At 35.4% G+C, this 122101-nt stretch overlaps 8 protein-coding genes and 4 long non-coding RNA genes across 15 annotated transcripts; 2 read left to right on the top strand and 10 right to left on the bottom strand.

Moving 5' to 3' along the window:
- Nucleotides 1-23891: 23891 nt before the first annotated feature.
- LOC131021910 (probable inactive receptor kinase At1g48480) lies at nt 23892-26237 on the bottom strand. Its single transcript, XM_057951248.1, has 2 exons — nt 24767-26237; nt 23892-24678 (listed from the first exon to the last, which is right to left on the bottom strand). Exons 1-2 carry the CDS (start codon nt 25953-25955, stop codon nt 24104-24106), a joined length of 1764 nt encoding a protein of 587 aa, XP_057807231.1. The 5' UTR covers nt 25956-26237; the 3' UTR covers nt 23892-24103.
- A 1728-nt stretch (nt 26238-27965) lies between these two features.
- On the bottom strand, nt 27966-29101 carry LOC131021956 (uncharacterized). The gene is made up of 2 exons (XR_009101106.1): nt 28554-29101; nt 27966-28364 (listed from the first exon to the last, which is right to left on the bottom strand). It is a non-coding gene; the product is annotated as an uncharacterized LOC131021956 (long non-coding RNA).
- Nucleotides 29102-39488: 10387 nt separating this feature from the next.
- Nucleotides 39489-40295, bottom strand: LOC131021939 (uncharacterized). The gene has a single exon (XM_057951281.1). It carries the CDS (start codon nt 40091-40093, stop codon nt 39701-39703), a length of 393 nt encoding a protein of 130 aa, XP_057807264.1. The 5' UTR covers nt 40094-40295; the 3' UTR covers nt 39489-39700.
- A 15480-nt stretch (nt 40296-55775) lies between these two features.
- On the bottom strand, nt 55776-59526 carry LOC131021949 (uncharacterized). The gene is made up of 3 exons (XR_009101099.1): nt 58629-59526; nt 56563-56622; nt 55776-56057 (listed from the first exon to the last, which is right to left on the bottom strand). It is a non-coding gene; the product is annotated as an uncharacterized LOC131021949 (long non-coding RNA).
- On the top strand, nt 57692-59238 carry LOC131021952 (uncharacterized). Its single transcript, XR_009101102.1, has 2 exons — nt 57692-58314; nt 58377-59238. It is a non-coding gene; the product is annotated as an uncharacterized LOC131021952 (long non-coding RNA).
- An 880-nt stretch (nt 59527-60406) lies between the features above and the next one.
- Nucleotides 60407-61348, bottom strand: LOC131021938 (15.7 kDa heat shock protein, peroxisomal). The gene is given in 3 exon segments (XM_057951280.1): nt 60407-60515; nt 60518-60781; nt 61035-61348. Coding segments are annotated over 3 exon segments (429 nt in total). The 5' UTR covers nt 61168-61348; the 3' UTR covers nt 60407-60483.
- A 1379-nt stretch (nt 61349-62727) lies between these two features.
- Nucleotides 62728-64732, bottom strand: LOC131021927 (plasmodesmata-located protein 7-like). Of its 2 annotated transcripts, XM_057951269.1 has the most exons (3): nt 63562-64438; nt 63068-63180; nt 62728-62923 (listed from the first exon to the last, which is right to left on the bottom strand). In XM_057951269.1, exons 1-3 carry the CDS (start codon nt 64286-64288, stop codon nt 62915-62917), a joined length of 849 nt encoding a protein of 282 aa, XP_057807252.1. In that variant the 5' UTR covers nt 64289-64438; the 3' UTR covers nt 62728-62914. The 2 variants fall into 2 exon arrangements, with proteins under 2 accessions (XP_057807252.1, XP_057807251.1); XM_057951268.1 differs by having other exon boundaries at nt 62728-63180; nt 63562-64732.
- An 8923-nt stretch (nt 64733-73655) lies between these two features.
- On the bottom strand, nt 73656-74799 carry LOC131021941 (uncharacterized). The gene is made up of 2 exons (XM_057951285.1): nt 74629-74799; nt 73656-74207 (listed from the first exon to the last, which is right to left on the bottom strand). Exon 2 carries the CDS (start codon nt 74178-74180, stop codon nt 73836-73838), a length of 345 nt encoding a protein of 114 aa, XP_057807268.1. The 5' UTR covers nt 74181-74207; nt 74629-74799; the 3' UTR covers nt 73656-73835.
- Nucleotides 74800-74907: 108 nt separating this feature from the next.
- LOC131021953 (uncharacterized) lies at nt 74908-76514 on the bottom strand. Its single transcript, XR_009101103.1, has 3 exons — nt 76145-76514; nt 76021-76069; nt 74908-74928 (listed from the first exon to the last, which is right to left on the bottom strand). It is a non-coding gene; the product is annotated as an uncharacterized LOC131021953 (long non-coding RNA).
- A 3244-nt stretch (nt 76515-79758) lies between these two features.
- LOC131021930 (protein LURP-one-related 15-like) lies at nt 79759-80773 on the top strand. Of its 2 annotated transcripts, XM_057951273.1 has the most exons (3): nt 79775-80196; nt 80265-80489; nt 80566-80773. In XM_057951273.1, the coding sequence occupies exons 1-3, from the start codon at nt 79960-79962 to the stop codon at nt 80704-80706; spliced, it is 603 nt and encodes a 200-aa protein (XP_057807256.1). In that variant the 5' UTR covers nt 79775-79959; the 3' UTR covers nt 80707-80773. The 2 variants fall into 2 exon arrangements, with proteins under 2 accessions (XP_057807255.1, XP_057807256.1); XM_057951272.1 differs by having other exon boundaries at nt 79759-80196; nt 80265-80773.
- A 71-nt stretch (nt 80774-80844) lies between these two features.
- LOC131021932 (nudix hydrolase 17, mitochondrial-like) lies at nt 80845-82633 on the bottom strand. The gene is made up of 5 exons (XM_057951275.1): nt 82232-82633; nt 81698-81806; nt 81535-81618; nt 81328-81456; nt 80845-81247 (listed from the first exon to the last, which is right to left on the bottom strand). The coding sequence occupies exons 1-5, from the start codon at nt 82342-82344 to the stop codon at nt 81122-81124; spliced, it is 561 nt and encodes a 186-aa protein (XP_057807258.1). The 5' UTR covers nt 82345-82633; the 3' UTR covers nt 80845-81121.
- Nucleotides 82634-102338: 19705 nt separating this feature from the next.
- LOC131021902 (uncharacterized) lies at nt 102339-108774 on the bottom strand. Of its 2 annotated transcripts, none has more exons than XM_057951232.1 (12): nt 108333-108774; nt 107764-107967; nt 107431-107576; nt 106952-107220; nt 106351-106442; nt 105415-105562; nt 104904-105343; nt 104230-104738; nt 104085-104145; nt 103717-103989; nt 102977-103238; nt 102339-102883 (listed from the first exon to the last, which is right to left on the bottom strand). In XM_057951232.1, exons 1-12 carry the CDS (start codon nt 108696-108698, stop codon nt 102564-102566), a joined length of 3090 nt encoding a protein of 1029 aa, XP_057807215.1. In that variant the 5' UTR covers nt 108699-108774; the 3' UTR covers nt 102339-102563. The 2 variants fall into 2 exon arrangements, with proteins under 2 accessions (XP_057807215.1, XP_057807217.1); XM_057951234.1 differs by having other exon boundaries at nt 106351-106439.
- Between the last annotated feature and the right edge of the window lie 13327 nt (nt 108775-122101).

Genomic DNA, 122101 nt, shown 5'->3' with positions numbered 1-122101 from the left:
GATGCAACAGGCAAGAAAACACAGTAAGCAAAGACACAGAGGAAGCACACAGCAAAGGGAGGTCAGAACTGACCTGAGAGGATCCACCTAGAGTTAAAGAGCAGTGGAGAGCCCAGATCTCAGCACAGATTGATCTGTGGAGCAAGGTTCGCACTGGTCACCCTAGAGGTTCCAAGAGGACTATCTCAGTCCACAAACTCTCAATCCAAGGGAGTTTTCAAGGTACACAGACCTTTCAGTGAACTAAAACACAGAACAGAAGTAAACAAGAAGGCAAGACTCAGTCAGCCAAACTGGATTAATCCCTTTCTCCCTTGCTTTCCAGGTTACTCGCACGAGGAGACTCCTTTAAAGGAGAATCCAAACGAACTGGACCAACTACAAGGGAGATCTCCCTAGGCTTTGAAATGCCAAGGGATTATCGAGTTAAGGGGCCAACGAGCGGAAGCAAAACAAACAGAGAACACGCAGTTAAACTTCACTGACCCTTCCCTTAAAGCTATCCAGGATACTCGCACGAGGAGACTCCTTTAAAGGAGAATCCAGACGAACTGGACCGTAGCAGTAAGGTCAGGACTTGGTTTTGAATACCAAGGGTCAGCTGGTTTAAACAAAAGCGGAAGCTCAAACAGCACAGGAACGCAAGACACCAAAAGAGAAAAGAAAAGCAGCACTTTGACCAAGCCTAGATCTAGGAGCTAGGGTTACAGCCGCTTTACCAGAGCCGGACTCTTCAGGAGGAAGAGCCGGACTTACCACTTTCCTTGCTCGTCGGGAGTGAATCGGCGCAGCCAAAGGGCGGCGGGGTGGGAAAGATGTGTTCGGAGGGTGCCCTGGCTAGGTCACTGTGGCTCTGATACCACTGTAGGGTATCTTCGCCTAGCCAGGGTTCACCGCTTGGTTCCCGAACCTCCTGTCTTCCCCACTTCGTGCTCAAGCACTTGAACTTCGTCTTCACTTCTCTTCTCCTTCCTTCGCTTCTTCTGGTCTGCACAAAAGATAAACAAAAGAAATCAAAGAAAAGATACAAGAGAAAAGAAAAGAAAGAGAGAGATAGAGTTCAGAGATTGGGGAAAAGGTGTCCTCGGGACACGGTGGGGCTCAGATTTTCCCCTTGTACTCAGCAACCCTTTCGGCAGCTGAATGATCAAGGCCAGGGATGGACGACGGAGCAGCTTCTTAGATCTCAACAGAACCGCCAACAGCAGGGGCCAAGGTCAGCACTTCGGCGGCTCAGATCTACTCAAGAAAGCCCGGTGATACCACCACCCACGCGGGGAATCCCGTATTATCAAAGAATCAACCACACTTGAAAGGAATCGCAGAGCCTTTCTTACTTTGATAATCCGTTATCCCAACATGAGAGAGCATCAGGGATTTAAGGAGGGTAGCAGCAACGGTAGGGAGAATCGCCATTGAAGGCGCTGGAGAAACCAAGGCAAGAGGGCGGTGAAAGGGGGGAGGAAACGAGGAGCCAGAGAGAGAAAGGAGGGGATAAGGGTTAGTGGAGCGGCGCTGAGTGAAGTGAGAGAGAGAGAGAGGGGCGGGGTGGGGTATATCCGAAAGGGAAGTGGGCGAGGGTTTGGGAATGGGCTGGGATAAGTGGGTGGGCTCGGTTCTGGGCCCTGAAGTTGGCCCAGACCCAAAAAGAAAAAGAAAGGAAGGGAATGAGAAATGGGCCAACCTCACACCCCTTCCCCCTCTCCCCCCGTCTGGCTCCCCCCCCCTCTCTCTCACCGCCACAACTGCCCAGATTCTGGGGACGGCGGTTTCCAGGAGGCGGCACAAGCCAAAGAGCGGCGTCGACTCTATCGGAATTTCAGAGGCGGCGAGCGAGCTCAGGCAGCGCCGACTTGAGGGCCGACGTTTCTGGGACCTCTGTCGACTCTCCCCCTTCCCCTATCCCCCACCACCGCCACTTCTTCCCCCCTCCCCCTCCCTCTCTCATCCACTCGATTCCCGGCGCCTATTGAAAACCCACGTTTGAAAACCCACTTCGCCCCCCTCCTCCCTCTCTCCTCCACTCATATACCAAATTTCAGATACCAAATTTGAAGAGGCTCGGGGCGTTAGGCGGCGTGACTGGGAGACAGAGGCTCACCGGAGGAGGCAGGTTAGGGCGGCTGCTATTTACGGCGCAAACCCTAGGCGGCGCGAAGAGGGGGCAAAACCCTAGTTGCAACTCTGAAAACGTGGGTCAGAGAGAAGGGTTCTCACGTCGGATCTTGGAAGCACGGAGCCTTTGAGGATAACGGTCGTCGGGGCAATCTGTAACAAATAGGGATGAAGGCGGTAGTTTGCCGATTTTTTGGAGGAGATGAGCGGCGGCGATCGGACTTTGAGAATAAGGTGGTGGACGTGGCAGAACGGCGACAAATTGAAGAATAACAAGCACGAAACGACGTCGTTTATGTATAATAGATACTACGTCGTTTTATTAACAATCCGGCGTGTCCACGTCACTTAATTCCGATTCCACGTGTGATCGAATTTGGCCGGAAATTCCGTCATGGGAAAATTAGGAAAAATCAATAGTTGGTGTTTTTTTATGGGAAGTTCAAAGATTGAGGGAAAAAATGGAAAATGACTATAGTTTAAGGATTTAGAGAGAATTAACCCTTTATAATAAAGTATATATTTTTATTAATACCTTTGTTTGAATTAATAGCTATACAATTCTCAAAAGTTTATGTGTTCGCTAGTAAGTATAGAGGATAGGATATTTAGAGTCATATTGAGCAATGAAATTTAATATTTGGTCACTCATTTAAAAAATACAAATTTTGACAATTTTTTACGTTTTAGGACTATTTTGCCCGTAATTAGGACGGACCGAATTCAAGTTTGCGCGCAAATTAGGTATACTAGGCACAATTTATGGCCAATTGTGCCAAATATGACTGAAGATCGAATGATGGTATAGTTGGTACAAATGGAGAAATTCGTGCCAATTGTGTCATTCATTAGGTACACTTGGCACAATTATGCCTATTTGTGCCAAGAGGGCGCGACCGCCGACTTTCCAACAGTCGCAAGAAACACGGCGTGAGCAAGAGCGGGAGAGGGAGAGAAGGCGCGGGGCGATGTGACAGTTGGTACAAATAGGTAAATTCGTGTCAATTGTGTCATTCATTAAGTACATTTGGCACAATTATGCTCATTTGTGCCAAATGTGATTGAAAATTGAATGATGTTACTGTTGGTACAAATGGATAAATTCGATTCAATTGTGTCATTCATTAGTTACACTTAACACAATTATGCTCATTTCTGTCAAGAGAAAGAGCGCCAAAGAAGAGGCGCGGCCGCTGACTTTTTCGTGGCCCCAGAGCAACTCGGCGTGAGGGAGAGCGGGCGAAGGAGAGAAGGGGGCGCTGGCAAGGATATTTTGGACCGAAATTATAAAAATATGACCATAATTTGTGTTTTTCAGATGAGTAACCAAAAATTGAGTGTCATTGCTCATTATGGCTATATGAGTGCATATTCACAAATATTTAATTATAAAACTTTGCATTTTCAGTTGTTTTTTTTTATCTTCCAAAAATATAAAATAAACGCATTTTTTTTTATTATATATGTTTTGATTTGGTAAGTAAAAATTTGCATTTCAATCCGATTAGCTTTTATCCCGTGTCATTATAAAAGTAATATAAACTCTCATAAAATTTTCATTGACTCAAATCATACAATACGATAATGATTTAATAACTATAATTAATTTATAGTATTCATTAACTGAATTGTGTGCAATGCACTCTTACTCTGCTAGTAATATTTGTAGGTCATGGACCATCTATTGTAGGCTCCTGCCCAGACTCGCCGCGGTGATTAATTAGGACTAAAATAATACAAACACAACTGTTCGTATTCCTTCAAAAATTAAACTTGTTAGTGTTCCTTAAGACCATGTTTATCGGGATTGTTCTATCCAATCTGGTCCACCGCCACATAAATAAATGAAAAAAAAAACAATTTAAGTGGTTGGATCAAGAGAGCTCGACCAGCTCAAAAATAAGACCACCATTGATCTCTCTCTCCTATAAAATAGATCAATAGTAATGCGACACTTGTCTATATTTTATTTGTTTTGAAAATTTTATTTTGATAATATTTAAAATTATTATATCTTTTATATAAAATATTTTTTAAAAAAAATTAAAAATACCAAAATTTATATTTTTTAATTCTCTATAAATAGAGACCATTCTTGCTATATTTCAACATACCTTCAAATTCTTTCATTTTTCCCCCTCTACATATAATATCTAGTATTTTCCCCACTCTTGTAATTTATATTTTTAGTTTGTCGTAATTTAAATTTTTATTAGTTTGTTACTTTTTCCATTTTAATTTTTTTGGGGTGGTTTTAATTTCTTTTAATATTACTAAAACTATTACTATTAAAAATATTAATAAAATATTTATATATAATGTCATGGTTGGGTGGTTGGGTGGTCATTGATAAATCAACAAAAATAAAAGTAGTTGGGTTGGGATGAATATTGGTGATGTGGAAGAGAGAGAAATTAATTAAATACTTAAAGATGGTTGGATGGTTGGGTGAAGGGTTGTATACTGAAAGCAAGACTTTTATGCTTGTATATATTGATTCTTTAGTTCACTGCGATTCTTCTATCTGAAATATTGTTATTGCATAATCCTATAATAGTCCAATTTATCTCATACTATAGATTATATGATGTATTGTACGTAGATCATAGAAGATCATATAATTGGCAAAAGTTGAGATATAAATTGCGTTCACAATCGAGACAACCATGGACGAGTTGCTAGTTTAGATTGTAGCATAAATGGATAAATAGTTTGTCTAGGCTATTTATTTATGCTAGTAAACTTGTGTATTGAACAGGATCATAGTGAGATGAATTCTTATATTCTGACTAATTAAGAATCAAGATCTCGGTGACTTAAATAGTCTTAACCTTAATTGGATTAATCGGTGTGAATAATTAATTGACTATTAATTGCTTTGATTTATCAAGGATGAGAATTCTATTGAAGCTCAATATACTAGATATTTTGGGTGATAGCAATTATTATTTGATATGCGATTATATTGCAATAAGGATCTGTGTCCTGCTAATAACAGGATGATAATATCCTCTCGAGGAACTTAATAAGTTTGTCGTATTAAACCATGCAGGTGGAATTAGTTCCAATATGATAATAAGTTTAAGTGGTAGCACTCGAGATGTCGTTTATTATTAAACGACTGATTAATTAATTAATTGATCGTCAGAAGAATTAATTACTTAATGAATATTGGATATCTTAAACATGGGGATTAATTAAGTCTAATATTAGCCCCGATTCACCTAAAGAATAAAGAGGCAATTCAGTATTAATTTTCTAGTGAAATAAATTAATACTTGTGTCTCGATTTTGTTCTGGGCTGAATAAAAAAATCGAACACTATGAGACCAAACTTTATTCAAGCTAGTAGATCCTCGCTTGGCCCATCTCTTATGCCTTTGGGCTTTATTTGGCTTAATTAAGTTTATGGGTTTATTATTTAGGTATGATTAATACCTAGTATAAATAATAAGAAAGCCCTAAACTTAATTACTTCTGCATTCACGTAAAACGAGGAAAGAGAGAATTTTGTGAGAACAGAGGGAGACGCCATTCATGGGGTGGAGAGGACTTGAAACTCATTGCCATCCAACGTCAAGTCTTGCCGTTGAAAACAAGTCGGAAGATTCACTCTAGAGTCGCTTATAGCCGGATTTACAAGTAAGTTCATATTCTCTTGCAATAGGCACATTGATTTTTGTATGTATTCGTTCGATAACCGGAATGAATCACGGGCATGTGAATCATATGTCATAAGATGGTTCCTTTATTGGGTGATTGTGTGATTGCTGATAAATATAGTCTAAAAAAAATTAGTTGGACACAATAATTATATTGTATGTTAATCAACGTTTAGGCATTACGATGGTAAGTTTAAACTATTTATTTGTTTTATGTGTTTGGTTGATTTAAGTGAATTTAGCTTGGATTATCCATTGAAATCGAAGCTCGTGAATAACTTTCTTTTATTTAATTTTCCTCAAGCTTGTTTCTTATTTGTTTTTAATTTATTTTTTATTATTTCTTTAGTTTTAATTCGAAAACCCAATTTGTTAGTATTCCTTAAAAAAATTAAAAGCAAATTTATATCATTGGTGTTTATTAAAACGTAAGGTATGGCAATGTACATATTCAATCATGCCAGCAAACAGTTCTCAAACTATATAATTGAGGGATGATGTGATAGGATATGTATCAAATTCAATTGAAAAGTTAGAAAGAGATAGTGGTTTTATTAACAACACGTTTAAATTGTTAAAATGGTCGATTATTTATATTGGTTCAGTATTTTCAATGAGGAAGTCAAATCTTTATCTAGAAAGATAAAGATATTTAACAGTTGGAAATTAAAGGTAAGTAGTCAACTCACTGTGAATAGAGTACTAGATAGATTAGGCGTGTCTATGGATCAAAAAATAGTTAGTTAATGTGTTACCTTAATTATATATATCCTTCCCATTCCTTTATAACCTACTCGGAAAGTTATGTATACTACAGTAAGTTTTTTTTAATATTCGAATAAATTATAATGATGTCATAAATGATAAATGTGGTGTAATTGCTCCATCCATTTTTATTTATCTAGTATAATATTATACTCCCTCCATCACATTACAAATGTCTCATTACTTTTGGACACGAAAATTAAAAAATGTGTAAAAAGTAGATAAAGTGGGTTGCTAGAAGTTACTCCCTCCGTCCCACTGTAAGTGAGACTTTTTTTTTGGACACGAGAATTAAGAAAGGTGTATTTTGTGTATAAGTGAAAAAGTGAAAAGGTGTTTAAAGGGAAAAACTTTTACCTAAAAAGGAAAGAGTCTCACTTACAATGGGACGCCCAAAATAGAAAGAGTCTCAGATACAGTGGGACGGAGGGAGTATTTAAATATTAGGTATAGAGAAATTATATTGCTAAAAATGGAATGAGACATTTGTAATGAGACATCCCATTATGGAAAGTGAGACATTTGTAATGGGACAGATGTAATATACAATAAGAATGTGCAAAAACACTTTATAAGAAGCCCAATCTTAAACATGAATTCATACTAGTCAGAAATTGTGACGTGTGTGCGCGAGAGTGGAGAAATTTTCTTCTAAAAAAAATTAACTACTAAATTTATTTTAGGCAATGAAAAAAAAATCAACTAATAAATTTATTTTAGGCGATTAATGTTGCAACCACAAGATATATCAATTGGACTAACTCATCAAGTTTCAGGTCAGTCCTATCAACTTGTCGTGTTATTTGAGTGTAGATTAAGTAGGTTAAAAAAAATTGCGTTACAAATTTTCAATTCTAACCCTAAATGTTTGGGTTGTGGGTTAGTCGTGCTCAAAAAATTTATTAAAAAAATTAATTGATATACTTTCTTTTGACTATATTATATTTATAATAAACAAATACACACATAAATAAGTTACATTTCAACATCGACTTACACAATAACTGATAATCCAACTCTTAGAGATATAAAGATGCACATATTTTTGTTAAATAATTATAATTTTATAATTTTTACATCTAAACATTTTATATTATGTATTGAATTAAAAACACATAGAAGTAAAATGATTAGCATAATTTTTTAATATTAAATCAAAATATATTTGACAAATTTGTGGAAAAAATCTTATAATACTAATTTACAGAGTAAAGTAATGAAGTTGAAAATAAAATAACTAGAAAAAATTCATACAATCAGGTGAACACATTATTTTCGGGTCAACTCTATTGGTTTTGGTTTATTTTCGGGTTAACCCTATCGAGTGTCGGGCTATTTTGTTACGGGCTATTCAAATTGTAATTTTATTGGGTTGAAAATTTTCAGCCTTAACCCTCTCGAATGTTCGGGCTAATCGGGTCAAATTATGGGTTTCGTCTGGATTGACATTCCTATGAACCATGTTGATAATATTTATTTTTCTATATTTTCAATGCTCTAACATATTAATTTTATAGATAATTGATTTAAATTGTTTGATCTTATGAAATGTGATATTTACAAGTTGTTTAAGTAATTTTTCAAAAATATTGATATCGATTTACTTGAATTTATATGAATAAAAGTTGAATATTATTTTGATACAACTTCATGTGCGCGAGGGTGGAGAAATTCTCTTCTGAAATTCAACGAAAACGGCGACCAGAATGTGATCGCGGATTTTGCACCATTTTGAGATAGAAAACAGCGATTGACGGGAATGGTCGCCAATTTCATCCAAATTTTAGTATGATCTGTTTCTTCAGGTTTTTCTTCGTAGTTCTTTTATCATTATTCTGTATACAATTCCATTTTTTATTTTAATGTTCTTAGCTTTTCAGTTTTATTGCTTAGTTTTCTACAAGGATCAGAGATTTTGCTCAGTTGTTTATCACGAATTCATCTAAGAGTTTTTCTTATTTATTTAATTTAATTATGTTGTGTCTTTATTTAATTATGTTTAGCTAATTTAATTTCTGATTATAGGGTTTGTATATTTAATTAGATTTTTGTTTTTAATTTGTTGATTATAATTTGTCTTCCAGCCTATAATGATGATGCCTTTTGATTTCATGTTAGATAGTTAACCTCTATTTTTACATGTTTAGTTGTTTGGTTTGAGATTTAATAGTGATAATTTTTCAACCGATTCGAGAATGCATGATATGATTATCCCTTAAGACCTAGCGGCGATATGTAAGGTCTAGGAAGTTATTTTTTATGTGTTGTTAGGAGTATATATATTTTTCTTGATACATAAGGGCAATAAAGAATATATTAATTTACTATCATGAATTACGTGAGAGAGAGAGAGAAAGAGCGTGTGGTGATATTGTGAACATAAGTTTTTTGAGTCAATATATTTCCTACAATCAACCTTTTATACCTGTTTTTGTGTGTGTGTGTGTGTGTATGTGTGTGTGTTAAGGATCAATAATGACTCTCCATTTCCTCCCTTGGTGGTTCGAACCCCCGACCTATTGGTCGGAGGGGAATCATCTTACCAACTGAATTGCACTTCGTTGTCAATTTTTATTTGAGTTTACATTTTGGAGTTTCTCCTGCATAATAATGAAATGTCTACATCTTATTACTTACTGTAGCTAGTTTTGTCATTTCAGTCAATGTGAATACGATACTCAACTTGCTACATGCTTTCAATTACATCGTGAAAAATTGGCTAATATGTGGTGCAATGTCTACTTAGTAAAGCAAGAACAATCACATGAACATAAATAAACAAAAGTAGCAAACAACATGAGAACTACGTGACCCATGTTCGATGATAACACACATACACCTAAAGAACCACGCTTAGGGGAAAAAAAAATCTACTAACTGAAGTTAAGTTATAAAGGACTAGCACAATAAGACTTCATCTTATTGCGCCTAACAACTTCCCAAAATTCCACCAATTAATAATAGTCTGCTAACTGTGTATGCACCACACACCTTAAACGTGAATACTGGCACTCACCATCAAACCCCTCCAATATAAAAGGCTAGAACTCTTATACAAGTGTACGCTGAATAGAGTTTAATATCACAAAAATACTCTATACTACTAGCACTAATACTGGGAACCGGTAACAGGAAAACACACAGACTGATAGGAACTCTACAGAATGTGAATAATATGACTTAAGATTGATCAATTTAATTAGGACGGCTCATAAAGGAATATTGATCAAGCTAGTTGGGACGGACGGAGTAATTAATACTATATGCATGTAATCGATCGAGCTACATGTATGTTGATGAGCTACCTGAATTAAAACTATATCCATCCATTTGGTCGGACTGTTTGGTTTGGCTAAACTTGGGCCTCAATCAACTTGAGCCTCCTCTCTTGGAACAACTTGTCCGAATGCAGCCCAATTTATTTCATATCAATTTGATGATCGCCATTACCATCAATCATTAGCTCTTACATTAACAGGACTTTATCATTATATATTAATATTTAGATTCAAAGTTTGAGAAATGAAGAGATATGTTCGATGACTTTATAATTGAAGAAGTTAGAAACCCACTGTTTTAGCACTTCAAATGGCTCGCAAATCCCAATTACTACAATTTATAGAATTTCAAAAGCAGAATGTTTTCTGTAATCACCATTCTGTTTTAATATTATGTTTTCAAACTTCTATTTTAATTATGTTGAGTCCTTTTATTTTTTTCATTTTGTAGCTTTCTATGGACCTTTGTCGCAATCATTTAGCCCTTATAAATTACACTTTAATATCATTTAGAATGGCAAAAATTTATTATACGTGATAACAACTACTAATAAATAATTTCACATGCAAAAAAGTTCAATAAATTTGTTCGGGTGACCACATCCACCAAAAGAAAACTATATCTATACTAATATAAAAAATGTGTGTGCATAAAATATAGATTGCCTAGTATATTTTTATTATATATATTTAATTTTAAGAGTAATTGTATAAATTATAGTCCCTCCGTCTACAAAAAGATGTCTTAAGGGATGGTGGGACGGGTTTTAATAAAACTTGTGTTATTTATTTAATGAGTGGGGAAATGGGTCCACAAATTAAAAAAATAGAAAAAGTTAATCAAGTTAGTGAGTGGAGAAAGGGACCCATAATTATTAAAAATAAAGTTTCAATATATGAAATTATCCATTCTTGTATAATAAACATAAAAAGTGTCCAAAAAGATTAAAAAAACATACTCCCTCCGTCCCGGCCAAGACGCTACATTTACCTTTCGGCACGAGGTTTAAGGAGTTGTAGATTAATGTTTTAAGTGTGTAATAATAAAGTGATAAAGTAGGAGAGAGAAAGTGATAAAGTAAGAAAGAGAAGGTAATAAAGTGATAAAGTAGGAGAGAGAAAGTGATAAAGTAAGAAAGAGAAGATAATAAAGTGATAAAGTAAGAAAGAGAAGATAATAAAGTGATAAAGTAGGAGAGAGAATGTAATAAAGAAATACTTAATTAATGTTAATTAAGTGTTTAAAATTCCTTATTTTTGCCAAATATAGAAATGTAGCATCTTCAGTTGGGACGGCCCAAAAAGGAATATGTAGCATCTTGGGCGGGACGGAGGGAGTAAAAGATAACCAATTGTTATGTAAGATTATAAAATTACCCTCACATTCACTTTTGAAGGGGGGGTGTTACCACGACTCTATTGATGAAACCGTATGGTAAAATACGATTTTCATTTACCCAAGCATAGTTTTGATTGTCAAATCAATTATTATACAACAGCTACAATCTTATACATGCTCCTTTAAGTAAATGGCATCATATGAGACAAAAAAAAGTGAGTTGCGAAGTCGCAGATGAGAGACGTCAAATTTGAGTTTGGACGTGATCTCATGCCAAGATTATGCTATTAGGCGGATGAAATCCGACAAGAAAAGCTGCTCCTTGCAACTGTGTAGAGAGTGTGAGGTTCTTAGTAGTACCACTTTCTCTGTATATATAATGCTCAATTATTATTTAAGGTTATGGTTTGAAAGTCTTGCCCCAATAATAATTAATTATATGTCCAAGAGATAATTATGTATTTCATAAAATATCTAATGAAAGATATATTATAAAAAATAATATAAAGTTGTGCTCCCACACTATAAGGCTAATATCTAATTAGGCTTGGGCTTGGGCTTGGGCTTCAGTAGGCTAGTCGATCCATAGACCAAATACAAGGGAGGCATATATTGGCCTTAATATTAGTTAATTTCTTATACCCAAGCCATGATACAAAATAATTAATAATACTACTTTTTCCGTCCACCAATTCGTGTTCTAGAGAAAGGGGGCACGAGTTTTAAGAAAAAATGTAGTATTATTTATTTGTTGAGACTTGAGTGGAGAAGGGGGCAGACTTTATTACCGTACCTAAACTTAATCAATATGTCGAGTCTAGTACAATAATCCTTATGAGCTTTTCAAGGGGATATCATCACTCTAAACGGATACGGTATCTTGATATAAATTATCAAGTGTCTTACACACACTTCTGTCACCCAAGATACGAAGAATATTGAATTCAAACTAACTCTCACCAACAGTAAGTCAAAGTGACATATTGTTCGCTTATTTTTTAGCACACCACAAGTGTACGAGTGCAATTGTGTATAGTAACAAGCAATGTCGTGTTCCATAGAGACTGAAAAGACCACGATGAACTACTTTCCTAAACTGCAATCTTCTATCTAGACTTTGGAATTAAGAATTAGTTCGAAATCTAAAAGCATACAAATAAAATAAACAAGCACTGCAAGGGCAAAGAGAATTCGAACATAGAAGAAGGTATCTCAGAGCTTTGATTTCAATAGATTTAGGAAATCAAATAACTTAGATCAATTAATCATTTTCGGACTTGATTCTTTCTAAGATAATCACAAAAAAGTATAAACTTGCTTTCATGGTGAATAAACAGTGCATTACATGTAAAACTATTGTCCTCATATCGTACTTAATCATGCAATTTCCAAGAAATCCGAAGATTATAAATCCTCACACAATTCTCAAGTCCTCCTAGCTAATATTGAAAAACATTTCATATTTTTATTCAAGCATTAATCATCATGTCCCGACATCAAATTAACATAATTGATCATGTAAAATTATTGATCAATTAATCAAGTAAACATTAAAAGGAAATATAGGTCTAAATTAATCCATCAAAATAAGTTTAGAAATCTATCATTTGTTTACTCCAACCCTAGGATAAAAGATTACTAGTCACACATAGACATGTAAACTAGCAAACTATATATATATATATATATATATATATATATGCATTAAATTTGATGGTTCTCACGTTCTCACAAATAATGTAGTTCTCTCTAGAACCACACCACATATATATATATATATATATATATATATATATATATATATAGGGGGCCGCTCCAATGAGACCCCCTAATTTTAGTGAGATCTAGGGCACGATCTGGTGTGTTTATTTCATCAATCCTATGGCTGATATTGTATCTGGATGGTGATTTTTTTTTTTGCAGGGTTCGAATCCTGGAGGGAGCAGAATATTTTAAATTTTGTTATTCATCAGTATATATTGCATTGTTCATCAGTATATATTGCCTTGTTCATCAGTATATATGTCTTATTCATTACCAATTTTTTAAACTTTATTTTTCATTAGTATATACATCTTGTTCGTTAGATATACGTCTTGTTCATTAGTATTATATGTCTTATTCATTGTACTCATGTTACACGAAAAATAGGGGGTCTCACTGGAGCGCGCCCCTATATATATATGGTGTGGTTCTAGAGAGAACTACATTATTTGTGAGAACCATCAAATTTAATGCATCCATTATAAAAATTAATGCATTCGCTATTAAAATTAATGCACTCAAAAAAATAAAAATAAAAAATTGCTCCCTTCAGGATTCGAACCCAGGATCTGCATTCATCCAACAAGATAATGCATCAACCGTAGATTTTGATGATAGAATGGCTGAAAATGGGTCTCCGTTCTTATTTTATTTAGTGGTTTTTTCTTGAACCTCTCCCTATATATATATATATAGGGGGCCGCTCCAATGAGACCCCCTAATTTTAGTGAGATTTAGGGCATGATCTGGTGCGTTTATTTTATCAATCCTATGGCTGATATTGTATCTGGAGAGTGATTTTTTTTCGCAGGGTTCAAAACCTGGAGGGAACAGAATATTTTAAATTTTGTTATTCATCAGTATATACTGCATTGCTCATCAGTATATTCGGCCCTGTTCATCAATATATACATCTTGTTCATTAAATATACGTTTTGTTCATTAGTATTATATGTCTTATTCATTGTACTCATGTTACACGAAAAATAGGGGGTCTTACTGGAGCGCGCCCCTATATATATATATATATATATATATATATATATATATGTATGCGCGGTTATAGTGAGAACATAAGAACCATTAAAATCAATGCATCTACTATATAAATTAATGCATTCGCTATTAAATTTAATGCATCCGAAAATAATAAATTTTTTGCTCCCTTCAGGATTCGAACCCAGGATCTGCATTCATCCACCAAGATGATGCATCCACCGTAGATCTTGATGATCGAATGGCTTAAAATGGTTCTCTGTTCTAATTTTATTTAGTGGTTCTTGTTTGAACATCTCCCTATATATATATATATATGTATATGGTCAAGTTAAACAGAGAATTATTATATATTTCATTTTGAACAAGTCTATACATGTTACGAACAGATCAACATAACAAACGAACAGACGTATTTAGTAAAAAAAATAGAAAAACTCGCCACCAGCTGGATTCGAACCCAGGGCAAATTGTTGTTCATGCGGTACATTGATTTGTTCATAAAAATTGTAGATCTGTTCGTTTTTGTTTCACGAATTCTCTATTCTCTAAATATTTAGCATTCTCTGTTTAACATTTCTCTTTCTCTCTCTCTCTCTCTCTCTCTCTCTCTCTATATATATATATATATATATATATATATATATAGGGGGCCGCTCCAATGAGACCCCCTAATTTTAATGAGATCTAGGGCACGATCTGGTGCGTTTATTTTATCAATCCAATGGCTGATATTGTATTTGGAGGATGATTTTTTTTCGCAGGGTTCGAATCCTGGAAGGAGCAGAATATTTTAAATTTTGTTATTCATCAGTATATACTGCATTGTTCATCAGTATATACGGCCCTGTTCATCAGTATATATGTCTTATTCATTACGAATTTATTAAATTTTATTTTTCATCAGTATATACATCTTGTTCATTAGATATACGTTTTGTTCATTAGTATTATATGTCTTATTCATTGTCCTAGTGTTTCACGAAAATTATGGGGTCTCACTGGAGCGCGCTCCTATATATATATATATATATATATATATATATATATATATATATATATATAGGAAGGGGACCACTCCAATGAGACCCCTAATTTTAGTGAAATCTAGGGCACGATCTGATGCGTTTATTTTATCAATTCTATGGTTGATATTGTACTGGAGGGTGAATTTTTTTCGCAGGGTTCGAATCCTGGATGGAGCAGAATATTTTAAATTTTGTTATTCATCAGTATATACTGCATTGTTCATTAGTATATACTGCCTTGTTCATCAGTATATGGTCACTAATTTCTTAGCAACAAATACTTCAGCTAACACGATGCAATTGTATCAAAAATTGGTAACCGAGTATCGTATCCACAGGGACTGATAAACGAAATTACTCTAAGTAATCCTAATAATTCCTATAGCAATATTCAGGCAACCAAAAATATGAAGGAAAATAAAAACTAAACTCAAGAGAAAACAAATAAAATCAGATAAATAAAACGACTGATCCTAGGGATATAAATTCATTAATCAAATTCACATAATCAACCTATTAATCCTAATTACCAGTTTAATCCAGTTATGATGAGAGATCGCTTAATTAAGCAATTACTCTCGCTAGAACAGCAACGATCGTAGATTAGTAAATTCTCTATCTCCGCTAGGTCTCAAGAAAATCTACTAACTCCCAATAGCTACTAAGAATAGCCCCCTATGATCCACCTATCTCCGCTAGGTTTCAAGATTAAAATTATATCATACATTCCTGAATCCGCTAAGCAGTTATCTTCGTTAGGTCTCAAACCGAATAGCTACACATGCAAATTATTGGTCAGATAATCCACAAGAAATCAAGCACCAGGAATTATGAATCATAAACTGGAAGGCAAAAGATATTAATAAATTAATCACATGAATTCAACTAGAATCAGATAAAAAATTAGCTGGACATCATAAAATAAATTAAAAGCATAAATAAAAGAAAACAATTGAAATAAATAAAATAGATAAAACCCGGAAGAATGTTGAATGACAGCTTGAATCTTGTAGGAAAATAATGCTAATCTATGAAAACAATAAAATTTTAAGTCTAAAACTGAAAAGATGGAGAAAAGAGGTAAAGAGATATGCCTAATAGGTAAGGGAAATGACTTATATATAAGCACAGAAGATAAATACAGTGTAGAACTCGAAAATACTGATAAAATCCGAAAATCCCGAAAATTCAGAAATTCCCGTCGGACACTATTCACCGCTGCGTGCGACTTTCTTGTTTCAGCCATATCTTTCTCGTCCGAACTCGGATTTGCAAACCGTTTGCGCCTACGAATTCGTATCGAGACGAACTACAACTTTCATTAAGACCAACAGTCCAAATTCGAACTCTATATTTCTGTAAAATTCATCAAAGTACGAGCAAGTAACATATTTCACAAGATAAAGCAATTTAAGCACAAAACAATCATCAAACACTCAATTTCCTATAAAATTAACATCATAAGAACATTAAAAATCATGGAAACATGAGTGTTATCAGTACATATGTCTTATTTATTACCAATTTTTTAAAATTTTATTTTTCATCATTATATACATCTTGTTCGTTAGGTTCATTAGTATTATATGTCTTATTCATTGTTCTTATGTTACACGAAAAATAGGGGGTCTCACTGGAGCGCGCCCCTGTATAGGAAATATATAGAAAAAATCACATAATCTCATTATCTCCTCCTAGACTCCACGTATCTTCTCCTCCCTTCGTCTCTTAAGCTCAGCAACGAAAAAATTCAGAAAATAAAGGCTAGGCACACCTGACTTGAAACTTTCAGGAGGTATTTATAGGTTTGAATGTAAGATACTGAAGAATTCAAATCGAACTTGAATTAGGGGATCATCAGAATTCGTAAAAAATCAAGCCAATATACGGCCACATCGGTCGTAGGGGTGAGCAAAAAATTCGAAACCGAATAACCGAACCGATCCAAACCGAAATTTTAAAATATGGTTCAGTTTTTTCGGTTTTTCGGTTCGGTTCGGTTTATTTTTTCATAAAATTTCGGTTTTTCGATTCGGTTCGGTTCGGATTTTTTAAAACCGAACAAAACCGAAAAACCGAATTATATTTATAATATATATATATAATATTTTAATTATAATTTTATAATATCTAACTTCAAATATTTTTTTAATTTAATAGTTTATTTTTTTATTTTTTTCGAATTTTTTTATTTTTTTTTCAAAATTTCGGTTTTTTTATTAATTCGGTTTTTTATATATATAATATAATATATATATATAATATTTTAATTATAATTTTATAATATCTAACTTCAAATATTTTTTAATTTAATAGTTTGTTTTTTTTTCTTTCAAAATTTCAGTTTTTTCGGTTTTTTTTGGATTAATTCGGTTTTTCGATTCGGTTCGGTTTTAACTATGAAAATTTCGGTTAATTCGGTTCGGTTTATTCGGTTAATTCGGTTTGATTCGATTTTTTTTTCTAAACCGAATTAAAATATGGTTTGATTTGGTTTTAGCAAAAACCGAACCATATAACCGAATGCACACCCCTAATCGGTCGCATCCTCCAACCGCGTTCCAAAAGGTCAGGTCATGCAGTTGCGTGCAGCATATAGACCTACGTAGGTCATGCCACGCGGCCTCATGACCTCTAATCTTAACAGTTTAGCTTATTTACTTAAACAACTTTGTCAGCTTACTAAAGTTAGCTGATGACTTAGTTTTTTTCTTTTTACTAGATCAAGATATAACTAAAATTAATTTATATCGGATCGGATTTTACAATATTTAAAAGTTAAAGTCTGAATTCCACATCATTACATCCTCATAATTAAAAGCATAACTAGCTGATGACTTAGTTGATTTGCCGAATTCACCGTCACACTTTATATATTTTATTCTTACTATCTCATATTTTAAAATTCCACTGAAACATAAAACCCTTACAACAGCTAGCGAAATCCTCTCAAAATCTTGTTAAAGCTTTCAAAGACGTGAACGCACGTAAAAATCAATAATAAACCAAAAGACTAGCATTAGAATAACGATCCCACTCCAAACGAAACGTTACTCCTAACTCCAAAGTTAAACTTAATTGGAAAGCAAATCTAAACTAAAAATCACTAGAAAACAAAGGTAGTTCATCAGTGAAAGTTGACATTTTATTTTATATTGTACTATAATATTAGTATCAAATAAAAATAAAATAATGTTACTTCCTTCATCTCATGAAGCATGACCCAGTTCTTTTCACCACGAGAATTAAGAAATTGTTATTTTGTGTGTTAAGTGTGGTTGGTAAAAAAGTGAAAAGATGAATAAAGAATAAATTTTTTGTCATTTTTAGAAACAGGTCAAACTTCGTGTGACAAACCAAAAAAGAAACTTGATTATGTTTCGTGGGACGGGGAGAGTATTACGAAATTTTATTTTTATTAAGAAGTCCAAATTGTTCGGAGCACGATTGGCATTGAGGCTTCTTGATTTATGTGCCAATACAGATCCGTTCCCCTGTCCCCACTACCCTGTCCCACTCCGTGTCCCAAACCAAATACTATGTCGTTTTGCCCATAATAAGTGCGCCGCTTTTTCATTAAACAAAATATGCTGATAATCAAATAATAATCCAACTCATCAGTTAAGCACAGCCCGTGATCTTCATCTTTCTCTTTTCTTCACCAACGTGAATCTTTATCTTTCTCTTTCCTTTAATTTGAATTCATATCCGATTTCTTTGGAAAATTTGTATCTCCATCAAAAAATAGGGATTTCATCCGCATCACATGATTTGGCTATGGATATTCATCATCAATCTCTTTGGTCCATCGTTTGTTCTTCTTCTTCGCAAACTTCCATAATCAATTTTCAGTGCTTTATTCTGCCATAAGAGTCAATTTACTGTGGGGAAGAGTGAATATGTCCCCCACACTTCTTGTTGGAAGAATAATAGCAGAGAAAAGTTTGTGAAGATGAAGATAAAATTGAAGCAAAACGAAGACTGATTTTGGATGAAGAAAAATTGAAGTAAATCCCATGTAGAAGATGAAATTCTCTCGACGATTTTGTGGAGACAGAATTTTTTTTAAATGAAAAGATATGAGTTTGATTTGGTACGTATAGGAAAGAGAAAGATGATATGCAGCTCAAACTGAGCTGATTATCTATAGATTTTGAAAATTAAAAGTGGGCGAAAATATTATATACAAAACGACGTAGTATTGATTTTGGGACATGGAGTGGTACACGAATTGGGGATAGGGTTGCCACCGGTTCAGGAACCGCCGGTTCCGGGCCCGAACCGGCGGTTCAGGTTCAAAAATTTCATGAACCTGAACCGGCCCGCCTAAAATTTGAAGGGCCGGTTTTCAGACCCTGAACCGGCGGTTCCGGGCCGGGCCGAAAACCGATGGTTCACGGGCTTTTCCTTTTTTTAATTTTTTTTTGTAATCTTTTTTATGAAATTAAATGATTTGTGATGAAATTTCAAAAATTTTTACTTTACAAGTGTTGAAAATTTTCAAAATTATTAAAGTTAAGTATTACTCCCTCCGTCCCGTTAATAATGGCACGTTTTCCTTTTTGGGCTTGTCCCGTTATTGATGGCACGTTTCCTATTTTGGAAAAAATAAGGGATTGATTAATGTTAATTAAAATCCTAATTAAAAGTCTAATTAAACACTTTAAAAAAATACTCCCACTCTTAACACTCTCTCTCTCCCAATTACTCTCACTCGTCGTCTCTCCTCCTCTCCTCCTTTCCTCGGCGACTTCGTCTCTCCTCCTCCTCCACGGCGACGGCGCGACGACTTCGCATCCACCCGCCACCTTCTCCTGCCCTCTCTACCCTCTTCTTCATCCCTCCACCACCATCTCTTAAACCCTAGCGCGGCCTCCACCCTCCACCGCCTAGCGCCGCCACCACCCTCCACCGCATCCATACCTCTGCGCTTGCTCCATCCGCCGCCGGCTCCGAGATCTGAGCGGCTCCATCGTCGCGCCTCCACCCCTCTGAGGAAACCATATCAGCGGCCCGGCGGTGGTCTGAGTGTGACGCCGCCGCCGCCTCCTTCGTCACCGAGTGAAACCCTAGCACCAGTGCGGCGCCAGATCTGAGCGGCTCCATCGTCGCGCCTCCACACCTCCGCCGCCTGCTCCAGATCTGATTCTTATTCTTATTATTGATTTCGTGAATTTCACCAAGTTATGTATTGATTCTATTTATGTATTGATTTCGTGAATTTTATTGGAGATGGGTTTGTAATTGTAGAGTTTGAAAACCTATCTTTGGGTGTAATTTTCGTGCATTTTTTTGGATTTTGTGTTTGACAACCCATCTCTCGCCTTTCTTCCTTCCCTCTCTTCCACCGCCTTCCCTCTGTTGTCGCCGGAGTTCTGTAAAGGGGAGGGTCGGTGGTGGCTTCTCTGCCTTGGCCAGATCCGATAATACAGGCTTGAGTTGAGATCTGAAACTGGTGGCTTTAGTTGCAGAATTTCTTGGATTTCTTGAATTTGGGGGAAACACATTTGTTGGACGAAGATGAGGAGGACAGACGAGGTGAAGGGAAGGCGGCGGCGCCGCCACCGCCGGCGACCTCGCCGGTGTTGATGAAGAAGAGAGTTATTTTATTAACTATATTTAACATTAATTAACAATAACATTAAACATGTGGTCCCTACAACTTTTCTCTTAATAACACTCTCCTTAATACTCGTGCCGAAAAGAAACGTGCCGTTAATAACGGGACGGAGGGAGTATATTATTAAAATTATTAAAATTAGGGTTAATTGCCGGAAAAACCATATACTTTTTCGATTTTTGGTTATTTCCCATGACAAAAAAAGTCTGAACAGAAATCCATGAATTGAAAACTTAATTGTAATTTTCCCCCGCGTTCATTTTCCGGCGATCTCCGATGGAGCTCCGATCCAACGTGACATAATTCATTCCATCTGTCAAAATAAATTGATGACTAGGCAGCCACATCGCCTGATGACTAGGCAGCCACATCGCCGCCGCCTGAAACCCAAATTTCTGAAAGAGGCGAAGGCGGCAGGAAGAGGTTGGAGGCGAGGTTGGAGGCAAACTGCGGTGGGCAGAGGTTGGAGGCAAACTGGAAGAGGAAAGGGGAGGGCGAAGGCGGCGAGGCGAGAGGGCAGAGGTTGGAGGTGAGACGAGGGCGGCGGAAGTGGGAGCCAGGATCTGGTTCTGTCTCCCTCTCCCTGCTTTGTCAAGCAATGAGCCCTAATTAATGAGAATAGAGACGAGCGAACTGGAAGAGGAAAGGGGAGGGCGGAGGCGGCGTGTGGAAGCGGCGAGGCGAGAGGGCGGAGGTTGGAGGCGAGATGAGGGCGGCGAAAGTGGGAGCTGGGATCTAAATCAGTTCTCTCAAAACTGATTGTCGTGCCAACTGCCAATCGCCGCCGGCGTCGGGGACTCGGGGTGGAGTCACGACGCTCGGGCAAGGCGACCGTTGACTGGTTTGCTGGCGCCGGAGGTCGAGGTGAAGGGACTCAAAAAAGCTTCACTATCATCGCAAAACTCCAATTTCCGGCGATGACACGCTGGAAATCCGATTGCCACCTCGGATTCAATTTGGGGAAAAAATGGACGCGGGGGAAAATTACAATTAAGTTTTCAATTTATGGATTTCTGTTCAGACTTTTTTTGTCATGGGAAATAACCAAAAATAAAAAAAGTATATGGTTTTTCCGGCAATTAACCCTTAAAATTATTCAAAAATTTCAAAAATTATTAAAATTTCAAAATTTGTAGATATTATTTAAGATTTTTAAGTTGAGTAATTTCAAAATTATTAAAGTTAAGTATATATATACGCAAAATTTAAAAAATACAACATATAATTATAAGTTATTATATAAGTTATATATTTATAAGTTTTTTTTTTGACATTTGGGAGAGGGGGAGCAATGGGGTTTGATCCCTAGACCTTATATTATAAGTTATAAGTTATACATTTATAAGTTATATATTACATGAATATAAGTTATATATTTATTAGTTAAGTTGAATCACACATTGAAAAATGTAGGATATGAATTTGATTTAAAAAAAATTAAAAATTCGGCTGGAACCGGCGGTTCAGGGTCGAAATATATGTGAACCTAAACCGGCCCTTAACGTTTGGAGGTTCGACCCTGAACCGGCCCGGTGATCAACGGTTCCGGGCTGGAACCGTTGACCACCGGGCCGGTTCAGGGTCGAACCGCCGGTTCCGGTTGGCCCTTGGCACCACTAATTGGGGACAGGGGATCCGAACTGGTGCCAATATCCCCCTATTTGTATATCGTGATTTCGCCAGAAGCAATGTTATCATTGGTAAACTTTTTGTGAAAGCTGGACATGATGCTCGCTCGGAAATTATGTACGTGCCCAAAAACATATAAAGATGACCATTATTTCATTGTCAAAATTTAAAGCTGTTGATTTCTCTTTTGTAAAAGAGAGTCGAATAAATACTCCTTTTCCTTCATCTAAACAAAGCTAAAAACAATTCCCCTCTAGATTTAATACCTCAGTTTTTAAGTTTATACGAATTTATATAGAAATCCATCTGAAATCTTGTAAACAAATTTAGAAAATTAACTTATTATAATTGAAAAAACATTATGTTTAGGATTTAGTAAGAAATTCTTCAAAAAATTGTACATAAAAATTAAAAAGCTTATTTTTATTGGAAAATATTATACTAATTGAAAAGCATCATTTTCATGATTAAGTTACAATTTTTTTAACGTTGATTGTAGGTTGTTCGAAGAATTTTATCTACATTCTAAAATGTTAATGTTGATGTATGTTAAGTTTTGTAATGCTCGGATTTTAAGTATTTTAATTTTCAAGTTATGGAAAAATAATTAGTGGGAAAACGATATTATAAATAGAATAATAGAAGAGTTGCATTAATCTTATAGATAGAAATTATAGATAGGTTCAACCAGGGGGCTTAGCCCACTGGCCACCGGATCCTCACTTAAGTGAAGTGACCCGGGTTCGATCTCTTTTGGGAGCGAATTGGAGATTGGAGATATAAGGTGAATTTCGGGTTCGATTTTGGTGAATGGGAGAGATAAGGTGGTTGCTTAATTATAGATAGGTTCGGTGACTAGAAGTAGAAGAATGGCAGTTGCTTAATTTTTTATAGAGCCAAGCAGAACAGCATAATCACATGGTACAGCCATTGTCTTGTTAGATGGTACCATCATAAAGATTAACCAAAACCATTAATGAGAGAGAAAGAGTATATGAACATATAGAACTTGAGAAATGAAAATCTTGGTATGGAAGAAAGAATCTGTAATGTTAAATTATCCACCAACTCAACAAGAATAATTTGACAGGTTCTAATCTTAAGATATGATAGAGTTTAATGTATTTCCAACACTGACGAGAAATACAAAGACGTATATAACAAACATTTTTTCTCACAACTGGAGACACATACAAGTGTGCGAATTTTTATTTGACAAAATTAGAAATTCTATTAAATCACTTTTTATTATTTATTTGTGGATTTCTCTGCAAACTCATACAGACAGACACTCTTCCTCCGCTCTATTTAAATTCTAATTGCCATTCATAATTTTGATTAGGGATTATTAAACTATAATTGAGAATTCATAAATTCTAATTGAAAGTTAGTTCATTTTAATTGAAACCATAATCAACCCTTTACTCACTCATAATTGATAGATAATTACTGATTAATTAACACTTAATGAATGATTAATGCTTCACGATAAAAGTTTAAGAACTCAAGCCAAAATTGACGGACTCCATTGAACCGAATGAAAATTCGAGTATTCATATCTGTATAAAAGCAAACAAAAAAAAATGAAATTAAGTTGGAACTTTTTTTTTTGGTTAAACCTTAATAGTGTTTTTGCTATTAAAATAGAGTATCTCCTCTGCACAATGTGTAATATGTTACGACATGAAATACAAAAATTAAAAGTTTGTGAATTAGATATAAATAAACTCACGATTCTGAATCCCAGAAGAAATCAAATACTGTAGGTTACAAGGCAATCAGGAGAGACGTATGTATATAGACTATAAGAAGCAGCAATAGGTGAAAAGGAAAGGAAAAAAAATGTGAAGAATTCATAAATAAAGAAAGAAAGAATGGAAGTTTGCATATATGAGTGGAGCAGAGTTTTACTCGTGGTGAGCAATATGAGTGGGATGGTGCGTATTGAGCAGGTGCATCTTGGCCGTGATGTCGGGCATGGAGGGACGGTTATCCGGATAGGGAGCGGTGCAGTCAAGCCCAAGCTGCAGCAGCTGAACCATTTCCTCCTCCACATTCCCATACCTAAGCAGCTGCACGTCGAACACTTTGGACGTCCAGTCCTGTTTGAGCACCGACTGCACCCACCGAGGCAGATCAACGCCGTCCTCGTTCGGCGCCTTCCCCGTCACCAACTCCAACACCAACACTCCGAAGCTGTAAACATCTGCCTTGTGCGACACTTTGTGAGGATCAATCACCTCCGGCGCGCGGTACCCAGCCACCCGGTGGCTCGGAGTGGCGCTACTGCCAAGCTGAGCAAGCCCGAAGTCGGAGACGCGGGCCTCGTATGAGTTTGTGAGGAGGATGTTGGATGACTTGATGTTGCCGTGAGAGGTGGATGAGCCCTGCGAGTGAATGTGCGAGATCCCTTGCGCAGCGCCCAGCGCGATTGCTACCCGAGTTTCCCAATTCAACGCCGCCCTCCCACCTTCCTTGTTGCCTACAATTCATTCCATTTACACTTTTTTATATAAAAACTCACCAAATTAAGGAAACAGATTCATGTAGTAAGAGTGTATGAGCATGACCATGTAAGAGAGCAGACAGGCTCCCCATGGGCAAGAAATCGTAGACGAGGAGCTTCTCTTCCCGATTGTAGTAATAAGCCCTGAGGGGGACGAGATTGGGATGATCCATTCTCCCAATCTCTTCCATCTTCTCCGTCAACTCCTTCTCCCCCATCTTCACGTCTCTCAGCCTCTTCACCGCCACCGCCAGACCCGTCTCCAGCACCGCCTTGTACGCCGTCCCAAACGTGCCCTTCCCCAAAACCTCCGCAGAGGCCCTCAGCAATTCCTCCACATCAAAATCCCACCCTGTGTTTCCGAAGAAGACTAATCCCTTATCCCTCCCCTTTCTCCACCCGCCAATCTCCGCCTCCTGGATTTCGACTTCTTTCCCTTTACGATCCGCCCCTTTTCCACTTACCATTCTATACAAATACAAAATCAGCAATAAAATCAAAAAGAAGCCGATGACGGAGCCGATTACGATGCCGGCAATGGCGCCGGCGGAGAGCTTTTTCTTGGGTTTGTCGACGGCGCAGGAATCGAGCGGGGGGCCGCAGAGAGAGTTCCCGGCGAATGAGGATTTGGGTTTTCCAGCGAGGCCGCTGGGAATGGGGCCCGTGAGATTGTTATTGGAAACATCGAATTGTATTAAAGCGGGCAAGTTTAAGTCGGGAAGAGAGCCGGAGAAATGGTTGTTCTGCAAATACAGCGTTCCCAAACGGGTCAACTTGTTGAAGGACGCCGAAATTGGGCCGGAGAAATTATTATGCGCCAGATTGAGGCGCACGAGCGATTTCACGGAGAAGAGAGAATCGGGAACTCCGCCGATGAACAAGTTGTTCTGCATATAGATATTGCGCAGAGAATTGAGAGAGGAAAACATGTTCGCCGGGAGCGGGCCGGAGAGGGAGTTGAAACGGAGGCTGAGCGTTTGCAGATTGGTGAGATTGGAGATGGTGTTGGGCGGCAGCTGGCCGGAGAGCCCCATTCCGGGGAGGCGGAGCTCCACAACGGAGGAGTTATCTGGCGAGCAGATGACGCCGGCCCACGAGCAGGGGCTGGCGCTCGAGAGGTTCCACAAGAGGACGCGGCCGCCCACGGCGCTGCGGAGGGCTAGTAGAGCGGCTCTATCGGAAGCGATGTCCGGCGTCGCCAAGGGGAGGAGGACCACCACCAGGAAAAGGTGGTGGAAATTCAAAACGCCCATTTTCAAGAACTCGGCAAATACAAACCCCCGAATTTTTTTGTCAGATTTTTCGGGGATTTTGAGGAAGTAAGTCAAGGGAGATTCATGTTGTCTGCGCTCTTCTTCATGTATGAAAACTTACACTCTGGTTTTTGTCAGATTGAGAGAGAGAGAGAGAGAGAGGATACAAATGTAACGGAAAGAGAGAGAATGAGAGATTTGTGAGCTGGGATTTTGCGTTGTTAGTATTAAAACCCAATTGGAAACAGTAAAATACGATGATCCCCCATATTGATTATTGGGGCATCCTCACTGCCCCCAAAAATAATTAATTGAAGAAAATCCTTCCTTGTATTTACTTGGTATCTTATATTTACCAACTTCATTATATTTTATTTCCTTTTGTAATTTTATATTTGAATTGGAATTAGAAGGAATTGTATACAGGTAAAAGGAAATTAATAGCGAAGGCTATTGGGATGAAACGGCATTGATACTTTTAACAGTTTTATATGATGTATACATATGGAATATGCATCTTACCGTAATTTCTCACCTCAATTTTTCGCAAGAAATTATTGTGTAGATGCTATACTCAGTATATGCATTCAATTCTTTTTCATATGAACTTATCTTTAGGTATATTTATATTTTACTTCAAATAAAAAATCTTTAGGTATATTTCGTATGTTATTATGCCAAATTGCAAATAAGTATTTAGCATGCTTTCAATGAATGTTGTATGACAATTACTGTCTTTCTCCATTCTATAACGTAAATCGAATGTTCTTTTTTATGATGATATAAATAGAAATAATATACGCATGGTCATTTTAAAAAAGAAAATATAATATTTGACCACTAATTAGAAAAACGCAAAATTTGATCATTTTTTACGTTTTAGGATTGTTCTGTCCTTAATTAGGGCAGACCAGATTTGGGTCGAATTCGGGTTTAAGTGCGGGTTAGACACACATGACACTATTAGTGCCATATATTCAGTGCTGCACGAATGATACATATGGTCATATTAGTGTCATTAGTGTCATATATTTGTGTGCTGATATTATTTAAATGAGTACAGTTATATGACCATTTTAAATACTTCCCCGTAGAGTTTAGATTATCATTTAGGATTTTGATTATCCATTTATGGTTTAGATTCTCCATTTAGTGTGCTGCAAGAATGATATTTATGGCCATATTAGTATCATTAGTGTCATATACTCTCTTATTGTTGCACGAATGGTACTTATGACCATGCTAGTGTCATATACTTAGATTATATATTTTTTCAAGAGTGGATTTTTAAAATGGCCACTTTGAAATAGTAAACTTAAAAATTGTCCACTAAAATAAAAACATAAAAAAATGGCCACTGTTACCAAAATACCCTTCCACATTAAAAATTAAAAAAATGACCACTTTACATCACCCCTTTAAAAAATCTCGCAATTCACAACCAATCGAATTCTCAACCAGAATTTTTTGTTTGTGAATTCACAACTAGTCGAATTCACAGCCAAAATTTAATTCACAACCAGTCGAATTCACAACCAAAAATTAATTCACAACTAGAATTTTTTGGTTGTGAATTCACAACCAAAATTTAATTCACAACCAGATTTATGTTGGTTGTGAATTCACAATCAGTCGAATTCACAACCTGAATTTAATTCACAACTAGAATTTATTTTGGTTGTGAATTCAAGTAGTTGTGAATTTGAGTTTTTAAAGTTTGAATTCACAACTAAAACAAGAATTTATTTTAATTGTGAATTCAAGTTTTAGTTGTGAATTAATAGATCTGGTTGTGAAGACAAGAATATTAAGTTGTGAATTTATAGATGTGGTCGTAAATTCAAGAATATTAAGTTGTGAATTCATATATGTGGTCGTGAATTCAAGAACATTAATCAATTTTATATTTCTCTAAGTATTGAAAAATGAACTTCTAATCCTAAAAGAATCACCAGATGAGAGAGAGATATTAAAATCTATTTCAAAACTTAAAGAGAGAGAAATCAGATATTTAAAACATAAGCAAATGAGAATTATTATTCACAAAAAAATAAAACTAAAAAATTGTACAGATAACAAAGCATCAATCCACAAACAACACAAGCAGCAATGATCTTTCTCAATTAATTCCTCGTATACCACACACAACCTCTCCAAAAATCAAATAAGTAGTAATCTCAAACTAAAATTATAGACTAAAAAAATTACATAATTCGACATAATTAGCATCACCGGAGAAATGGCTTCATCATCCTCAGTTCCGGCAACAAGTGATAGCTTCTGGCGGAGATCTTCTCATCGAAGCGGAACCAAGCGAAGGCGGTGCATTGAACAATATACATAATGAGAAAGCTTCCAATATGTGTTGATTCTCTCCAATATGATAATCTCGATATTCAACGCAAGAAACTTGGATGTCCAAACATTTCCACCAACACAATCCCCAAATACATAATTAGAGGAAGGAAAAACACTCAAATTCTCACATTCACAATCAACAGTTAATGTCATTCAATCTGTTTGAATATCAATTAAATACTCTCATCAGCAACACATCTTTTACATCTACCTATATAAACAAACCATAAGTTTGATTACCTATTCCTAGTAATTGCGAGAAGTTACTAGTCTCCAGCAGCTCCTTCGACTTCTGCTTGCACCCGGCGTTGCCGGTGTACACCTCGGCGTTCTCGCGGTGGGACTCGATCTGCTGCGACGACGACATCGCGGCGGCGATTTTGGGGGGCGGTTGCGTTTTGGGGGTTTTGAAAAGTGGTTGAAACTAAATGGGGATTCTCTTCCACGATTCTCCTAACCTCAAAATCGACAGTGAAGACCACAATTGACAACTATTTCGCTCAATTCCACGGAGTTCAGCAAACAATCCAGGAAGCATCTGACTGCATAATCCTCCTCAGAAACAAGCATCCAACAAACCGCAGCAACACAAAGCAGCACATCATCCTTTCCAGAATCCATCGCCTCTGGATTGAGTTTCTATCAGCGGATCATTCGTCGGAAAATCAGCAGGCGGCGGCGGCAGCACCGGGTAAAGAAGAGAGAGCGAGAGCGAGAGCGGAGAGAGAGCGAGAAGAGAAGAGACGAGAAGAGATAGGGATTAAGATTTCAGTCTTTTCACCCATTTATATAAAGGGGTATTTCAGTCTTTTCGCATAAAAAGTGGCTAAAATTTTATGTTTTTATTCTAGTGGCTAAAATTTATTTTTGCTATATAAAAGTGGATATTTTTATATATTGACACTTTTTTCAATTAGTGGCTAAATATTATATTTCCTTCTTCAAAATGGTTATTTCAAAAGTGCTCTCCTCGTATAAATATATAGAGGGGAGTATTATTTTTCTATATATATTATCACTATTGTAACAATTATTTACAAATATGGCCTGCAAGAGAGTGCATACGCATGCTCGTTTTCTTCTTCTTTTCTTTTAATGTTTTTCTAATTTAATTAATTTAATCAATTATTAAATCCTAATTATAGATTGAAAATTCAAAATTATGGATTATTAAAAATAATTATATATTCTAAATGCTTCTAGATTATTATATTATAATTAAAGAATATTAATAAATCCTAATTTTGGATTCTAACAATTAGTTTATTGAACTTTAATTATAAATTACAAATTTCAATTTATTTCTCTCTCACCAACGCACTTTATCTACTAATTACGCATTTCTTAATTTCTATGTTTGAAAGTAATCGCACCACTTGGTGTCCCTCTGGGAACATCCATTTTGCATTAGAACAAATTAAAGATCAAATGCAAGCTGTTAAGGATATAGATGAATTGGTGTGAAACTCAAATAAGTTTTTTTTTTTTTTCAAATAATAAACTAAGATTTTATTTTAATAGGGCCAAAAGGTGGGATTTAATTCATTTCCGTTAGTAAGAGAGCTCGGAATCAGATTCACTATGTACTAGCAGAATCGTATTCAAGTATAAAATTGTTGCTTCTCCCTTCTCAAAAACAAAAACAAAAACAAAAAAATGGAGACATGCTCATCAAAACACATTACATATGAGGTGGTCTATATATCCAGGCATACTTGCGTTTATTACCACCACAATATATAAACTCAAAAGATTACTACTACAATTTACCGAAAGCGAAAGAAGCAAACTATAGAGTTCAGAAAAAATGGTGCATTACTCATACATGTAAAAGGGTTAAAAATATCCAATTTTATATATCAAAAACAAATTATATCCTCCACTATAAAAATATATATAAATTATCTTGTATAAAAAGATATATTTACCCTAAAAAAACTACTCATCATCTTTCCTACTATCTTATCTTCCCCATTCACACACACACATAGGGGTGTAATCGAACCGAATAGTGGTGTGCTCAAGTTTGGTTTGTTAAATATCAAATCGAATCCCGAACTTTACTTACCGAATACTTTGAGGCTCACGAGCCTATACGAATCTTCTAAATTTATATTTATATTCAAAATATTGATTATTTTATTTTAAAAATAAATTATTTTATTTAAAATATTAAATATATTAATTATTTTCTTATAACAAATAAAATTAATTAGAGATTTAATACAATCATTATTAATTTTAGTGGATAAATATAAGTTATGTCTACTAATAATTTATATTTTTCAAGTTGAATCACTTGGCGAACATGTTCACGAGCTAACGAGTCGAATACTACTAAGCTCAAGTTTGGTTTGTTTATTTTACGAGCTTCTCTAAACGAACTTGAACGAGCTTTTTTCCAGCCGAGCTCCGAATAGTTCACAAGCAGCTTGATTTGTTTACAGCCCTACACACACACACACAAAAACACCATCTTCCACACAAACTCAACGAATGATCCAATGACGAACCATCACATTAACTGCTTCTCCTTAATCAGATCCAAACTCGATTTTCACCCTTCCCCAACATTTGCCCGATTAGAAACTAGCCTTCCCTCTAAAATCTTCCAAAGAAATCAAATCTTGCGTCCTTCGTCAGACCACTGCAGCAGCAGCCTTTTCTCTTTCATCTGAATTGACGCGGCACTTTCGCTTCTCCTACGCTTCACCGCTATGCTCTCCGATCGTGAGGCAAACCGCACGAACAATGGCATGAAACGGGTATATGGCAGCAGCGTATCGATTTCAACGTAGTGTTTGCGATGATTAATCTTCGAGCTTCCTCCAACGATAACTGGATGATTTTTAATACACGCTTAAACATTAGGTTGTGCGTCATGTAAGTGTGCAAGCGAGTATTACCTAAAATTGGCCTAATACATGTCTACGCGCCAAAAGATAAAATGGTAATTAAAAAGTAAATATTTTTTATATATTTTTATAAGTGTTGGTATTATTTATTTTTGCTATCCGGGAATGGGTATTTCTCATTTTGCCTCAATGTAAAAAGGTATTAGTGATGATCAAATGTTAACGCTTTTAACAACAAATCTCCTAGATTAATTTTGGGCTTAATTACTCCACCAAATAAACCTTGGTGGGAAAGGTTCCGTAGCTGCTTATTACTTATTAGGCACAACAAATACAATATGGATTATAAGTAACACCCAACCGCAACACTTTTCCTTCTGATGTTTTCCAACCAAACTATTTGCAATATTAAGAAATGTTGTTACAAAATTTATTAGAGATAGCAACATCATTGAAAGTCTATATAAATATAACTGAATATTGATATTGAAAGATATAAGAAAGGAAAATATGGTAGTGGTCGGCGATCATGAATTGAATTTGCAATAGTTCAATCTATTTCACTTGTTAACTAAGACATTACATAGATGGACAACACTTTAAAGATTAAAATTAAGATATATTACCAATTTTAAATTTTGAAAACCTGACTAATTAATTGATTCCAAGGTGCAGTGGGTGGAGAATGATCATTTAAACAAATATAATATAAACTTAATTACCACTAAAAACCACTCATTTTTACGATGAATGTAACGATTTGTAGTTCCTATTTTAAAATGAGTTTAGCTTAATCACTCTTTTTATATACTATATGGTGCTGCAAGAATTCACATCACTAGGTTATGCTGCATTTCGTGAATAACATTTAACGTATACTCCATATGTGTTACACATATCATACGTATATAAATGTGATTGTTATACTCAAGAAAATTAGTTGGTGTTCGTTAATTTATTTGATCGATACGTAGTAAATACTTGTAACCAAAATGATAATTAATTTTCATAATCAAAACCATAATTATTTTGACTCAATTTGGAACTTCGATTTGATAGAGTTAATAAAGACTGAAGAATCAATGTAATTCATTAAAAAGGTGGCTGATGCATAAAAGTTCAACAGACATTATTTGCTTAAAATATATAACAAAGCCACCAGCCTGCATAAACACAATATTATGAAATCTATAGTGCAAAAATCTTTAGTTACATTAGTAGGGATCAAAATGTCACAACACTGAAGCATCCAAAATATCACAAAACTCTGATTTTTGGAATATCTCTATATATTTTTTTAGATCACTGGCAAATGCCTTTGAAGTGGCTATATATATATACTGGAAAAGTCTTGGTTTCTTCTATTAAGGTTTTTTAAATTTCTGCACAATTTTATGAATATATGTATATAATCACAGATGTGGCAATGCATACGCACTGCATAATAGGCTTACCGTGGATCATAAAAATCAGTTTGAGGTCCTTTGAGATTCATCCCATCATATAAATATAAGAAAACCATGCGAACTAATTACTATTTCCTCTTTTATGTGCAAAACAATATATATATATATACATATATAGGGGTGGGCTACCGTGAGAGCACATCTTAAAATAAGAAATAAGAGCAATTTTTAATGTATGAATTTTATGTAGAACACGTATGAATTCGCTGTATAAAAGTATGAATTGTAAAAAAAAAATTGCTACTGAAATTGTACCTATCCAACAATCAATTGTCTCGGCCACACACAAATAACGTAAGCAGCGATACTCAAATAAAATCAAGCGAAAGGTAAAGAACACAAGACACCAACAATGATTACCCAGTTCGGTGATAACACACCTACGTCTGGGGGGCCACGCCCAGTTCCAACAGTTCACTAAGATAAGAAATACAAAGGACTTACACGCTAGACTCGATCTTCCTAGCCTCTATTTCTTCCCAAACCTTCACCTACGTGAACAAAATAAGAGCAAGATAGAACTTACTCACAGAACGTGATTGCACCTCAATCCACGTTCAAACCAACAACAATAAACACTCCAACAAGCTGGAGTACAGATGAACGAACATAAACCCAACTCACGCTTCCACGGGAAACTAGCAGGAATCAACAGCACACTCACACACGAACTGTATGCTCTCCTACTGCACGAAAATACTCTCTCAAAATAATGAGAATAACAAAGAAAGCAGCAGCCGCCTACGATCGACAATATCTCATTAAATATGAAAACCCTTGCCAAGTTGTAGAGAGCCCATGAACTGCCTGACCAAATAAACGCAGGGCCCATGTAGGTTTTCCATAAGGCGGCGAGTCCTAGGGTTCAAAGAGACCCTAACAAAACGGATTCCCAATCCAACAAAATATCCAGAAGATATCTTTCCATAAAGAGACCAAAAACCCGCAAGGAATAGTGTCTTCAGAAACAAGCAACTTCAGTAGCCACTCAACAAGAGACTCTTTGAGAAACATCGGAAGAGACATCTTTTGTTCTACGCAATGACAACACAAACTGAGAGTATATAGAACTATACTCTAACAGCTACCTTTGGGATTCGAACTCAGGACCATAAATCCATCCAACAGGATTACGAATCAACCGTAGATCTTGATGATTTAAGGGCTGAAAATTATTCTTATTTTATATCTTAAGAAATGCTCTTATTATTATATATATATATATATATATATATATATATATATATATATATACAAGAAAGAACCATAAATAAAAAAAGAGCGGAGAACCATTTTCAGCCATTCGATTATCAAGATCTACGGTGGATGTATCATCTTGTTGGATAAATGCAGATCCTGGGTTCGAATCCTGAAGGGAGCAATTTTTTTTATTTTTTTGAGTGCATTAATTTTAACAGCGAATGCATTAATTTTTACAGTGAATGCATTAGATTTGATGGTTCTCACGTTCTCACAAATAATGTAGTTCTCTCTAGAACCACACCCTATATATATATACGTGTATAGGGTTGAGTTCAATAGAGAATTATCTTTTTATTCATTATGAACAAATCGATTCATTTTACGAACAGATTAACATAACTAACGAACAAACGTATTTGGTAAAAATAAAGAAAAACTCGCCACCAACAGGATTCGAACCTGGGGCAAATTGCTGTTCATGCGGTACATTGATCTGTTCATTAAAATTATAGATCTGTTCGTTTTTATTTTATGAATTCTCTGTTCTCCACAATATTTAGCTTCTCTGTTGAACCCTTCTCTCTCTCTCTCTCTATATATATATATATATATATATAATATGATTTCCTCTATAAACACTTTGATTAAAAACCTATATTTTTATTCAGGACTTGTTTTATCGTGCATCTAAACATTAGATAATGCAGTTTCAACTCCAGGAATTCAAAATGCAGATCGATCGTCCTTCATGACTTAAAAACTACTGGTAATTAGTATTCCCTCTGTCCCTCAAATATCTTTCTCTCTTTTTATTTTGGTCCGTTTATTTTCCTAACTTATTTTTGGAAATAATTTCATTAATTATTACTTTTACAATTTCACTTTTTGTGGTACTCATTCTTCACTTAATTATCAAATATACAATTAACTTTTATTAAAACCTGTGTCATCCTTCCTCGGGAAGATATTTGGGGAACAGAGGGAGTATTAATTAATTAGCTAGTATATGACGGCAAATTAAATGATATATACCTATTTTAAAAAACAAAATCTAAAAGATACCCACATTATGTGATCTGTTTGTCATTTTCGTTTTTCACAATATGTGTGGTATTTTCATTTTATGACATACTCTCTTCGTCCACAAAAAATAGTAAATTTTTGTCATTTTGGATGTCCACAAAAATTAGTCCATTTCTATTTTTGAAAACTATCTATCACATGGTGGGCTCTATTATTCACTCACAATACAATTAATTATCATTATAAACATTACTTTTAAGTGTGATCCTTTCTCCATTTACAATACAATAACCATTTTTATTAAAACTCGTGTTGTCCCTTATTAGCACTATTTTTTGTGGACGGATGGAGTATATTTTTATACTTTTATATTATTTACACAATATTTTTAAAACACGAATCTTACAAACTATTTACTAATTACTTTAACAAATCAACTTTAATGGAACCATTTCTTCACTTTATATACATATCTCAATATTTTCTTAAAACTCGTGCTTCTCCATTTACATCACCCTTATCGTGGGCATAGGCAGTATAAATTATACTCATTTAGGACTTTTTTACCCTTATGCGAGCATTTGTGTATTTTTGCACTAATACTCGACCACTAATGCTCTAATGTTCGACTTGCAATGATCAAATATGTCACCCATTAGTGCATTTTCCAAGAATGCTCGACTCGCAATGATCGAGTATTGATGTATTTATCAATAATACACAAATGCTTTAATAATAATAAGTCAATATAGCTTGGGTGTATTGATATAACAAATGGGTGTTTACTTTGAAGGATTAGTCTTGAATTTTGATAGATAAAAAAATAAGGTTAATCCCTTATTTACTTTGATGGATTAGTCTTTAATCTTGATAGATAAAAATAACAAGATAGGCTAATCTCTTATTTACTTTGAAGGATTGAAATTTTGGAATATCCCAAGTTCCTTGATTATTTCTATCATTTATAAGCTTCTTATCCTCTTAAAGGGTTAGATTAGAGATTCTTTAGAATAAAAATATTCAATCATGAATCTTATCAACATACAAAGTAAATGCCCCTTAACATAATATAATTAATGCTTGATACTAAAGATCTTGCATTTCAATCTACCATCATGAGATCTTTAAAATAATTTATTCTTTAAAAAAAAATAGCATAGTAATAAGTTTGGTTCATAAATCTATTCACAATCTAACCAAAATATATTTTTAAATTTTATTTTGATTCCATTAAAAAAATCTCGCTTCATCTTATTTATTATTCCATCCGTCCCGTTTCAAATGATTCAAAAAAATTGAACACGTAAATTAAGAAATACTATGTAATAAAGGTGCGGTGGTGGGACAACCCAAAAAGTAGTGATAAATGCTCAATTTTATTTCTAAATTTGAGTTGGGTCATTTAAAATGGGACAACAAATTAAAAATTGAGTTATTTGAAGTGAGACGAAAAGAGTAAAATATTATTGATGTTTATGTACATAAATTTTGGATGTTACTTTTAGACAAACTTTAAAATATAGCGATAAACACATGAACTTTAACACATTATAAATTCATCATCACCATGTTTTATATTTTTACGTAAATTAAATACTTTCTCAGTTCCCCAAATAACTTTCTAGTAGGGGACGATACGAATTTTAAAGAAAAATTGTTAAGTATATTGAAAGTGGAGAAAAAATATAATTAGTATTAAAAGTAATTGAAAAGTGTTATAATTAGTATTGAGAATGGTGTAAGATTGAAAAATAAGAATAATAAGATATTATTAGTTGTAAGATAATGTCCCAAAATGGATAGAAAATTATTTGGAAACGTCTCAAAAAGAAAATATAGAAAATTATTTGAAGAAGGGAGTGAGATATAGCAAGTTCAATGGCAATACTCTAATCAAAACAATATCTTTTTGATTAAATTTTTAAAAAGAATTAAATTAATACTCCCTCGACCGCGAAAAGTATGATATTTTTGTATTTTAGGTGTCCACCAAAAGTATGACATTTTTCTTTTTTGAACATAGACCCACATCTTTTCTTTTATCTTTTATCCTTACAAATACTCTTTATTTACCAAAAAAACTACCCTAAATTTAATCTTAACCGCTTATTTCAAAAAATGGCGAAACCATTTCTCCACCACATAAAAGTCACCATCGATTTTATTAGAACTTGTGCCCACCAAAAGTGCTATTCTTTTGGTGGACGGAGGGAGTATTGTTTATCCACCGCAGATCCACCAGCTCTGCCGTCAGTCTCTCTCCGATGAAAACCTCAATCTCACACTGCACCAATTCAGAAACAACTCCGAAGCCGCAGATACAGAGGATTGATGTATCCTCTATTTACTCAACTTTTCTTTCACCACCAATGCATTAGCAACACGCATGATGCTTCCAATTCGTGGAGATCAATGGAATGCTCTCTTACACAATTTTTATTGTCCCACCCTTAATGCTACTATGAAAATAAAAATACTATAATTACCCTTTATTAATATTTATAACAACAAATAAAATTTTAAAATTATATACTAACTTTGGATTAATTAATCCTAAGAATCAATTATTAATTCAAAAATTAAAAAATAAATATAAAAACAATTATGATCCATAATTGGATCAGTGAACATAATTAATTATCTTAACATTGTACTAAAATATAACTATATAAGAAATTAAAATATAATTAAAAACTATAAAAAAATTAAAATGGGGACATGGAGTGGGCACCAAAATTGGGACAAATAATCTAAAGTGGAGAGGATCATTCATACATGGTTTCAAACTCTTGCGCAATTTACGCCTGAACACAAAAAAACATAATCTAAATGCTTAAAATCAGAATATAATTTAAAGAAGAAAAAAGATACTGTTGCCAAAAGACATGCAATTAATAGTGTCAGATCATGCAAATAACGCAGCGAGCTTAAAGCTCGAGTAAGCATAGCTATAAGCACCACAACTACAAGGTGATTTTTCACATCTGACAGACAAAATCTACTATCCTCAAGGATCCCTTCAACAAAACAAACGAGCAAATCAAACATCCTCCATATGAGGACAATGGAAACATTTCAAGGTTAATTACCCACATTTCCAAAGCCCAGCTAACTTAACAAGTTAGACTTTACAGACATCGGGTATCCTAACGATAAAAAGAAGCAACCATTTCAGCCCTCAAAGTAAGCCAATGCAATCCAAGGAAATTAGTTGCTCGTATTGACTTGTTATCGGAGAGAGAAGCCGACACTTCTTTAATAGTTGCTAGCAACGCATTTTCAGCAAAACAATGACCACAATAATGATAAGTACCAACTTAACTATATTATGAGCATCAAACAATAATACCTAACTTGTTCCAGAGTGACTTTTTCAGTACACTTGCTACAATTCATAGGATTCAAGGACCCATTTACTAAAATATGAAACTGGAACATGTAAAACTTTAAAAGTTATTAGCAGATCATCTTGTTTCAATCATCATGGTGTAAGAGAATATCAGGACGAGATCCAAACAGTACAAGGGGATACTTTGAGAAGCATTACCTGTCACTTCAGAGTTAAAATTTGTACAGCGGCTTCCGGGCAAAGCATCGAGAAGGAAAGTATTGCATGAAGAGAACAGCGCAATGCAGGAACCATCACCGTTAGCATCTGATGACCTTATAATCGTCATTTTTCTTGATTACTCCCGCTCACTATTACCCTTCAGTGAATATAGGAGCCAATGGAACCAAAAGATAACGAGTAACATAAGTTGCTGGCATACTTTCAGGGTAGAACCACATGCATAAACAACTGACAAGCTCATCAGTTTTCAGGTTTATATTCCCCAATCATGAGTACCATAATGTAGTACAGTGGACAATGTAACAAGAAGGTTAAGGTTTAGGACCCTCATGTCTAAGCTTGTTTACATTAATCTGCTTTAGCACATTTACTAAGACCAACAGGACTTTAAATCCTTGACCTGATCCTAGCAAGGTAGGAGCCAATTCTATAGCCCTCATTAAAATATTCAATAAATGTGACTAGTCAACAAAAGAACGGTCTGTATACAAACTAAGCTAGTCTCTAGTTAGCAGCAACTGAAATAATCTCTATCACTACACCAAACCCTACCATTAGAAGTCTTGCACAATTAATGAATGTGGCACATAACTATACCTAACACAAATTATAGTCGATTTTTTAAACATTTACATCAACTGCTAGAATTAGTGAATTACAATGCATAAAATTTCATTGAATCAAAACAGAAATACATAGTAATCATCAGAAATACATAAGGCTATTATGCCTCATAGTATATAATATGAAGCAAGCCTGCCTGAAGTTACAAAATTGCAATATCAATTAAGTAAATTGCCACCAAAGAAAAACACAAACAAAGTCTAACAAGAACATAATTGGTTCTATAACATATTAACCGATGACCATATATCGTCATCCAATCATTTCCAACTGGAATAATTCATAACAGAAAATTATAAAAAAAATCATCACTCATCACTAAAACATAGAACCTAGTTTCTATCGGATCAAACCAACAACGAGACAAATATTAACTAAAATACAGTGATGACAAACCTAAGTATGACGATAAAACAATTACAAGATAGCAGGAAACATCAAATCTAAAGCCGTTAATATTAACTAGGAATTATACGTGCAACTGAGATCAAACACATAAATGTAGCATACAGCAACAGCCAAATAAAAACACAGACCCTAACAATTACGACGCACAAAACTCAATTACGCACTAAAATATCCCGAAAAAGATATTCAAAATACCAACATATAAAATAACTATGCGCGATTTCCTTCATCTCCAAATCAATCCTGCGCCTTGAGCTTCTCGATCCGCTTATTGAGCTGATCCATCTTGACAACGAGCCCCGTGACGGAGTAAAGCAGCCAGTAGAAGATGAGGGCGGACGCGATCAGGAGGGCGTTGCGCTGCGATTTCATGATCGATTTCTGGTGGCGGAGGTGCTCCGTTGGGGAGCACGAATCTGACTCACAGGTGGGTCGGTTCTCGTACTTCCAGTAGATATCCATTAGCAGGAAGAGGCAGAAGGGAACGACGGAGAGGAAGGGTTTGAGGAGACTGCGGGTCACGGTGATTAGGCCCTTTCGTATCGGGTCAAGGCCCGGGAGGGTGAGGAAGAGGAGCATGATGGCTTCTGCGCCAGCGGCGTAACCGAGAACTACCCATTCCAACGCCATCGATGGTGATCTGAGAGAGATTGTGAGATGAAAGGGGATTTCCTAGAAAGACAAAGCAGGCAGGGGAGAAATTTATGGGGGGTGGTGAGAGAGAGCGGTGGGTGAGTGGGTTAAGGAAGGTACCTTTGAATGGGCCTCACATATGGGCTAAAATATCATGGCCTTTTTACACCAGCAGTTTCATTGTTCTTACCTTCCAAACAAAAAATCGCTCTCAAGTTTCAACTGAAGAAAAATCAAATTAAAATGGCATGCCAATTTTTATTTTATTTTTTATGTTTTTTTAGGGAAAACATGCCAATTTTAGTGATGGTAAAAATACTGAAATTTTAGATTTTTGAGGAATGATTTGTTGACGCCAATGTTTTAAGGACGGGAAAAGTGACGATAATGTTTATTTTCTAAATTTACAAATGGGATAGAATCATAAAATCTTCTCACATCAAAAAATATGTAATAGGGGCAAATTAGTCATCAAATTATAGTATTAATAAAAAAACTGGTTAAAAAAATTGACCTAATTCCATTCAAAATTAAAGGATATCATACATATGCATATTATATAAATTTATATTTTCCCCTTTTTTATGCTTTTTAGGGAAAACATGCCAATTTATTTGATGCACCATGAAATGTCGAAAGTTGTTTTCTTAAAAATATTGATTTATCGTTGAGGCCCAGTTCAAGTGGCAAAGTTGAGCCACCAAAAAATTCTTCTTTGTAAGAGGTCTTGGAGTTCGATTTCGTCTGCGTGCGGATAATTTTTTCACTTTTATGTGGGTAGTGTTCTCACCTTTATGTGGGTAGTGGTCCGCTTGCATGCGGTTATTTTTTCACTTTTGTGTGGGTAGTGTTCTCACTTTTATGTGGATAGTGGTCCGCTTGCATGCGGTTATTTTTCCACCTTTGTGTGGTGTAGAGGCTCTGTCTGCGTGCGAATATTTTTCCACCTTTGTGTGATGTACAGGCTCTGTCTACATGCATATTATTGATTTGATTATATATTAGATGCCCACTTGTAATTCTAAAAAAAAATTATTGATTAATCATCAAGAAATCTACTTGAAAGGATATTCACTTGTAAATACACAAACTTAATTCTCAAAAAAAAAAAATATTGATTAATCATCAAGGAATCTACTTGAAAGGATATTCACTGGTATATACACAAACTTTTAGTTAATTTATGAATTGATAAATTGCATATGAACTTATTGTGATTTTATCACGAAATTAAATTCTTCAGATTTAAATCCATTTGAAATATCAAGCTAAAACAATGCAAATAAATAAAAATTTACACACCACCATCTTCGAAAATTTACTAAAGATCTGGGGATTTTTTGTTTTGCGGTAAAATCATACTAATAAATTACAAATTTATGCATGGCAATATCAAAATTCAAATTCATGTGTAATTTATAAATTGACTACAAATTTGTGCATTTACAAATCAGTACCCTAAAATTAATTATATCTCACTAAAATGTAGTCATAATTCCCAATTAGCGTTGGGCGGATATGCTCCGTCGGTAAATATAATGATTAATGAAAGTTTCGAAGAATCTACCTTAAAAATCAGCCATTTAGATTTTTAAATAAGTTAATCAAAAAATATAATACTAATTCATTTTATTTCTATTTTTGCAATTTCTACAAAATATTTCAACATGAAACAATGTAAGTGATCTGAGTTGAGTCACAAATCTCAAACGGCTAAATACACCTCGGCATGCCTGTATCTGACCATATACTCAATATGCTGATACTTCGGGTCTCAAATTTTTGGGGTCCAATTTTTTTTTATATAGTATGTTTATATAAATAATTTTTTTCTTAACAATAAAAATAAAATTGTAAAACATATATTCCTTTTATGAAGGTTCTTTTTGTCATTTAAATTATATCATTAGTTTTGATTTGTTCGTGCCTTCTCTTTTCTTTTAATTGAAAACTCTTTTGAATAATTGGCCAAATAAAATTATATTAATATATTGTTATTATATCGTCAATATAATAAAGGCTCATTTTTTAATTTTTACTTGGGACCTATGAGATAGAGGACCATCCATGCACCTAGGTGAAGCATATTTCACATTGCAGCATGGTCTCAAGAGACAAGACTTAAGGTAAGCTACTTGCACTTCTCATCATGCCAATTCCAACAACGATATGGCTTTTATAAGAAAATCACAGGCAAATGCATATCCACTCACTCTCATCTCCATCTTCTCACTTTATATATTCTTTCAGAGACGCCTTTTCTTGTTTGTTTGAAGAATAAAGAGTAATGAAGCTCAGTTATATCATCTGCTTTCTCATGTACAAGCTTGAGCTCATCATGCTCGTCATGGATGATTATGGACGAAAAAGAGTGACAATTTTAACCTCTATTTAGAAAGTCATGAAGAAAAATGATAATTATATTGAAAAATATGACAATATCAAATCAGTGTCCAGCATCTGATCACCATTTAAACATTTCCAAGGCAGCCAACAAAACATACTTTAGAGGATGTTCGGCTGAACTTATAGGCTCTTTAAAATATTTATAAGTTGTCTACAAACTATTTTAATGAGCTTATAATCTCTCAAAAAATTAAATTCATCGACCCTAACTCATTTTTTCATGATCTTATGAGCAACACTAACTTTATAAAAATAACTCTATTAGATTTGTTATTTCAATCATATAAGTTATTGGAGCTTATATGACCATCTTCAGCAGCATCTTCATTATAGCGCATAATGCCAAAGTGGCGCACAAAATCTCTCCAACAGTATGCTGCTTTGCTATTCTTTACAGTGCTTGCTACAACGAAGCGCTTTTTTTGGCCCAACTCTACTTTTTCCGTCCACGGAAAAGTGTGGTCTTATTATACATCTATAATAATTGCAGTATTTTCATTTTAGTACACATACTTATGTTTTTAATCTTATTCATAATTATTCTAGTATCATTTATAAAAAATAGTCCATTTTATCATTTTAGGACATCCACAAAAATTAGTCTATTTTCATATTTGAAAACTTTCTATCACATGATGGACCATTCTCCACTCACCATACAATTAATTATCATTATTAACACTATTTTTTAAGTGACACTATTTATCCACCCAATCATTTTTATTAAAACTCATGTCGCCCTCTTCTACGACTATTTTTTGTGGACGGGTGGAATAATATTCACAAAAAATCAATCGCAATTATTTATTCATTGTCCAACAAATCAATTTTGATGAAGCTCTTTCTATAATTTATACACTCTATTTCAATCATTTACTAAAGACTGTGCCTTTCAAATTACACCATGCTTTTATTTATTTATTTATTTTATTATTATAATTAATCGTAATATTTACATTGTTTAGTACAATAAATTTAACCTATAAAAAATAAACTAATTAAAACTATATATTTTAAAAAATTCTTTTGTTATTATATAATAGAACATATTGTTAATGGTGCTCCTGTATAATAGAAACAACACCTAAAGATACGCTAAACTTTCTAAAATAAGTTCCTACAGCACCCCCTCAAACATCTCTAGTGATATTTGAGAATGAGATGTATTGAAAAATGTGGGTAGCTTTGGTGAATTGTCACGTCATAAAAAAAACTAGTGTTTTACCCGTGCGATGCACGGGATTATACATATGTTGTTAAAGTTTTATTATAACATTCTCGAAGATATTTTTGTATAATCTCTAAAATAAATGAGTTTTAAAAATATTTTATTATACAATTGTTATACCAATTATATTACTACTAAAATATATTTAAGACTATCATTTTTAATTACATAAAAATCAATCTAAAAATAATAATACATGAAAATACAATTGGAAACTTCTCATCTTATTATTATAAATTTTGGAAAACTTCTTTATATACAACATTTGTAGTAGACGAACATTCTACTTTGTCTTCATTACATATCAAGATTTCAGACCCCTTCAACTTGTCTTCCATCATTGCAAAGTACAGTTTTGACTACTTTGTGATAAACCACACCAATTACATCTACATATATAAATGCATACCAATAATGTAGATATATCAAAATGTTGAGTTTATAAAAATATGAATTTTGAGATTATCAATTGAATATGCATGTATAAGGAAATAATGAAATAAACACATTACCAAATAGCATATTGTCATTGATAATATCAATGGAGGCAACTTCTTCAAAACTTTTAAAGTTAAATAGTTGGCGTGGAAAACCTTCTTCATAAATTTCAACTATATGATTACTATTAATAAATTTAATATAGTAGACATTTGTCGTTGTTTTATACTTTTTGTTGGAATCATGCATCACTAAATTTTTTTATGGCATGAACACTGTCTTCTTTCAAGATATGTTTGAACTTGGGGATCAACGTGTGATCAAGTGTAGCATGAATGCGGTCACCCTATATTAAAAAAACAACTAAATTAGAAAAACATAATAATGTTGCAAAAATGCTTAAATACGTAATAGTTTAGTGAATAGAGAATTTTTACCTCACGATCATGAAAAATACACTCATAGCTGGTAACATTGTTGGTGCTTTGAGATGAGCGGTTGTATGCACGCACAAGTCTCATTTTAATTGTAGATCTGACATTATTTTGTTGCAAGTTTTTTACTAAAGACCACATGGTCGGCATGCTTGTGATTAGAGAAATGATGAATATCAAAATGAGAAGGGAGTGTAAGTAAAAGTTTAACACGAAAAGTTAGTTTATATAGGCCATGGGTGTCACGACCGGTCCTAATTAAGGATAATTAAACCGGGAAACCGTGACTAATGGAGGAATATTAGAAGCGGGGTAGAAAGGGGATAATTAAACAAAGAAGGATCACATTTCATCATTTAACAAAAGGAATATTTATAATATAACAGAAGTTTAGTCGTATAGACTCAGATAACTAATAAGTTCAGATATTTCTGACTTAGCCAAATAAGCATAAAACTTCTGAGTACGCAGCGGATTATGATTCTGATTACATGTATGAAGACATGTAACCCTAGAGTTCTTTAATACATAAAAAGACAAAAGAATCCCGCTCATCACTTCATCAACATCGGCAGCTGCTCAACCTGCACATTTAGAAATATATGCAGGGCTTGAGTACAAAAGTACTCAGTGGGCACGTATGCCTAAGTATAAAAATACATGCTTCAAAACTGTAAATTTTCATGCCATAATAAACAGTACAGCAAGGGAGTTTTTCGCTAAAAGGCCCAAGCTTACTAAATTCATTTGTGATTCTTAAAGTTCGACTGCAGTCTAAGTTCTCTTGTAATCTATCATATCTGGAACTGTGTGCCGGAGAGGTGGCCACCTCTCACGGTCACTTGACCGGCCAACCCGCTAGATGACTCACGGTCACTGGTGTACACTAGCCCTGGCAGGATAGCTATCAACTGCTCAAGACCCGAATTCGATTACATGATAAAAGTCACATCAGATAGATATCATACTGAAATTTAAATATTTTATGGCAAGACAATATTTGAAATAACTTCAATTAATTTAGTCATGAAATAACTTGCTTGAACGTAACATTTAAACTCAGTTGATATATATGAAAGTAATGCCCACCTGATAGTGATTTTCTGTGATACAAAAGCTCCTCAACAGATTGTCAATCTCGCCCTTGACCTTTATTACGAGAATATATGTACATATATAAGATATTTGCTCGAATAAAAATCCTCCAATGAGAATGTGTATTTAACTATGCATGATCCTTATGCATGAATTATTATTCTGAAATAATAATTAGGGAATTTCTATTGTTAATCCAGGCTATTGGATTTAAACAAAAGCTAAGTCTCGTCTCATGAAGCCAGATAATTAATAAAAATTAATCCGTTCTCTTAGGGTGTTCTAATCCGCCAATCAAATAAACCCCATTCCTCGTAGTCAATAGAAAATAAATAAATACTTCAACTTATTCGCTTTATAACCTCATAATTAATCGGGCTTAACAAGTAATGTTATAAGATTAAATAATTAAAAGGCTCAACATAAGGCAGCCTAATAATTAATTAAGTAGAAGTGGGCTTGAATAATTAACATGAGAGGCCCAATTGAAATAACTCATCGGCTCAAGTAATTAAATAAATCTTGGCCAAATAAATAAATACTTAACAGTTGGGCTAATTTTAAATCAAGTATGCAAGACCCAACTGCAATTAAATAAATAAGGCCCAACTGAAATAATCGTTCAACCCATTCTACTCTATTAACATCGGCCCAAATGAAACAATAACCGGCCCAACAATATACATATGGAATTTGGAAATAGATGTCTATTAATAATAATATCTCAGCCCAATTCTTATAAAATAGATGGGCTTCAATTAAATAAATCAAACGAGGCCCAACTAAGATAATATAACAAAGGCCCAATGAATTAAACTAAAGCCCAATTTGAATTAATAACAAAGGCCCGATGAATTAAACTAAAGCCCAATTAAAATAGAATGCAGTTGGGCTTTTATTAGTAAATTCGGCCCAAAGAGAAATAATAAAGGCCCATATGAAAATAAATACAACAAGGCCCAAAGAAAATAAATAGGAGATAAAAATTTCGGCCCAATTATTTAAATGAGTTCGGCCCATATAAAATAAATAAGGAGGCCCAAAATAAAATAAATTCTGGCCCAAGATAATTAAACTTAGCCCAAATAATAAAAAAAAAGAAAGGCCCAAATCCCCCTTATCTCTCCCAGTCAAGCTCTCTCTCTTCTCAAAACAATCGAGACCTCTCTCTCTCTATTTCTTCCTCTCGCTCCGCCTCCAATCGGCCTCAGCTGAGACGCCTGCCGCCACAACTCCGGAGCCCGGCGAGGTCGACGCTTCGCTGCTTCTCCTCGTCAACGTCAATCCCTCAACGTCCTTCTTATCCTCTCCAAAACAGAGCTGTCACTCTCCCTTATTTGAATCTGCCACCTCCACCTTCGAAATCCGGCGAACGGGGGTCGAACCTCTTCCCTCACGTCCATCTCTGCCTTCTTCGTTCTTCCTCTCTCAAGATCTGTTCGTCTCTCTCTCTTCCCCGAAGTCACCGCCGTCGGAACTCGCCGGAGCGAGCGACGACAACCACTGCTCCTTGGTTCTCTCTTCTCTCTCGCTGAAACAGGCCCGACATCTCTTCCTCCGCCGACCAGCCCCGCGTCCAGCCGCCGTCCACCCACTGCTCTCTCTGAATCGACGGGCAGCAGGAGCACCTGGCCACCGCCGCCGTCGATTTCCCGAGCCCCGACACCGCTGCTACTGGAAGATCAGTGAAGATCTGGTGCAACCGCCGCCGTCCGCCGACACGCCTGGAAGCTTTTTCGCCGGACGTCGCCTCTGCTGAGATAACGCCGCCGCCCAGAATCGAGGTCACTGGTCTGATCTCCAGCAGCCCGCCTCTTCCGGAGACGCAGTCGTCGTGAGTCGCAGAGCTCCGACAGTCCACTACCACTCAACCTAAAGCTAAGTTCTCTATTTTCATTCTTCTTCTACTTCAATAACTAGTTGTTAAGGGCAGAATACTCATGGTTTGTCGTTCTAAAGCGTAAAATAACAGTGAATGAATCGACATAGTTGTAATGCCATAGCTTGAACATGTTGACATGAATGCTTGATTGGATTGAAATTCGAGATAGTATAATACCTTGAATATGATCGAACTGATTGATGGCTGTTGGAGTTGAATGAATTGGAATGACTGAACTTATTGATTCTGACAGGGAGTGAATGAGTGATTTCTCTCACTTTTCGGTTGTGGTGTGGTGAATGAACTGGAACTGAAATAAATTTGTGTTGTTGTCTCAGTGATTGCAGGCTGATTGCAGGCGGATAATGGAAGAAAATGGAAGATTATAGCAAAGCTTACCTTAAGAATTTGGCTGGACGAAATGGAGACTTCCTGCTCTTTGAAGAGGACTCACGGTGAAAATGATAGGGAATGTTTTGTTTCTTGGCTGGAGTTGTGCAAATAGAGGGAGATGTGAGTTAAGTGGGAGAGTTATTGAATTAGCTTGATTTAGTTGCATAATTGCGTGGTGGGGAAAAGTTGGGGGACAAATTTAATGGAAAGAAAAAGAGAAGAAAAAGAAAGGAAAAAAAAAAATGTAGAGGAGAATTATTGATGTATTTTCTCTGTCTCGGTGATTCTATAACTGTAAAGTGGATCGCGTGCTCATATTTGCTTGTACTGTTTATTTAAATAAATCCCAATTTCGACATGTGATATCTCGCTAAAAATCGATAAATTATAAAATGAATTTAAATTAAATCCGTAGATTTAATTCGTTCGTTGTTCTGATATCTAAATTAAATCCGCAGATTTAATTAACTCACGAGTCGGAAATAATTCACGATTTGAGTAAAAATAAATTCTAATTCCATCTCGCTTAAATAAATAACGTGACTTTGCTAAGTCAGTTATAACTCTGAAATAATATCATTGACTGCTTTAATAATATAAATTCAGGATCATAAGCTGAATTCATATCAGGATAATAACCGTTTTCATTCACTGATGAACAAAAATAAACACTCATTACTGGATTTAAAAGATATAAAAGAGCGGGTCACTACATACTACCCCTCTTATCAAAAATTTCGTCCCGAAATTTGCATATTTATTCTAAAACAGTTCGGGATATTTCTCCTTCATTTTGTCTTCAAGCTCCCACGTGGCTTCTTCTTGTCCGTGGTGTCTCCATAAGACTTTCACTAATGTGATTGCCTTATTCCTGAGTTGTTGCACTTTTCGATCTAGAATGGCCTCTGGTCTCTCTTCATAACTCAAGTCTGGGCAAAGGATCATCTCTTCTTGGTGGATTATGTGCTTTGGATCGAAAACGTATTTTCTGAGTTGTGATAGGTGGAAAACATTGTGAACGTTTCCAAAGCTTGGCGGTAATGCCAACCTATAGGCTACTGGGCCTATTCTCTCCAAAATCTCATAAGGTCCTACGAATCGAGGCCTAAGTTTTCCCTTGACACCAAACCTAGTTATCCCCTTGGTAGGAGATACCTTTAGGAAGACCTTGTCTCCTATTTCAAAACATAACTCAGTTCGACGTGCATCAGAGTAAGATTTCTGTCTATCTTGTGCCTCTTTTATTCGCCCTCTGATCTGGCGGACTATCTCAACCATCTCATTGACCATATCTGGTCCTAAAACTTTTCTCTCACCCACTTCATCCCAATAAAGTGGTGATCTACATTTTCTTCCATACAATGCCTCATACGGTGCCATATCAATAGTCGCCTGATAACTGTTATTATAGGCAAATTCAATCAACGGCAGCACTGCTTCCCAACTTCCACCCCTGTCTAAGACCACTGTTCTCAACATATCTTCGAGGGTCTGAATTGTCCTTTCAGACTGCCCATCTGTCTGCGGGTGGAAGGCGGTGCTGAAATTTAACCTCGTGCCTAACTCTTTCTGTAAGCTCATCCAAAATCTAGAAGTAAACTTTGAGTCTCGGTCTGAAGTGATCGACACGGTACACCGTGTAAGCGTACAATCTCTCGAACATACAACTGAGCTAGCTTGTCTGACCCATGTGTGATCGGTATTGGTATAAAATGAGCACATTTTATGAGTCGATCCACTATTACCCAAATGGCAGTGTTTCCTCTCTTTGTTTTGGGCAAACTGGTCACAAAATCCATTGCGATGTGCTCCCACTTCCATTCTGGAATTTCCAACGGTTGTAGTTTTCCATATGGCCTTTGGTGTAAGGCCTTCACCTGTTGGCATGCCAGGCATTTCTCCACAAATGACGCTATCTCCCTCTTCATACCTTCCCACCAAAAGTGTTTCTTTAGGTCCTGATACATCTTAGTACTCCCGGGGTGGGCAGTATAAGGGGTATCGTGAGCCTCACTCATGATTTTATCCTTAAGCTCATCATCGTGGGGGATGCATATCCTTCCCTCAAAGAGGATAGCATTATCTGATGCTTCTTGATAATCTTTGACGCCTCCTTTCCTTACTGCTTTCCGTAGTTTTTCCATCTTTCCGTCTTTTCTTTGTGCTTCTACGATCGTCTTCCTCAAGTTAGGTACTGTTGCCACAACGCTTGCTATCGTCCCTGGTGGTTTAACCACTTCTATGCTCATTTTGCTAAATTACCTTATGAGCATCGTCTCTCGAGTGATGAGAGCTCCCAATTTAGATTGGGTCTTACGACTCAATGCATCAGCCACTACGTTGGCCTTGACTGGGTGGTAGTTAATACCGCAGTCATAGTCTTTCACTAATTCGAGTCATCTCCTCTGTCTCATGTTGAGATCCTTTTGCTCGAAAAAGTATTTCAAGCTTTTGTGGTCTGTGAATATCTCACACCTAACTCCATATAGGTGGTGTCTCCAAATTTTTAGTGCGTGCACCACTGCAGCTAACTCCAGATCATGAGTCGGGTAATTCAGTTCATGTGGCTTAAGTTGTCGTGACGTATATGCTATCACTCTTCCTTCTTGCATCAGCACGCAGCCAAGTCCATTTTTGGACGCGTCTGTGTAGATTACGTATTCCTTATCAGCTGTTGGGACGGCTAACACTGGTGCCGTAGTCAACTTTTCCTTGAGTTCTTGGAAGCTCTTCTCGCACTCCTCTGTCCAAGAAAATTTTATTCCCTTCCTGAGTAGTTGCGTCATTGGCCTTGCAATTTTGGAAAATCCTTCCATAAACCTCCGATAGTAACCTGCCAATCCTAAGAAACTTCTTATCTCATTAGGGTTAGTAGGCGATCTCCATTCGCGCACTGCTTGCACTTTTTCAGGGTCCACTTTAATCCCTTCTGATGATACAATATGTCCTAAAAACGTGACTTCGCTGAGCCAAAACTCACACTTGCTGAATTTGGCATAAAGGTGCTCTGTCCTCAACGTTTCTAAAACAATTCTCAGATGTTCCTCATGGTCTTTCTCGTTCTTCGAGTAGATCAGGATGTCATCTATGAATACCAAGACAAATTTGTCTAAGTACGGATGGAATACTCGATTCATGAGGTCCATGAACACAGCTGGCGCATTGGTTAGCCCGAATGGCACAACTACAAATTCGTAGTGACCATACCTAGTTCGAAATGCTGTCTTAGGTACGTCTTCTGGTCGAATCTTCAGCTGGTGATAACCAGACCGCAAATCAATCTTCGAGAACACGCTTACACCCTTGAGCTGGTCGAAGAGGTCATCTATCCTTGGTAAAGAATATTTGTTCTTCAGTGTCACTTTGTTTAGTTCCCTATAGTCTATGCACATTCGCAATGTGCCATCCTTTTTCTTCACAAAAAGTACGGGTGCACCCCAAGGTGATACACTTGGCCTAATGAATCCAAGTTCCAAAAGTTCTTGCAGTTGTATCTTGAGTTCTTCCAACTCTTTAGGAGCCATTCGGTATGGTGCCTTCGAAATGGGTGCTGCCCCGGGCTCCAAATCAATGGTAAACTCAATTGGTCTGTCCTGTGGTGGCCCTGGCAGAATCTCTGGAAATACATCTGAAAAGTCCCGTACAATTTCTACATCTTCTATACTCTTTTCAGTACTCAGTTCTCCGTGCAAATATACGAGGTAAGCTGGGTATCCCTTCTTCATCATTTTCGTTGCTTGCAGGGCGGAGATGATCATCTTTCTTCTTCCCATACTAATTCCGTGGAAATGTGACGGCTCCCTTCCTGGGGGTCGAAACGATATCCGTCTTTCGTTACAAAGGATGGTGGCATAGTTCTCGGCTAGCCAGTCCATTCCTAGGATTATGTCCAAATCTCCCATCGGAATAACATACGAGTTGTTCACTACAATCTTGTGTGACCCTATGTTCAGTTCTAGGTTCAAGCACACATGATCTACTGTCGTCATCCCTCCTATAGGTGATGATATACTCAACTCCTGATCAGCTCTTTCCATTTTAAGTTTTAAGGTGTCGACACATGTACTTGAAATGAAAGTATGCGATGCGCCCATATCAAATAGAAGTACAACAGGAGTATTGAGTAACATGCCCATACCTGCCAGGTTTCCCTGGTTGTTCTCGGGCTGTTTCTGCCTCATAGCATAGGCTCTAGCATGACGAGGTTTTTCATGTTGTTTCTGTTGTCGCTGCTGTTGTTGGCGGGCCTGTTGCTGATACGGTTGTTGAGGTTGTGGTTGGTACTGTAGCTGTTGGTGCTGCTGTGGCTGTTGATACTGTGGTTGCTGCCTTGGGTATGGTTGGGGCAAAGCTTGAATTGCTCGCAGATGTGGAGCCTGGATAGGCGGGTTTGGCCTTGAACCCGTTCCGTGTTGCTTATTCGGGCACCGGTTTGCATAGTGCCCCTTCTGATTGCAAATATAGCAACTATCACTGCCGGCCTTACAGATTCCCACATGATTTTTGTTACATTTGGGGCAATGTGGGGCCCTCTGTTGGTTATTTCCCATCTGTTTCGGTGCACTCTGGCCTCCATAGCCCTGTGACTGGAACACCCGTCCCTGCCATGGTCTCTTCTCGCCTTGGTTCGGGTTACTGTTGTCCCATCTCCTTTTTCCTCTAAAATTCTGATTATGATTTTGATCATGTGAAGGTGCTGGTGTAGGTACAGTTGCAGTTCTTTCTCCTGGCATGGCTGCTTCAATGTCTAATGCTCGGCTGAGCGACTCAGTGTAAGACAATCCTCCATGGCTTGCCAAAGCCATCCTAATCTCGTGCCTCAGTCCGGCACAAAACTTTTCAGCCATCTTCTCATCTGTGTCAACTTGTTCCGGCGCATATCTAGACATATCGCAGAACATCCTGTCGTACTGAGTTACCGACATCTTCCCTTGTTTCAGATTGTAAAATTCAGCCTCCTTTTTCTTGCGGTAGCTCTTGGGTATATACTTGTCATATATACCGGCTTTGAATTGTTCCCAAGTCAGGTTTTCTAACTGCTCTGCTGTCATCGTTTTCATCCTTGCTTCCCACCAGAAATCAGCTGACCCAGTCAACTGAAAGGACATACAAGTCAGGCGCTCTTGGTCGGTGCAACGCAGGAAGTTGAAAATACGCTCAATAGCGCGAACCCAAGTTTCAGCTTCTGCCGGGTCTCCTGTCCCGTTGAAGGTAGGTGGGTTCTGTCGCAAGAATAATTCCTCAATCCGCCGTTCTGGCTGAACAGGTGGTTGAACTATTTCTGGTTCTGGCCCTGTTTCTGGGCCTCTTTCTTCATTTCGGGGAATCCTGCCCCCTCCTCTTGGTCGTCCTCGTTTTGGCGGCATTCTATTAGGTCAAAACACAAGTTGTTAATGTAACATCACAAGGCATACTATCGTTCTTATCGTTCTATCCAACTTCTCTCGGACGCCTTTGCTTTGTTGGCATTCCGATGAGTCGACATATAGTCACCAATGTAATACACAGATGCATATCATCGATTCTGTAAATTGTTTTCTTGATTCTCAATTCTCGTTCATACTCTTCCTCATGAAAGTATATAAATAACATAGCGGAAGTGACTTGCCGCAAAAGACCAATAAGGTCACCATATATAATATAGGGAAATTGCCTCAATGAGGACTTTACATCATCATAAAAGTCTAGATTCAAAGATCTATCTAAATACCACACATGATGAACTGGCTCTCTAGCGAAGCCATTACAAAAAAAATACTCAGTCACGGAACGCCCCAAGGTTTCGCATCTCCGTACTAATACTAGTCAAAATAACTAAGCCAACATAGGGGCATACAAAAGCATCGAAATGATCATCGTTTTCGAAATACACAAATAACGTCCTACTAAATGCACAAGAGAATGTCTGTATGCATTACGTGCTTGACCCTTGGGTTGAAGCATACGTGTTTGACTGATTTAATCTGATGAGTATCTGTTTGTCCTTGGGTCACAGAAAATCTACCAATAGCTAGTAGATCACAATGATTCAATTCACAAATGGCAATTAGGCAAAGTGTTTCAATAATTTGCCAAACAATTGAAAATGAATAACCATAGGGTAGAAATGAATTGACTGAAAGGTCGAAACGAAATGACCTAATAGTCTGAACCCGTTTGGCTTTTCAGATGAAGGTTTAAAATATATAGGTTTAAAGACCCATATATGACGACTACTGAGATTTTGGCCATGTGGACTGGCCAGGTCCGACACAACTACTTCTCAGTCATTCGGAAATACTTTTCCGAACTTGGCAACTCTTGTTCCTTGGCTGCAAAAGGTATATTTGGTCTAAAATCACCACTTTCTTCTTAATATCTTGAACATGTCCTTGAGAATATCCTAGAGCTTCTCAAACTTGGAGTCTGCCTCCTAGTTTAATGAAATTCTTAAACATCTTCTATAGGCGAAATAAGGTAGGCTTGACCTTACTCAACAATGTTCCTCTATATGATCTTAATGTAGTACTTCTAGTACTTAGTGTTCATTCACATAGCGCTTGAAATGCAACCATATAATTCGAAGCACTCTCACGCCTTTACAGGAAATAGATTTTGCATCTCTGAGCATCTTTGCAAGGTATGTGTCACCACAGAAAATACTAAGTCATGGAATGACCTTAGTCAATGCTTGCATTCTGGCTACTAAACTGAATGTATAATCCAAGACGTTCTAACTGAGGCGATGTCCTCGATAGGTTAAGGTATATATACTTATCTTGAGTATATCCTTAGGGTCTCATTAGAATCTTAATTCATTTGTTTCAGCATTGATCCACTGTCGGCGCTTCTAGCTATTATTAAACTCTGAACCATCTTCGAGAACTTCTCTCGTCTTACACACTTGCATAGATTTTTCTAGTCAATCATAATGGTTGGTAACTTCTAGTTACCCATGGCACCTATCCTCCTTTCGATTTGTAGCAGGTGATCGTAATCAATAGGGATTCTAAATCATGCTCACGTGTAATATAATAGGTAATTGTAATCATAAAGGTTCTGAATATCTGAAACTGTAAGCTGGCAGTTCTAATCGCGATGCTATAACATCATACACAAAGTGTTATAACTGCATATGAGTCCGACTCTGAAGTTCAAACATAAATCATGAAGGTTCTCTTCATGCCATAACTGGTGATAATCGAGAGTTAGTAATGAGTCTTAGCTCATTATGCGATAGCTAGCTGATTACATAAGTCACACTCGTCGCTACGAGCAATGACTCACGTGATCTATCATCAAATAAGGCAATAGTCGATTCGGTGTTCTGTCACTCGTGAACAACCTGAATGAAGAACTATGCCTGCTTCAGTGATTCGTGCGTGGCACTCCGCTTGCACTGCTTTCATGGGATTCTCTTTTTCTTTCTTAGCTCTTCACCATGGCTATAGTGAAATATAACTGAGTTTCTAGCTTCTATCGTTCTTCTCGTAACAGTGATCATGCATTCTTAACGCATCTAAGTTCATTGAGATATCTAATCAATCAATAAAGCATAAAACTTGAATGTAAGCATCAGTACATTCATATAAAACGTGAACTTCTCAATGTTTTAAAATCATTACCACCTTCTTTCTTGCTGAGCATGACGAGGTGATGAAGTGATGAGCTTTGGCTGACTGACTCATATATACTAGTGATCATACTAGAAAAATGGGCTAACTCTAGGGTTCAGAGCAAATGAACTGCTCTGATACCACTCTGTCACGACCGGTCCTAATTAAGGATAATTAAACCGGGAAACCGTGACTAATGGAGGAATATTAGAAGCGGGGTAGAAAGGGGATAATTAAACAAAGAAGGATCACATTTCATCATTTAACAAAAGGAATATTTATAATATAACAGAAGTTTAGTCGTATAGACTCAGATAACTAATAAGTTCAGATATTTCTGACTTAGCCAAATAAGCATAAAACTTCTGAGTACGCAGCGGATTATGATTCTGATTACATGTATGAAGACATGTAACCCTAGAGTTCTTTAATACATAAAAAGACAAAAGAATCCCGCTCATCACTTCATCAACATCGGCAGCTGCTCAACCTGCACATTTAGAAATATATGCAGGGCTTGAGTACAAAAGTACTCAGTGGGCACGTATGCCTAAGTATAAAAATACATGCTTCAAAACTGTAAATTGTCATGCCATAATAAACAGTACAGCAAGGGAGTTTTTCGCTAAAAGGCCCAAGCTTACTAAATTCATTTGTGATTCTTAAAGTTCGACTGCAGTCTAAGTTCTCTTGTAATCTATCATATCTGGAACTGTGTGCCGGAGAGGTGGCCACCTCTCACGGTCACTTGACCGGCCAACCCGCTAGATGACTCACGGTCACTGGTGTACACTAGCCCTGGCAGGATAGCTATCAACTGCTCAAGACCCGAATTCGATTACATGATAAAAGTCACATCAGATAGATATCATACTGAAATTTAAATATTTTATGGCAAGACAATATTTGAAATAACTTCAATTAATTTAGTCATGAAATAACTTGCTTGAACGTAACATTTAAACTCAGTTGATATATATGAAAGTAATGCCCACCTGATAGTGATTTTCTGTGATACAAAAGCTCCTCAACAGATTGTCAATCTCGCCCTTGACCTTTATTACGAGAATATATGTACATATATAAGATATTTGCTCGAATAAAAATCCTCCAATGAGAATGTGTATTTAACTATGCATGATCCTTATGCATGAATTATTATTCTGAAATAATAATTAGGGAATTTCTATTGTTAATCCAGGCTATTGGATTTAAACAAAAGCTAAGTCTCGTCTCATGAAGCCAGATAATTAATAAAAATTAATCCGTTCTCTTAGGGTGTTCTAATCCGCCAATCAAATAAACCCCATTCCTCGTAGTCAATAGAAAATAAATAAATACTTCAACTTATTCGCTTTATAACCTCATAATTAATCGGGCTTAACAAGTAATGTTATAAGATTAAATAATTAAAAGGCTCAACATAAGGCAGCCTAATAATTAATTAAGTAGAAGTGGGCTTGAATAATTAACATGAGAGGCCCAATTGAAATAACTCATCGGCTCAAGTAATTAAATAAATCTTGGCCAAATAAATAAATACTTAACAGTTGGGCTAATTTTAAATCAAGTATGCAAGACCCAACTGCAATTAAATAAATAAGGCCCAACTGAAATAATCGTTCAACCCATTCTACTCTATTAACATCGGCCCAAATGAAACAATAACCGGCCCAACAATATACATATGGAATTTGGAAATAGATGTCTATTAATAATAATATCTCAGCCCAATTCTTATAAAATAGATGGGCTTCAATTAAATAAATCAAACGAGGCCCAACTAAGATAATATAACAAAGGCCCAATGAATTAAACTAAAGCCCAATTTGAATTAATAACAAAGGCCCGATGAATTAAACTAAAGCCCAATTAAAATAGAATGCAGTTGGGCTTTTATTAGTAAATTCGGCCCAAAGAGAAATAATAAAGGCCCATATGAAAATAAATACAACAAGGCCCAAAGAAAATAAATAGGAGATAAAAATTTCGGCCCAATTATTTAAATGAGTTCGGCCCATATAAAATAAATAAGGAGGCCCAAAATAAAATAAATTCTGGCCCAAGATAATTAAACTTAGCCCAAATAATAAAAAAAAAGAAAGGCCCAAATCCCCCCTTATCTCTCCCAGTCAAGCTCTCTCTCTTCTCAAAACAATCGAGACCTCTCTCTCTCTATTTCTTCCTCTCGCTCCGCCTCCAATCGGCCTCAGCTGAGACGCCTGCCGCCACAACTCCGGAGCCCGGCGAGGTCGACGCTTCGCTGCTTCTCCTCGTCAACGTCAATCCCTCAACGTCCTTCTTATCCTCTCCAAAACAGAGCTGTCACTCTCCCTTATTTGAATCTGCCACCTCCACCTTCGAAATCCGGCGAACGGGGGTCGAACCTCTTCCCTCACGTCCATCTCTGCCTTCTTCGTTCTTCCTCTCTCAAGATCTGTTCGTCTCTCTCTCTTCCCCGAAGTCACCGCCGTCGGAACTCGCCGGAGCGAGCGACGACAACCACTGCTCCTTGGTTCTCTCTTCTCTCTCGCTGAAACAGGCCCGACATCTCTTCCTCCGCCGACCAGCCCCGCGTCCAGCCGCCGTCCACCCACTGCTCTCTCTGAATCGACGGGCAGCAGGAGCACCTGGCCACCGCCGCCGTCGATTTCCCGAGCCCCGACACCGCTGCTACTGGAAGATCAGTGAAGATCTGGTGCAACCGCCGCCGTCCGCCGACACGCCTGGAAGCTTTTTCGCCGGACGTCGCCTCTGCTGAGATAACGCCGCCGCCCAGAATCGAGGTCACTGGTCTGATCTCCAGCAGCCCGCCTCTTCCGGAGACGCAGTCGTCGTGAGTCGCAGAGCTCCGACAGTCCACTACCACTCAACCTAAAGCTAAGTTCTCTATTTTCATTCTTCTTCTACTTCAATAACTAGTTGTTAAGGGCAGAATACTCATGGTTTGTCGTTCTAAAGCGTAAAATAACAGTGAATGAATCGACATAGTTGTAATGCCATAGCTTGAACATGTTGACATGAATGCTTGATTGGATTGAAATTCGAGATAGTATAATACCTTGAATATGATCGAACTGATTGATGGCTGTTGGAGTTGAATGAATTGGAATGACTGAACTTATTGATTCTGACAGGGAGTGAATGAGTGATTTCTCTCACTTTTCGGTTGTGGTGTGGTGAATGAACTGGAACTGAAATAAATTTGTGTTGTTGTCTCAGTGATTGCAGGCTGATTGCAGGCGGATAATGGAAGAAAATGGAAGATTATAGCAAAGCTTACCTTAAGAATTTGGCTGGACGAAATGGAGACTTCCTGCTCTTTGAAGAGGACTCACGGTGAAAATGATAGGGAATGTTTTGTTTCTTGGCTGGAGTTGTGCAAATAGAGGGAGATGTGAGTTAAGTGGGAGAGTTATTGAATTAGCTTGATTTAGTTGCATAATTGCGTGGTGGGGAAAAGTTGGGGGACAAATTTAATGGAAAGAAAAAGAGAAGAAAAAGAAAGGAAAAAAAAAAAATGTAGAGGAGAATTATTGATGTATTTTCTCTGTCTCGGTGATTCTATAACTGTAAAGTGGATCGCGTGCTCATATTTGCTTGTACTGTTTATTTAAATAAATCCCAATTTCGACATGTGATATCTCGCTAAAAATCGATAAATTATAAAATGAATTTAAATTAAATCCGTAGATTTAATTCGTTCGTTGTTCTGATATCTAAATTAAATCCGCAGATTTAATTAACTCACGAGTCGGAAATAATTCACGATTTGAGTAAAAATAAATTCTAATTCCATCTCGCTTAAATAAATAACGTGACTTTGCTAAGTCAGTTATAACTCTGAAATAATATCATTGACTGCTTTAATAATATAAATTCAGGATCATAAGCTGAATTCATATCAGGATAATAACCGTTTTCATTCACTGATGAACAAAAATAAACACTCATTACTGGATTTAAAAGATATAAAAGAGCGGGTCACTACAATGGGGATGCACATTTACTATTGGTGATTTTAAAAAAATATACTATTTGTGATTTCAAATTTTAAAAAAATATAAATTCATAGATTTACTATTGGTGATTTTAAATTTTAAATATTGGATATTTAAATTCACAATATATATATATATATATATATATATATATATATATATATATATATATTTCAAAATTTATATAAATTCACACTGAAAAATATTGGCGACTTTAAATTTTAAATATTGGATATTTATATAAATTTATCTAAAAAAATATAAATTCACAATAATAAAGGATATTTTTCACAAAACTATAAATTGCATGATATAAAAGAGCATTGTATAGATTGTAGCAAGTGGGCCCCGCAACTATATAAATCATCCTATGAATTAGTGAACTTTCTAAATATAAATCAACTTTCCAAAAGTAGATGGAGTAAAAGAGCGGGAAATTTTTTTGGCTAGATGGACCAGCTTTTATATATGTATAGATTCACACTGAAAAATATTGGCGACTTTAAATTTTAAATATTGGATATTTATATAAATTTATCTAAAAAAATATAAATTCACAATAATAAAGGATATTTTTCACAAAACTATAAATTGCATGATATAAAAGAGCATTGTATAGATTGTAGCAAGTGGGCCCCGCAACTATATAAATCATCCTATGAATTAGTGAACTTTCTAAATATAAATCAACTTTCCAAAAGTAGATGGAGTAAAAGAGCAGGAAATTTTTTTGGCTAGATGGACCAGCTTTTATATATGTATAGATAGATAGATGCCAAAATTAGACCACTCTAGTTGGAAATCCACACGATTATGCTATGCATCGCATCGAAGATCATTACGCGCAACTTCATTTTATTACATTAATCATTCTACATTGAGTTGCATGATTTACATTGATGGAGACGCATAGTTTTAAAGTTTGCTAGTAACGTGGATGTTCCTGACTTTGGAAGGTTGGGAGTTGTATCCTTGGGTACAACCACCGTAAGCACGCCGTTCTCCACCTGCGCTTTGATGTGATCAACCTTCACATCTTCGGGCATCTCAATCTCTCTGTAGAAATCCTCTTTCCCAAATGTTTTCCTCTCCGCCACATGCCAAACAATGTCTTTCTCTTTCCCCTCACTAAATTCCCCTTTCCCGCCTTCCGCCCTAATTACCAGTATGTTCCCGTTTTCAACCTGCACTTTTATATCCTCCTTGTTGTACCCTGATTTCAAACAAAATAAGACCCCCCGAATTATACACAGTAAAATAAGAGTGAAGTCATGTTTTATTTGACAATCAGTTTACAAATCATGAACAACATTTGATTTCCTACGGTTTTGATTATGTTTCACTTAAATTTGTTGGAGTTTGATTCTCGACCATCACACAAGTTAAAATATCGATAATATATTATAGACAGGGAAGCTTGAATTGAATTTGTGACTGAAGACGATGAAGATGGGAAGGAGACTGACCAGGCACGTTGACTTTGAAGAAGTGGGCGGTGGAGGATTCGAACCAGTCGAGAAGAGCCGTTGATCCGGGTGCCGAGCGGTAGACTGTAGGACTGAGGAAGAAACGCCGGAAGGGATCGCCAAACAAAGCCATAATCTAATCAGGATTTCTCACAATGATGTGTGTGAGGTGAAGAAGACAAATATATGGGGTTCTGTTTGGCTGCAGTTTGATTATATGAAAATGCCTACAAGGGCCAATCTGGAAGGTTCCACAGCCTTATAGATACGAAGAAGATGATGAGAGGATTAATCTGGTGTGTAACCGAGGACCACATACAAACAATTTTTAATTTCATTTTTTTTTAAATGCACTTCATCCTCTGTATAGAGGAGATTGCATTAATGCCTAAGTTGGAAAAATATCGAACTAAAATTTTAATTGGGCTCAATTCGTTTGGGCCGAAGTGCAACTTGCGTGGATCAAATAAGATTCTACAACCCTTTTCTTTTTAGCCCAAAGTCCACTTGGGCACAGCTCACTTCAGCTGTTCATCACATTCTCACAAAATTACAATAGATAATACTGAATAATTGGTCTCCACTCCAAAAAAAAAAAAAAATGCAAAAATAATTTCTAAAGTGACCATCTTTTTTCCAGGAAGAACGATCAAATTTATTATAGTAGGAAAACAAGAAATTTTTTACTTGTAAGGAGAGTAATTAGGTTTCCAAACGACCTAAGCTACTCATAAATTATTTGGATTTTAACTCACTTAAAGCTCGTTCAAACTCTTTTTGTGAACTTTGTTGATTAAATGAGTTGAATTGACACTATTTAGTTTGTTAAATGTTAGCAAATGGAACGAATATGCTTGAAAATATAAAATAATTAATCTTGATCCGCTTATATTTTTATACATACTTATGAGTCAATCTTCTCTTCTTCTTTCTTAATTTTAGTTAACTCTTTTCTTTCTTCTGGGGGTGCTGTATAAGTAATGTAATTGAAATTTCTCCTTCTTTATAAGTAAATAGTATGTCCCACTCCACTCTATTAGAGAAAGATATGTCAAAGCTAACTCTTTTTTGCTTTATGCCTTTAGAAAACCTTTTGTAGCTACAGTATTATGTTGTCCATCATCAAAATGAATCCTTCGTGTTTAAGTAGCAATATTGTAGCCGTCTCTTCAAAGACAGCAAAGTGGAGAACCTCCTATGTGTTAAGAAAGAGGTCTATTCTCATTATCATCATTCTGATTTCTGTCAACTCAAAAAAACAAAATGGAGTTATATAAAACGTAGTACGTACATTGCGCGCAAGGTGTTAAATTTCGACGGTGAGAATATACATAGTGGAATTATGAATTTATATCCTTATTTTCATTGCCATTTAAATATATATATATATATATATATATATATATATATATATGTGTGTGTGTGTGTGTGTGATATGATTTCTTATTTAGTTGCAGCCTGTATCACTCTGCGCGTAAGAGTTATAATCCTTATATCATGATTATGCACAATACTAACTGATACTCATTTTTTTTATTGGTCATTTTACATGTATTATCTATTAACCGGTAATAATGTTATTACATATTTAAATTTTTTTAAGTAAAAGTGTATACGAGTTAAAATTTAATTCTAAATGTCAAAAATTAGATTTCTACTATAATTTGTCACTGGTGCATTCCAAAATGCTCGATTTTGAATTTTAAAAAAATATAATTAAAGAAATACATTGTACATTAACTTAATATACATAAAAGATTAGGCCAATCATACTTCCTTTAATTAGACAACACAAACTTTGTCCCAACTGGAAAGGCAAAAAAGGCTATCGCGCGAAAAGCAAATACTACAATTTTGCGAGGAGTAGCCTTTCCCCTTAATTATTTCCCTGTGACCAAAAAGAAAACAAGGGACCAATTAGTGTATTGTAATCAAAGTTAGCACATAACTAAACCTATGATTAAAGTTGCACATGATTAATTAGAAGATTGAATTAGAGTGTGAAGTAATTAAGTTAGAAATATCTCACCAATATTTCTCGTAAACAATCGACCGAGGAAAGTGAGGAAGATGATTAGCAAGGCAACAGCAGCTAGTAATCCAATTATGAGAGCAAATGTCTTCTCCGACTCGCTATGGGAGGATTCTGTGGATGAGATATAATATTCGTATAAGCCTAGAAAAACTTATGTCTATTTTACTTTTCTAGAGTACACTATGTGTGAGAGAAAATGGACTATAATTACAAATAAATGGAGTTGTACTATAGAGCAAATTAATTGATATATATATATATATGCAAGGGAATATATTTTGATATGGAACTGTGTTAGAATCTTCCATTATTTTGTTTCCTATTTTAGAATATCCAACACTCAATTTCTAGAGTACACTAGAGTATCGATAAAAATTTCACATAGGTTTAGGTGAAAAAAAAAAAGGTATGTAATTATGATGATAAAAACATACTTAAGAAATTCAGTAACTACGATGAAATATTAAAAAAAAAAAAAAGTTTCCTTCATACCATGGTTGGATGTTGCATAATTTTGGGCCCCACTAGTGGTGTACCTGGCATAACACTTGGCCAAGAACATATCACCAAAGACAGCGCCGCCGCACTCGGCCTTCAACCGCCGTATGGCCTCCGCCACGCAGTCCTGACACTGCGCCACAGTCAAGTCGCCGACGCACTGCGCCACCCCATGAACACCCTGGGACCCTCCGACGCGGTACGGCCCGCCGGATCCAGCCATGGCCGCCAGCATGGCGTCGCGGCGGCCCATCTCCTCCTGATTGTCGCCGTCGGAGGGGCCGCACTTGTTCATGGCGGGCGTCTTGTCCTGGAGCCCGATGAAGGAGGTGTTGTCGTACTTGACGAAGCAGCCGTCGAGCTGCACGGAGGCGCCGCAGGCCTGGGGGCATAGGGGGCGGAGGCGGGAGAGGGCCCGCGCGACGCAGGTGGCGCAGTCGGGCATGGCTAGGTCGGCGCGGCACTGGTAGAGGCCGTAGAGGACGTCTTGCGGAGTTGAGGCCATGATGGTGAACTTGTTGTAGGAAGAGTATGTGGCTGAGTTGAGCAGAGATGTGAAGAGGGAGTTTATGTTGGATTCGTAGGGCGAGTTTGGGGTGTAATTTATCTGCGAGCACCCGCCGTAGAGGAACGAGTCGGCGCCTGAATCTGCAACTGCAACTGCAACTGCAACCACCAACAACACAAACTCAACCACTACTTTACATGCATACTTGCCCATCTTGTGTGTACACACTCAGACTAGATGTGAAACAACCACCTTTTCTAATGCCACTGCAATTCACAACACATCCTCTTCCTTAAGACTTGAAGTTTCTTTTTATCTTATTCTAAGCTTAGTATATGCCTCAGTGCGCCACACCTATTTAGCTGAATATATATATATATATATACTACTCCAATTTAATCACTCAAATACAAAATACTAATCACTACCTTGAAGATATTCACCTATTCAAATTTTAGAAATGTCTCAAATTTAAATCTCATAGATTTTCTATAAGTTTGAATATGTCACATACTCCCTCTAGTCCTTCAAAACTTTAGTCCAATAGAGATGACACGAGTGTTTAAAAAAATACTATGATTTTTTTTATGAGTGAAAATTGAGTCTCACATATTTTTGTAAATAGTGAAGTGAAAGTTTGTGGGATCATTTCTAAATAAGGAAATACCACAATTTTCAAAAACGTGCCTATATAGTCTCCCTCCGTCCCGGCTATTTTGAAACCTTTTTTGGGACACGAGAATTAAGAAAGTGGTATTTTGGGTGTAGATGAAAAAGTGAAAATGTAAATAAAGGGTAAAAAATTTGCCAAATAAAGAAATGTCTCAAGATAGGTGGGACGCCCAAAAAGAAAAGTGTCTCAAGATATAGGTGGGACAGAAGGAGTAATAAGACCACAATTTTCAGGGATGAAGGGAGTACAATTAATTTTTCAAAAATTTGTACCTTTCATCCGAATTTTGTGAACCAATTTTCAGGGATGAAGGTAAATAGTTAATAGTGTTTTATGTCCCGAACTTTTAGCGTTCTCCACAAAATGTCTTGAACTTTCATTTTCTCCTAAAAAACTCTGAACTTTCAGTATTTTCCATAAAATGTCATCGAAATTTTGTATAGTGGGACATTTTATGGAAAAAATTGAAAGTTCGGAGTTTTTTAGGAGAAAATGAAAGTTCAGGATATTTTGTGAAAAATGCTAAAAGTTCGAGACATAAAACACTATTAACTAGTTACCTTTCATGTGTGATTGCAGACTTATAGCATATGAGCGAAAGTTTGTTGGAATAAATGGCTTAATTTGAATGAGTAATTAAATACCAACTGGAGAAATAAGAAGTCTGGCGCAGAGGAATCAAGTCTCCTCTGGCGAAACGATTCCTCTGGCGCCTCGACTCCGCTGACGCCTCGATTCCGCTGACGCCTCGACTCCGCTGGCGTCTTGACTCCTCTGGCGTCTCGACTCCTCTGGCGTCTCGACTCCTCTGGCGTCTCGACTCCTCTGGTCTGCTCTGCGGACTCCTCTGCTCTGGCACAGCGACATCAGCTCTGGCGAGCTTAGCTCTGTTCTGGAGCGAATTTGGCTCTTTCATTGAGCATCGTCGCGAGGAGTTTTGAGGAGCCTTTAGTTTTGATAAATGAAACGGTGGCTCGGGTGACGTGGCACCGCGTGGAGAATTTGGGTGGATGAGGTTGCTGACATGGCAGCGTTTGGATCAGACTGGTGAGGTGGGGGTGGTTGGTTCGCAACCCTTTTACCGAAACCAATGCGATGGTTCGGACCATGGTTTGGTTCGAACAGACACCCCTGGCAGACACCTCTTCATAGCACCCTCCTTCTCCTATAAATACAGCCCTGCAGAATGAGATTAGACACACCAAAATTAATTCAGATAATTAATTTTACTCATTCTCTCTTCTAGTTCATACTCAAGTCCCGAGTATTCTGTAGTTCGCTGGAAGTTCGAGTTCCTAGTACAAGATCTCGTACTCATTAAAACCGTTGTATCTTGGGGACATTTGCCATCGAACCGTGTGTACTGTGCGGGGCAATTTTATCTTACGGAGAAAGAGTCCAACTCTTGCCTCGGTTCCTACATTCACGTCGTTATTCTGTCCACATTTCTACACCCGTCTATAACAATCGTAAGACAAAATTTTGCGTAGAAGATGACGACACCACCCAACAACAATGCTCCACCAGTTCCGACCAACGTACCACATGCTCCAGCACCTGCTACTGCCGAAAAGCCGGAAAAATTCGCAGGTTCTGAGTTTAAACGTTGGCAGTCTAAGATGCTTTTTTATCTTACTACTTTGAATATGGCTCGTTTTGTGAATGAATCTCCTCCAACTGTGGGGGAAGATGATACTGATTCACAATTGCGGATCGCATATGATGCATGGCATCATAGTGACTTTCTATGTCGTAACTATATACTGAATGAGCTAGACAACACTCTTTATAATGTCTACTCTAGCGCCAAAACGTCCAAGGAACTGTGGGACTCCTTGGAAACGAAGTACAAGGCAGAAGATGCCGGCTTAAAGAAATTTATAGTCGGTCGTTTTCTAGACTTCAAAATGGTTGATAGCAAAACCGTTGTGGAGCAAGTGCAAGAATTTCAACTCATCCTGCACGACATTCTTGCCGAAGGTATGGAACTGTCTGAATCTTTTCAGGTGGCCGCGGTGATAGAGAAATTACCACCACATTGGAAGGACTTCAAGAACTATCTCAAGCACAAACTCAAGGAGATGGGACTTGAAGACTTGATCGTTCGCTTGAGAATCGAAGAGGACAATAGAATCTCCGAAAACAAGACGAACAAAACTTCCATGGAGGCAAAAGCAAATCTAGCCGAGTCTAGCAACAAGAAGAAACGCAAGTTCAAAGGCAAAAATCCAGACTCAAAAGGTCAAAAGAGGATCAAAGGAGATTGCTTCAACTGCGGCAAACCCGGTCACATGGCAAAAGATTGTCGCAAACCGAAGAAAGACAAGCACAATGGTCACCATCAAGCCCACGTAACAGAGACAAAGTCTGTGCCCCTCGACTTAGGCGAACTTGACTTGTGTGCCGTCATAAACGAGGTCAATATGGTCGGCAGTCCAAGAGGATGGTGGATCGACACCGGTGCTACCCGGCATGTCTGCGCCGACAAAACAATGTTCTCCTCGTATGAAGCTCTCTCCGACGACAGAAAACTATATATGGGTAATTCTGCCGCATCATCTATCATCGGAGTTGGAACCATTGTGCTCAAGATGACGTCGGAACTCAAGATAACCCTACAGAAGGTGTTGCACGTTCCCGACATTCGCAAGAACTTGATCTCAGGATCCACTTTGTGCAACGCCGGATTTAGACTAGTGTTTGAAGCAGGCAAAGTTGTAATGACCAAGAATGGTCGCTATATAGGAAAAGGCTACCTAGATAATGGCCTTTTCAAGCTTAATGATATCCCTGTACTTGTACGTGATAATGAAATAAAGAAAAAGGTTACTTACTTGGTTGAGTCTCCTAATTTATGGCATGATAGATTAGGACATGCAAATCTAAACACACTACGTCGTTTAGTAAATTTAGACTTATTACCAAAGATGTCCTTCAATCAACACCAAAAATGTGAAGTTTGTGTTGAAGCAAAAATGGCAAAATCTCCTTTTCATTCAGTGGAAAGATCAACGAAACCTCTTGAATTGATTCACACCGATCTTTGTGATTTAAAACTTGTGCAAACAAGAGGTGGAAAGAATTACTTTATAACATTTATAGATGATTGCACAAGATTTTGCTATGTGTATCTTTTGAGAAGCAAAGACGAAGCATTCGAAGCTTTCAAAACATACAAAAATGAAGTTGAGAATCAGCTTAACACCAAGATCAAAATGATTCGAAGTGATCGAGGTGGCGAGTACGTTGCACCTTTTGAGGAATTTTGTCGTGAAAATGGCATTATTCATCAAACGACTGCACCTTATTCTCCACAATCAAATGGTGTTGCAGAACGAAAGAATAGAACATTGAAAGAAATGATGAATGCTATGTTGATAAGCTCAAGCCTATCACATAACATGTGGGGGGAAGCTATTCTTTCGGCTAATAAAATTTTGAATAAATTACCCCAAAAGAAACAAGAAAAAACTCCATATGAATTATGGAAAGGAAGGAAGCCGTCCTATAAATATACAAAAGTGTGGGGGTGCTTAGCAAAAGTTGAAGTACCTAAACCCAAACAAATAAAAATAGGACCAAAAACTGTTGATTGCATCTTCATTGGATATGCAAACAATAGTAGTGCGTACCGATTCTTGGTACACAAATCGGAAGTACCCGATATGAATGAGGGAATGATTATAGAATCAAGAAATGTCATATTTTTTGAAAATATATTCCCCAAGAAAGAGAAGAATGATATAAGTTTGAAAAAAAGAACTTATGATGAAATTTCACTTAAGGATAATGGACCAACACGTGAACCAACACCGCAACCAAGACGCGGAAAGCGAACAAAGACTGCGAAAACCTTTGGCCCGGATTTCGTAGTTTATACTTTAGAAGACGAACCAAAGACAATCAAAGAAGCATTGTCTGGTCCTGATGCCGATCTATGGCGTGAGGCTATCAATAGTGAAATCGAGTCAATCTTATCCAATCACACTTGGCATATTGTTGATCTTCCTCCGGGAAATAAACCTTTGGGTTGCAAGTGGATTCTTAAGAAGAAATATAAAGCCGATGGATCTATTGATAAGTATAAAGCACGTTTGGTAGTTAAAGGCTACAAACAAAAGGAAGGGTATGATTACTTTGATACATATATACTCTCCAGTCACAAGAATTACATCCATTAGAATGCTACTTGCTATAGCCGTATTATATAATCTTGAGATACACCAAATGGATGTAAAAACAGCATTTCTAAATGGAGATTTAGAAGATGAGATATATATGGAACAACCCGAAGGGTTTGTGATTCCCGGTCAAGAAAAGAAAGTTTGTAAACTTGTAAAGTCTTTATATGGACTCAAACAAGCTCCCAAACAGTGGCATGAGAAATTTGACCAAGCAATGATGGCAAACGGATTCAAAATCAATGAATGTGATAAATGTGTATACATTAAAGGAACATCCGACAATTTTGTCATTGTTCGTCTATACGTTGATGATATGCTAATTATGGGCAGCAACAATAAAATAATCATAGAAACCAAGGAGATGTTAAAGAGAAACTTTGATATGAAAGATATGGGATTAGCTGACGTGATTCTAGGAATTAAAATCCTTAGAACACCCGAAGGAATAGTCGTATCACAATCTCACTATGTTGAGAATGTACTTAAGAAATTCAAAGCTTTTGATCTGCCTCCGGCTAAAACGCCCGTTGACCTAAGTATACACTTAGCCAAAAATCGAGGAGAACCCGTATCACAAACAGAATATGCTAGAGTTATTGGAAGCCTAATGTACTTGTCAAATTGTACAAGGCCAGATATAGCATATTCGATTAGTAAATTAAGTCAGTTTACAAGTAATCCCGGAAAGGATCACTGGACCGCATTGACAAGAGTGTTGAGATACTTAAAACACACAATCTCTCATAGTATACACTATTCGAGATATCCCGCAGTTTTGGAAGGATATTGTGATGCCAATTGGATATCTGACACTAGAGACTCTAAATCCACAAGTGGGTTCGTATTTACCATTGGTGGAGGAGCAATATCATGGAAATCTTCTAAGCAAACATGTATAGCCCGATCTACAATGGAATCGGAATTTATTGCTTTAGACAAAGCCGGCGAAGAAGCCGAATTGTTAAGAAACTTCTTAGAAGATATTCCCTGTTGGGAAAAACCTTTGCCTCCTGTTATGATACATTGCGATAGCATGGCTGCCATAGGGAGAGCAAAGAATAGTTTGTATAACGGTAAATCTCGACACATTCGTCGAAGACATAATACCGTTAGACAATTGATCACTACAGGAATAATGTGCATTGACTATGTAAAGTCAAAAGACAATATTGCGGATCCGTTTACTAAAGGTATTAATCGTGATCAATTGTATAACGCAGTGAGGGGAATGGGATTAAAATCCACACGTTAAGAACTTTCATAGTGGTAACTCAACCATGATGACTGGAGATCCCAAGAACATGGTTCAATGAGACAACTAAATTATGGAAGTTCAAGTTGAGCACTTGAAACTTTAAAATTCATTCCTATAGCTGCTCAAGTGCAAAGCCTGCAGTTTGTGGTAAAGGGTAAACCTTCAAAGTTTTTAATGATTCCTATAGCCTTATTAGGTGGAGTATGGCAGGATACTCCTTATAGGAGATCACCTATATAAGTGAAGAAGTGGGGCCGCTTCAATTATATATATAAAAAAAACACTTATGAATCCAAGAAATGGTCCAAGGCCGAAATGGACACAACGTGAGAACGAAATATATTAGATCTATTATTGTGTGTATGTTGTTGACTAGATTTACACAAAAGTTGACCGGTTCAAGACATCATGTTCACCGAGCAACGAGTAAATCCGATGGCATTACACTAAGGAAGGTTCAAAGCTAACAACTACTTATCCTAATGCAATAATGGATCGTCGGGACTTAGTTTTTTGCATTTGCATTAATCATCATTCATGTGGGGGATTGTTGGAATAAATGGCTTAATTTGAATGAGTAATTAAATGCCAATTGGAGAAATAAGGAGTCTGGCGCAGAGGAATCAAGTCTCCTCTGGCGAAACGATTCCTCTGGCGCCTCGACTCCGCTGACGCCTCGATTCCGCTGACGCCTCGACTCCGCTGGCGTCTTGACTCCTCTGGCGTCTCGACTCCTCTGGTCTGCTCTGCGGACTCCTCTGCTCTGGCACAGCGACATCAGCTCTAGCGAGCTTAGCTCTGTTCTGAAGCGAATTTGGCTCTTTCATTGAGCATCGTCGCGAGGAGTTTTGAGGAGCCTTTAGTTTTGATAAATGAAACGGTGGCTCAGGTGACGTGGCACCGCGTGGAGAATTTGGGTGGATGAGGTTGCTGACATGGCAGCGTTTGGATCAGACTGGTGAGGTGGGGGTGGTTGGTTCGCAACCCTTTTACCGAAACCAATGCGATGGTTCGGACCATGGTTTGGTTCGAACAGACACCCCTAGCAGACACCTCTTCATAGCACCCTCATTCTCCTATAAATACAGCCCTGCAGAATGAGATTAGACACACCAAAATTAATTCAGATAATTAATTTTACTCATTCTCTCTTCTAGTTCATACTCAAGTCCCGAGTATTCTGTAGTTCGCTGGAAGTTCGAGTTCCTAGTACAAGGTCTCGTACTCATTAAAACCTTTGTATCTTGGGGACATTTGCCATCGAACCGTGTGTACTGTGCGGGGCAATTTTATCTTACGGAGAAAGAGTCCAACTCTTGCCTCGGTTCCTACATTCACGTCGTTATTCTGTCCACATTTCTACACCCGTCTATAACAAAGTTTGCTTAGTGCACACTGAACCACGACATAAAAATAAAAATAAAAATAAAAATTGAACACATAGGAACAACTTATAACAAGTCCTAAGCGTTTCATTGAGAACAACGTACTTAGCGGTTGAGTGAATATTTTTCTAGCTAAAAATCTCAAGTTTGTATTCCCATCAATATTTTTATAAATCTAAGTTTGTCACAGTTAATTTGCCTCTCATGTAAGATTTGCACTTTGCAAGTATATTACACAGGAGCGAGCTGTTTATCCGGTGCACACTGAAAGAAAGAATAAATATATCTTCTTTTTAAAAAAAGATATCCTTTTATAGGCCCTAAATATTGAAAAAGAATAAATATAACTTTTTTTTATATAAAAAAGGTCAAGATCACTATTTATATGTAAAAAATATAGTACTAGCTATATGTCTACGTCACCCAATTTTTGCTCTGTTATTTCAATCAAGCACGTATTGATTCCTCATGCATAAAAGGGTCCACTATCATACCTTATTTTATTTAGGATTAATTGCATATAGATACATACACGTAACACAATATATTCAAATTTTATTGTTTAATCAATATTATTCTTTTAATTAATTAATATGTGAACTTTCAATATTTTAAAATTTGATCCCAATTAAAATTTTGACAATAACTAATTTTATGTGAACGTTAGCTGAAATTTCATTACGTGGAATTTCAATCAATAATTAAATATTATGATTTTTATATAACATAAATGTGATATCGTTTTCTTCGTTTTTCATGCTATGTTGCATACAATAGGGTCAAAGAGTATGATATTAAAGAAAGAAAATAACATCGTTTTAATATTATATGAAACACATCATTTTAATTATTATCAACTTAAATGAGATGTAATAAAATTATGGCATCCACGTAGGAATAATTATCGTCCAAATTTTAATTTGGACCAAATTTTAAAATATTAAAAATACATGTATTAATTGACCAAAAAAATTAGTAATATTAATAAAAAATCAAAATTTTGATATACTTCATATATTTAATTGAAGTATAGCCTACTTTTTCCTATTATAAATAGGTAACAAACTTTGTTGCGTATCGACAAACATCAACAACTGTACCATCGCACCTTAACAAACTTATCACGTACTTTTTCAGCTGGAATTCCATGAAAACAAATTCGAAAAAAGGTGGATGCATAGCAGAATCGACCATCATCAAGATTTTCATTCTCTATTAATCCATAATTGCTTGATTCGTAAAATACTAAACTATTTTGTGTTTTATTATTTAAAAATGATCACGTTGTTTGAATGTAATCATACTGATTATTTGTACTTGTTTAAATATCTACTGTTGTGTTACCTGTCAAAATTTAATGGAAAATTACTTTATTTTGTGATTTATAATTATTTTATATTATTTTTATGGTCATAACATATTAAATATTCTGTATATATACTAGTTTTTAACTAATTTAATCAAGTTAAATTAGTGATACATTTTAATTTATATTAATCTCAACGACTTACATTAATTAAATTTTAATTTTTTGTCAAGACAATAAAAGTACCATTTTATATAAGTTTGACGAACACTACAAAATTCGCTCAAAATAGCTACGGAAATTTCCGTAGCTAACAACACTAATTCCGTAGCTAAACAGTTTTACCTACGGATCGGAAACGGATTTCGTCCGAAGCTATATGGCTCGTCGCTAAATTTTTAGCTACGGAAATCCGATCCCTCGCTAATGTTAGCTACGGATTTAGCTACGGAAATTTCCCTCGCCGGAGTGTGTCGCCATAATCGTCGTCTAGCGGCCACCAACGGACTTAGCTACGGAAAAATCCGTAGCTAAATGGCTACGGAAACATCCGTAGCTAATCCGAATCCGGCGACAGGTTTCTTAGCCAGCTATTTGGATTTAGCTACGGAAAAATCCGTAGCTAAGTTGCTAAAATTTTGTAATTTTTATTTTATTTTTTATTTACCTAGATACAACCTGTTATGTACTCGATTTCTAGCAAAACTAACAACAATTAATATTATTTCAATATCCAACACACATACTCATTATCCCAAAATAGTCAATATCAAAGTCAAACCAAAATAGTCATAAACCAAGATAGTTTAGAAATCACGTATCTAACAAGTATTTCAAAACCAAACAACTAGAAATAGTAGTCACAAACCAAAATAGTTTAAAAATCACATATCTAACAAGTATTTCAAAACCAAGCACCTAGAGATAGTCGATATCAAAATCAAAACACATGTATAATCATGGAACATGTGATGGTGGATTTGGATGGCTAGTGGCACTGCTTGATTGCCCTTGCAACTGCTTGATAATCTCCATTGCAACTTTAACATGTTCTTCTAATCGGGATGTCCTTTCTCGCTCCGCTTGAAGCTGCTCCTCTACATCTCCTAAGCGAGTGGCATACTGCTCTTTGTCAATGTCGGACATAGCTGAAGTACTACTCTCTCCCGATATATTGGTCTTCAAGGTCGATGCGAGACTACCTGTGCCGAACAATCTTTGCTTTTTATCTAAACCGCCTCCCAAGACATCTAGATAAATCTTGTTCATATCCACGGGCGTATCAGGATTAGATTGGCCCATCTCTGCAGCAATTTCTTGTACCTCCACCTAATTGATAAAAAATGTTATATAAAACATATTAAAATATACACTATTTGAAGGGCCTGACTTGCTAGAACAAATGGTTTATACGATGCAACAACTAAATTTGATTCTTCCATTAGTTTAATGATTAGACATACGATGCAACAACTAACGTGTAATTTCATCCCTATTTCTTAATCTATTTCCTATTAGTATAATTTCATCCCTATTCTAATATTTCTTATAACAAACTATCAGAATCCATAATTTTAAAATAGAAATGCAAAGACTAAGCTCCAAGAAAGATGAATAACTCCATCTATTGATGTAAAAGACTTGCATCCTATCTACTAATGATTGAAGTCTTAGAATTTAAGATAATGAATGGTAAGATTAAACAAGTTTGTAATGCTATTAATTTCATATTAAAGAATTTTAAACTTACATCGATTCTTTCAGACTTCTTATCGGTGTAAGTTCCATCCTTCTTCACGTGTAAAGCTCGAAAAGAGTCATATATCACACTCGACACGGGGACTCCCCTCGCTGCAGCCTGTTTATGAAGATATAAATAAACATTTATATATGATAAATAAGTATAATAATAATAATAATAATGATAAATAAGTATAATAATAATAATAATGATCTAGCTTTGATCTTACAAACTTCCCACCAATCCTTCCTAGATTGTTTCAAACTAGGATACGAGCAATAATATACTTGAACTAGCAACAGCAGTACCCTGAAATCATTAGTTGTGTGTTGTATTAACAATAAGGCACATAATATTTGTGGTGGTCTAACTTCATGACAAGTGTAATTAATAAATGACAAGGAAAGGAAATTGGAGAGAGAAAGTCACATTCTGTTGCTTATCATTCTCTATCTCCTTATTTAGTTTGACTGTTGCTAAGTAGCATAGAAAGGTTGAATAAAGCAGAGGTTAGGAGCAATAATTAGAGCAATAAAGCAGAAGGCGCCGGCATTGCAGTCTAAGCAGTACATATTGCATTCGTTGCGGCTGTCGTCGCCGTGAGTGCGGCAGATGTTGAATAATGCTGTTTTTAGCAATCACATTTGTCTTTGAGGCATCATCAATGACCATAAACATATATAGAGCTATGTAGCCCTTAGCATATAGACAGGAAGTCAGGAACATGTCACATTCATTATTTGTATTGTGTATTTTTATTTTATGAGGAATCTAGAACGCGTTGAGAACTACAGCATGAATACCTCCATTTTGTTCTCGCACCAATGATAAAAACAATAATCTTTCACTTACATAATTTACCTAACATTTTGGTAAATTCATCACAACTTCATTGATTATATGATTCTGTTCCAAATTATTGAAATAACACTGCATGAATCAGTATAGCCACAACATATATACTGCCCGAACTAAAAATGAAGAAGAAGTTTAAAGAAGAAAGGAAATTATAAATTCATCATGGTTCATTGAATAAATGATACTATTCCAAATTATTGAAATAAAAAGTGTATCAGTACAGCCACAATATAGATACTACCCTAACTAATAATTAAGAAGAAGTTTAAAGAAGAAAGGAAATTACAAATTCAAGAACGGACCTTTGTCTCAAATCCAAATAGGTTGGAATAGAAGCAGATATAGTGGCCAAAGAGGTACATATGACCCTGCAAGGAGAAAATATAAATCTATTAGTGTCTCAAACAACTTGTGCGCACTTTCTACATCGCACATCTTAAAATAAATGTGATTTTAGAATCCATTGGAACAAAGAGCTCGATTATCGAAGAATTTTTTGCTAGCACTAAAACTCCAGCTGAACTGAGATAAACAGAGGCAAACCTAAGAAACTGACGGCGGCTGCGACGGTGAGCGAGCACGGTGGCGGCGCCTGTGAAAGAGAGAGATGGTGAGAGAGATAGAGATCGATATTGAACGTGGTGTGAATGCCGTGATCTGTACCTACCGATGACTTTGAGAGAAACGGCGGAGCAACCACGGCGCGGCGAGGATGAACGGCGCTGGAAGAGTGAGAAACGCTAGGTTTGCAATTAGGGAAAAATCAAAAGGAAAACGCGGCTGCACCTTTAGTTTTGAAATTTGGTCTTAGCTACGGATTTTGCTACGGACATTCCGTAGCTAATAAGTCACAATATCCGGCTACGGACAGAGTCCGTAGCTACGAATTAAATTTTAGTTTAGCTACGGATTTAACTACGGTTATTCCGTAGCTAAATTTTTTTAACAAAAAATAGTAATTTTTTTGACTTTAATGACGGAATACATCCGTAGCAAAAGTATTGCTACGGAAATCCGTCATTAAATCCGTAGCTAAATTCAACAAATTATTTCCGTTGTAATTCCGTCACAGAATAGCTACAGAATTATTTCCGTAGCTAATTCCGTAGCTAAATCTAGCGTTTTTTTGTAGTGGAAGTCGTCGTTTAGCTTCGCAAATAAAGTCCTGTGTCCACAACTATACTAGCTAGCAGTAAGTTCAGGGTCGAATCCACAGGGAACTGAGTATAATATCTTTTACAAAAGTGTCACTAAAAAGGTTTTGGTTTTCTGATTATCCTGGTCACAACTCTCCTCTGGGCAAAACGTGTAAACGAATTGAACTGAAATAACAAATAACTTGATCAAATAACAAAACGATTCTGACTTGGGTTCGACTCATTAAACATGAACGTTTCATTCAGTCATTGGTTCAAATATATTTACTACATTTGTACATCAATCATTATAGGCACAAGACAGCTACGCCCTCAATTATCACACATCACTCACGCAACAACCCTATGCCCAATCTGTCCTTTCAGTTTATAACCCTAGAAATTATCTGTTAATGGAATTAACTATTCTGGTCATAAGCACTCCCAACGTTGGCCTCTCGCTTGAGAGTATTACTTGTGGTCAAGACTCCTTAATCGATTAGTGATCAGTTAATTAATCAAGTTGCTCAAACCGTTTTGAATCAAACCTAGTGTATCGATAACATACTCATGCAATTATTATGACCATTTAGACCGCTCGAGTTTTAAGTGTTCACACTGATCAGTTTATCTTGCCCAAATTAGAATATAAACTTATCTAGACATGAATGAAATAAACAAGGCAAAAGAAATATCGAAAAACATAAAGGCAAACTGAATTGAAATTATAAAGTAAAATAGTACTTACGCCCACAAGTGCCGCACAAAACATAAACTAAAAACTGAATATCTACACCCACAGCCCATGCAAAGCTTGCTTCTCCACGGAAATAAAACTAAGGCGCAGCAGTGGTCTCTGAATGGATTATCCTCCAGTCATTGAAACCCTTCGAGTATTAATAGAGGCGATTAGGGCTACAGAAAGCCCAGGCCATAGTTTGGCGGCTGGATCCAGAATGAGAAGATGCACTCAAATCTTCATCTTGAACCTTCATTTGGAGTTCGAAAGATCATATCTAATTTTTGAACGTTGAAGTTCTAAGCATCATCTTGGTTGGAGCTTGAAATACCACATCTGACTGACTTTTGAGTGTTGGACTTCTAAGCATCACTATTTAGAGCTTGTAAGACCATAACTAACTTTTGAGCACATCTCACCCGAAGTTTGAAAGATCATAATTGAATTGTCAGTATCATGTCATCTCGAGCTTATAATCATAATTTGCTTATGAGAATCATATCATTTGAAGTTTGAAAGACCATCACTTAGTTGTCGAACATAATCTCGCATGAAGCTTGAAAAATTAGAACTGATTTGAATATCATCTCGTCTCAGAGTTTGACAAACATCGTCTAACTTTTATCATCTTTTATTAAAAATGTGTTATTCCCCTTTGGGCAAACTTTTAAGGGACGGAGGGAGTATAAATACAAATATAAAAATCAAATTCAAAGTATATATTTTGATATTATACGACTGATGGAACCCATTTCGAATTTATATAAACTCGTATTCGAAATTATTTGAAATGCAATAAAATTAATTTATTTGCATTCTAGTTTCAAACCAATTTATAGTAATATCACTATTATTCGAACTTATTTAAATTTGTAAAATATATGATAATCAAATATAATTAGTTGATTCCTCAACCAAAATTAGAACAATGCAAACTAAATTAATTATAAATGTATAAATAACAAAAGATTAAAAATGATGAAAAATTCATATTGAAATATCAACTACATGGTGCTATAAAATCTTGAATTCATATACTAATAAGTTTAAATAGAAAACTCTGTTGTTCGTTAATTTTTTTTCCCCATTCTTTGATTTTATTTTAATTTGTCTAGATTTTACAAAAATTATAATAATTTACAATACTTATTATCTCAAATAAATATATAGTCTCTTGTAAAATCGGAGTTAGATCTTATTGTCCTTTTATTTTGATATGTGATCGAGGTTTTTGATGAATAAAAAATAAAAATTCATTGTGTCGTAATTTAACCATTATTTTTTTAATTGCTTTTTTATTATATAAATTTTAAATGTACTACTTTTAAGTATTAGATTTGTATTTTGTAGTAATTCAACTTATTTTCTCATATTTTATGTTTTGGATATACTAATAATTAAAGTTATAGTTAAGTGACAAACATATAATTTTAACTTACTTGTGGAATACAAATATTTATATTATATAGTAATTCAACTTATTTTCTCATATTTTATTTTTTGAATATATTAATCATTAAAGTTATAATTAGTCTATCTGACAACCATACAATTTTAACTTATTTAGTGATTATAAGTCAAATCAATATTCCTCCCATTTATTGTGAAGGCGATCATCTTTTCCCTCGCCATACAATTTCTCCTAAAGAAACTTTGGGAGTAAATTTAGCTTAAGGGATGTTTGGCTGAGCTCATAATTTTTTTTTAAGTGTTTGAAAATAATATCTAAAAATAAACAAAATAAACTTCTTTAAAAATAATATCTAAAAATAAACTCCAAAAGTATATAAATTTCCCAAAAAATAAGTTTTCTTATCTCAATTTATTTTTCAAAATCTTATATGCAACAATTATTTTATTTAACTATAATTTGTTATTTGCATCATATATATCCTCTAAAATTCATCTGTCTTCGATTTTCTCTCTCTAACTTCTTTTTTTCTCTAACTAAAATTTCACTCTCTCTAGCTTATAAGCTCAATTATTCAAACACTTTGATAACTTATAAGCTTTTAAGAAACTATATCTTATAAGCTCTTTAAAATTAGCCAAGCGTTTGTTGCCTATTCTTATGTTAACACCCTCTTAATCTCTTCGTATGTTGCCTATTCTTTGAGATGAAGGATTAAACCAAAATTGCACAAATGCCATACTGAATGCGTGGAAAAACAACCTTTGAGCATATGGATCGAATGCAACGCATGTCTTAATTTGCAACAAATATAACACGAATCAATACCTTACCTTAATTTGTATACATTAGTATTAAAATGCAGTAGGAATTGAAGGATCCTAACTCTTACTTCTTAAACAAGTTATAACATATATGTGGTGTATATATATCAGCAGAGCTATTATTTGAATGAACTCTCATTCTCCCATTTAATTTTCCTGCAAAACTTCTACACAGAAATAATAAAAAGGAACAAATCTTGCATACGTTTGCTCTTAATTGCAAAACAGAACATTGTAATGAACATAAATATTCTCCACCATATCTTACAAAAGCTTTTTACAATAAAATCTCCACCTTTTAAGGAGAACCACCTAAAATCAAGATGTTAATGATCTCTATATATATACTCATTAGCAGGTGTTGTAAATTCCATGGCAAGAGTTAAGATGGAAGACCTAACTGCTGTAATAAGTCGAGATTTCTGTGTTCCACAGCGCGTTAATCTCACTGTCGTGAGGAAACTGCTAGCCGTCACTGACTGCAACTTTGAGGTCATTGATGAGGATGGCAATATCATGTTCAAGGTGAAGCAGAAACTTTTCAGCCTTCACGACCGCCGCATTCTCCTGGATGCTGGAGGCACTCCCATTGCCACTTTAAGGAAAAAGGTGCATAGTTAAATTTTTTTACTTTTTCTTGATTACAATCTTGATGTTCTGGTTCTGTTGTATTCCAGCATTTGAGTGCACGTAAGAGGTGGCAGGTTTTCAAGGGAGAGAGCTCAGATTCTTCTCAGCTTCTCTTCACTGCAAGAAAATCTTCACTTGTTCAACTCAAGACTGAGTTAGACATATTTCTGTCTGGAAATGAGGACGAAACTTCATGGGATTTTAAGGTGGTTGGAGGCTGGTTGGAGAGATCATGCATCATATACTCCAAGGGCTGGAACCACATTGCCAAGGTAAAATCTTTCACACAAATTCGCGTGTCATTGGATTTGGAATTCTCGTCACGTTTCTGTTTTTGTTCGTCTGCAGATGCACAAGAAGCACACACTCGAGAGCGTTGTGTTGGGGAAGGATATGTTCAGCGCGACTGTTTACCCGAAAGTTGACATCGCCTTCATCACTGCCCTTGTTGTGATACTATATGAAATCAACAAGGACAAAGATGATTGATGATGTTTGACCTATATGTGTAGTTCCATTTATGTTTGCTTGAATAATGAATTCTTGAAATTATGCAGAGTGCTCTGTTTTTCAGTACAAATTGATCAAGAAAACCACTGCAAGGATCAACCTACATAAGATAGAATATGGTCAAGGAAATATGTGGTTTGATCATATCCCAGCATCCTTAAAAGAGTGCAAACATGAAACATATCATCAAGAAAAAGATAGAAAAACATTTCAGAATGTTTGCTTCCAACTGGGAAACAACTAACTAGATTACTCATGAGCTTAATCCTATACAAAGACTTGCAAATTCCAAGAAAATGAAACGAGAGTTAGACGTTGGCTGTATCCGGTTTGCATCTCCTTCGAATGTAAGTCACTTGTTCATGGCTGTATTTCCAGCCCGCGATAGCTGCTGCTACAAGTTAGATTTCATGTCTGTTTTGGCCTCGTTAGCTTGTGATGTAAGACGACTCACTAGTAATTCTAACGCCTCCTTCATCCACCAGTACTGGCAAACTTTCCTGGCTTCTCTCACACTCACCTGTTTAGATCCATTCATTATAAATCTGATGAAGAAATGACACATTTGAAACTATACATGCAAGAAGCTGTAGAGCGTACCCATAGTCTTTGACGAACATCTTTCTCAGGCCAAAACTCGAGCTGCTCTTTAACAAGCAAGGGAAACATGTGACCCTCATAGCTGCTGTCACTGCTTTTGCTCTTGAAATTCCACTTCCCCAACTTATGCTGCCATTAATAATACACACAGAATTAGCTTCCACTACTTTTTCATTCTATAAAATCAGCATAGAGGGAAGAAGTAACCTCAACATCTCCGACTACGCCTGCCTCCTCCACTGTTTCACGCAGTGCAGCATCTTTGATGGTTTCATCTATTTCCCAACCTCCCTGATCAAATCAAGACCATAAGCTTCTCCTTCAACTTTCAAGTGATAAAACTAAATTGAGAATGAGAAAGATAGATCACCTTTGGAAACAACATCCCCTTCTCCTTTCTCTGCGAAGTGATGACAAGAACTTCGATTTCTTCCTCATCCCCAGTCCCACGGTTACCCTTGTATCTGTATGGAATGCATCTGCATATTCAACAAACATATAAATTACAATCTGCCTCACATCCCCAACCATGACTTACAACACCAAATCCATCAAGTAGCTAATGTCAAGGAAGCCATGAATTCTATCACACTGCACTTCAACTGCTTCAAGTACATATTCTATCAAAATTGGAAAGCAAGAAAATCTCATTTCCTCATCGTGAGAAAATGACAGGATTAATTGTCATTTACTGAAGCATTTTGAAGTACTTAATTTTGTCTACTGACACAAGATAATCCATGGATAGAATCATTACAATTTACAACCTATGAAGAATCTTAATTAAACCCAACTGAACAAAAATCATACTCTAAATTTGATGAAACTGAACAGAACACAGAGTCAACTCTTTATGAAACTGGACACACGCAGGCGCAGAGAGAGAGAGAGGAAAGAGACCGACCCGACAACTTGGCGGTGGCCAAGAATGTTGTAGCGTTGCATATGTCGTCCAGTGCGAGAGACAAGAGCAACCATGTTCTTCAATTCCATGCTTGTCTCTTGTTCTTTTCCCATTCCCTCCAACTATTACACCCAAATTAACTAACTAATTGTCCCCAACATGCGTTTCGGAAAAAATAAAAATAAAAAAATAATCCAACAAATTGAAAAAGAAGACAGAAACTTTTCGGGAATGAAGTTCGCAGAAGCCACAACTTGTTTATAGTATTCCAAGACAAGAACAAGAAGACTTTGTCTTCACATTTATTATGTTACATTTGGATACCGTTGGATGATATAATGACAGTTTTAAAGACTTCCACCCCCCTTCCCCCCACCCCACACAACCTAAACAATAATAAACCAAACCAAATGAAGCATCCATCCCAAACGTTCGTTAGGATCACATGTGTCAGCTTCGGCTCACTGTATCAACTATTTTATAAATTAGTATGTCCATCCCCACGAACATCGAAATTAAAACATATATTTAAATAAATAAATATGAATATGAATATAAAATAGAATAAAAAAAATAATCCACATCAATTACTCAATAATATTTCAAATTTCAAAACATAAATTTTCAACTCTGTATAAAATGTAACGATAATTATAGTTATTAAATAATTTTGAATAATTTTAAATCATCTGATAATGAAAATTAACATTACACATTATTAAGAGTATTACACGTCATAATAAATAAGTAAATATTTTCATACACAAACATAAATAAAAAGTTGTAAGATTTTAAAGAAGAGAGAGAAAATAAAATATTTTAATTTTTTTATAACTTATTAGTTTTAAATTCATTTTGGATGATTTTTACACCATATTAAAGACCTGACTTTAAGATGTATATTGATTATTTATATATAAATCAAATTTGACTATGTTTAGAAAAGAATACAAATCTTATTTTAATAAGAAAAGAATACAATTATACAAATTATAAGAGAGAGAGAAATAGTGAAAAAAATTGGTAAAAGAAGAGAGAGAAAAAATGGAGGGAAAAACTCTTCTTTTATATATTATATACACTAGTGTACCTCCCGCGCGATGCGCGGTGATTGTAATTTTACATTCACATAAATTATCCATATACTTTATGATTATTAATAATACCTCCTCCGTCCTATCGAAGATGAGGCGTTTCTTTTGGCCTGAGATTTAAGGAGCTCATATTTAGTGAAAAAAATGAATGAAAAAGTAAAATAAAAAATAGAGTGAATGAAAAAGTTTTAATTTATTTTAAAAAGAGAAACGACTCAACTTCGTTGGCACGGATTGAAAATGAATATGATTCAACTCCGTTAGGACGGAGGGAGTATTAATTAATAAACTTTAATACTAAGTTTATTATTTGTACAATGATCTATTTCTTTTAATATAAAATTTTAAATGATCATAATTTATTTATATACATTAAATTTTTACATATTATATATCAAATTTAAAACTTTTCTATGATATTTTATTCACGATGCATTTTGTATATTGTATTTGTAATAGAATTGTAAAATAAATAGGAAATAAAATGGGTTTTGTGTAATGAATGAGAATAAAAAAAAAAAAATTGTGATTTGACCGTTCAAAAACCGAAACAATAATCACCACTTAACTACTCCATAATTATTGAGATTTTCAAATGATAATTTTACCCTTATAATCGAAATTATTATTATTATTATTATTATTATTATTATTATTATTATTATTATTATTATTATTATTATTATTATTATTATTATTATTATTATTATTATTATTATTAATTATTTTTTGTGTGTACAATGTCTTTTTTTATTATTATTATTCTTTACACAAAACACATTTTACTATGCGAATTATTCTCGACCAATTAATGTTTTAGCATAATTAAATGATGTTCTATTAACATTTTTTTAATATATATAGTAAATACAAATAAATATTTTGAAAAAAATAAAATACTATTAGATTTGAGAAAGAAAAAAAAAAGGAAAAAAAAAATATTTGAAACACAATTATTCTTGACCAATTCGTTTCAAAAATAAAATATATATATATATATTCTTGACCACTTATAAATTTAATAGTTTTTTAATTAGTGATTTTATTGAAAAATAAATAAGAAAAAAGTGAATTAAATCCAATTGATGCGGTTTTAGTTTGTAGCGTATATATAGCTCAGGCGGTTTCTTTGTTTTCCTATTTATAATTTTCCACTTCAATTCCAATTATATCCTTACAATTGAAGTAAATTACATTTACTTTGCTTTTTATATATATAAAGATTAAAGGAATAATCATAAATTACACCAACTTTCACGCATTTTTCGTTTTATACAATTAACTTAAAATTATACCTCTCCCCTCAAAAAAAAAATTATACCTCTAAATACACGAATTTTCATTTCATTCTAATTTTACACATAATAAATATTTTTTAACAAAACAATATTGAGACAAAAATCGAAACTATCTATATGATTTAAATAAAATTGTTCCTATATAATGTAATTGGACGTTAGGTAAATTACACTACAAGATACAAACATATATTATCAAATAATTATTCATCGAAAATGTTCATCATGTGCAAAATTTTAAAAATAAAATAAAAATGAAAGTTTGTATAGTTCATGTGTGAAAAAACGTGTTTTTTGATGCAATTACCTATTTATAAATCCCATACCAATTAATATTAATTAATATACAAGTCGTTGAATTTCAACCAAAAATCGCTATATGTTGTACTCCCTCCGTTTCAGTTCAATAGTCTCATTTCTTTTGGGCACGGAGATTAAGAAATTTGCTTTTTAAGTATAAAAGTGTGTAAAGGCGTGTGGGACCAAACTATTTGTAGTGTAAAATCATTACCAAAAATAGAAACAAGACTATTGGAGTGAGACGTCCCGAAAAGGAAAACAAAACTATTGAAGTGGGATGGAGGGAGTACTAATTAAAGTATACATTGAAAAAAAATGTTAATTAAACTTAAATCTAAATGATACTAGTATTTTCACAATTCACTAGAAAAAATACTCTTTATATTCACAAAACATTTTCCTAAAGGGCTTGAACATGAATTTTAAAAAAAACAAGTTGTGAATTTAGTGAGGGAAGCATTTGAACATTATATAAAAAAAATGAAAATATTAAAAAATTACTAATAACTATTATGATAGACACAAAATAATTAGTAGCGGTTTGATTAAGATTAATAAATGGTTGAGATTGTTTCCCAATTATATAAATATTTGCATTTTTCTATTAAACCTCTCTCTCTCTCTCTCTCTCTCTATGTGGGCTAAAATAAAAACTTCCTTAGAACATCAAGATCTACGGTTGATTCATCACCTTATTGGATGAATTCATGGGTCCCGAGTTCGAATCTCATAGGTAACAAAAAACTTATTTTTCGCAATTCATGCATTTACACAGCGAATTCATACATGTTTTACATAGATTTCATACATTTTAGTTTGCTCTTAATTTATATGTAAGAAGTGTTTTACATATAATTCATATATTTTACACAGATAAAAAGATGAAAAAATATTGAAAAATATTTTCACACCATTATCCAAAAATAATATTATAATATTAAAAAGAAAATAAGTGAAAATGAGCTGCCCGAAAAAAATATTTCACACTACCCGAAAAAAATTCTAGTATTATGTGAAAAATACATATTCACTCGTTTTCTATCAAAGTAAAAGCATAGTATGTAAAGATATTTAGTAAATCTTTACTCCGAATAAATTCTTATATGATGTAGCTATAATTAGGTTAAGAGTCGGTCTCCCGTGACACCGGTCTCATTCATAAGACCGGTTCTCACCAGGAGAGTACAAATAAAAAGTATTCGTAATTTTATAAACAACGTGTGCTAGTTTAGTGGTATACTCCTTCGCCTGTCATTTCTCACACGCGCAGTGTGCGGGTTCGATTAGTTACTTTTTCTTACTATAATAATTACTTGACCAAATAAACAAAAAGTATAAGTTCTCGTGAGTAAAATTAACAAGTATCGTGAAAAAAGTTACGTTTGACAAATATTACATTTATTCATATTGATTATTACTTTTTATCACAATAATAATTACTTCAAATTATTCATGTTTTTCAACGGACACACGCCCCGCCCCGCCCCCCTTCACTCATATATCAAGTCTCACCCAAATTTTTGCCATAGGTTAATCGTATTTCATATTCCTAATTTTTAATATTTTCAAAAGAGTATCACCAACGGACCATACGTGGTGTTGTTATTCAAGAAAATTCTCATGAAAATTCATATGTTGGTAGTGAGGATCCTTCTCCGAATTCTCAATTCCAAAGAATCCCTAATCGTCGTCAACGCGAAGATATGGAGGAGTATCAAATTCAAACCGATGCTGAATGGCGAAACGCCTTGTTGCCCAAATGGAGGAAGATGATGAAGAGGTTCTATCCACCAACCAGGATGGCGGACCTACAATTGATTTGGATAGCGAGATGGACGAGTTGGAAGATGGCGGCATTGGAGTGGACCAACAGTCTCGGAGGTCCGCGAGGAAGAATGAACGAACTCTTATTCCAACGTCTTCAAACAACATAAATTTCATTAAATATTAGAGGACACACATAAAACAATACAAACAACATAAATATATATTTATTTATTTATTTTAAAAAGTCGGACGATTCGAACCGTGAACCATCGGTTCGGAACCAGAATCGGAACTGAAACCATCGATTCACGGTTCAAACCGAAATCGAGGCGGTGAAGGAGCTTTCACCGTTCGATTTGGTTCCATAGTTCGGAACTATAGAACCAACTATTCGGATCCAGTTCAAATCGAAATCATGGCCACCTCTAGCTCACAGTGGTGGCATTCACCAGATTTTGAGAAGAGATGATCTACTAATTTTTAAGAAGGATTTTTGTAAAAGTTGAGAGAGTTTTTTTTAGATTTTTTAACTTTTAAACATCAAAACAATGGTCATATTGATAGGTGTAGAGGCTAAAATCTACAATTGAAGTTGACGTCTGCACGTTCGGATAGATTGGACACTAGCAACCTGTCAACACAAGATCACGTGAGAGCCCTAGGTTGAACACCGGGAAGGGGTGTCGACCGTAGAGCCTCCGACGCTCAAGTCAGTAACGGAATAGCAAAATAGAATGATAATAGATTAAAATAAGATAGAAAGACAGGTTGGAATGAGTGGTTATTCCAAGGTGTCCATGGCGTCGGAGGGTGGAAACTGTGACGGTCGGTGGGTTGTGATAATGTAAGGTGAGAGGCGGAGATAGGCCAAGTTAGCTATTTCTAATTGGGAGGAGCAATCTGCGCGGTGGCAGAGTAGAGAGAATTCAAGAAGTAGAGAGCAAGTAGGATTTTTCGTGTCCCCTTGTAACCTAGTCAGTCTGTCTATATAAAGGACGGCCAGCCGCTAGGGTTTTACAAGCTGACCTTATCCGTCCACGCCTTCCACTTCCAAGTTGTTGCGATTTGGACGGGATCGTAAAGATTCACCCTTTGACTATGTCAGCTTGGCGAAAGATGTTTCTTAGGGTTGATGGCTAGGTCATGTGACTTCGTCAACAAGGTGGGCGGTAACCCTTGGGTTGGATGTGATACTTCCGGCCTGGTTATCGATTCAAGTTGATCTATAGCTTTTTGGGCTAGATAGATCAATATGTTTGACTGACTGGGCCTTTTAGGGTCGTGCTAGATTGGCGAGCTAGCTTGGCGGATTGACTTGATGGGCCAGGCTGAGTGCGAATTATTCAGCCTGACGGTTCAGACAGGTTGATCTTGAAGTGAAGTATTCAAACTAGGTCGATCCAGTTAGGCCTTTCTAATTTGACTTATCAGGCTGGACTAACAAGTTTTCTTAAGTAATTTGACTATCATCGTTATCGACCCAAGTTAGTCCGAAGCTTGTGGGATTGAATGGACCGGGTTGCTTGACTCATTGGGTGAACTTGAAATGTTAATTGGGCTTGAGCCAAGTTGACGGATTTTACCCACTACAATAGGTGGAATAAAAAATCCACGTATAAATATCCATTCAATAATCGAGCAAAATGATTTATCATTATATCGGTAGATTTTATAATGTGAGTAATGAGTATGCATGATCTTTATTCAAAATTAAAGGTTTTAAAGTGAAAATGTAAATTAAAATATTTTTTATAAAACACCCGAAGTTATGGATACAAATCATGATTACTCTCAATAATTCATAAATACACATCCAATTCCAATCTATATTTATATAATATATAAAAGAGAAGTCTAATGTTAATTTTTTCTTACCAAAATTTTTCTCTTTTTATTCATCTTTTTTTATTTTGATTCTTTTCTTAAAATCATCAACTTTGATTCATAAAAAAATATTCAATATGAATGTTAAATTAAAGATAACGACAAAATCTTTATTATAAAAAATAAATTTAAAACAAATAAGTTATTATTGCTTAAAGTTATAAAATTATTTTTTCTCTCTCATCTATCATCTTTCCTCTATCCTCTATCCTCTCCTTTCTACAAATTTAATATTACGGTTCTTTTATATACTACATATATTTTTTATTTTGTTTTTTTATATTTGTATTAGATTTTTTTTTCTATTTATATTATTTTTATTATAACAATTTAATGCAACTAAAAAGATAAAACTTATATATTTGTTCATTTTAGAACCCTTTATCTTAAAATTATTTTTTTTAAGTGAAATTTATATTAATATAAATTTGTAGATAAATAATTATATATATATATATATATATATCTTAAAAATAGCATTTTAAATATTAAATCATATACTCCATTTTAGTTTTGAAAGGAACTACATATCTCTCATGTTCAACCATTTATTTTTTCACTTACCCATTGATAATAAATATCAGTAAAACCTGAACCGAATGTGAGTCTTTCACGAGTACTCTTTTTCCTTCTAAGGTCTCTTCTTCTTAGAAGGTTTTAATGAGGCTCGGTCTTTTGTTTGCTATCTTTTGCGTTTTCTTGGATGTTTTGTACTCTTTTACTTTTCCATTAATACAAGCCTTATTCTCATCAATAAATATCAGTAAAATAACAAAAATAAAATTTCGATCCATATAAAAGTAATTGTTGTCATGTTTATTCAAATTACATGACATGTTTACGCTTACGACCTACCGATATAACTTTTTTAGATATTTTTTAAATTAAAATCAAAGGCCAACTCAATAATGCAACATCATTGTTCAATATTATAAAATTAAACTTAATAATTAAATTGATCAATTTTATTTATGAAAACAAATCATGTTTTTCTGTAAAATCAAATCTTTAGATGTTGTATAGGAACTTTATTTTAAAAATTGTATTTAAACAAAATGACCACATAAATATGGTATAAATATGCATTCAAAAAATATACTATGCAAATAAAAAGTTTTGTACATCTTAGAATATTATATGATACATAATGATACTCATTATCATTTATAATTGCTTTTGATATTTGATGATTTATATATTTATACACATTATCAGTTAAAATTAATTAATTAGTATTTAAAAAATTAAAAATTCAAATATTCTCAAAATCATTTTCTTATTGAGATTATGTCGTGGATAATTTTACTTTTTTTAGATTCATGTTTGCATTAACTTATATTTAAATAATACTATTTAATAAGTATATTTTTATTTAAAATACCATTTAATTTCGATGTTGATCGCGCATCGCACAAGCGGGGCGTACTAGTTAAGAAAGAAAACGGTGAATTCAATGCAGTGTAAGGAAGTCGTCGATTTGTTTCTATTTCAATTTTCAACCCCTGACGCGAATCTAATTGCCTAGAAATGGTTTTGCATTTTTCTTCTTATCCATATCTTTAATACTCCAACCAAGCATTTACTAGCATCGTTTACTTTTAACAATCATGTGCTGGATAATGGATTATACAGAATATTATTAGAAAGAAAGAAAACAAAAAGAATATTATTAGAAAGAAAGAAAACAAAAAACAGCTAAAATGACCCGCGATTCGATAACCTAATAAGCATGACATGAAATAAAATGAATTGGCCTAATAAGCATGGCACGAAATATTATTAGGTCAATCCATTTTATTTCGTGCCATGCTTATTAGGTTATCGAATCGCGGGTCATTTTAGCTGAAAATCTTTAGTGGTAGGTGGTTAATGCTCAAGACTTGAGATCGTGTGTTTGAGTCAATCGTCGTGTGGTCTTTAAATTTTTTTATTTACTTGTATAATTTATCAAAAACTATCATTATTAACATTACATTTTAACTAGGACTCTTTCTCCACTCACAATACACCAAATCATTTTTATTAAAATTCGTAGTGTTTCTTTTTAGATTAAGATGAATTATTTTATCAATCATGTCTTATCACTCAAATCAAACAACTTCTTAGAGTTCATTCAAACTAAAAATATATACCGAGAGAGTTTCAAACTTTAAACCTTTTTTTTTTGTCAATTTGCTCATATCAATCCATATGTATCGAACTAGATTGAAAATTACAAAATTAATATTTATATTTTTGATAAATAGATAATTAATTAAAGATAGTACCATAATAAATTCAAATTAAAATATTCGATCTTAAGAATTAATCATGCTTATTCTACTATGAGGCTACTCGAACACACACTTATATACATTATCATTTTTTTTTATAAATTAATACTTTCTCCGTCCTATTATTCATGGCATGTTTTTCTTTTTAGGTTGTTTCATTATTCATGACTTGTTTCCATTTTTGATAATAATTTTACACTACAAAAAAATATAGTTTCACACACATTTACATACTTTTACATTATAATTTTATTTTCCTAAATATATGTGTCTAAAAGAAATAGATCGTGAATAAAGGAACAAAGGAAGTAATATTAAATAAAAAATTTAAAAATTACATTACAGATGACTCAAACCCACAACCTTTAACTTGAGACTTAATCTCTTACCGTTTGATCACATGCTCGCACAATATAATTATGAATTTGGTTAACAATACTGTATGTGTGATGATTGAATGCTGCGTGATCCCGACATGTCTAATTTATTGTGGCTGGGAGAGCAAAAGAGTTTCTCGAGTACGTGTCGCTGACGCGTCAATTGTGGACTACATTTGCGGCTTCATATCAGGAGCTTTCCGCATTCTAACAAGTAATTATCAATTTCTAGTAACAAATAATTACAAATAGCATCACAAATCACAATCATATTTAAATCATCGAATTGGACGACACTAACAACATGCTTTCTACTTTGGAAGAGAAAAAATATAAACAGCATACACCGCCCAAACTTTTAATAATATGATTTTCCTTTCTTCAAATTCAATCCTTATACTTAAAACTACAAATAAACAACTTCAATATATATAAAAAGTTTTATAAAAATTATAATTTGAGTTCGATTTGAGCTTTATACGTACTAGGTAGTAAAATTATTTGACATATAAAAAAAAGTAACACTTATTCACAATCTTGGATTCTATTTAAAAGGGGTTTTGACAAATCACGAACTATTTTGAATTTACAATTTTTACGTTGACTTTTTGAAGTATGGCGAAGTAAATCACCACCTTTTTAATTTTGTAATTCCTTCCACCCAATTTTTTTTTTTTTCGATCGCCAGAGTGTTCAATTGAAGCTTACGTGGATTAGTAAAAACGACGTCGTTTTTATGAGGCTTAAACAACGTCGCTTCGTACAATTTCAATTAAAAATTTCTCCAAAATTTAAAGTGATTGTATCCTGTATTTGCACCATAATTTCCATTATCCAATAATTTTATAGAAAATAACGTTATAACATGAATATTACGTCGCGAACTAATTCACGTAAACTCCAACTCAACAAAAATTGGAGGGACGAAATTGCAAAAATTGAAAAGGTGGTGATTTAATTTGCCACACTTCAAAAATCACGTTAAAATCACAAATTCGAAATATTTCATGATTTTATTTGCTAAAAGCTGTATTTAAAATGATGTCCCTACTTTGTCAATATAGGGGCCATTTAGATGAAATTAAACTATAAAAGGTCCGGTATTCAGATATCATAGTTACTCGTAATTACAATTTTTAATTACAAATTTTAAAACGTTTTATTTTAGATGAGCATATACAAACACTTCAAAATATATATACAATATATATATATATATATAGGTCATAGTTTTAACAAAACAAGATAGATGATAAAAATAATTGAATGACGTTAGAGAATCGGGCCAGAAATAAATTGTTGACTATAGTTCTTTTTCATTTTTCCTACTGAAGCAAAACTTGTTATAGAATAAAAATAAAGTGTGTCGCTGATGGTCTTATTTTCGTCTTTTAATCATGTACGTTGCTTCACTTTTGGTCTTTCTTTTCTCTTTTTAATAAATATATTACGTCTGGTCTATTTATCTCTTTCCTATATATATATGTCATATTTCTCAAAGAGAGAAAATATATATAAGAAAAGAAATCGCACCATGTGCTGATGTTTGGTGAAAGGTATAGACTTATTTACATTAATTTCTATATATGTTTTCATCATAATCTAGTTTAAAATAATAATATGATGATCGCCAATATCTTATATCCTGTTTTCTGTTCTTCAGCCACTTTTATTTCTTCTTCTTTTCAATGAGGGCCGCACCTAATTAATGATGGACCTATATTTTACCACTTTAAAATGACTCATTTTATACTTTGTTTCCTTAGTAATATATGGATGACTTGATAAGACTACAAAAGTCTTATTAATGGACCTATATATGTTTTGCTTAGTAATATATTTTACCACTTGAACATTAGTAATATATTTGATATCCCCTCTTGATTTATTTAAATGTCAAAACACTACGAAACTATCCCAACGGCACATCTAATCAGTGTAGATTTCAGTATGTAAATAATTAGGTATATGATTCAAACTACACCGTTCTCCCTTTTTCCAAGTCTTTTAAACAAAAATTAAGTATGAGGGACACCATCCATCGTTCATGATATATTGAAATAGTTAAATTTGAAGTTATTGGCAATCTTGTCATCAAATTCAATTGAAATTATAGGTGTGAAAATACCAGATATACTCCTTTACGAATCTCCTTTGTTGTGTGGTAGATATTGGGTTGTGATTTGGATGTGCAACACTAGCTTTATTGTTTTGGAGAGAAATGTTACTCCACGCGAGTAAGAAATTAGCAAAGTATTTATCTTTTAAAAGGAACAGCACAAAGAAACAAACCCAAAGTCCTTGAAAATCATAAAATAAAAATTCAAGGGCCAAACCTAATTAAAACTTTTTTGACGAAAATGTGGAAAAATATTATACTCTGTCTCCAATAATTTGTTTCAATTTCCTTTTTTTGGTGTCTTCAAAAAGTTCGCTCCAATCTCCTTATTTTTTTATTTTTATACATGACATCATCATTAACTTTACAATTACAACCCTTTAAACACAATTTTTATATATGACCCCACCATCAAATAAATTTTTACCAATTTTTAGTAAAATTCGTGCCTTTTCATTTGGGGCAAACTTTTGAGGAACGTCAGAGACAGTAATAGAAAGAAAGAAATTATACTTATTTAAACAACCATCCGAGAAAAACCGTAAGAATATGATATATACTAATTATATATCCTGCTAACCTATATAACGTGCGATTTTATTAAGAGAACCAAAAGAAAAGAAAAAACGTAAGAACCCTTGAAAGCACAGATGAGCAGACTAAGGACCGAGCCTCATTAAAATCATTTTAAGGAAAACCACCCTTAAAAAGGAAAAAGAGTATTCGTCTAAAGCGAAAAAAAAAATCAAACAAAAGGGAAAGAGAGCGGAAGTGGATAACTTCAGAAGCTCCGGCCGAATCATCGCTCCTAAGTTAACCGGCTCTTGAAACACACAAAACGAAAAGGAAACAATAGCTGCAAGAAAACTCCGAGAGAACATAGAACTCAACGCCGAAGGGTGAGGACCTCAAGGCCGACCCAACCGCGGAGCTACCATTAGAGCCCAACTCCCCGGACCCCAACTTCGAGCACACCCTAAAGCTGAAAAAAGGCCCGGGAAACACTCCAAAACACACATCATGATCCCAACCATAACACCAAAAGACCAGCAACCAAACAGTAAAGAGACGGACAAAACAAAGAACGCCAAAACGACTATCCCAGAGCCGCCAGCTGCTTCCCGAAGAAATTGTCCGGACGAGCGAAACCAGGCAAAGACCAGCTCGAAAATCGAAGAGCGTAATCAAGGACGAATCATCCTAGTGAAGTTGTGTGTGTTCATGTCCACGGCAACAGCATGCTTGATATCATTGATAACATAAGGCCACTAGCCTTCTTGACGATCATAGTTAGCCATAATATCCGCCGGTTTATTCCATTCTCTATAAATATGGGAGACACGAAATTGAATGTTCTGGAGAAGAGTGAGAATGCGTTTCTAGTGAGCAAGAAAACGCCAAGGCACGTCACAGGACCGAGACTCTAACAGCTTCACCACATAAGTGGAGTCTGCCTCTAACCAAAGATAATGCCAACCCCTACAGTGAGCAATCGAGATAGCCGAAATAACCGCAAGGAGCTCAGCCTCAAAAGCAAAACCGCGCCAACCTTTAATGTGATAACACCTGCAAACTGAACCTTGATGATCACGAAAAACCACACTTGCAGCAATCAGTCCAGGGCTGCCAGAAGCCGACCCATCTGTATTAGCTTTGATCCACTGATTAGCAGGAGGCCACCAGTAAACCGAAACGAACTCAGGCGGAATGGAAGCGCGAGAAGAAACGCCAAGATGGCGAAGAATCAAATAATCACTCCAATTATTGTGCATGGCGTTGAGCTTCCGAAAACTCACGTCCATCTCTTTAAAGTAAGCTTTAACAAAGATGAGAACGCGTTGCTTGGCAAAAACGATACCATCATACAAACTCTGATTGCGATAAGTCCAAAGCATCCAAAGTAAAGAAATAATTTCAGCTTTCCAATAACTCTGAATAAGAGAACTAAACGAGACAGTCCAGGAGCTAACTGAAAAACTGTGAATATCATAGCAATCCAAGAGATGGCTTTTATCAAACCACGAAAAAAAAAAGAACCCCAGATATCCTTAACAATAGAGCAGCACCAAAACAAATGATCCAGAGACTCACCATCACGTAAGCAAAAGGAACAAAAATTAGAAATAATCAAACCCCGCTTAATTAAGCAGTCCAGAATTGGGAGCCTAGAATGCAGAATACGCCAACAAAGCATAGAACGCCTTATTGGGATATAAGTTTCCCAAATCCAATTACCCCAGCTAACTTTTGGAAACCGATGACAATTCTAAAAAAAAGCCAACGCAGCAGTAATATCACCCCGGAGAGAGGGCTTCCAATAATGAGTATCATGAGCCTCACCAACAGGTAAAAGAAGGATCTGCAAGTAATATCAGGACAACAATCAACAAAATTCTGAGAAAAGTGCCAAATACCATCATAGAAGTAATCCGCAACCGACTGATTGAGAAACACATACATAAAGGGCGGAATAGCTAACTTGTCAATGATTGACAAACGCATGCATAGAAGTAATATATATATCCTGCTAACGTAAGAAAATCAAATGCACCTTAACTTTAGTTAAATAGTCTCTCGTTCCTAACAATTTGTACGGAAAGGAATTTGAGTATTGAGATCACTTTTGAAACAGCAAATACCAACTGATAATCAACCTCGTATTCCTTGACCTAAATCACCTTCCAGTATTTAGAAATTCTCCATATTAAATTATGAAGAGATATTATAAGTATCATAAAACTATGGCATGTTTCAAATTTTAATTAATATACATTGATTCAATGACATACATAGTAACGTTGAGTCACTAATTGTGTATTTTTCATCATAAATAATTTATTCATATATATGCAATGACCTAATATTTGCAACACTACAAGCCTGTGCACAAGGGGCTCTGTTAGCAATTAGCAGGACATTTGTCATCACATTGGTTAACCCAAGTTGTTAGAAGAGTCTATTAACTTTTATAACTTTTTTATTTTACAATGCACGCTCAAGTGTATTCTTCATAAATACTCATTTATTAGAACAAATAAAAGTACTGTATCAGTAACTATACTACAGATTGTGTCAATTAAGTAGGAGGACATCTAGTAGGAACAAGAATTCTCGACTACATTACGAGATCAGTTATGAACAAAATTCTCCCAATCATCTTGAACAAAATACGGCCTCCTTATATACACAACACGTTTCCAATCTTCTCTTGTAGATAGACGACCTTAGCAAGAGTTCTAGCTCGAATAGACGAATAGAACTCGATAAATGAAAGCAGAGTCTATCTATAATTGTTATCCAATATGGCTTCATAAAATCCAGAGATTTGATGTTGAAAATATCTACAAGAATCGCATAAACATAATCCTCAAATTTGCTGCTAAAATCCCGCAAAGATAAGATTTCAACTAGAATTCAAAACCGGTAAGTACAATGAGTAATACATTTGCCGAAATTTTTTATACTTGTCTACATAATGACGATATACTAAAGTATCCCTAATAATAATAATAATAATAATAATAATAATAATAATAATAATAATAATAATTGCTCACATACAAACACGGAGATTTTTATTTGAACGCTTGGCATGTAATCTCTTTCTTACTAATCGAATTAATGTAGGCCTTAGGTATATGATAAGAATATGGGTAACTTGGAATAAATTAAAGGTGGGAATTTAAAATATCCACTTTGATAATATGTCTTACAAAACTATTCACCCATATAATATATCTTACAAAATTACTCAAAGCACAATTGATGTTGATAGGTTTGCATGATTTTTTGTAAAAAAATTTGCACTTTTCTTACACAAGCACAGTTGTGTAAGAAAATGTGTAAGATAGGTAGTTAAAAAATGTACAAAATCTGATAAATGTGTATTTATTATAAAGTCATGTCACTTTGTAACCCTAAAATGCCTTAAGTTAGAAAAAATAAGGACACATTTGTGTGTTATAAAGCATTAATAGGAAGGCTGAAAAATTTAAATTTATGTATATTGTGAAACCAAAAACAATTATGAAGCTAATGGATTAACTAGCCTTGTACCAATTTCAACTACCTATCTTACATATTTTCTTACACAATTGTACTTGTTTAAGAAAAGTGTAAGAACTTTTGCAAAATCCAATGCCCACCTATGAACATCAATTGTGCTTTGGGTAGTTTTATAAGATAGTATATTATATGGATGGTTAATTTTGTACTCCCTCCGTCCACAATTTAATGCCCCACTTTGGTGTGGGCACAGAGACTAGGAAAGCTGAAAAATGTGATGTGGATGAAATAAAAAGGTAGTAGTTAAGAGATTATATTACTTTTGCTAATATTTGATTAGGAGGTTGCTTTTAATTTTTGAATTTATTTTTATATGCATTTGGGATTATGTTTTTTTTATCGTATTGTTTACTTGTTTAAACTTTTATTCATTTTTTTTTCCGGTTTTTTTGTTCTGCTTTAATTTTTTTCAATTTTTCAGTTTATTAATCTCAAATTATTGCCTTTACGATTTTTTTTTTTTCGACAGCAACCACGGCGCCGCTTCGGATTCTGGCATCATCGGCTCCGATCCAGATAGAGGGAGGCGCGCCGCTTTGGATTCCAGCTGCATCGACTCCGATCCAAAGAGAGAGAACAACCAGAGACGGATATACATGTATTGCTATGGGGGCACGTGCCCCCACAAATTATTTATTTATTTTCACTAATTATATATATATATATATATATTTAATTAAAGTATATAATAAATAAGCAAATTCTTAAATCTTAAATCTTCAATCCACAATAAATATAAGTATTACTTAATTTGAAAAAGTATTTTCTGCAATGAATATCATAAAGAACTGCCTATACGATCGGATGAGAGATAAATAAATGAATGATATTTTAATTGTATATAATAAGAGATTTTTGATAGTTGATCATGCAAATATTTCCATCAATAAAAACGTGTAGATTTTAATTCTATATACTCCACTAGCTATTTTTAACGTATTTCATATTTAATAATATGTCTATATTTTGTACACCCACAATAAAAATATTCCGGATTTGTCCCTGGGAACAACCACGGCACTTGACAGAGATCGAAAGCCGCCGCATCGGATTCCGGCAGGTTCGGCTCCGATCCAGAGAGAGGGAACCATGACACTTCGAATTCCGGCACGAACTCTACCGATTCATAGAGATCGAAGCCTGAAAATTCCGTTTTTGGTACCATCGTGTCCCACAAGAGAAATCGAGACACATAATCCATAACAATATCCTCCATCGATGAAGATGGAGGAATTTTTTAGGCAGGCGGATTCATGGAAAGTGTAGCACTCAAGAAATGAAGAGAGATGAAGATTAGTTTGGGAATACTCTATAGAACTCAAGCAATGAGCGGCGACGAAGAGATATGTAGATAGGGTTTAATTGAGAATAAATGAGGAACAAGTAGAGTGCATCACAAATAAAATCGGCCCAATAATTTAAGATGTAAAATGGTCTGACTCAGTTAATTTTTAAATGAGGAGAGAGTAATTAAATTAGAAGGTTAATTAGTTGTTTAATTAAGTGAGTTAAAGTGGGGTGAGATAATTAATGGCAAAGGATAGTAATTTTAAATAAAGAGGGAGGGTAAAGGGTACAAAAAAATAGAATAAGACTTCAATTTTTTAAGGGCAAGTGGAACTTTAAATTGTGGACGAAGAGAGTAAAACATATTATGAAAGTGGGTAGATTCCCCATTTTACACTAAATTAAATAGGCTAAGAAATGACACAAGAATCAAGTTGCTGACGAGAGTGTAAATGGGTAGAGATGAGCAGCAGACAGCAGCTGACCAGCTGGGTTCTCATGAAATTTACCCGCAATTTCCCTCCACCAGACGTCAACCCCTTTTTCAAACATTTGATTGCTACATTTTAGTTTAATTGCTATTTGAAAGTTGAAATCATCACAGAATAATATAATGGTGTGAAAAACATGTACAGTGCACGCCCACAATTTCAGAAACTCTTATCACTTCACCATCTTTGAATTTATTTTTATTTTCAAGCTATTGAGTTTGTTATTTATCACCATAACATGCATGCAAGTAAGACCTTCTTAATTTCATAAAAAAAAAAAAAAAGTAAGACCTTCTTATATTTTTATTTTAGTTGTGTAATATATTTCACATACATGTGTGATAACTTTTCAACGCGATACATTTTAAGATTTGAATCTAATTCCATATTTCAATGATACATAGTATTTACCTAAAAAAGTAGTATGCCGCTCACTTTTTAAGAGCATATCTCGTGTTTAATCCATTTTAGTATTTTATTTTATTTTGTGTATTTATTTTTATTCTAATACTTCATAAATTGTTATTGGTATATATATCAATTTTACAAAATATATAAAATTAAATCAAAGTTCGATTTGTTCTGTTTTCCCTTAACTCTAATCAATGAATAAAAGAACAAATTCGAGCTTGATTTTTATGTAACTTGTGAAACTAACAATGTCAATAGTTAAATTCAAAATAAATAAATAAAATCAACAAAAAATTAATATGAAACGTGAACGGCATATTGCTTCACCGTAGACAAACTATCCAATCTGAAGCTCGAATGTGTGTTAAAATTTACCACCACTTTGTAAATGGCGTCTCCAATAACTAATTAATCCAAAGGCATCCCGAACAAATTAATTTTGAATATAAATTAGTACATTTTATAATGTTTGGAATATGTATAATGATGTTTTGATGTGTGCTTGTGGTATATGAAAGACCTAATACACCACAAACAGTTCATTGTTATATCGGAATGATATGCCTAATCATTACACAATAACTATATCTTAATTAATTGCAATTTCAAATAAATGGAGAATCCTAATAACATAAACACGATTTTAATGATAGAAGATAATTGCATGTGGAAAGTACTCCTATCTGGGGAACACTCTCCATTTTGTAATTAACGAAAATAAATCGATCGTTATTAGCGCACTGTCGGTGTTAATGTCAATGGAGACAAACTATTTTCATTTCTTATATAGTTTGATCGCCTTTTAATCTCATCCTTTTATTTTATTTTAAATAGATGTGCATACTTACATAATATATGTATAAGAATAATACTGAGTGAGTAAAATACAAGACAAAATTTCGAATAGTAATAGAAATCAGAAGCGTTTGTCCCCTAGTGTGGAAATTGCCTCGAAAAGGACATCCATTTGTTTAACCTACCAATAATTAAACTTGATATTTAAGACTTATCTCCAATAGCTATCTGTGAATATATGTATATCAATTTTATTAAACAATTCGTGGTATACTATTATAAGTTAAGAGGAATAATTAGTGTGAAGCAGTTTAGGGTGGCTACAGGCTTCAAGATCGAAATTTAATACCGAAACAATACAAAGCAATGCTAGGCCGGCGACCGGCATGAATCTTCCTCTGCTATATTATAGTCAAAATATTACCTTTATAAAATCATCGAAACAACCAAAAGAAAATTGTAAAATTTCAACATACGCAATGGAAAGAAACCAGAGCCAGAGGTTTTAGATTTTGACGTAAATAGTTATATTGTAATAAATCAAACTCTACAGAACGTGTGATTGACGAAATTTAAAGCATAACATAAAATCAAGTCAATAGAACCAATTAATCATTAGAAGAAATAATAAAATAATGCAATCAAGGATTTTCCAAGGAGCAATTGGGTACTTCAAATTTCGTAAATGGATGAATTAAAGCCAACAAACCAACGATAAAGTATCCATTTTATGCAAAATCTTTCTCCCAAAAACTATGTTTAAGTGCCTATTCAATTTTATTTGTGTAAACTTTTAGATGACGCAAAAAAAAATAAGAAGCATGATATTTAGGAAATTAAAATAAAACATGAAGTATTTAAAGAGGAATCATACTTTAGGCAAAGTTTGTTAAATTAACTTGTAAGGCCATGTTTAGTATACTAAACATCTCCCCTTAATTAGTTGTTAGATAGCCTAGGGCCCATAACTAACCAAGGCATGTTGTCAAAATACTCTCTCCCATCGTATGTGCATTCCTTACTCCAACAGTGACAAATTAGGCTTCGAGAAAACAAATTTACCCAAACTCTATAACATTAATCTCCAACTCGTATTGTCCGAGCAAAGGAGTAATTGTGGTGGTCTCATCTTTGGCTTCTTGCTCCTATAACATTAACAAGAAAAGCTTCCATCTGCTTCAAATTTTTGGTAAATAAGTCCTCGCTCAAATGGGCACCTACGTCCAGGGGCGGAGTCAGAGGGGGCAGTGGGATCACTGCACTTCCTGGGATTTTTCAAAATTTATAGGGGTATTTTTGTCATTTCACATATATTAATTAAAAATATAAAAATATAGTTTCTTTTCTAATTTTTAACATGAAATAATATAACACTCAATCTCTAGCCTTTGAAAATTTTCCCATTCTTATTTCTTCCCTCTCTAAATTGTTTGTGGTGTTAATATATATGCCTATTTTCAGTTCTTGTCTACTACTCGTTTCCTCTAGAACAAGCTCTAATGCTTATTCGTGTATTCACTTCATAGCTAATATTCAATTTGAACTTAGAATAATAATAATAATGTAATACTATTAAATACTAAAATAAATTATAATTAGAACTTAACAGAGCTGGTCATATAATTGTAAACCTACCCATTCGTGATTTCAGCCAAATAATAATTTTTACATATGTATATTTGAGTTTTTTCTAGTACTACTATATTCTTTATTTTTATTTTTTAGTGTTTACACGGAATTAGATTTTATTTTTCTGCCAATTATGAGTTCTCTCTCATTAAATGACATTCTAATTGTATTAATGATTATTATTTTATTTTTATTTTTTTTAATTATTAATTTTATCGGGAAAAAAAATTGAACTCCCCTATGCCGAAAGTCTGGCTACGTCACACTTTGGTAAATAAATCATGGTAAAAAAGAAAAGGAGATTGAAAATAATAAAGTAGGCGCGGCCCATAGAACATTGGGCCTAAAAAGAGACATGAATCAGCAGTCTTAGCAATACTTACACACTTGACAGTTTAAGTAATAATACATTAAGGTTTGCTAGTTGCACGAGATGCACACTAGGCTGGTTGAACAAGTATAGAATCAGAATACAATAAAGGCCGATAAATGATTGACAAAAGTTTAGAGATTTGATCACAACGTTAAAGACTTAGAGCAGATTAATCAGAAGCTTCAGAATCATCTTCTGAGGTGACTTCAGCCACTGCCTCTTCATCGTCATACTCATCTATCTTAATTGTTGTCTTGGCTGCCATTCTGGTCATTGCTGCTGTCTTGCTCGCCCTTTGCGAACGACTGTTGACCACAGCAGGAGTAAAGGGAACCACGGAAGCTGGAGAAACTTCATCATCAGAGGAAGAGTCTTCGTTGTCCCTTGCTCTTCTTCTACCACGTCTTGGCCGGTTTGATTGTGGTGCTGGAGTAGGGGCCGCTTCCAATGACTCATCTTTCTCCAACTTCAATGTTAGTCCCAACTTCTCTGTTTACATCAGCCATAAAATATGAATTGAGATCACAACGCCAGCTTCCTACACATGCAGACCAACAATGGAAGGAAAAATCTTTTCGTTACCTAATATCTGCGTAGTTTGCTCAGAGGACAATTGCTCATCGGGATTTCTGTCTATTGCCTTTAGGCGTTCGGCCATATGCCTCAGTTCCTTCGTGAGATCTTTTTCAACTGATAAAGCTGTAATTGCACGACTCAAAATCCACCTCATGAGTTTTATAACTCCCTCTTCTGAAACTCGAAACTGAAGCAACACAAGTATTTTACAAAGAGCAGCCAGATATGATTTTTGTGCAGCTGTCTTCTTAGCATCCAAGTTTGCCACCTGGATTTAGGGTAACCATGGAATTATCAAGTGAAACCAAAGCAGATTTTTTTTTTCTTTCTATTTGTAAAAAAGGTAAAGAGAAAGAGAAAGCGTTCCCTTTTCTTTCATCAAAACATGGAGCATAATATCTAAACCTCAAAGCTTTAAAAACATGAGCTTCACAGCCAAGAAGAAAAAAGATTATAGAATGTCAAAAGAGTTGGGAACACAAGAAAAAGGAGATTTGTTAAAGAATTTATATTTCTGATAATGAAGGGTGGAATCTCAAGTCTTCTTTGAAAAAGATAATGCTAACTGAATCTACCATCTTTGCCCCTTTCAAGCATACCATAATACCAAAACATCATAACCAGTCAGACAAATGATTACAGTTGCAAAGATCACAAGAAATAAAACCAATAAACTGAAGTACTCTTCAATATTTGAAACCAGTGAATGTCAGAATATTTATAATAATGAAAATTAAGTACCATACCTCTACTGCAATTCGAACTGCTAGTCCTTCCTCTCCACTCTCGAAATCAAGTGACAGATCTGTCTCTACGCCAGGATTCTCATTTTTATTATCTTCTGTGCTTGTAGTCTCTTTCACTAATAGAGGAGCTTGAATCATTTGCAGCATGAAGCGTGACGCTTGGACAGCACTTTTACGCATGTTGGATACCATTATGTTGGATCCTGCAACATTGCCATTAATTCCAGGCCACAAGGAACGCATAACTGGCATGAAAGCCTTTGATAAACATTTCTGCAATTTGAGGGAAATGTTTTTGTGAGAAAAACAAATATCATGGAACACTCTGAATAAAGTACGGAAATCCTGCTGTTAAATCAAACTCTAACCTTGTGATTTATGGAGAGGGATGGATAGTGCTCAAAGAAAACTGACAGACATTGTTTCAACCTACAAAATATCAGGAAACCAATTACTGTTCTGTGCTGTTTGCATATAAAGTGGTCAGCCAATTAATTTAGCGAAGTAACGGACCTCTGAAATTCCTCATTCTCACTACTAAAGTACAGTTTGATGAGCTTAGCCAATAACAAATGATGTTTTGAAGCATGTGATCCTGGAAATTTATTGCTCAGTAGTAGGATCTTTGCCAAACCTTCTCCGAGAACATCTTGAATTGATTGATTTTCTTCAACCCCTTCTAAATCATCCCAGTCATGTTCAAGTCCCGAGCACAACAGATCAAGCAGTCCAATATCCAAATCCTCACTTCCATCACCAAATTCAAAAGGGCTTGAGGAAACTTCATCATCATGGATATGTGAGAGACTACAGTTCGTGGCTTTATCCATTTCATCTGAGCCATGCCATATTGCAAGATCAAGTAATGCCTTGGAAGCCATTATTGTTACAGCAGAAGGTCCCTTGACAAAAGAACATCTTAATTGCTTTCCTATATCCTCGCTAGGCTTTCTTTCCAACAAACCAAAAAGACCAAGGCATCTAACAGAAGCCCTCTGGACGTCCAAGTTGGAATGCTTTGCCTGTATGTACAGACCAACAACAAAACCCAGTTACTTCATGTTAAGACACAAGACAAGACAAGACAATAAAGCCATTCAAATAATGGTAATAAGCATACCACCCACATGCCCATCCAGAAAAAGCAAGATATGAAAAGGAACCATAAAAGTCTGGCAGAAGCATACCCCTGGAAGTAATAGAGAATGAAGAATTTCAGTAGGATCAATTGCATTTCCCTGCATATGACGAAATGAAGTTGTGTTTTCCAAAAGAAGTCCAACCACGGCAAGACAGTGCAGCCACTGCTTCCAATCTGCAGTCCTCTCCCTGCAAGGCTGAGCAAGCTCTTCTACCACATTAAGAACAACCTCTTCAAACTCTCCTGTGGCTGCATGGACTTTCTTACCTAATTCTGCTACAGCAGCAGCCCAATTTCTCTCCCCTCCTAAATTGAAACCGTCTCCAATGATGACTTCATTTCCATTCTCATCCAACTCATGATCAAGGGCTTTGTGCAACAAAACCTGAACAAATTCACTGGCCACTTTTCTGTTCGAAACATCGGAGAAGTCAAGCATCGTACCCAAAAGTAGCAGTTGCCGAGATACAAATTGGTAATTTGCCCCTGCAAGATTAGATTGCATAAAATAACCGGCATTGAAGTTAAAGAAAGTTATTCTGCTAAAGTTCACCCACCAGCAGCAATGTGAGCATTAACCAATTCAACATATTCAGTAACTGAGGCAGGAAGAATTCTATCCAGAAGATCATTGTTGTCTGAAGCTTCCTCTGCATATACGGCTGATTCTGTGCCCATAGTCATAGCCGCATCAGAGCCTTTTTTCTGATTGATCGTGAAAAAATAAATCAAACAACTGAGTAGCAAATGAAGCCACAGCTTAAATTTCTTCAAGTTAGGTGGGTAATTAATCCTACCATTATTGATGCATGGCCATCAACTGTCACTTGGTTTTCAGATTTACCATTATTAAAGTTGCATGAAAAATCAAGTAATAAGATAGTATAGAGTTTAATCTCAACTACATGCTTCAGCCCTAAAGGAATCAACATGAAGATTTTACGGAGCAGAAAGTAGAAGCCAAAAAGTATTCCTAAGAATAAGTCCTCACTGAAAGAAAGAACAAGTAGCAGATCACAAGATTTTAACAATAGATCACCTAACTTTCCATATAAATGACCATCGTAAAATGAAATAGGAGAAAAATATGTTTAGCAATTGCAAAAACATGCTTAGCAGTTGAATTTCCTTAGTGTGCACGTAAAAATAAAAGATATACTACCTCCGTCCGCAAAAAATAGTCCGAGACAACACAAGTTTTAGTAAGAATAGTTGAGTGTATTGTGAGTAGAGGAGTCCCACTTAAAAAGTAGTGTTAATAATGATAAATTAATTGTATTGTGAATGAAGAAATGGGCCTACCATGTGATAGAAAGTGTCCGAAAATGGAAAGGGTCTAATTTTTGTGGATGTCCAAAATGGCAAAAAGGGACTATTTTTTGTGGAGGAAGAGGGAGTATAATAAATTGGCACAGCTCTTTAACCAAGTTAGCATAAAAATCTATAGGATCAACAAAATACTGATGACTGTTTAGTCAAAACCAAGTGCTTACATGTGCTTCCATGTGCAAGTGCTTACAAACCACTCTCCAGAAAACAGCAACTTCTGCGTCCATTAGCTCAACAGAACGACTGTATTGTCCTGCTTTTGTATTGGAACTCCAAGGTTTATACTCATAAGTATGCCACAATCAGAAAATTCAAGAAATGGAAACCTTAACTCTTATATGCATAGCTTTACAATCAACAATCTTAATACGGGAATCAACAATTGTACAACTGTAAATGTCCATAAAATGTCAAAAGATTTTAGTAAATAGAAGTTCGATTGAGATTCTGGCTATTGAGTGTACTAAATCGACATATCAGTTTTTACATATGAAATAGAACACTTTGCTAAATTTTAGCAAACCTTACAATCAAAATGTTCTGGCTGATGCAAAGACCTAAGAAATCAAAAGTTATAGCAACGGCATCATAAACTTTTAAAACCATTTAGAATATATCACTCTTCTTCTAGACTTATTGAAATTTGGATTGCAATGGCACAACCATTAGTATCATGGTGGATCAAAATTATACTGGGAACAAAAAATTGATAGATGAAACACTCGGTCACGCAAAGAAGTAAATCAAGATACATGCCGTGCTAACCTTCAGCTGAATCACCACCCCGAGTAATGAATTTCTGAAGAGTTTGACCATCGTGCAATTTAACTAATCCTGCTTTTAGAAGAGTGGACATAACTGTCTCCCCGACTGATTCATAGGTTTCAACATCAAGAAATTTAAGTAGTTCAATAGGGTCACCGTTGCAACATTTTTCAAGCCATTCGTCCTTCAACATCTTGAAGCACTCCTTTGCGACGGCTGCAGACCGCTCAGCAAGGCCCCTCTGAAGAATAGTTGTTCTGAACTTGATGCTGAAATATAAGTTAACAAATACGCCACAAAATAAGCAGTTATAATATATATCTGTATACATTTGAATTCGGATAATAGAGGCCAAATTGAATAGGCAGAGATTATGTGGGAGATGAATATAGAAGCACCATACATCAGAGCTGAGCAGCACAAAAAGTGTAAAATTTAAAATGCACGTTGCGAAACAAAAGGCTAAATGACCGAATTACCTGAGGCTCTGTAATGGGAATTTACTGGCTAGAACACAATATGCAGCCTTCCGGACGGATTCGTTCACATCCAGAGTGCAATCAATTATCATTGATAAAGTCTCACTTGAAGGAGGCAAAGACAACACAAGAATTTTACGAACATCCTGCAAATTTGTTACAGTCTTACTCAAAGAACATACCAGATATAGTAATCTGCAGAAATAATTATTCTCCTTGAGCAGCATTAGAAAAAGTAATTTAGAAGTTGGGGAGAGGCATGTAAGCATCTTATCAAGATATATATTCAAGAAATAAAAGTACGATGCTATCACAAATAGATGAAGGCCATACACCATTCTGCTCCAGTGGCAGCTTCTCAAGGAATAACTCCAAAATGTCACTGTTCTCTGAATCATTTGCAAACCGAGCAAGAGACCTGATAGCAAATGTTCGAACTGCAGGGACCTTATCACCCGCACGTATCTTCATGCATTCTATCACCTCATCCCAAAGTTCACTGCTCACTTCCATATCATCCGGCAACCGCATAATGATCTAGATAGTAATAAAGACGTGCATTTACTGTCAATGATTCAATAACAGATTTAAATTCAAATCACATTGTTCACACTCAGAAAATGAATCTGTTAGGAATACTAAAAGCTACTGGTCTAATTTAATTATACATTCTATTGATCCCTTCTGAAAAGTCTATTATAAACTCCAAATATGCAAATACTGGGGAGAGAAAGCAGAATGCAATCATAAATACTAAGGTCTTTTGGTTGCAATTTTAGTTACTCAGTCTGGGGTTTAACTTAACTAAAAGGAATTTTAGTAAAACTTAAATACATAAACCCCAACGAAAATTCAAACAATCAAAAAACACTGACGATACAAGCAAAATAACTCAATCGCACCTCAGAAACAATCTGGCAAACCCTGAATCTCGCAGTCTTATTCGCTGCGGTTGCAGACACCAGAAGAAACCTGATGAAATTCTCCAGAAATTCATCACCAGAGTCATCTTTATCGCTGCCCGAGCAAGCGAAAGTGGAGACGAACTTGATGATACGCTCAGAGGAGGAGGTTTTCCGCTGGAAATTGAAAAGAGGTATAAGGGCTTCACAAAACGCCGCGCAGAATTCCGCCGGAGCTGGCGAGCGGAGAGCGAGGAGTTCCTTGAGATTGCGTCTGTGAGTAGCGTTCGAAGACCGAACTTCATCGAGAATCGTAACGATTTTTGCGGCAAGTTTCCGGTAGCCTTCCAATTGACCGATCGCCATTGTTGCTTTTGCTGGAGATTTTTTCCGCACACTGTTTTTGAAATGGTTTTGTGAATTGAATTTGAAGCGGGAAAACAATTTTACTTGGGCCGGGTTGATTGGACCTAAATTTAATCGACGGCCAGCCTTGTCGTTAGGGTGAGCATTCGGTTATATGGTTCGATTTTTGCTAAAAGCAAATCAAACCATATTTTAATTCGATTTAAAAAAAAATCGAACCGAACCGAATTAATGGAAATTTTTATAATTAAAACCGAACCGAACCGAAAAATCGAATTAATCCGAAGAAAACCGAAATTTTCGAAATAAAAACCGAAAAAACCGAAATTTTCGAAGAAAAAAAAAACCGAAAATTCCAAAAAAAAAGATTATAAAATTAAGAAAATATTAGAAGTTAGATATTATAAAATTATAATTAAAATATTATATATATATATATATATATATTATAAATATAATTCGATTTTTCAGTTTTGTTCGGTTTTAAAAAGTCCGAACCGAATCGAAAAACCAAAATTTTATGGGAAAAAAATCAAACCGAATCGAAAAATCGAAAAAACCGAACCATATTTTAAAATTTCGGTTTGGATCGGTTCGGTTATTCGATTTCGGATTTTTTTGCTCACCCTTATTTGTGGTTAAAAGGCCCAACGCATTCCTAAATCTTGAGACGAGCTTTAAGAAACCGATTTATTGAAATTAAGGTTAATATTTTTTTCTTTTCTTTTTGATAAAAAATTAAGGTTAATAGTTACTGTTGGAAAATAAGAAGAAATATCCTACCATTTGTTTTGATGATTCCAAAATCCCTAGATACTGTTGTAATAGACTAGAATCTTTTTTAACTCAACTGTTACAGTTCATTTTCCTAGTATAGATTGAAGACCAAAGCACTGAAATCGCAAGGACTGAAAACACGAGTAATGAGGACAAGAGCACTGAAGTCTTGAAATACTGAAGACCAACAACTGAAAGGCCGAAGAACTGAAGACCGAAGGACTGAAGTCTTAAAGACTGAAGTATGAAGGACTGAAGAGCACCTGAATTAAATACTGAATTTAATGAAGCCTCTGCACTGAAGTACAAGTGTTAGGGCAACACTTCAGTACACCTAATCAGTCGAGGAACATTCAACGCAACTGAAGAGAATCTTTTGATTAGAAACCTCGGACTGATAATGCATAATGCGTAGAGATGGCAATGGATCCGAGACCCGGTCCAGATCCGCGGATCTAGACCCTTTTTTCCGGATCTGGACCTTGCAAAATTTGGACCCGCCGGATCTGGACTGGATCTGGACCACTCTCAAAAAAACCGGATCCGGATCTAGAGTAGAAGATATAAGACCCAGATCCGGTCCAGATCCGAATCTGGACCCGGTAATATTAAATATATAATATTTTTATTATTTTATTTTTATCCAACCCTAAAACATAAACTTCTACAATACAATTTAAAATTCCATTTGAGATTTGAAAACCCTACTTCTTCCATCCCACCTGGGCCGCTCGCCTATCCTCCACCTGCGCCGCTCACCCAACTTCCGGCCGGCTGCCGTCCAGATCCGGTATCATCCCCTCCGGCCTTCCCCACCTCCGGTCTGCTGCAGAGCGGTGCAGCGTGAGCAGCAGCAGCGCACCTGAAATCTCCGTCCTTGAGCAGAGCAGCGCACGCCGCACCTCCGTCCACCTCCGGTATCAGCCCCTCCGGCCTTCCCCATTATAATGTCGATGTGCATTGAATCTATGAGGCCTTAATTGTTTATCAGATGAGGAGAAGCCTATACATCATAAGCATGGCTCTGCCTTGGAAAAGATCTTCTGCATAATTCATGGGTTTTATTTTCATCTTGGCTAAAATTTTGCTGCCTTTCATTATATCATGACTAGTATTACATAATAGTTACTTATGTCACCTTAATGTCACCTTAGTTTCTCAATTAAATTCCAAAATAATCACTGCAGAAGATTTGAGAATTCGAGATCTAAACTTCTCACTCCTGATAACTGATGATGTAGGGTGTCAGTATCATGTTACTATATGTCTATATGCACACATTTGGAAGTCGTAATGCTTAGTTTCATGCACATTGTTTTTTCATCATTTTGCTCTGAGGTAGATTTTGTCCATGTTGTAATATGGAAGACATTTTTTAGGATTACAGAAATTAATCGATTCAATATTAGGATTATTATGATTTTTATTTTAATGTTTAATTAGCTTAGAATTTATTTTGTAAAATAATATGGATCCGGGTCTGGACCCGAGATCTAGTGGATCTCATGGATCTGGGTCTGGATCTCATTTTTTTGGATCCAATGGATCTGGACCGGATCTGGATCTAAGTAAAAAAACATGGATCTGGATCTGGACCAAGCAGGATCCGGTCCAGATCCGGCCCATTGCCATCCCTAATAATGCGGACTGAAAAATAATTAAGCATAACACACCTAGTGTTATCAGATGACAAAATCAAAGCTTTCAGTACACGTATCATTTAATGCTAAGAACAGTGCATTTAATGCAAGGATATGGAAAACCGTCCTTCAACCTACAGAGTTTCCATTTCCGTGTTACCATGCACTGTAACATCATATCCTAAGCTCAGAAAGGCCATGCCTCTTTCGGCGTAAAAGAGATAGAGGACGAAGACTTGAGCATCCCCACCAACGGATCTATTCTCTCTATTTGCCTATAAATAGAGCTCAAGATTCAACCTTCGACCTCGCCGATTCAAGAACCTATGCTGAAGCTCCGAACTCAAGACTCAGCCTATACTTAGCCAAATTCCTTGAATCGAAGAAGAGAGTACCTATTGCCAAATATCAGACCACCTGATATAGACAAATTCTCTTAGAAATTTCTAAGCACATATTCATCATCTTAAGCCTAGATAGTGATTACTCGAGAACCTGTTCTCAGTAGTCCATAGTTGGAGTGTTCAACTATTTTCTACCAGAGATAGAAGAGTGATTGAGAAAAAGAGAGTTTGAGACATCGTTCTGAACTCAGATATTCTTAACCACCGTAAGCTAGACGTCTGTTGTCTCAGCACTGCGAGTTAAGAAATAGCGAGGAGTCCAATCTAGTGTGTTGGCTCTGAAACTTGCGTTTCAGAAGAAAGGTTTGTTGTGCACTCGAAAGCGTAAGCCTAGTGATTTGTCAGTTCATCAACTGACCGTGGATGTAGGAAATTCTTTTCCGAACCACGTAAAACTCTTTGCGTTCTTATTGCTTTTAGTTTCTACTTGTTATTATCTATGCACAAACACTTATCTACTGAAATTTTAAATGTGAAAAGAGAAACCCTAAGAACTTGCAAAGTGTTTCACTTAAAGGCTATTCTGTAAAATCGTTTCCGTTGTAACTGTTATCAGTCTAACTAACAAATCTTCGTATAGTTAGTAAGATTTCTAACACTAATCTGATTTCATAAAATTGATTAGACTGAAATCCTACTTGAACTATTAGTGTGTCAACTAGTTCTTCGCACTGAAATTACTCTACTGAACAAATATCAGTATCAGTCTACACCCCTCTTAGCTGATCTTTATCACATTGTTTATTTCAGTCAATTCACTTCAATATCAGTTCAGATACTCACTTCAGTTTAGGTTACAAGTTTTATTTTATTAAAAATAGCCAACTGGTGTATTACCTCCCCTATACACCAGTTCAATATCACTAAGGGACCCAACTGTTACTCTACTTAAGAATACAATCAAACATTCCCTAAAAAAGTTATAGGTCCTAATTCCATTGGCATTTCATTTCTCTTTTCTAAATACTAGTGTACCACCCGCACTATGTGTGGTGATTATAATTTTTGATTCGCGTATATTGTGCATACACTTTATAATTATTTTCGATCCAATTCGACATACCACATTGTTTTATTTGGACGTTCCAATTCAATATGTTACTTTCTAAAATGAAAATCAATAGTATATAACAAACACCTTCACTCACCTCACTATTTACATCAAATGTTATTGTAGCCTACAAATAATTATATGACTTTTCACTTAAAAATAAGTAATATTTTTATTATCTCTTCTACTCTCTTTTTCACTAATATACCCTCAAAAAATCTCTTTTTATTTTATTATAAACTATTTGATTCTTAAAATTCGTGTCCAAGCCTCGTGACCTATTGAATGGGACGGAGTGGAAAATATAAACTAATAAAATTAAAATTTGATATAAAATTTATTATTTGCAAAGTGATCAATGTAATATCTACAAAAATATAACATGTGTCCATAATACACAGATATAATATCATTTATATATGGAGTTGCTATAATTATACAAATCAAATTTATCGTATAAAACAGATGTCTATTAATTCGCTGCTATGTAACATTATGAATTTGGTATGAAAAAATGATGAATAAAAAAATCAACATATGTGCTTCAAACTCTAGACCAAAAATTAATTAAGCAAAGCTACAATTTAAAAATATATTTCAACACATATTATTGAAAATATGTGTTGTTAAATATATTGGTCTCTGATATACTATATTTCAACACATACTTTTGAAATATTAATAGACATGTAAATATATTCAAACTTAATTTAATACCTATCGAAGATAATTGTATGGATACAAAAGAAATACATACATTAAAAAAAATCCTCTCTCCGTCCCAATTTTTAGTATCCAATTGAGAGTGACACGAGTTTTAATTAAGTGGTTGAATGTATTATGATTTGTGAGTGGAATAATGGTCCCACTTTTTATATGAGTGTTAAAATAATTAAAGGGAAGTAAGGGTCCCACCTATTTTTACTAAAAATAGAAATGAATTAAAAAAATATGTATCATCCAAAAAATAAAAGATGGATACTAAAAGGCGGGACGGAGGGAGTACATACATTAATAAACAAAAGTTATCATATTTAGAAACCAACATTAATACTTTTGAACAAATTCAAACATGCATGATTTTCTTTTATCTCTTATAATTTTTTTATTCAATTAGAATTGGATTATTTGATCTTGAATTTAATTTTAATTCATTTGATGATGAAATAAATACTGAAAATTTAAATCAAAATTAAGAAAATAATAATACCCGATAACATATTTTTAGATTTTTTTTTATGTAATTAATCGACAAATAACCTTCTCTATTTCACTTTGAACTTCACTCATTTTCAACTTATTTCGACAATTACTAAATAATTGATCAATACCCTTTGTTTTTCTAAAATTTAGTTGCTCGTATTAATTTTGTTGACTTACTATTAACTTATAATTATTTTAATGTTTATTGATTTAAACAAATTATTAATCAATTCAATAAAAAAGGATCCATGTATTATTATTTTTAAAATATCAGCAGCCACTCTTTTATAACATGACAATTTATAATTTTCTTCTTGACATAAATTATAGTAATGTATACTATGAAGATTGAAATGTCATTAAATAAGAATGCCTTAAAAGTAAAAAAAAATGTTTAATTTAAAACCCATCAATAATGTTGTTAGGTCCGGAGGGTCTCGAATAGGTGTATGGATGGGGGGGGATACACCTATAGGCTATTTTCTCCTCTAAAACTGAGGGATCTCAAGATAGAGATCAAAACGAAACTTTACAAGCAAACTAAGACACCTGTTAACAGAAAGGAGTTTTGACCAAACAGGGTTGACGACTGATACTGAAAAACTTTTCAGTAAGGAGTTATCAGTTAAGTCACTGGAACTTAAATGATGCACGTTAAAGTTTCAGTCGAGTTTGCTAAAACAAAGATGATATCGCTCTTCCTGACTATCTGAGGATAGATCAGTCAGACTGATATCATACGCAACTGAAATAACTTTGTTTCGTAATAGCCTCGATTGAGCACGTTGTTAGTCTAAGGTTTCTCTTTGCAGTTAGTCAGAATTCAGTTTATCAAATGTAAGAACACAAGTAAGAATGTAAAACTGAAAGCTGTAAATAACACAGAGACTTTTACGTGGTTCGGAAAATACTTCCTACATCCACGGTCGGTTGATCAGACCAACAATCCACTCCGCAAGTGCTTAACAGGTGCACTACAAATCGAACCGTGTGCTTGCCGGGTGCACACAACCGTACCATTGAAGATTCCACTCTTCAGTACCAACACTTCACTCGCGTTGAATTTCTCACTCCTAGCACGACCTTGCACTAGGATCTCACGGAGTCAGAGTACCTTCCTGAACTCCTTTTCACTCAAACACTCGATTCTAACTCGAAGGGAGGTCTGAAATCCTGCCAACTAAACTTCAAAGAACAAGTTCTTTGGAGCTAGTTTGACCTAGGCTTCTGGGTAAACAGAGGTTTGCCTAAGGTCTAAGAGAATGTGTGTAATCAGCAGTGACTGATTTTTGGCTTTGGAATTCTCTTCTTCGATTCAAACTTTGGGGAGGTTAAGCTTTTGGCCGAGAAACTATTTTGGCATAACTTCAGCTTATGTTGTTGAATCGGTAAAGATTGAAGTGATCCTCGAGCGCTATTTATAGGAGAGGTCTTGAATAGATCCGTTGGCGGAGAACGTCTTCAAGATTTCTTCCGTTGGAGAGCATTTCGAATTTGGGCTGAGGCTTCAATCTTCGAAGTTCCTTGTTTGGTGGGAACGGCTGTGTTGAAGAGCAGGAGATGTGACGTCTCTGATAAAGTATCCACCAAATAGGAATGACCTCTGCAGAGAGGGATGATCCTGAGATCTCTGCATTTAATGCGGCTGTACTTTTTGAGTACGTGGCTTCCTTTCAACGTTGGAAGTTCAGTTTGAGGAATAATGTTTAACTGATACTTGACTTTAGTATCAGTCCGCTGAATTCACGCGGCACACATTAAGTAATCAGTTCCGAACTGATTCTTCAACTGATACTTCAGTTGGTATCTTCAGTCTTCAGTCTTCAGTCCTTCGTCCTTCAGTCTTCAGTCTTCAGAACCGCGAACTAAACTAAAAACGAACTCTAACACTTGAGTTCAAACCGTTCTAGTCTATTACAATTAAGACCTATGGATTTTGGTATCATCAAAATAAGGATTAGGATATTCCATAAAGTTCCCAATAAATGCTATAGAAATTTAATGGTTAATCAGAAGGATTAGTTGCAAAATAAATTATGAATCGGGTTATCTTTATTTTCAACTCATGTATTTATATAATTATTTGGAAATTTCTCCCTCAATTTTAATTATTTCCTAATAAATACCAAATTTTTATAATATATACAATTGGGGCTTCCCAACACAAAATTAAAATAAGAGTTTGGGAAAGTAATTAAAAATAATTATTGGGAACTTCTAATTTTGATGATACCAAAATTATCTTGTCCCTTCTAAAATATAGTCGAATTTTTTCGAATTCAAGTGTTAGAGTTCATACTTTTTGTTGTCTGAAGACCACAACTGGGGAAAGCTGGAAAAGACAAGTCAAAATGCAACAGTCTTTGACTGAATGAGAGCTTCACTGAACCATCAGTGAAAATTAATGCCTTGATGCAGAACAAAGGAACCGGCGAACTGATACTACTGACAAGTATCGGTTAACATTATTCATCGGACTGATACCCTAAAGATAGCATTAAATGCAGAGATTTTGGAGATCGTCCTTCCTCTGCAGAGAGTTCCTATTTGATGCAATATGTGCACCCTATCGAATGTACTATGAGACGTCGTTCTTCACCAACAACAGGAACCTCGAAGATTGCGGACTCAGCCGGATTCAAATCTACTATCACAACGATAAAAACCTTGAAGACCATCTCTCCAACGGATCTATTCAAGACTTTGCCTATAAATAGAGCTCGAGGAACAACTGCAATCTTCACCGATTCAAATACACAAGCTGAAACTCTGCCAAAATTGAAACTCAGCCTGCAACTGCTATCAGAAGTTTGAATCGAAGAAGAGAATCATCAAAGCTCAAATCAGTTCACTGATTACACATATTCTCTTAGTTCTTAGGCAACCCTTGTATACCCAAAGCCTAAGATTCTGATTACTTGAGAACCAAATCTCAGTAATCCCGGTTGGAAGAATCCAAACCCCTTTTCAACCGTAGTGAAAAGAGAGTTGGAGTGGTTGTTGTTTAGTACCGGTCTAAAACTAAACAGATTCGGTTACCTTGGCACCTAGAAAGCCAAGAGGGAGTTCAGCTTAAAGATTCTGACTCCAAATACCTTAGTGTTTCGTTGTGTGGACACGAGAGTGTCAGGGCGCACTAAGTGTAAAATCCAACCAATAGTGGTGTTGGTAGTTTTGCTGTGCACCTCAAGCATTGCCCAGAGTGATTGTCAGATTGATCATCTGACCATGGAGTAGGAACTTTGTTTCCGAACCACGTAAAAATTCTTATGTCTTTTACTGCTTTCAGTTATTGTCGTTTCGGTGATGTTGCTTCTATCTACTGAAACTGACTAACTGAAAAGTGTAACCAAGAATTTTATTTGTGTCACTCCTTATTAAAGGCTAATTAAACTAAGTTTATTTTCCGTTGCGTGTGTTGCGTATCTAACTAAACAATCTTCGGATAATCAGTAAGGTTTATAACACTACTATGTTTTCGTTCAAAGTTTGACTGAAGCCTTTTCTGGACAAAAGTTATCTAACTCACTTGGATAACTTGTCACCCATTGATTGTTTCATCAGTATCAGTCAATAGCTCTTTCTTTAGAAAATTGATAATTCAATCTTTTGTTAAATCAGCTTTTCAAAAAGATTTACCCTTCATGTGTATCCCCCCCCCATACACCTGTTTAAAGACCCCCGGGACCCAACAATAATTAATATCCAATTAGTTGGATGAGATTATTGAATTATCATTTCATAATAATTACATAATGTCTTATTAATAAATTTTAATACTATAAAATTAAAAGAAAGTAGAAAATTATTAAAGTTTAAAAATACAATTTATAGTTTCAAATAGAACAACCGCTTTATTATGTAATAGATTAAAAGTAAACTAAATAGATAATAAATATGCAAATTTTCGGCAATTTTAAAGAAAATTAAATAGAGTAACCAATTTTGGCAGTTTTACTTAATAGTGGATATTTTTTCCCTTAATTTCTAATTATATCCTTACAATTGAATTTAATTACATTTACTTCTCTTTTTATATATACTAGCATTTGTATCCCGGGTAATGCACGGGGAAATATTTTTAATTGTTATATTTATATAAAATTAATATTAATTCAATTATTATAATTATAAATATAATAATAAATTAATTTTAATTGAATATATTTGAATTGAATATTGAAAAAATAAAAAATGACAATTATAAAATTTGATATTGTGAAAAACGAAAACAAAAAATAAGTTAAAAAATTTTAAAATAAAATACTAATTAAAAATATATTTATTCAAAAAAGATGAGAGAGGAGAGAGAAATTCATAAAACTTTAATATTTAAAAAAAAATTAATTTTTATATTTTAAATCAAATATTTTCATAAAATGTATCATATTAAAGCTCTTATCGTGATCTTTAATTTGTTATGCATATTAAATATTTTATAATTAATCTAATTTCACAATTTTGGAAAGAAATGTAACAATAAATAAGAAGTTAAAGAAAATGAAAAGAAAAAGAAAAATATATAGTTTAAACTTAAACCTTCAATTTTATTATAACTACAAATGTCACTAAATTTTGAAATCGATTTAGGGTTGGAAGAACATCTTGACTTCTTATTATAAATAAGAAGTCAAGATGTTCTTCCAAAGAAGCTTCAGGAAAGCAAAGAGAATTCTTCCAATCATCCCTCTTGACTTCACCAATCGCAAACTGTCATCAGAGGACAGGGAGCTGCTCGTCAAACCTTTCAATGAGGCAGAAATCAGGGAGGCTATTTGGAGCTGTGACGGAGATAAGAGCCCGGGACCTGACGGTTTTAATCTCAATTTCTGGAAAACGTCTTGGGACGTTATCAAGGAAGATTTGATCCAGGTGTTGGAAGAGTTCTACCGAAACGGGAAGATCCCGAGGGGAGGTAATCCTTCCTTCATTGTTCTTATTCCCAAAATGGAAGGAGCGATCTCTCTCGACGATTTCAGGCCCATTTCCCTCATTAGCAGCCTGTACAAAGTTATTGCCAAAATCTTGGCAAATAGAATGAAAGGTGTAATGGACTCCATCATTTCTGATAATCAGAGTGCTTTTATCAGCGGAAGGTTCATTCTTGATGGAGTGGTAATCTTAAATGAGACTATAGCAGAGGCAAAAAAAAGAAGAGAAAGAGGCTTTTCTTCAAAGTGGATTTTGCAAAGGCATATGATTCCGTGGAGTGGGATTACTTGGATGTTATGCTCGATAGATTTAACTTCGACTCGAGGTGGAGGAAGTGGATAAGAGGCTGTCTCACTTCGGCATCGGCAAATGTCTTAGTTAATGGTTCTCCTTCTGGGGAATTTTCGCTGGAGAAAGGTCTCCGTCAAGGTGATCCACTGTCACCGTTCCTCTTCTTAATTGCAGCAGAAGGATTGCACTCCCTGGTCGAGAGAGCGGTGGAGAAAGGTTTTGTGGGGCCGGCAGAGATCGGGAAAGACAACATTAGGATCTCTCACCTCCAATACGCTGACGATACTGTCTTCGTGTTGGCCGATGAAGAGAAAAATGCAGAAGCAATTAAGTATATCCTCAGGTTATTCCATTTAATCTCTGGGATGTCGGTGAATTTCAACAAGAGTAATCTCATGGGAATTGGCGTCGATGACAGTAGACTTGAGAGGATGGTCGCGGTCCTGGGATGTAATGTCGGATCTACGCCGTTCAAATACCTTGGAATAAAGGTGGGTGGCTGCTGCAAAAAGGTAACAGATTGGAATTACTTGGTGGAAAAAGTTAAGAAGAAAATTGACTCGTGGAAGAACAGGAAGCTCTCTTTGGCTGGACGAGTCACTTTGATTAAAGCTGTTCTTCAGTCCATTCCAATTTATCAACTTTCTTTCTCCTATATTCCAAAAGCAACGGTGCGTGCCTTGAATTCTTTATGTGGGAGTTTCTTGTGGGGAGGGGGGAGCGTTCGCGCTCGGTGGCGTGGGTGAAGTGGAAGGAGTTGTGTTTAACAAAAGCAGAAGGGGGGCTTGGTTTTAAGAATTTAGAATGGTTTAATCATGCTCTTGTGGTGAAATGGTTTTGGAGATTCTTAAAGGGATGAGGTCTGTTGTGGGCTAGAGTTGTCAAGTCGTTGTATGGGGATCTTGAGTGGGGTGAGAAAACGGTGAAGTGTTGTGATAGAGGCAGGGTTAGGGATGGGTGGTGGTCTAGAATTATCTCTGTGATTGGTGGTTCGGGGGAGTCTTGGTTTCTTGATAACATTTGCATTAAAGTCGGGGATGGGAATAATACAAAATTTTGGAGTCACAAATGGGTAGGGTCGATGCCTCTAAAGTTCGTCTTTCCTCGGTTGTATCATCTTTGTGTCAATAAAGAGGCCCTCATTAGCGAGTCGGGTACTTGGGAGAATGGGGTCTGGAAGTGGGAACTGAGCTGGAGACGAGAGCTTTTTGAAAGAGATTTGAGGGGGGTTGAAGCTCTGCTTTCTTTCATCTCTGGTGCTAAGCTTGATGCAGGTGCTGCTGATGATTGGTCTTGGACTGCTGCTAAGGATGGTTTCTGTTCCACTAGATCGGCATACGAAGTCATTTACAAGACAAGAGAGGCCAGCATCGGAAGCGATCAACGACATCCTCTCGAAGGTGTGGAAAAGCCCAGTTCCGCATAAAGTTAGGGTCACAGCATGGCGGACGCTAAGAGATAGACTTCCCACGTGTGCCAATCTTAGAAGAAGGAATATTCTGGTGGACGAAGTGGATCTCGGCTGCAATGCATGCTTTCATAACGAGGAGACGATTGACCATTTCCTTTTACATTGCCCGAAGACGGAAAAAGTTTGGGACGATATCCTTCGCTGGCTTGGTATGTGTTTTGTGAGACCACCTAACGTGGTGTCACACTTCCTTTCGTTTACTAATCTGGGAAAATGGAAAAGGAGTAGAAAATTCTTACTTGCGCTGTGGTGCTGTGTTAACTGGGTCGTCTGGAGATGTAGAAATGTGAGCAGATTCGAAAACAAAGGATGGGACATACACAAAGTGGTTACAGAAATTAAGGTGAGGATGTGGAGTTGGGGTAAGATTTTCGGTTTTCTTGATTTAGATTCGAACTTTGAGGGATGGTTAGCTGATGCTTCATCTCTTGTGACTCTGTAATGTGATCTTGGTACTGCTGGTACCCATGGTTTTTTTTTATAAATTCCTTTTTCTTATCAAAAAAAAAATAAATTTGAAATCGATTTGAAATGATTTAAATTGAAAACTCCCTTTTTAATATAGTATAGATATATAGATATAGATTTTCAACCAAATTGTGATCGTTTTTATAACAACCAATCGTATTTGAATTGGGAATTTGGGATTTGATGTCGAATACCTGTGGCCCATAATAGAGTTTTGTAAAACTTTGAATCGAATAAATAGTTTCAAACACACATGTAAACTATTGGGAAAAAAGGAAAAGGTTGAGAGGTTGGATTTTAGGGGGGGCCATAGACCATTCCTAGTCATAAGAAGATTAGATTGTTGATAAGCCCATTGTAATCGCTCCATGTACATAGGGCTGTAAACGAGCCGAGCCGAGCCGAATACAAGCAGGTTCGAGCTCGGCTTGTTTAAATATTCGGGTGTTCGAGCTCAATTCGAGCTCTTATCTTGATGATCGAGCTCGGCTCGTCACCCACATACTAAGCTCGAGCTCGATTTGAGTTCGGCTCGGGTGATGCTCGATAATGTCGAATTCGAACTTGAGCTCGAGCTCGACTTGTTAGATGTTCGTATATATGATGTTCAAGCTCGAATTTGTTATAAATTTAAGAAAATCTTCTTAATTAATATGTTATTCGAGTTCGAGTTCGACTCGTTTAAGGCTCGTGTACTAACTCGATTGAAGGCTCGACTGAAGGTTCGTGAACAGACTAGCGAACATGTTCGCGAACAATCGAATTCGAGCATGTTCGCGAGCCCAACGAGCCGAGCACTGTCAGGCTCGAGCTCGGCTTGATAAAAATTTCGAGCTCGAAATCAGGCTCGAGCTCGGCTCGTTTATTATCGAATCGAGCTCCGAACGAACTTTTTTCAAGCCGAATCTCGAATAGCTCGCGAGTAGCTCTGTTCATTTACAGCCCTACATGTACATACTACCAACTGTCGTGTAATTTGTCAAAATTCGATGAATAATTACTTTAATTATATTTAAAATTAAAATAGATGAAATTATTTTTAAATTAAAGTTATACATCTGAATTTGATAAGTAAATAACGATTTTACTATTCATTTTCATCATAAAAATGTATAATAATAGTACATGTTAACTATCCACACATATTTTAATTTATGAATATAATT

Source organism: Salvia miltiorrhiza, chromosome 4 (genome assembly GCF_028751815.1).
Source record: "Salvia miltiorrhiza cultivar Shanhuang (shh) chromosome 4, IMPLAD_Smil_shh, whole genome shotgun sequence".
NCBI classification, from domain to species: Eukaryota; Viridiplantae; Streptophyta; class Magnoliopsida; order Lamiales; family Lamiaceae; genus Salvia; species Salvia miltiorrhiza.
This window is presented reverse-complemented; position numbering and strand designations above follow the sequence as displayed.

Coding starts and splice junctions, on each gene's coding strand:
- LOC131021910 (XM_057951248.1), bottom strand. CDS start 25,955: ATGGGCGTTTTGAATTTCCACCACCTTTTCCTGGTGGTGGTCCTCCTC. Junction 24,679..24,766: donor CCTGTCTGCTCTCTTACATG/GTCATGCTCATA, acceptor AATGAATTGTAG/GCAACAAGGAAGGTGGGAGG.
- LOC131021939 (XM_057951281.1), bottom strand. CDS start 40,093: ATGGCGTTGGAATGGGTAGTTCTCGGTTACGCCGCTGGCGCAGAAGCC.
- LOC131021927 (XM_057951268.1), bottom strand. CDS start 64,288: ATGGGCAAGTATGCATGTAAAGTAGTGGTTGAGTTTGTGTTGTTGGTG. Junction 63,181..63,561: donor TTATGCAACATCCAACCATG/GTATGAAGGAAA, acceptor TCTCATCCACAG/AATCCTCCCATAGCGAGTCG.
- LOC131021941 (XM_057951285.1), bottom strand. CDS start 74,180: ATGGGCCAATCTAATCCTGATACGCCCGTGGATATGAACAAGATTTAT.
- LOC131021930 (XM_057951272.1), top strand. CDS start 79,960: ATGGCAAGAGTTAAGATGGAAGACCTAACTGCTGTAATAAGTCGAGAT. Junction 80,197..80,264: donor TTGCCACTTTAAGGAAAAAG/GTGCATAGTTAA, acceptor GTTGTATTCCAG/CATTTGAGTGCACGTAAGAG.
- LOC131021932 (XM_057951275.1), bottom strand. CDS start 82,344: ATGGGAAAAGAACAAGAGACAAGCATGGAATTGAAGAACATGGTTGCT. Junction 81,807..82,231: donor GGCCACCGCCAAGTTGTCGG/GTCGGTCTCTTT, acceptor TTGAATATGCAG/ATGCATTCCATACAGATACA. Junction 81,619..81,697: donor AGGGGATGTTGTTTCCAAAG/GTGATCTATCTT, acceptor TGATTTGATCAG/GGAGGTTGGGAAATAGATGA.
- LOC131021902 (XM_057951232.1), bottom strand. CDS start 108,698: ATGGCGATCGGTCAATTGGAAGGCTACCGGAAACTTGCCGCAAAAATC. Junction 104,739..104,903: donor ATTCTCTATTACTTCCAGGG/GTATGCTTCTGC, acceptor CTGTACATACAG/GCAAAGCATTCCAACTTGGA. Junction 102,884..102,976: donor GCAAACTACGCAGATATTAG/GTAACGAAAAGA, acceptor TGATGTAAACAG/AGAAGTTGGGACTAACATTG.